Source organism: Blennius ocellaris, assembly GCF_963422515.1.
Source record: "Blennius ocellaris genome assembly, chromosome: 10".
NCBI lineage: Eukaryota > Metazoa > Chordata > Actinopteri > Blenniiformes > Blenniidae > Blennius > Blennius ocellaris.
The window spans coordinates 7,196,129-7,319,405 of record NC_137659.1 but is presented as its reverse complement, the minus strand read 5'-3'; the positions used below and the strand labels follow the sequence as shown (position 1 = coordinate 7,319,405).

General features: G+C 42.5%; 15 protein-coding genes across 20 annotated transcripts; 7 read left to right on the top strand and 8 right to left on the bottom strand.

Annotated features, from left to right (window-relative positions):
- Positions 1 to 4,433: 4,433 nt before the first annotated feature.
- Positions 4,434 to 8,962, top strand: inhbab (inhibin subunit beta Ab; the record flags this gene model as incomplete). The annotated part of the gene is made up of 2 exons (XM_080504068.1): positions 4,434 to 4,824; positions 8,181 to 8,962. The coding sequence occupies 2 exons, from the start codon at positions 4,434 to 4,436 to the stop codon at positions 8,960 to 8,962; spliced, it is 1,173 nt and encodes a 390-aa protein (XP_080360194.1).
- A 16,493-nt stretch (positions 8,963 to 25,455) lies between these two features.
- Positions 25,456 to 27,299, top strand: mplkip (M-phase specific PLK1 interacting protein). Its single transcript, XM_080504076.1, has 2 exons — positions 25,456 to 25,949; positions 26,727 to 27,299. The coding sequence occupies exons 1-2, from the start codon at positions 25,515 to 25,517 to the stop codon at positions 26,841 to 26,843; spliced, it is 552 nt and encodes a 183-aa protein (XP_080360202.1). The 5' UTR covers positions 25,456 to 25,514; the 3' UTR covers positions 26,844 to 27,299.
- Positions 27,300 to 39,031: 11,732 nt separating this feature from the next.
- Positions 39,032 to 49,812, top strand: LOC308135116 (cadherin-7-like; the record flags this gene model as incomplete). The annotated part of the gene is made up of 11 exons (XM_080502990.1): positions 39,032 to 39,274; positions 42,443 to 42,737; positions 43,286 to 43,405; positions 44,960 to 45,127; positions 45,574 to 45,761; positions 46,991 to 47,244; positions 47,323 to 47,459; positions 47,539 to 47,660; positions 48,547 to 48,664; positions 48,749 to 49,000; positions 49,223 to 49,812. 11 exons carry the CDS (start codon positions 39,032 to 39,034, stop codon positions 49,810 to 49,812), a joined length of 2,487 nt encoding a protein of 828 aa, XP_080359116.1.
- Positions 49,813 to 51,732: 1,920 nt separating this feature from the next.
- Positions 51,733 to 56,371, top strand: dnajc1 (DnaJ (Hsp40) homolog, subfamily C, member 1). Its single transcript, XM_080504063.1, has 12 exons — positions 51,733 to 51,978; positions 52,808 to 52,909; positions 52,984 to 53,030; positions 53,100 to 53,265; positions 53,346 to 53,443; positions 53,558 to 53,651; positions 53,915 to 53,999; positions 54,086 to 54,255; positions 54,337 to 54,456; positions 54,621 to 54,669; positions 55,409 to 55,794; positions 55,875 to 56,371. Exons 1-12 carry the CDS (start codon positions 51,820 to 51,822, stop codon positions 55,941 to 55,943), a joined length of 1,545 nt encoding a protein of 514 aa, XP_080360189.1. The 5' UTR covers positions 51,733 to 51,819; the 3' UTR covers positions 55,944 to 56,371.
- Positions 56,372 to 57,205: 834 nt separating this feature from the next.
- cUnh7orf25 (chromosome Un C7orf25 homolog) lies at positions 57,206 to 60,261 on the top strand. Of its 3 annotated transcripts, none has more exons than XM_080504065.1 (2): positions 57,206 to 57,314; positions 58,890 to 60,261. In XM_080504065.1, exon 2 carries the CDS (start codon positions 58,906 to 58,908, stop codon positions 60,187 to 60,189), a length of 1,284 nt encoding a protein of 427 aa, XP_080360191.1. In that variant the 5' UTR covers positions 57,206 to 57,314; positions 58,890 to 58,905; the 3' UTR covers positions 60,190 to 60,261. The 3 variants fall into 3 exon arrangements, with proteins under 3 accessions (XP_080360191.1, XP_080360192.1, XP_080360193.1); XM_080504066.1 differs by having other exon boundaries at positions 57,209 to 57,323; XM_080504067.1 differs by having other exon boundaries at positions 57,220 to 57,318.
- A 1,188-nt stretch (positions 60,262 to 61,449) lies between these two features.
- LOC308135904 (E3 ubiquitin-protein ligase RNF31) lies at positions 61,450 to 69,879 on the top strand. Of its 3 annotated transcripts, none has more exons than XM_080504058.1 (19): positions 61,450 to 61,518; positions 61,706 to 61,796; positions 62,092 to 62,157; positions 62,662 to 62,828; positions 63,417 to 63,610; positions 63,693 to 63,787; positions 63,873 to 64,028; positions 64,814 to 65,007; positions 65,302 to 65,484; positions 65,583 to 65,765; positions 65,841 to 65,939; positions 66,658 to 66,747; positions 66,823 to 66,925; positions 68,118 to 68,236; positions 68,581 to 68,694; positions 68,764 to 68,830; positions 68,914 to 69,004; positions 69,210 to 69,378; positions 69,463 to 69,879. In XM_080504058.1, the coding sequence occupies exons 1-19, from the start codon at positions 61,474 to 61,476 to the stop codon at positions 69,589 to 69,591; spliced, it is 2,355 nt and encodes a 784-aa protein (XP_080360184.1). In that variant the 5' UTR covers positions 61,450 to 61,473; the 3' UTR covers positions 69,592 to 69,879. The 3 variants fall into 3 exon arrangements, with proteins under 3 accessions (XP_080360184.1, XP_080360183.1, XP_080360185.1); XM_080504057.1 differs by having other exon boundaries at positions 68,911 to 69,004; XM_080504059.1 differs by lacking the exon at positions 69,463 to 69,879 and having other exon boundaries at positions 68,911 to 69,022; positions 69,210 to 69,340.
- Positions 69,880 to 70,203: 324 nt separating this feature from the next.
- LOC308135913 (inositol monophosphatase 1-like) lies at positions 70,204 to 75,592 on the bottom strand. 2 transcript variants are annotated; one of them, XM_080504071.1, is made up of 9 exons: positions 75,520 to 75,592; positions 73,418 to 73,539; positions 72,215 to 72,348; positions 72,018 to 72,122; positions 71,827 to 71,872; positions 70,957 to 71,065; positions 70,774 to 70,882; positions 70,549 to 70,700; positions 70,204 to 70,383 (listed from the first exon to the last, which is right to left on the bottom strand). In XM_080504071.1, exons 2-9 carry the CDS (start codon positions 73,478 to 73,480, stop codon positions 70,259 to 70,261), a joined length of 843 nt encoding a protein of 280 aa, XP_080360197.1. In that variant the 5' UTR covers positions 73,481 to 73,539; positions 75,520 to 75,592; the 3' UTR covers positions 70,204 to 70,258. The 2 variants fall into 2 exon arrangements, with proteins under 2 accessions (XP_080360197.1, XP_080360196.1); XM_080504070.1 differs by having other exon boundaries at positions 73,418 to 73,542; positions 75,520 to 75,587.
- A 1,171-nt stretch (positions 75,593 to 76,763) lies between these two features.
- LOC308135115 (inositol monophosphatase 1-like) lies at positions 76,764 to 81,129 on the bottom strand (the record flags this gene model as incomplete). The annotated part of the gene is made up of 8 exons (XM_080502989.1): positions 76,764 to 76,909; positions 76,996 to 77,147; positions 78,965 to 79,073; positions 79,177 to 79,285; positions 79,360 to 79,405; positions 80,000 to 80,104; positions 80,545 to 80,678; positions 81,070 to 81,129. The coding sequence occupies 8 exons, from the start codon at positions 81,127 to 81,129 to the stop codon at positions 76,764 to 76,766; spliced, it is 861 nt and encodes a 286-aa protein (XP_080359115.1).
- Positions 81,130 to 84,008: 2,879 nt separating this feature from the next.
- On the bottom strand, positions 84,009 to 90,858 carry riok1 (RIO kinase 1 (yeast)). Its single transcript, XM_080504062.1, has 17 exons — positions 90,712 to 90,858; positions 89,575 to 89,764; positions 88,944 to 89,034; positions 88,546 to 88,615; positions 88,428 to 88,470; positions 88,267 to 88,359; positions 87,880 to 87,992; positions 87,719 to 87,799; positions 87,277 to 87,363; positions 87,070 to 87,207; positions 86,894 to 86,997; positions 86,707 to 86,813; positions 85,848 to 85,913; positions 85,653 to 85,769; positions 84,438 to 84,491; positions 84,233 to 84,364; positions 84,009 to 84,159 (listed from the first exon to the last, which is right to left on the bottom strand). The coding sequence occupies exons 1-17, from the start codon at positions 90,762 to 90,764 to the stop codon at positions 84,049 to 84,051; spliced, it is 1,650 nt and encodes a 549-aa protein (XP_080360188.1). The 5' UTR covers positions 90,765 to 90,858; the 3' UTR covers positions 84,009 to 84,048.
- Positions 90,859 to 90,980: 122 nt separating this feature from the next.
- rpp40 (ribonuclease P/MRP 40 subunit) lies at positions 90,981 to 94,186 on the top strand. Its single transcript, XM_080504069.1, has 8 exons — positions 90,981 to 91,265; positions 91,494 to 91,638; positions 91,718 to 91,786; positions 92,143 to 92,238; positions 92,531 to 92,653; positions 92,734 to 92,899; positions 92,981 to 93,115; positions 93,705 to 94,186. Exons 1-8 carry the CDS (start codon positions 91,149 to 91,151, stop codon positions 93,901 to 93,903), a joined length of 1,050 nt encoding a protein of 349 aa, XP_080360195.1. The 5' UTR covers positions 90,981 to 91,148; the 3' UTR covers positions 93,904 to 94,186.
- A 658-nt stretch (positions 94,187 to 94,844) lies between these two features.
- On the bottom strand, positions 94,845 to 100,536 carry cdyl (chromodomain protein, Y-like). The gene is made up of 7 exons (XM_080504061.1): positions 100,372 to 100,536; positions 98,948 to 99,674; positions 98,286 to 98,539; positions 97,987 to 98,159; positions 97,336 to 97,546; positions 97,115 to 97,258; positions 94,845 to 96,182 (listed from the first exon to the last, which is right to left on the bottom strand). Exons 1-7 carry the CDS (start codon positions 100,393 to 100,395, stop codon positions 96,024 to 96,026), a joined length of 1,692 nt encoding a protein of 563 aa, XP_080360187.1. The 5' UTR covers positions 100,396 to 100,536; the 3' UTR covers positions 94,845 to 96,023.
- A 1,386-nt stretch (positions 100,537 to 101,922) lies between these two features.
- LOC308135114 (protein disulfide-isomerase tmx3a-like) lies at positions 101,923 to 106,541 on the bottom strand (the record flags this gene model as incomplete). Its single annotated transcript, XM_080502988.1, has 16 exons — positions 101,923 to 102,009; positions 102,192 to 102,260; positions 102,333 to 102,462; positions 102,546 to 102,602; positions 102,674 to 102,754; positions 102,825 to 102,879; positions 103,042 to 103,140; positions 103,229 to 103,295; positions 103,541 to 103,618; positions 103,766 to 103,865; positions 103,977 to 104,057; positions 105,206 to 105,251; positions 105,367 to 105,490; positions 105,734 to 105,776; positions 105,854 to 105,911; positions 106,508 to 106,541. 16 exons carry the CDS (start codon positions 106,539 to 106,541, stop codon positions 101,923 to 101,925), a joined length of 1,209 nt encoding a protein of 402 aa, XP_080359114.1.
- An 811-nt stretch (positions 106,542 to 107,352) lies between these two features.
- opn4.1 (opsin 4.1) lies at positions 107,353 to 108,777 on the bottom strand (the record flags this gene model as incomplete). The annotated part of the gene is made up of 1 exon (XM_080502987.1): positions 107,353 to 108,777. One exon carries the CDS (start codon positions 108,775 to 108,777, stop codon positions 107,353 to 107,355), a length of 1,425 nt encoding a protein of 474 aa, XP_080359113.1.
- Positions 108,778 to 110,012: 1,235 nt separating this feature from the next.
- LOC308135112 (PX domain-containing protein 1-like) lies at positions 110,013 to 112,641 on the bottom strand (the record flags this gene model as incomplete). Its single annotated transcript, XM_080502986.1, has 4 exons — positions 110,013 to 110,151; positions 110,266 to 110,411; positions 111,279 to 111,379; positions 112,503 to 112,641. The coding sequence occupies 4 exons, from the start codon at positions 112,639 to 112,641 to the stop codon at positions 110,013 to 110,015; spliced, it is 525 nt and encodes a 174-aa protein (XP_080359112.1).
- Positions 112,642 to 114,417: 1,776 nt separating this feature from the next.
- LOC308135111 (uncharacterized protein) lies at positions 114,418 to 117,671 on the bottom strand (the record flags this gene model as incomplete). The annotated part of the gene is made up of 7 exons (XM_080502985.1): positions 114,418 to 114,571; positions 114,674 to 114,797; positions 115,063 to 115,196; positions 115,276 to 115,419; positions 116,058 to 116,118; positions 116,546 to 117,125; positions 117,219 to 117,671. 7 exons carry the CDS (start codon positions 117,669 to 117,671, stop codon positions 114,418 to 114,420), a joined length of 1,650 nt encoding a protein of 549 aa, XP_080359111.1.
- Between the last annotated feature and the right edge of the window lie 5,606 nt (positions 117,672 to 123,277).

Sequence of the window (123,277 nt, the reverse complement as noted above, 5' to 3'; positions counted from 1 at the left end):
TTTAAAACAGCTCATTTTCTTTACAATTGAAGAATATAGGTTCACAATGAAAGTAATTCAACAAAAACAAGTCAACCAATCCTAACAAGAACAAAACAGTAAATTGTGACTGATTGTTGTTGGGGGGTTTTTTGGGTTGTTGTTTTTTTATATACAGGCGAAGATAGAGACATGACATCTGAAAAAAGAACTTTAATACTACATTGACATGAAATATCAGTTTGAAACAGTAATTTCACGTCAGGAAATAGTCATTTGGGACCATGAAATAGTAATTTGAGGGGAGGAAATTGATAAAATATCAATGTGTGATGCCAAAAGTGTTATTTAAGGCCATAAAATTGTGATTTCTGACCACAAAGTATTACTTTGTCACAACAAAATTTCCATTTAAAGCTTTTTTTCTGCATTAGGTACTTTATATATCTTGGCTAGTTTAACCTCTTTAGTTAGTTTGCTCTTTATAGCTGATGTATGGTTCCCAAAAGTTAAAATTTTAAACGTTTAAATATATAAGTGATAATTCTTCACCAGAACATCATGCCATTGATTGAATTATAGATTTTGAGGTCCAAGTCACTTCAGACACGTGAAAGCAAAGAAATACAAAACAAGTAAAAGTAAAAAGTAAAAATGACATAATGACAAAAATAATAGATAAAATACAGAAAATATATTTTCATGAAAAACGTTACTCTAATAAACTGTTGTTGTACAAATATTGTTTAAAATATTTATCTTGCCATATGTGTCCTCATTTGCTCTCTATGTTTTATGTAAGAATGGGCTTATATTATTTGTAATATGTCACACACGTTGAAGTATCTCTCCATCCAAGAAAACCACATAAATAATGAATAAAGAATGAACTTTTGCGCTTCCTCCAGCAGGAAGAGCAAAAGTATCAAACATTTTATATATTACAATAAAGTCAAGTAGACACAAGATGATTTTTTTTAAGTCATGATTTGGCATATGCTTACAAAAATAAAGTTCCAATTATATGTGAAAACATTTTATAGACTATTTTGTTAATATTACTGTATAGCCCAATATTGTTTATTATTAATAACATTGTTGTTGTTAATAATAATAACAACAACAATAATAATAATAATAATAATAACAAATAGTTTGTTTTACCCAAGACATAGATAAGTAAGCAATTATTTACTATCGTCACAGATGAAGATGAGACACAAACACAGCTTTTTATCAAGAGCTACACTGATAATGAAAAGGAAATAAGGATCTTTAAAATGCACAGAAACATGAAATAAATCAGTGTTCCCAGGTTCAAATTGGCAGATAAAAATAATATATGAAGAGTTTATTTTGTCACAGAACCCAAAAATTAAGGTTTCTATTGACATCTGACTGAGCCCAGGATGGTGTTCAAAACCATCCACCAGAAGGCAGCATAACTCTGTACTGACTGATGTCAGGCGTCACTGCAGATGTAAAAACACTGCAGTTCAATGCAAATGAGAAAATAATGCTGTACATATGGTGTGAACATGCTGAAGTAAACACGAATGCAACATCATACTGCTATCTATATAATTGGATTTAACTGGAATTAGACCTGAAACATTTAATTGTATTATTTTGAGTAGGGCTCTCTGAGTTAAAATCAGAGGACTGCAGGGTCTGCAAGGGTTCATAATATGTGGGTATTTTGTAATATAGAGAATACAGTGACAACTGTAAAGACTATTGGTGCAAGACTATTACAACTAAAATAAATTCAATCCTGAAACAGATTTTTTTATTTTTTTTTATTTTATTCATGCAAATGTATTGGTGTATTAGTCCTCATCGGCACATGTGCAGCTAATTTGTGGAGTAAATGGAGGTTGTATTTTTGGAAGACCGTGAAGCAAGATTTTTCAGTAATCAATATGATTCCAGTACATCATAGTGCAAACTCAGGGAGAGATACAGCAATATTCACTGAAGTTTACACCTGAAACCAATTCATAGTCACTATCTATTCATCCCTTCATCCATCGTCTTTCCCACTTCATCCATAAGGGATCATGGTGGTCAAATCAAGAGCAATGAAGATGTCTTAATTGCTCTCCATTAGGCCACCATGATCCCCCCCACAACTTCTCTTCATTTGGGTCCTTGACTGACCTTGGGGCCTCTGCCCTGTCAGACATGCTTGATAAAACTCTAATTGGAGGTCACGATCCCCCAATGACTTGTGAATAAGATCCCACAATACTTAAACTTCCCCACTTGGGAAAGGCACTATCTGTAGAGGGCATGCCATCCTTTTCCAAGTCCACCAAACGTGTAGACTGGACTATCAAACTCGGTAATCTGTGAGAGGGTAAAGAGCTGGAATGTTGTTCTAAGGCCAGAATGGAATCTCCATTGTTCTGATCTGACGTTTCAGTCAGTTTCCTTTCCCATATCACAGTATAGATTTCCTCAAGGAGGCTAAGAGGTGTGATACCCCAATAGTTGGAACACACTCCCCAGTTCATTCTATTGAAAATGTGGTCCATTACAATGGTCTACAAGCTAAAGGGCACTGTATCCAAGAACTATTCTCCGCTTTTGAGGTTTCATGCAAAGCAGCATCAACATTCAGAGCCTGAAGCATCTCCATATGTTTCTCATACATTTCTAGGGCCTTGGCACAAAGGAGTTTACGCACTACTCTGATGATTTTCACCATGGAAAGTGATGTGAATGGCATCACATCCTTTAGCCCTGCTTCCTGTGCAGGAGGAGTCCCCGAGCTCCAGTGGATCCACAAACTGCTCCCACCAGTACAATCATTCAGGGATAACTCCTGCACTCTTGCTGAACAGAACTTGAAAGACCCCTGAGTTTCTGGATGGTGCAGCAGAATGTCTTGGTGGCCTGAGCAAAAGTCACTTTGCTGGACTCACTGAATTTTTCCACTGCTCCAACCAGACTGTGAAGGCCTCTATTTTGTCTAACCCCCTTTGCTGGGGGTTAGACCATTACTGTCCATCATCGTGTCCTTTAGTCAATTCCCTCAAACGCAAACAAACAAGTGTTGATTTGAGCGAGCGAGCTCAATTTGAGTTCTCTTGATCCACATGTGCTGTCCTCATGTTACCGTGACTCAGGAGAAGGTGAATCGAAGCGGGCGTTTCAGGTGAGCCGGATGCTGTAACACCTGACTCCCACCAGCAGAGGCCGTGCTGATGTCCCCCTCTGTCTGTGTGTGTGTGTGTGTGTGTGTGTGTGTGTGTGTGTGTGTGTGTGTGTGTGTGTGTGTGTGTGTGTGTGTGTGTGTGTGTGTGTGTGTGTGTGTGTGTGTGTGTGTGTGTGTGTGTGTGTGTGTGTGTGTGTGTGTGTGAGAGAGAGGAGAGAGAGAGAGAGAGAGAGACAGAGAGAGAGTCCGAGTGTGTAAGGGACGGTCTGTTCTGGGTGCACTCCATCTGCTGTGTGCAGGACTCTGGTTATAACAACAAACTCTTTTTCAGTCTAAAAATTAATTTCACACCGACGGAGTTTCTCCTCCACGTGAGGTGATGATGACGCGACGCTGACTCATCAGCGTGTGTGTTTGTGTTCGTGCGTTTAAATGTGTGAGTGTGTTAAAATGTGTGTGTGTGTGTGTGTGTGTGTGTGTGTGTGTGTGTGTGTGTGTGTGTGTGTGTGTGTGTGTGTGTGTGTGTGTGTGTGTGTGTGTGTGTGTGTGTGTGTGTGTGTGTGTGTGTGCGTGCGCGTGCGTGCTTGTGTGCGTGTTTGTGTATGTGTGGTATGAATGAATCAGGGACACTCTCTTCCTCCTCTTCTCTCTTTCCTCCTCCTCTTCTGTCGTGACGTTCGTTCAGGAGGAAACACCACAAACAGTCCTGAGATATTCTGAGAGATTTTACTCACAGTGAGAGTGTGTCTGTGTGTGTTACAGGGTCTGTGTGTGTGTGTGTGTGTGTGTGTGTGTGTGTGTGTGTGTGTGTGTGTGTGTGTGTGTGTGTGTGTGTGTGTGTGTGTGTGTATGTGTGTGACTCAGAGGGAAATACCTCTGTGGATGGAGGGAGGGATTAAACAGAGAGGTATAATTACAGTAACAGAGCTCAGAGGGAGAGTAGAGTGACCCTGTACGGTGTTTGCTCAGCTCAGAGCACCAAACCATTCAGGACCACAACCTTCAGATTGAAGATCTGGCAACCAGAGACCTGCAGCCCTACACTGCTCAAGACACAACCATCAGGACAAGATTCACTGTTGAATGCAGAACTTTGTTTCTCTTCTCAGACTCTTTTTTGAGGCTCTGCTGTCGGATTCTGTTGGACCTGTCAGATACGATTCGGATTTGATTTCCACTTGCTTCCAACTTGTGTTTCAAGACCTTCAGATAGCAGTCGCCTCAATTGTTGGCTGTAACATCACGCGCTCCCGATATTACTCTGTTGGAGTGTTAACATCACCCAGAGACCACCATGTGCGCTCTATTCACTGTGGTCTTTGCGGCCGTCTGCCTTGTCGTCGACGCCTCTCCGATGGTGCCTCCAGCACTCCAGGAGGGGGAGCCGTCCTCCGCCTGCCCGTCTTGCGCTCTGTCTCAAATGAGGAATAATATTTCTTCGCTGGAAGGTCAGAGTGACATGGTGGAGGCGGTAAAGCGTCACATCCTCAACATGTTGCACCTGAGCACCCGCCCCAACCTGACGCAGCCGGTCCCTCGTGCGGCGCTGCTCAACGCCATTAAGAAGCTGCACGTGGGCCGCGTGGCAGAAGATGGCAGCGTGGAGATCCAGGAAGACAGCCAGAGCCAGGAAGACGCTACACCACCTGAACCACCATCTGAAATAATCACCTTTGGACAACCAGGTGAGCCTAAGAATCATGTTCACACATAACCCTGACCAAAAGTAGTCAAGATAAATCGTCTGAATATATTTTGCTATTTGGAATGTCAATGTCACCTGCACTTTTACGGCTTTGTAAAACTGAGGTAGGGAAACAAGAAAGTTAACTAGTTAAGTTCTTGGTTCATACATTTAAGTGCATTTAACTTTATTGAATGTGAAATCAAAAATGAAAACTAAAGAGAGTATCTTCACACAAAAACATCTTGCATTGAAGTCAAAAATATGTCTTCAAAATACAAGGCACTGTGTTTTTTTCTTTAGATTTTAGAATTTAAGAAATGTGAGCCAATCTTTTTAAGTTCATCCACACAGCAAAATACAATCTTGTTATCTTTACCAAATACTATAATACCCATAAGCCACCAGTATTCTCAAGTGCCACAGATTGACAAAATGAAGATATAGAAAGACAAAATTAAGTTCACTTTACTTGGATTTTATTTAATAAAAAGAAATAAGGAGTTCAAACAAAGAACACTCTTGCTTGATCAACTTAATTGAATTGCTTCAATTGGAAACACCAAAATGAATTTGAACTTAAGTTCTTCTAACACAAGTTAAGGAATTAAGTTAAGTATGAAGAAGTCAATTTATTTGGGTGTTACTAATTGAAGCAATTCATATCCGTTTTTCTTTTTTTGTGCAAAAAGTTGCCTTATTTTATTATTTTAAAAGTAACACCAACAGAAAACTATAAGTTGCTTCCACAAAGCAGCTTGTTGAATCAAATAATCTGTGCCTTTGTTTTTTCATAAAACAACTTTTTAATGGAGTTTACACTGAAAAATGAGCCAACATCATTATACCTTTTGAGGTGTAACCTCTCAATAAACCCACAGAAACGCCTTTTGGGTAACTGCAGCTTGCTGTGTCATCGCTATTGCCTCCCAGAATTTCCTACATAGTATAAATGGAGAGAGTATAAAGCCACAAAAACTCACCGGCATTCTGAAGAAAGAGATTTGAATTTCTCTTGAAAGGAAATCTAATTTTGAAGACATTTCAACTCCAGCGTCACTGAGGTCTACTGCAAGTCAGCTGTGATGAGACGTCAGTCTGTGTAGTTTCTCTTATCAGCTCATACAGAATCAAATCCAAAACGGTCAAAGTTTGTTGACAGATTTCAGACACAAGGACTGGTTTCTATTGATTCTACTCAGGTTAACTGAAAATGAAGTCTATTTGTTGAAGGTGAATTCTAGCGACACACCAATCGACTAAAACTAATCCGAGAGATTGAGGTTTCATTGGTTGCATTAGCTTCCTCTCATCGGTTAGCCTGTATTAACAGAAGCAATGAAGCATTTTACGTTTATCCGCTGTCACTTTTATTAATATTAATAGTCATAATGATGGTGAAAAAGAGACAGACAAACGCTCTTGGCACATATTCTAAGGCGGTAAAAGACATATAGAGCTACAGTGGGTATACTCTCAATTTTTGCCTTATTTGAAAGGAGCCCAGAAACACCAATTTTTAGAAATAGCAGCATACCAGGCAACTCTATTTAATGAAAACGTGTACTTAGTATTTGTGCATTGCCACAAGATTTTGTTCAAATCTAAAAGTTAGCCACAGTTGTCCTGCAATCATACATCCTGCTCTGCCTCCAATTGGCTCGTCAGCCTTCATGCTGCACGGTCAACATTGATATTAATCAATCAAATCAGTGGATGCAATCAGTACTCGCCAATTAGAGGCATGCAGCAGCATAGAGTGGTGCATCCTGGGGGATTTGAAAGTGAGCATATGCAATCTTGAGTGAAAAATAAGTAGGTATAAGACATGTACCCATGTATACCCTGGACTGCACCACTGGATGGGAACTTTGAGAAGGGGGGGGAGACAGTCCAAGGGACTTTGTCTCTGCAACTGATTGATACATCCGAATTACGCAAAATCTATTCAACAGCATTCGAAAACAAAGTGCTGTAAGTTGAACACCAGTTCATTTTTCCCCACTGAAAAGTGAGGCCAGAAGCGCTAAATGATGACAATCCCAGAGCATTTTAACTTTTCTCTTTGGTGTCTTCATGTGAATGAGAATCAACTCGTGACCAATCACATTGCCCTGTCACTTGTGTAAGCGAACAAGTGACAGGGCAATGTGATTGGTCACGATAAATGAGCATGATGTCTTTGTTCTATAAATAGATGTCTCTTTCAGAGAAACCTGTCATTGAAAAGGCCCCTCAAAGGCTCACCCAAATTAGTGGACGGTAACGAGAGGCGGGGGTGGGAGTTTGGGGGGGGGGGGGGGGGGGCATACCAAGTGGTCTCAGGCCGTAAATAATCTCTTCATTCAGACAAATCTGGGCCTCAGTAATTATTTTGCTGCAGGGACAAAGAGGGGAGCACAGGGCCAGGAGAGGACAAGATCTTTTTGGTGGGGGGCTAGTTAGGTGGCCTGTTCTTTTTTTAGTGTCTTTTCTCATATTGAGTATATTTAGAGGCAGAAGCTCCATTCATGGCCGAACCACTGAGGACATTTACTTTGTTCATTCATTCAATTGACAGGAAGACAAAACCAGGATGGGAAATGGGGGAGGGGGGTGGCAGTGTGGTCACAGCTTTTCTTTATGTTGCTAATCATTCTTGATGATTTCAAAGGAAAGCCGACAGGATCAAGGCTATTCCACAAACATCATAATTTTATTTGTCATGTTCATCCCAATGACAAACAGATAAAGCACAATGGTTTTTTATCAATGTATAGAAAGAAATTAGGCCCAAATCGTTCAAAGGCTTGATTCCATTGGAAATGATACAAGGGCAACATGCTATGTACTGAAACTGACATATTTAGCTGAGAAATTTATTTTCACCTAATTAAAATCAAACAATACATATGAATAGCATTTACCAGCTTTGGAGCAACAGATGCTTCTATCCAAACCATTTGTTCTTATCCTAAATCAGCAAGATGATATTTACACACAGTAACTCAAAGGGGTTGTTCCATTGTAAATCTGCTAAATTGACCTGTACATAGTCCAAATGGATAACTGAATAAGAAATGAGGCAAAAAGAAAACATTTTTGCAGTATTTAGCCCTGCTCACTCAACGTTTCTGGTGAAATTGCATCGTCTTTGCATTTCCAGGGCAACATTTCAAAGTTCTGTTTTTGTCCATTTCCACTTGTTGGATTTGAAAATAGAGTTTAGGTGATTTGAATGTTGCTATATTTTGGTTTAATTTACATTTCAAACTGTGTTGCAACTTTTTATTAATTATGAACCCGTAGATGCAAAGATTTTCAGGCGATGTCTGTTGCTGTTAACATCATTGATGTAAGCTCTGCTATTCTCTGCAGGAGATTCTCCGAACATGGTGACGTTTGACATTTCGAAGGACGATGAAGGCTCTGCTGTGGTCGATCAGGCCAGCGTCTGGATCTTCCTAAAGCTATCAAAGGTGAACCGAGCGAAAGGCAAAGTGCTGCTGCGGCTACTGCAGCCTCGTGGCGACGAGGATGAAGAGTGTGTGTCCGAGAAAATGGTGGACGTCCGTCGAAGTGGCTGGCACACCCTCAGCGTTCCGCGCAGCGTTCAGGCATTGCTGGATGAGGGCAGTGGCTCGTTAAGCCTGCGGGTTTCCTGTCCGCTGTGTGCCGAGGCCGGGGCCTCTCCCGTCCTGTCGCCTGCCGACGGGAAACGGGCCACAGAAAGAGACCAGTCCCATCGACCGTTCCTCATGGTGGTGCTGCGAGCTCGAGAAGAGCTGTTGCAGCGGCGAGTGAAGCGAGGCTTGGAGTGCGATGGGAAAATCCGCATCTGTTGCAAACGACAGTTTTACGTCAACTTTAAAGATATCGGTTGGAGCGACTGGATTATTGCCCCGTCCGGCTACCACGCCAACTACTGCGAGGGCGACTGCCCCAATCACATGGCGAGCCTCGGCAGTCCGTCTCTCTCTTTCCACTCGACCGTCATCAATCATTACCGCATGAGGGGCTACAGTCCATTTCAGAACATCAAGTCGTGCTGCGTGCCCACCAGGCTGCGAGCCATGTCGATGCTCTACTACAACGAGGAGCAGAAGATCATCAAGAAGGACATCCAGAACATGATTGTGGAGGAGTGCGGCTGCTCGTAAACACACTCCAGCATAAACATAGAGTGTCCGCTGAGAACCTGCCTCCTGCAGGAAGTTCAGTTCAGCTCCTTCCAAGTGAAGACAAAGGGACTTTTTTTAACTATTTAAAATGCAAGGTCTAAAGCTCAAGTCCATGTCTATTATTTTAACTAAAGACACACTGAGCATGAAAAGTGACATATAGTTGAAAAGGTTTGAAAGACTGTAATCAGTCTTTATCAATGATAAGCCTATTTAAGTTAAACGTTTGAAAAAAAATGGTTAAAAGGCCCTATTTCATTCCCTTTGTGAGCTCGCTGCACTTGCACCGTGGCCCAATGCTGTCATCTCAGAGGGCTGCCAAGCAGTAGAACAGACAGCTTTCTGCTGGAGAAACTCCTTTCTTTTTTTCATAAAAGACCTTTTCATCATTTGACAAGATGCCAACATTAATAGGAATGACTTTCAGTGAACTCGCATTGGAGCTCGGGATCGACCACATCTTCTGGAAGACAAATAAACAGTGACTGTGAGACAGCAGATGATCGGAACTGGAGAAACGTGTGCAATATCATCCGCTGGAAAATGCTGACTCATCCTGTGCTCCATGCCAGGGTCGTTCTGACTCTTTGAAGTTCTCACTGCACATAATTGCAAATCTGTGCCTTCTGCACCCTAAAACTAACTAGAAGACACTGCACCACTGACTTCAGATGGGTTCAGTAGGTCAATAGCGGCATAGAAATGGTTGCCAATGCTAATGACCACATCAAGGTTGAAGACTAACACACCCATGAACATGCATAATGGACATTAATGATGTAAACAGCACAGGACAAAAAGATGACAAGTGTCTTGATTTTAAACTGGAAAAGAAGGCTATATTACACTTGGAGCCAAGTCTCATGTTTAGGGACGAAGAGTTTTTTGTTTGTTTATTTTTGAAGGAGACTCTTTTCCACATTGGAATGAGCTGAGGTAACTATGCAAGACATTCCAACTTCATCCATTCTCATTTGATATGCCACACGTGCTTTGTCACAGTTTTTTTAAATGTTTTTTTTATTGCTCGAGAAAATGGGAGTCAGTACACAAATGTGTTCCACTGAAGGTTTAAATTATGATCAAATCTTTGTTGAAACATGCGTGTTCATCAACTGCTGGAGCCAAATGTCATTATCATTAATATTGTCATTGTCATGATTATTAATATGATGATAATTGTGATTACTATTGAATATAATGATTGCAGATATTTGCACATTTAATAGGATTCTTGTAAGTTTAGGTTTAGCTGTTGAAAGCCAAAGATGACACTGAGAACCGAAGTATGCTTCATTGTCTTCGCCATGGCTGATGTTAAGGTGTTTGCCTGGTAAAATGCTATTCATCACTTATTTTTAAGGAAAACGTGTCTTTAACTTATTTGCAACATTTTGCTTTTTCTGTTTGTTTGTTTATTTGTTTTGATTCATCATTAAAAAAAAAGTTGCCAGTTGACTTCTTGACTCTTAATTTTGTCTTGGGACCAAATTACAACGAAATAGAATGTTTGCTTGGACAAAACTGCTCAATATGATTCATGCTAATAGGAACTAAGCCAATTTTGCAACAGTTCAATCAAACAAATTATGATTTTTTTATTGGACTGAAACTCATCAAAAGTTTCATAAAATGTGATATAATTGCAAGCCGATGACATTGTGACAGGAAAAATTCAACAAACATTCCAACTCACCACAGCTTAGACAGTCTTAAAATATTGCGTTTGTCACAAGGTGATGGAGAGAGTCAATTCTGGTTTAAAATCAACATATACTGCATTCCAGTTGTATTGGAGCTCAGAATTGGGCCTGTTTGGTGGGACAGAACTAAAGTATCACTGGCCTCTTTGATATCAGTTGTGTTCATTCTTGAATGATTTTGGAAAAGGGAGAAAATTAGTTTTCAAACAAAACCCATGCATAGAACATGCAAATACCATAGATTTTATGCAGAACCCGACTCTCTTTTTCTGGTTGAGGTAATGAGATATAAGGAGAGAAAAAGGATAAGACTGGCAAACAGATTGTGGGAAAGGGATGCAAGCATACATCCATACATACAATGTATGTAATGTGAAACTCGTAGAGCACATACAGTTTCATCCAAGATGTTATTAATGGCAGTAAGCCAGTAGCAGTTAGCACACACACAGTGACATTGAACCTGGTTTTATTCTGGTTTGTGAGCCTTTTGGTGTGGAGTTTGCTCCAAACTGCCTGTAGACATGAATGTGGGTATGTGATTGTATGTCTCTTTTTGTTTGTCCTGTGATGGACCGATGACCTGTCGAGGGTGTATCCTGTTTGCACCAATAGTCAGATGAGATCAGTACCGGAAACCTGCAACCTTTTTGTTATCCATTGATAACAAACATACTTAACAGAGGCTTGCCACATGGGGTCTTGCATTGAGGTGAACATGTCCATATATAGGCCTGCAACTGTCATGCCTGGTACATGTACATTTTCAGTAGCTTAGCTAATAAAATCTTTATTGCATATGGATTACGTTATGTTCCCAAGCATTGTTGTGTGTCTGACTGTGTTGGACATATATGAATAGAAGTTTTAATGGGCTCTGTAATTGAAAAATGCAATTCCAAATTGAGACAGTCAATTTTCATGCTAAAAAGAAACTCAAAGCGCCTCACATGCTGATTATATTAAAGTTTTGCAAAAGCAGCAAGAGAAAACATTGAATGGACTTTAATTATAGTGTGCATTTTACCACTTCAGCAGTCTCAACACATTTTAAATAAGCAGTCACATTCACACACACCCACACGCTTATGATGACGGCTGCCATGCAAGGTGCTCTCATAACATTGTGGGAGGAATTAGGTTCAGTGTCTTTGCCCATGGACACTTCGACACATGAACAGGGTGAGATGGATGGTCAAACCACCAATTTACGGATCAGAAGCCAACTGGCTTTACCAGCTACACCAGGGGTGGGCAATCCTGGTCCTCGAGGGCCGCAGTCCTGCACGTTTTAGATGTTTCCCTGCTCAAACACACCTGTTATCATGATGAGGCTCTGCAGAAAGCTTAACAAGGAGCCACTAATTGCTGTCAGCTGTATTGATGTGAGGAGACATCTAAAATGTGCAGGGTTGCGGCCCTCGAGGACCAGGATTGCCTACCCCTGAGCTACACCACGATGCCCCCTCTGAGGGAACACTAACCACCCTTTGAACTTGCAGCAACTCATGATCATCTGTGCCAAAAATTTCAATATTTTGAGTATTTGTTTTACTAACCCTGGGTCAAACGAAGGTAGTTCTTCCACTTTCAGAGGGTCTTTGATGACTTGTGGAGATACCTGAAGATTTCTGTGGAATAGTTTGAGACCGCCTGGAGAGGATAATGTATGTAAGGAGGCAGGACCTGGCTTCTGTTTTCACCCACATGATTAGTTGAAAAAGAAAACAAATAGTTGCCTAAAGAAATCCAGCTTAATGAAAAATGAATCTATTGCTTTTTCACTTTCTGTGTGTTGATCGATCTATTCCTCTTTCATACCAGCTTTATCCCACTAAAGGCTTCTACATACTATGTGGCTTTAACAATTGCATAAGTTCACAAATAGCCATACTGTACGACACAAATCCAATAAATTTTAGGCTACGACATGATCCTTGAAGGGTGCAGATTGCACGATGAAAACACAAGCTTAGTTGCAGCCTACAATGACATGAGTCAGCATGATTGCACAAGAATAACACAGTATAAACTTGAAACATGAAAAACGGCTCAAAAAAGGAGAAGGAGGAGACTATAGACATGGTTCTGGCTTGGAAGGAGAGGCCAACTCTGGATTCCAATTTTGCAAAGGGAGGTTGAAATAAGAACTTGTGAGCATCCATTAGCATTTACTGCCATGGCAATTAATTTTCCAACAAAACACACTACCTTGTAATGAAACAAACAGGTTGCAACAGTAGCTACGATTACTGCAAATGTCTGACAATATGAATTTTATACAGTCGTCCATGAACCAGTCTCACAGTGCGACGTAGCCGAGACCAAATATTTCACCAGGATTCTGTCACGTTTGCTATTTTTCGTCTGGGACGGCCGAAAATCACTCAGCGTGTAGCGGCCATAAAAGTTGCAGGAGTTGGAGTCATCCCCAGCTGACATTGAGTAAACCCTGGCCAGGTCACCAGTTCACCACAGGGCGAACAGAGACACACAATCCAATCCAAAGGCAAACAACATACTCGCATCTATGGGCATGTTAGAGTCCCTTTGTAAACAGCCCCAAGAAAATGAAATTCTCAAGAATTCTTTCCCCCCTGGTGTGTGAGGGCCTTTTATGTTTGAAAAATTTGTATTTGTCTGGAATCTGCTTAATTTAAACAAATTAAAATTGGAATCAAACCTGGAACTTTAGCTCCATTAACTGATTTCTGGCAATAACTTTTGCGTCCGCGTTCTATCTTATCTGAGCTGCTTTGTAGTCACAGATAATGTGACACCTATTGTTCACTTCATATTTTGCCATTATCTGTGGCTTTAATCTTCTGTGCTGGTGGTGTGTTTGAGAACAGCAGCTCGTCTCCCTTTTAGGGGATTTTGTCAGCGGAGATCGGGATGGGTTCGAGCTACTTTCACACTTCCACAAAGGCGGCCGGAGAGATGCAGGAAACCCGACACTCGGCCCTTTGTTTGCAGGTAAAAAACCGGAGAGATGGCTGGCAGACTGAGTGGCTCCTGCACTTTCTTGCCACGTCCCATTCTGCCAACTCATTGGCTGCACAAGCGCTAGCTGGTGGCAGCTGAAGATCCGTAAAGTTAAACCTTGGCGAGCCGAGGAGAAGCAGGGCAGGCAGAGCCAGTTGGCACTCCAATGCTCTTGTTTGTTCGCTGACCTACAAACTCACTGCTGAGTTGACAAGTTGATTTAAGAAACACAAAGACAACTGCTGAAGCAAACACAAAGAACGGTGGGTACCCGCACACAGAAAACTGTGTGAAACACAATAAGACATAGGACTCCTGTCAGAACTGACCTCGGAGCTTCAGGCTTGAAATGCAACATAATGATGGAATCGCAAACGTGATGATCGGGAACTGAGATTGGTTCAGTGCATTCACCCTGTGAGATCATCTTTAAGGTCCTGTTTGTGAATTGGTTGGTCTGGAGCTCCATCTCAAATCAATAGACACCCTAGGATTTATGTCTTTGGTCTGAGGAGGAAAGCCTATACACAGGGGGAACACAAACCCAACACAGAAAAACCTTGATCGGATCCCAGAATCAAACCAGGGTCTTCTTGACATGGGGTGAGAGTTTTACCTACTACATCACCTGCAGGTCTCTCTTTGGAATATTAAACCAACAATATGTTGTGGGGTTTTTGTTTTCAATTACCAAGCACAAATGAAACATAAATAAACATTTTCAGGGCCTTTCTCTGTGGAGTTTGCATGTTCTCCCTGTGCCTTTATTTGGTATTCTGGTTTCTTCTCACAATCCCCAAAGATTTATATGGGATGAATACATGACTCTAAGTTACCCATGGGTGTGTTGAAAGAGTCTTGTTGTGTTTGCCCTGCAACCCAGAGACGACACGTCCACCATGCCTTTTTTTCAGCTGGGATCAGTTCCAGCTTCATGCCACCAAATGATTCCCAACCACTCCTTTCTGTCATCATTTTCTACTTCTTTTTTTTTTTTTTGGGGGGGGGGGGGGTTGTGTCAGCGGTGTGTTTGAGCTTTGGATCCTGGCCATCAGTAGCTCAAGAGAAACTAAGCGGACGGTTACTGCCTCACCTCTACCAAACAAATCCTGTTGGGCGCTGACTGAAACTGGAGTTCAAAGAGATGCTGAACTTTTTGATTGAAATGATCAAATAAGAAGACTGGGACAGGCTCATTGATTATCAGAGCCAGCAACTTTAGGCAACAAAGGGGAAAGACATAAAGAAAAAGTTACATTTGTGATGATTTTGTCAAAATTTTGTTTCATCATTTGTAGTATTTTAATATGTCTTTTTCCAGTGATTGCCCAGTATTCATCAGGCAAGCTTGGTGGCGAGCTTAACTAAGCTCATTGCTGCTCACGTTATGTGATTTATATTATATGACTACATTGCTAAGATTATGCAAGACGTTGCCTTACTTTGGAACAAACGTAGACGCCCTTGTTTATAGTTTCGGCGTTGAGTTTGTGCGGTCTGGAGCTTAATACACAGGAGACATTTGTCCATGTTTTGGAAAGTAAAGTAAACTGCGTTGTTTATCCTTTCAGGATACCTTGTATCACTGTTGCATGAGCACCAAACACATCGTTTCACAATTGTTTGCATCTTAAATTATTTCAATAGCCCTAAAAACAACAAACGTGTCACCAGTCTGCGCTGTTTGTAGTTGAATGTTATTGCTTCTTTTTCATTTGGGGGCGGGACTTAGCCAAAAGTTCAATTACTAAAATACAGCATGGGTAATGACTTCAGATCAGTTGTTATTTTTTGTAATTATTCTGTGACAATTCAAAACATTGCATGTCTTTGCCTAAATTATTGAAAATGCAAGATGCTGATTTTAGTTTTAACTTGTAATTGAGGATGATGGGATGAACTTGCCCTACAGTACATGTCCGTTTTACAGTACATGTTCAGAGCTTTGCAATGTAATCCGAACTCATCAAATTCTTTGACATATTGAATTGACAGAAGAAACTGACTTTCTTCACAAACTGGTAATTAATGTTTTTATGTTGGGATTGTTGTGTGATTGACAGATTTTCTCTTAAATGCTGTTTTTACACTCAATCGTGTTCCAAACCGAAACCCTTGTCAGATCTTTTTATAACACATTATTTTTCATTCATACCAAATATATGGACAGAGCTGATGTCTGAACGCAGGTGAAGTCCCCACAGTTCAGATTGGAGTTCACTACAGGTCTCACCCGATAACAGATCAGTTTGTTCTCAGATTAAATCAGTCGGGGAGGAAGACATTGAACAAACAGTCCGAGTCCATCTACTGCAGTAGCAGCAGGCATGCCAACACTGGAGCAATGTAATGTTTGTTCTGCGCACACCGCTGGTAAACCGGAGAAGCTCTGGTTTACCAGGAGTCACTTCCAGTGGTTGCTGTTCACCGAGTAGCACTGTAATGACTTTATAGGTTCAATTTGAATTATTCCACTGTCTGTCACCTTGACAATTTTCTAAGCAAATTAACCCCTTGAGGTGGTTTCACTGTTGAAACAAAAATCTCTACACTATACTGGTTTTACTGCACTTGTTCCTATGGTCAATTAACAGATTGTAGTGAATGCACATGTCCACAGGCCCAAATGGAGCCACTACACTTGTTTGACATATTCATTGCTCCACTGTTACTGATTTACTTTGTCATCATTGAATTGGGCTTATTTGTTCATTTTATAGCAATTGCACTGGCAACTGAAGAAAGCATTTTTTTTTTATGTTTAAAAACTACTTACAGGGGTAATGTATATTACTGTCTCCCATTGAGGAATAGATCTATTCACTGTAACATGACTCATTGTATGTACTTTGATACTGTCTACCACCATCAAAGGCTACATCACCAGCTCTCTCCAATCTCACTGAGCCGCTCCAAATCTTCCTGATATCTGCATGGTGACTGAACCTTATGTTTAGTGAGGTTTGTCGTGTTGCCACATCATTTCTAGAGTCATATAGAGTTATTTCTGTTTCCATACCTAAAGAAGCCACCATCACAACTGTGTTACAGCTCGCCTTCATGAGAAGAAGTAGTTCTATCCACTGGCAGACATCACAAGTTAAATTGCATAACAGCAGTTGTCTTTTTATAGAAAAACAAACATGGTGATGTAGTAGGTTGCTCAAGTCTAGCTGAGTCTGGTAGGGTCTGGTTCAAGTTGCAAAGGGAGCTTGAAATAAGAACTTGTGAGCAACCATTAGCATTTCATGTTAGCATTTACTCACTGGGTCTGAATGCATTTGGTTGAATCTCATTTGAATCTGGTTGGATCTGGTTGGGTATTGTGTGAGTCTGGGCTGGGTCTGTTTTGGTCTGGTTTGAGTGTGGTTAGGTCTGGTTTGGGTCTGGCTTGAGTGTGGTTGGGTCTATTTTAGGTCTGGTTCGAGGCTGGTTGGGTCTGGTTTGTATCCGGTTTATGTTTGGTTGGCTCTGGTCAGGTCTGGATTGGATCAAGCTTGAGTCTGGTTAGGTCTGGTTTGAGTCTGGTTGGGACTAGTTTGAGCTTGATTTGAGTTTGTCATGTCTGGTTGGATCTGGTTTGAGTCTGGTTGGGTCTGGTTTTCTTCAACAGTCTAAGTGATGCGTTTGATGTTACTTGGTGACTCTGAATTGCCTGTAGGTGTGACTGTGCGTGAGATTGTTTGTCTCTCTGTTTGACCAACAATAAGTCCAGTGTGTACCCTGCATTCACCCATCGTCAGCTTGGATCTGCTCCAACTGACAAATAGTATTGGAAGTGATACACAAATCATTAACTGCCAGGTAAAAAATGACTCTCAGTGAAAGACAGAAAACAATGCACTTTTGTTCTGTACAGTTTTAGACCAATTTTTCGTGAGCTTTGACTTGAGCCACATGTGCCATTCTTTTCAAACCTCTTCCTGCGTGACGTGCAGCTGAGTGCGACATTCAATTCAGATGGCAGGCAGATAAAAAGTGATATCCTTTCACCACAAATGACCTCTTCCTCAAAACCCACCAGGATGCAGCATACTTTGATGCCTTGTGAACACAGAAAGTGTCTTCTTTGTTTAATATGACACAGATTGCATATTACAACAAGGTTGAAATTGCTTTCCGCATGGCATCTATGAAAGTAGTTTTGGGTTCAAACTATTTGTTGTGTAAAAGTCTTTTTCTGCCGTGAGACCAAACAGGTCACATGACTTACTGATGCACATAAGATTCGATCGGTGTTGCATTGTCTAATTATGAAGCAGATTGCAGTGAATAGCATGCAATGCCCCGGCTGCCAACACACACTGCATGCTGTTTTTGGAAACACACAGCAGGAAACACCAGGAGAAGTAAACCTCACCACTGAGGTCGACCACACAGCATGGACAAAAGGGTTTTTTTTTTTTTTATTTTGGGGGCAAATTACTCCCTGCATGTCTTCCTTTTGCCTGGAACAACAAAGGAGGTCTGCGGAAAGTTAGAGTGGGTCACATTCTTGCCTCACGGAAAATAGGCCTGTGTTCAATTTGCCTTTTTGTGTGACTTCTGAATGTACATCCTGTGTGTGCCAGCACACCATTTCAATAGATCTGCCTGTAAATCTGAACTATAAATCAACTATAGTTGTATTGGTAGAAATAGAAGTTATAATAATAGGTCCTTGACAGTTACCTGATCTTGTTGTGACTTTCCTCATAAAAGCTGCTTTAAGAGCAAATCTCAAAATGAACAGGTCAAATTCATTCATTCAAAAAGAGGCCAAAATAAATGGATCAGAATTCAAGTCATCAAAAGTCAAATACATAAAAACAGATTCATATGGGGGACTATAAAATTCAGCATTAATCTATGAATAAAGAGGAATCACCTGAGATAAAATCATACCAACAAAATATTCACAGAATTACGCAGATTTTCTCATTTGCATCATCAATCTAAATTTGCATCAGGGAGAAAAGTGATAAAATATCAATTTATTTAAGTTTGACACACTGGATGGTTTCCATCCATCCATCGTCTATAGCATTTAATCCTGTGAAGGGTCGTGGGGCACTGGAGCCAATCCCAGCTCGCTATGGGTGAGGGCAGGATACAACCTGGACAGGTCTCCAGTCTATCACAGGACAAACACACAGAGACAAACAACCACAGACACTCACTTTTAACCTAGAGGCAATTTGGGGTCACCAATCGACATCACATGCATGTTTTTGAGTTATCTGGAGGAAAAACACACTCAGACAAAGACAAAGCATTCGGAGTGTTTTAATGTTGCTGCTGCCAAAGAGATGTATGTGCACATGAAGGTACAATACATAGTTCCTATGAATGAAAAACGAGGTCAAAATTAATACTGTTAGTTATATATCTATATACACACTAAGAAAGATAAAGTGCAACAGCACCTTCACCAGATTTACCCAAACAGTTTTCACTTTGCAATAAGGGTAGATCAAAGTGATCTTAAATGTCTATGTTTCTTTGAGAAGTCTCTGCAGCTTCGTAACATACATGCTATGCATTCAACGTGTTTATATCAGATTTTTTTTCTTTCTTTGATAGAACTTTGAGAATTAGTGGTGATAACAATCTGAGTTTCATTTGAAGTAATCTCTCAGGCCTCACAGTGATTAAATTCAAGACACCAGCAGACCAGAGAAAAGCACATTGAACAAACATATTGAAGTAAATGCCCAAGACATCAAATTGCATGTGCTGGGTAATTTCAGATTATAATAGTTAGTTCTTGAGATCTGTATTTAGTGTGTTGGGATCTGTGGGCTATTATCAGAAGCATAGAAATCCTAGGCCTCGTTGACGCAACAATGTTTTAAATGAAAACGCATCATTTTTTCATTTTCGTTTCAGGAAAGTCTCATGTTGACACATCAACATCTGGAAAACGACGTCTGTTTATGCAGAAACAGCAGGAACACTGAAAAAGATGTCGTTTTCATGTTGGGCCATTAGTGGGTGCTGTTGGTTGTTTTTGTAATGAAATCATACACGTGTGTGCGCAAAAAAATACATTATAAACATTTACAATGGCAAGTACATGGACATCCATATAGACAGACGATGAAGTTGGACTGTTATTACAGGTGTCTGTAAACTAAAAAAAAACTACCCAAGAGTCCCAGGAGAATATGGACTGTGAGTCGTGACCCTCTGGATGCAAGTATTGTGGTTATTGTCCATTTGTCCATTGTATTTGGACACCCAAAATTGCGCTGAAAGTCTTCTGTTTTCACTTGAAAATATTGCGTACACGGGACCTTAGAGGCCTGCAACTGTCATACCAGTGGAACTTGACTGGATGGATGGATGGCTGGATGGATGGATGGATGGCTGGATGGATGGATGGATGGATGGATGGATGGATGATGGAAGAACATTCAATTTTGAAAATGTCTTACTTAAAAGAAAAACTAGCTTTAAATTAAACTGCCTTTTAATCATCATTTATTTCAATAAACAACAGGAATTCCAGCGAGTGAGTGAATGAATGAATGAATGAATGACCCTGGGTATTGTGCCCCCCCCCCTGGATGCAAGCCCTCATTAACAATATACATTACCAATGAGATCAACACATCTACATTTTTTTAGGCAACTGTCACCTAATCACTGGAAATTAATTCACAAGACAGTGTGAGCCATCGCGGAGTCAGCTTTGCCCCCATCTCCTGGTTCAGGATTTGTGTCAGGTTTAGTATAAAGTGTGTTAACAGCTCATCCTGCCATCAGGAGGACTGTCAGTGTGGGAGAAGCTGCCCGAGAAACACGTCTCTGGTGTATTTTTACAGGTTAGCCACTCTTAATGAAACAGCCTGACGAAGGCAGTGATGGTGCAAACGTGCAGACGCACTGCGGGGAGGGAAGATGTCCAGAGAAACGTGATGAGAGGTGGAGGATCGTCGTGTGAGTCAAGCCGAGGGATCTATTTTTTGTGTGTGGGCAGGCTGCGGGACACGTCAGTGCTGTTAGCTGAGGGAAGGCCTGATAACCTCGACACCACCTCCACTACAAACTGCTACTCCATCCCCGAGCACAGACTCACTGCAGCTATTCAAAGACATTCACCCCCACAGCTTCACTCACACTCTGCTGCTGCCACTGCTAAATCGGACCAGGGTTCAGTCGTCAGGACACCACGGACTCATCTGTGACTAGAGAACGCACATCTTGATTAGTCTTATCTAATTTTAATCAGACGGAAAGGATGAGATCACATATCTTAATTTGTTCAAATTCTTTTTTAAAGTGAGGCAGCATAGAGGAATAAATCACTGCATTTATGGTGTCATTCTTGAGGATAATTATCTGGAGATGTGTTTAATGCAATTCATCATTTTCGAGTTGGAACATCAAATCACCTTAACTCCATGTGCTCATCTCTTTCTCTCACCTAATTGCTGCTCCTCAAGTCAATACAGTCATTCTCTTAATTTCTCACTGCAACTACATAAATGCCCTTTACATATCTTGGGCTGTGATTTGCTCCAAATAAAACACATTACGTCAGATTTTCTTGATCTGATCACGATGACCTCATGGTTGCCTTCCATTGACGGCATAATAAAAGGCTTCTCATGAGGCATTATATTGCTGACTTGACCTGGGAACAGTGCTCACTTTGTCTAGATTAAGAAGATCAGGATGCTCTGCTCCCCCAGTTGTCATCAGGACCCGATGTGAACCAAGCAGGATGGATGATAGATCTTTGTTAAGTCCTGCTCAGGTCTGCTAGTAATCAAATTATTACTTTTTATAAAACTGCAGTGCTGCTCGCAGAGAAGAAGAAGAAAGGCCACAGTTGGTAGCAATAAAGACCCAGTACTCTCATAATTCCATGCAGATCTACACGCAACGCAAACAAGTTCTTCAAAGCTGAGTATTACACAGACTTGTTTTAGGCCCCGTTTACACAATGTTTCAAGTGGAATAGAATAGAATAGAATAGAATAGAATAGAATAGAATAGAATAGAATAGAATAGAATAGAATAGAATAGAATAGAATAGAATAGATTACTAAATGCGTAGTTTACATGTTGGATAATGAGTTCGTGCTGTTGGTTGTTTTTGTAATAAGACCACACACGAGCACAATATGCGATAAAAAATTAACAATAGGAAATATGACAAACGTTAATGTCTTTCATAGCAGCTGCCTCTGTAAGTTCTGTAATATCTACTAGTCCCAACAAGATCACAAATGAGGAGCTGTAGAAGAAGACAATTAAGAATTGCAGGTTGTGATGGCTTGGTCATGTCTTAAGGAAGCCCAATGGCCGGATAACTAAAGTTGCGATGAGATGTACGGTACTCTCACTAAAAAGAGAAAAATCGGCAGGCCAACAAGAACCTTTTAAGTGAGACTGTGGTTTAGTCTGATGACAGCACTAAATGCTTCTGGATTACTTCAACATTAGTATTAAACTATCTGTAGAAATCACTGAAATAGTCTTGAGTCTGTGGATTAAAAGGAATCAGTAAGTTTTGTGAGAGGTGCCAGATATAAGGATGAAAAGTGAAGTGATCCGGAGAGTGGTTGGAAACATCTCAGCACTACACCAGTTGTGGACATCAAAGTACTCTTTGGAAATTCGAAGAGTTGATAGGCCGACTCGTACATCTGCAGACAAGTTTGAGAAATCTAAAGAAAGGTTTGACTTTTATGGATCTGGTAGAGGACTAACTTCTTGCAGAGATCAGGACCTGCTGTAGACCTTCTGAAGACATTGAAACGGTGGTTTTTGGAGATCTAGGGTACCATTTTAGAAGCCCTGAGACTTGTTGCAGAATTTCCGAGTACCGGTCACTGAGGTCCGGGTCTCTCACTCATTCATCGCTTTATTGATTTATTTTTTGACTGCGCTCTGTGTTTTCATTCAGATGGTGAGAATGTTTTTTCTCACTTTATTTTGGCGTCGGCAGCAAGTCAGTTTGTTCAGACGCCCACACAGCAGAGTGACAGATGACTCACGATCGTCAGGAGGAGAAGGAGCAGTCCCACTTCGCCACGTAGACGTCTTCAGACTGTACAGAACACTCCTTTACGACGTCCGATTAAACGCGCAGAGAGGGTCACGAAAAAAAACAGAGAGAAACACAGTGAAGAAGCAGAGGAGCTGACAGGCCATGTGCACGTGTGCCGGAGATTCAGGTCACTGAGTTCCGTTGAGAAAAAACTGCTCAATGTTCTCAACATTGTCACTGTGATCACAATTAATTAGAGAGGTAGAGAGAGAGAGAGAGAGAGAGAGAGAGAGAGAGAGAGAGAGAGAGAGAGAGAGAGAGAGAGAGAGAGAGAGAGAGAGAGAGAGGCATTGTGTCTGGTCACTTTCTCACAGTCCCTCAAGCTGTTTCAGGGTTCAAAGGTACAAATACACAAAACTAATTGCTCCCAATATTGTCAGTCATTGACATTTCTGTGCCTGCTCTAAATATCACAAATAGATTAATTAAGCTCAGTTTTTGTTTTACATTTTTTTCATCATTTCGCAAAAACAAGTCATCTCGGGACATCTAGGCACACCAGGTCAAAATATTTGCAAAACTTCCCCACAGCTCCACATTTCCCACGTGAGAAGAGGTTCACAGTGGGGGTTGTTGAGCAGCAGAAAGAGGATAGAACAGGCCCGAGAGCCACAAACAGTAAACAACATAACAGGAAGCGGCGGACAGGCCTGGAATGCCACTAACACAGATCAAAGAAATCAAATGATTTTGTCGCATGTTACCCAGGATGGGTGAGTTAAGAAGTTTGCACAACTTTTTCTGTTTGCTTTAAACCCACAGTGTTTTCCGTGGCCTTTTCCATATAAACAACGGTGGCAAAGCAGAACTGGTCGAAAGATACACTAGTCTTTTTCCTGCACAAGGAGAATGTGTCTTTGTTTCAAAAAAAACTCATCTAGATCGATTAGTCGAGCTAAAAAAAAAAATTGTCCCCTATATTTCTGTGTAAAACTGGATGTGGGATCATGTGTGTAAATCACAATCCACTAACAAGTTAGAAACCCTTCAGATAGTCTAAAAGTGACGTGCTCAGTAATCTGATTTCTTTATTAAGTCTTTATATAAATGTGAAAATGTGAAAGAATTCACTCAGATTGACACAAGATGGAGCGTGTAAATGCAGAGTGAAAAGGATATTATTTGTTGTTAACGCATCACAAAAGATAATTTTTTAATTATGTAATTTTAAACTACAACACTTACTTTACAACCGTGTGTGTGTGTGTGTGTGTGTGTGTGTATGTGTGTGTGTGTGTGTGTGTGTGTGTGTGTGTGTGTGTGTGTGTGTGCGTGCGTGCGTGTGTACCTGGTAATCGATCAGGGCCATGGCACCTTCAGTCCTCTAATCTCTTGTAGCAGCGCCGTCTACAGGACAAACATACTCATTACAAGAGGAAATAAAAATCTGCAGTCAGTTCACCAACGTTCATTTATTTATTTATTTATTTATTTATTTATTTATTTATTTATTTATTTATTTATTTATTTATTTATTTATTTATTTATTTATTTACTTTACTTTACTTTACTTTACTTTACTTTACTTTACTTTACTTTACTTTTTCATTTCTCTTCCTCTCAATCTCTCTTGAAAAAATGGATGCATGAACAATGGATACAGGGACCACAGATACATGGACAATGGATAAAGAGATAATTGACATATGGTTATTGATGGATGGTCAAAATCCATGGACGGGCCTGTAACATTTATACATCAATGCCTGTTCTACTGTAAATGCCTGAAAAGTTGATTAGACTATCCAACTGCACCTGATAAATGGAAATACAATAAGTTAACAAAAAAAAAAAAAAATTACAAATAAAGCACGACTGTGCAGGAGGGGAAAGATATATTTGAAATCCTCCCCATATATATATAGAACAATATTCTAATGACAATATAAAAAAAGGATGAAGGAACGACAAGCACAGAAAGCTAACAAAGGAGTCACAACGTATCAACTCAGAATCAGAGAGATATCATTTGGAAAGGAGATAGTTAAATAATCTAACATTTAAAGGGGCCAAAAATTAAAAGTACAGTAAGTCAAACGATTTGTCAGTAGAGTTCCAGACGAGTAGAGTGAATGGCTGAAGTTCAGATCAGAGCTTATCAGACCAGAAAACCTATCAGACAGCTGTACTATGATGAAAAGAGCTTCTCTTACCTGTCTGAGAATGCTGTGTGCTCAGCAGGAAGTACTCACTGAGTGACTGTGGTGGTAATTCTGACCGACTGAGAGAAAAATAGTCACTTTTTAAATGTTCAGCGAGTTCAATGGTAGCAGGACAGACGTATAAACAACGCTGGCCACATACTGTGTTCAGTCCGTTTAGTGACCTTTGACCTGCTGTCATACCACACCAGAGTGTATGTCCACATGTTACCGCTCTAGGTTTTGACAGCAGTCACACCACTTTCTTATCAACAAGCTGCAGACAAATCATTCCACATTTAGTATATGTTCAACTGATGTAGCACGTGATGTTATAACAACCCCAAAATACAAAAATCTCGTAAGCAGCAAGAGGTAGACACACAAAATTCCCCTTGTAATTTTCTATTTTATAATCCTGTTTCTTACAAGAAGCAACGTGTCTGGTGAAAGGAGGAGCAGTGTCCCTGTTGACCGCAAGGGGCGCCGTCAGGTTGAATCAATTGCAATGCTCCTGCCGGCCGCTAAGAACGCTGTGTCAATATCCAGTACCGGATGTGGCGCTCCTGATCCGGTTTGGTACGCGGCGATAACTGTTCGCGTTCAGCTGTTTTTGTTTATCAGACTTTCCAGTAGCTGCGTCCTGCTTCTTCGCTCCAGACATGTTCCGAACACCACACAGACCTCAGCGGAGTCCCGAATCCCCACAACCGGCAGGAAGGCACCCTTCCCCGAACGCGGGTTGGGGTTTCCCCGGCGCTCGCCCTCCTTACAGCGGACAGCAAGAGCAGCGGTCCCCGCGGGGATTCTCTCCGTACCCCGTCCGCGCTCATTCTTTCTCTCAGAGCCCAGGTCGAGGATACAGAAATGGCTCTCCGGGCGCGTTCGGCAGTGGGTCACAGGGCTTCAGGGAGTCGCCCCCCGGGTTCCGAGGTCGTCCCCGAAGCTTCGGAGAATCGCCGGTCGGGTTCAGAGGCGGACACCGGAGTTTCGGGGACTCCCCGGGGGGCTCGCCGGGATACGGAGGTCAGAAGCGCGGCAGGGGGGACGGATACTGGCGGCCACGCTCTTTCAACCCCTCAACTCCCAACTACAAGGTAAATAATCACAAAGTGGTAAAATCATAGGCTTATGAGCGTCTGAAATGTTGCATACCTATAAAGTGACAGAAAACAGAATGAAGAGAGGTAACTAGTGTTGTTGACGAGACCATTTAACAGGAGACCAAGACTTTTTTTTGTGTTTTATCGTTGACCCTGCATCAAAATCTCGTTCTGCAGTGCATGTCTGATTGCATCACAATGACAAAGTTATCTATAATATACATACAACTCATGCCAAACAAATGACACTTGGCAATAATCAGTTACGGACGTTTTGATTCAGTAGTGTTCAACCATGTGCTGGAATTCGCGAGGAATTCATCTGCTGATGTCTGCATCCTTGTACTGAGTACCTAGTCTCTCCAGACAGTGGCCCGTGTTGAGGATCTCAACACGGGCAGTAACAAGGAGGTGAAGCACCACCAAGCCTGTTTGAGTCATTTACCGGTATTCAGAAGGAATGTCTTCAGATGTGTACATAGGTTTTTAAACGAATTACTTACTTTTTCAAAGGAGCTGTATCTCTTTATGTGAAAATAGATTACTATTCATCCTTGGTCCCTGAAATTTTACAAATAATGAACTAAATGAAAAACGTCCATGAAACCAGACTAAGATGGAGTCAAGACCAAGACTTCAAGGTGCCGAGGCCCAAGACCCTGAAATGTGGTTTTGGAGAATAGTCTTGGTCTCGTACAACAACAGTAGTGATCACCACCAGGTCGTCTCTTTTTCAACATAATTTCTCAGCTTACATGTTTGTGTTTTCAGGCTGGAAGTTCAGATGTGTCAGTGGAGAGGTACTTCAGCCAGTCCATGCTGCAGGATCCCTGGAGAAACCTGCAGCCTGTCACACGTGCAGAGGCCACCACCAGGAGAGCCAAGTGACCAAGTGGACGTAATCAGAGCAGTTTGAAAGACTGGACACTGCTTACAAACAGGAATCACTCCCCGGGTGTTTGTCCTCGCCGGGGCACCAGCAATTTGTTTCTCTATGACCTCAGGGATCAATCACTCTGATCGGACTGCTACACACGTGTCATGCTTTTAACTAAAAGTTTTATTATCTTTTAAGTTCTTCTTTCAATATTTTATGATATTGTTTGTATAAAAAAAGTTAAAGACTGTTTGTTTTTTATTTTTTTTAAATAAAAAACAATCTTTTGTTGTGAAATGATTTTCCTCTTTAATCAATCAGGACCTGTGATTTCATTTAAGTTTAGTCCTCATGTGATTAAAACAGTATGTGGTGATTTGTATGTCCCAAAGTAATATTTATAGACAAACAAGTGAGATACTTCATGCAAAGCTATTTGTCATAAAGGAATATTTTCATGGCAGGGAATTATAGTTCATGTTGTCAAATCATGACGATTGAGAACATTCCTGGTGCTCACGGAGCAGGGCTGAAGCTCTGGTGGATGGTCATGATATTTGTGTGTCGACAGAATAGTGTAAAGTTGCAAACAATTCCTAAAAGAAGACAATAAACACTGCTGATTTCTCTGAACTAAAGCGCATTCATAATGAAATCATGTTTTTGTGTTTGAGGAGTAGCATCGGTTTACAACTCTTTATTCCTCAGAGTGTATCCTCCCCCAACTTCTTATTTGAATTTTATCTTCAATTTTGAGCTTGGAAAGAAAACAAAAAAGCTTAATCTTGTCCTAACTTGTGGTATATACCAGGGGTCTTCCACCTGAGACTCTTCAGCCCCTCTTCCCCCAGGAAGCTTTTAAAAAATGTGTGTTATTTGTATTACACACCGATTTTCTAAACTGGTCTAATCTTCAGGCTAACAATTGCTAAATAAGGAAACACAGCCAAAACAGGCTGGTTATTTTACCAGTCTAGAAGGGAAAACTATTTAAAAAATAATGTACGGGGAGAACTAAAACTAAACTGATTAAAATTACTATGGCTTTTACAACTTTTTCAAGAAATATTTAAACCAGACACATTTGCTGTAAATGGCTGAAGTGGCAGAATAAAGGCTGTGAAAATCTTGAACACTTCAAAGCTAAAATTTTAATAAAATATCAAAATTGTTCTCGGGACACTTGATGAATGCAACTTAGTTTTGGAATTTCTAGGCTGTTTTTTTTCCTTAATTTCAGATAGCATGTTTTGTGGCTCCAGATAAATTTCATTTGTTGGAAAATCCTGAAAGCAGTTCTTTGTGAAGATTTTGTTGGGTTGCAAATTCAAAGACAACTGGATATTATCATAACCCAGAGCACCTTTGGTCTGTTCAATTATTTAAAACGGGTCAGGACAGTTCTAAAGTTAATTAACTGTAGTTTCATAGGTGTTAAACTCTTTCGGAGTTGTTGTCATAGTCAGCTGAGGTTGTATGTTAATGCTGAGGGCCGAGGGAGCGACATTCATTGTAAAGCAGTATCGGTACCATTCATATGCATAATCAGCGGTTGTTCTGGTCCCGCTATGTTAATGGTTGTGGAACCTTTCAAGGGCGACTCTATTGTTTGAATGAGAGGTGGATCTGCTCCCACTGCCTCAGTTTAGAGCTACTTTATCCTGTTAGGTTAATTTCTTCGTCTCCCCCCCCCCCCCCCCCCCTTTATTTCTCAAAACCGCAGCTTGAAAACTTGAAATCTCCAAAGATTTGAAACATAAAAGACCATGGATCGAGATCCATTTACAAACAATAGTATTACTCACGCTGATTATCGTGAAGAATGAAGAGTAGATCGTGGAAGAAATTAATTCTTAGATAATAAATTGCACTTAGATTGATGCAGTACCACATTTGTGCTCTGGGTGACAGCATTGAGTCTCTGTTCGTCAGCGTTTCAGTTTCAGCAATGTTTTACAACGCCTGTCAATTTATTTTGGGTGTAAAAAAAATTGTCCTTTGTGGACAAAATCTGTATAATTTCATGTTGAGGAATAGTTTGCTGAAGGAGCGACCTAGTTTTTGTGAATATTAGTTAATCTTTGCCAATGCTACTGAAATATTTGCCACTCAATCGAACTGGCTTAAGTAAATGAATAAATAGATTGGTTCCTGTAGTTAATCTTTAATTTCTTCGCTTATTTTTAATTGCTTCCCCTTGTTAATTCTCTATCCAAACTATCTCAGTAGAGGGAGACGTTGCCACAACAGCATTCTATGTTACCACCAAGTTTCAGTTGGGTGTCAGGATGTGTTCAGAATTTTTTCCATTTTTTGTTTGCTTTCAATTTTTTCCATTCCTTTCCTTTTTCCTTTTTCCATGTTTGCCAGTTTATTCTTTTCCTAAAAAACCTATACTAGGAAAATGTATCCTTTATCCTTTTTAATTAATGTATCTTTTTTTTTCCATCTCTCCTGGCACTTTCAGCTGTTTTACTGTATTTAGCTGGATTTATCCTGGAGATTAGACTGCATTTGAAAATCAGTGTGAAATTCAAATTAAATAGAAATGGTTCGAAGCCATTGTTTGCAGCTTATTTAGAATTTTATTTGGAGACAGAACAGTATATTGACAACATAATGATCTGTATTTCAATAGATTTCTCATTTTTGGTACAAATGTGAATGTTCATAGTAATGCTGAGCAACATGTGAAAAAAACTAAAATGCAATCAACTCATATTCAAAACAAAACTACCGGTACATCTCCACTGTTAGGTGGATGAATTAAGAAGATCTGTTTAAAGTCTAATGAGTAATTTTTACATAGAGGAGCAAGTAGAACCTTCTCGCCGGCCGGTCTCGGCCCACAGGCTTCAGTTTTGACAAAGCTGGCTTTGACTGTTTATTAATACACATCTGATGTTGTGTTGTTAAAAAACTTGATGAGAGCAAAACATCAGATGATTCACTTCAGTGTTAAAATTGTTTTGATTTCGGGCTGTAGTTGTCCTGGCTGGGGCCTGCTAGAATTGATAAGAACCGGTGTAAACCAGCTCACTCCTCCATTTTGATGTCCCGTGACTGGAGAAGCACGGGCGGGGACAGGAGGAAGACCTTGGAGGAGATAGAGAAAAGGAGGCAGTAATTCTGGGCCCGGGGTCTTTTGCCATTTTCTTCCGCCGTATCCACTTGGGTCCGGTTTTTGGTTCAGAGAAGCAAGATCCACCTGTGTGGTGAACGGCTCTTCGAACCCAGAAATATTTCTGTAAGTTTTATATATATATTGCTTTGTAATAAAACTCATGTGTTGATTTCATTCTCAAGTTTCATGTTTGGTGCTTAAACTCACTGTGGTTTCCCATTTTCCTTACACGGGGAGCGAGCTGTCCCTCCTCGGGGGAGCGGGCCCCCAAAAGGACATCAGTCTGCAGCTGTGAAATAGAGCAGAAACAACTGGCCCACACACGTGTGTGCACGCTCGCACGCACACACACACACACACACACACACACACACACACACACACACACACACACACACACACACACACACACACACACACACACGCACACACACACTGTAACAAACATAGGAGTGAACCATTTCCACACAAATAGCAATAAAGTCCGTTTAACCCTGAAAACACAACACATCTGTGTTTATGTCCGCCTGCAGCAGAATGTGTGTTACTGTGTGTGGGCATTTGTGTGCGTGTGTCTCACGAGAATACACCTGAGTGTGTTCCTGAAGACACAAAATCGTATATTGTCGAGCAGGAAACATACATGCCTGTTATTAAAGAGGTTTCACGCTCAATCTGGGATTAACAACGAAGTCTGGAGGAGCCCACATTGAGCTGACCACACACACACACACACACACACACACACACACACACACACACACACACACACACACACACACACACACACACACACACACACACACACACACACACGTACACCTTTAACACTGATCAATATGTACTTATTGGTTGCATCAGAGCGCAACACCACGGCCTGTCTCTAGAATCAGACTGAGCCCAAATGTGGAGTGACTCATGAAAACAGATTAATGCTTCATCTTCACCCCGTCACCCCCTGTCAGCGGGTGGCACGGTGATGTGTGTGTGTGTGTGTGTGTGTGTGTGTGTGTGTGTGTGTGTGTGTGTGTGTATGTGTGTGTGTGTGTGTGTGTGTGTGTGTGTGTGTGTGTGTGTGTGTGTGTGTGTGTGTGTGAGAGAGAGAGAGAGCAAGAGAGAGAGTTGGTGAGACCCCACCCCCCACCTTCAGGCTCAACCAGGAGACTTTAAAATGCCAAACCTCTATAGCTGTCACCTTACATTAGATGGACTGCGGTAGTTGTTGTTGTTGTTGTTGTGTGTGTGTGTGTGTGTGTGTGTGTGTGTGTGTGTGTGTGTGTGTGTGTGTGTGTGTGTGTGTGTGTGTGTGTGTGTGTGTGTGTGTGTGTGTGTCACACATCGGTGTTGACTTGTTGTTTCATCCAAAAAGGCTTCAGCCTCTCCTCAATGAGACGCACAGCAATAGTCTCTGATCCGCTGCACATATTTAGAAAAAGCTGCAACTTGTTGTGAAGCAGGAGTTCTCAAAGTGTTGAAGAACCATTCTATGCCAACATACTCCCATAATTAAGAAATATTTAAGAGACTTAATGACCCGTCAGATCAGTAGGAAATGCAAAGTTCTACCATAGACACTGGCTCAGATGTTGTTTTCATACCCAATAAAGTTCCATTAAGTGTTTTGTTTTCTGAACTCTTATGAAACATACAGATCCTCCTTCGACTCAAAAATGTATGAAGGACACTCCTTCTGGATTCAGGACAGGGTAGCAGCAGTCATGCCTAATTTGATTTGATTATGCAGAGAGAGTTATAATATGCACTGATGACACTGTTTTGGAGCCGACCTATTCTAGTTAATTTTCCCATTCGATTGAGTCGCTGCTGCTGCTGATGTTTCAGAACACTGCATTATCTGTCCATATTTGCATTATGTGTTTATGTGTGAGCTTTCTAACCGTGCCACAATTCAAATAGTGACGTCATATTACCCATCGGCGTGAATGTGTCTGTACACGGAGTTCTTCATCAAAAAATAGACCAGATAGAGGCATGTAAATTAATAGAGCCTGATAATGAGCCTTGTGGTGCTCCACAGGTGAGGTTGTAGAAACGACACTAAGGGGCTGATCCGCCCCTGGTCATGATGTGGTTTCTCAAGTCGTAGCAAATAAAACAGTTCACTGTAATAAACTATAAATGAAAATCACTGAGGAGTCTACAAACTACCTTGAAAAATTCATAGGATTTCACAACATCGTTTGGTGAATGGCAGGACATGTCAAACTAAGTATTGAAAATATTCAACAAATGTACATGAATTTTCCTTATTGGTGACTCAGGTGTCTCAATCCCGGCGTGAATCTGACACAATTTGTATTCTGAAAATTAGAAAACGCGAGAAGAGAAATAACTCATCAGTCTGGGCTTCATCCTGCAGGTTCGGCACTTCTTTTATTAAACTGTCTTTCTTCAAGTCTGATGACAAAATGGTTGCTGGATTGGAGAGAAACTCACATCACACATCACTGGTGTCAAACAGAAGGCGTCTGCAAGAGGCTCCAATGCAAAACCACCAAGCAAATTGTAAAAAATTAAAAGAAAACATTGGATGTTTTAAACTAATTTCTTAAACATAGTATGGTGAACTGTGGGTGAACCCGACGGTGGCGTGCTTAACTGTCACAGAAATGTTTTTACTATACAGGATAAATCTCAAGTGAGAATCATTTAACATGCAAACTCAAGGTGAATTTTGTCATGAGTTTGTGTGACATTCTTACAGCACTCTTATAGAATGTGAATTTAACATGATTCCAAGATAATATTGTTAGATATTTGATATTTTTCTTGCATTGTTGTGTCTCTAAGTCCGCCGGGGTTGTTACGGGCCGGTGAGTTAGGGCCCGAGGCTGCTCAGAGTGATGGTTTGTGTGTCTGCTTCACTGGTCCCTGAAGCCTGCTGGTTCAGCTCTGGAGTGTCCACATGCTGAAGCAGCTGCAGGTCAGAAAAGCGGCAGTCTCACAGATCCGACACTATTTTCTCTGTTTCACTGCAGGACTCCGGTGTGAGCATCTCCATCCATCTCTGTTGGGGGTTTTTGGGTCGGCACAGAAACAATCAGCCAGTTGTTTGCTCCACTACACACACACACACACACACACGCACAACACACGCACACACACACACACACACACACACACACACACACACACACACACACACACACACACACACACACACACACACACACACACACACACACACACCTTTAACACTATATAAGCAACCTCTCCCACCATCCATGCTTTCCGTACAGATACATGATTTTTCTCTCCTGTGTTTCTATATTGCACTTGGTTTATGTACAACCCATGAGATGAGATGAGATGAGATGAGATGAGATGAGATGAGATGAGATATTCCTTTATTGGTTCAACAATGTGGAAATTTGCATTCTTACAGTAGCAAGTGGACAGTATATTGAAGAGTAGCAAAAAAACAGAACACAAATAACTAATAATTATGTAAAAATATATTTTCAAGACATTGAGATAATGACAAATCCAACATAAATGAACAAGAAAATCACCCAAGTCCTACATTCAAATAGAGTACGTAGTTCGAAAGAATCTGTCACATGTTGTTGACTGTCATACATTTTTATACATTGAAAAAATACAAAATAACAATGCAGTGTGTGTGTGTGTGTGTGTGTGTGTGTGTGTGTGTGTGTGTGTGTGTGTGTGTGTGTGTGCCCTGCAGCAGGACTTGATTCCCTTCCTTTGCACACCTGAGCTCAGAGGGGCTGCAGGCAGTCACAGATGAGAACACCTGAGACCTTCAGTTTGAAGCTCCGCCCCCTCCAAGCACCTGCATGCCCTCCGTGCAGAGACTGTGGTGCAACGGATGGAAAGAAATTATCATCACACACACACTCCATCTGAGCCACGAAAATGTCTGTTTCTCTCACAAATTAAACCTGCTCATGATGAAATGTTATTTTGAGATAACGACCAAATAGCATTTTTAATGGCTAGCTGACATTACAGTTCACCATGGCAAAGAAATCACCAGTTCCTGCTTGCTGTGTCTTGAACAGGAGATAAGCAGCATAGAATAGATGGATGGATGGATCTTTCCAAGTTGTTGATGTCCCCCTGGGACTTTCATGTCTCTGGATTAATCTGGATTACTCTTTCCACTCTGAATAATCAGTCATCTATTTGGAATATTTGTTCTCCCTAATCAATCACAATAACTTCCCTATGCCATTATTGTTACAACCCACTAGACATCCATCACTCATTCTTGTCTGCAGGAAAAGGGATGCCTTCACAGGACTTTTACAGGTAATGTTTTTTTTTTTTTTTTAATTCTGGCTGTACACAGTCCACAGTACACTATATGATCAATTTCTGTTTTGCTTGAGATGCTTTTCATTTAGCATCATAAATCCCATGAAATCAGTCGTTAAAGTCCCATGTAGTGTGATAATCCTGCTGTGCAGTGATCAAGTGACAAAAGGTCTGATGCACATGTCACTGACCTTTTCCAGGTGCTGGTGTCATGCACTTGCTTCCCTGCGGGAGTTCCTGTCTCCTCCTGCTTTTGATCTAAGTGACGAAAACTCTGTGCCCCTCTGCTTTCCTGACAGGTTGTTGTATTCCTTTCCAGAATGAAGTCCACGAAGGACATGCAGAACAAAAATGGATTCATGTGATTTGGGCGAACTTTAACTCTAAAAATAACTGCAAGAACTAGAATGTGATCAAAGTAAAGGTAAAACCCAGAGGCCAGACGTGTAAAGGATAAAAAGCATCACTGCTCAGTGATCGACATTAAAAAAAAAACTGAGCTCAGATTTCATAGCCTGCAGGTTGCAGTTTTCATTGTAGATCAGAAATCTTTACAGAGTAATTTAAGAACTGTGCAGCATCAGGAGGCATTATTGATTTCACATTGGAACTTCATTAATCATTGTGTGGCGGATATCAGAGGAATGAGCTAGTGTGATTCGAAAGAAAGTGACGTCTGAACATGTTATATGTTCATCGCAATTCACCCCGTCATTCATCAAGGCAGCTCATCAAGAAAAACAACTCATCAAAAGTGTTTCACTGGGAAGGGAAGCCAAATTGACAAAGAGTGACAGAGGAGGAAGCAACATCCTCAGATCATGTATTCAGGTCAGTCGGCAGTCTGATGCATTGGTGTTGAACGAGCTCACAGTCAGCAGTGCTGCTTTACCAGAACTGCACACAATATATGGATTTGTATCTGCAAGACACCTTTCACAGCTGCATGTTAAGACTTCCAGATGGAAACTCTTGATCCGAGGTGTGCAAACTCAAAGCAACACCTTTAAATCTCAATCGCAGAAACCCTGAAAACATTGTCGCGAGCATGGCTGGCTACTAGTGGGTGCTGTTGTTTGTTTTTGTGATAAAATCACACACGCGTGCCCAATGCCCATGCCCATGCCCAGGCCCAATGGCGAATACACGGACAGACAACAAATTTGGATTGCTATTCCATTGACTGTTAACTATGAAACTACCAAGACCCAGGAGAATATGGACTGAGAGTCGTGTCACTCTGGAAGAAACATTGTTCTTATTGTCCATCTATTTGCACATGTGCAGAAAAACTATTTACTAAAGCCGCGATTCACATGAATAGTAGCAGTGCTTCCGCTGTCTACAAGGAGACGGAGCTACAGCCATTTCGACGAGTTCCACCTTGGTAGTAGTTGTGTTGTCATTGTCTCCGAGCTCCATTGTCTAAATGGACGTCCGTGGTTTCTCTTGAAATCATTGCAGCTCTGTAGCTTCAGCTCTTTAGTCATAGAAGAATGATGGGCTCCTGAAGAGCCCCATGTGAAGCAGAGTCTTGACCTTTACATCAGACAGCAGGAAAGCTGAACAAATACCAAATGAGCTCCAGGAGGGAAATCCTCCAGAGTTTACTTTTATCCTCAATGCTGGGTCTTCGTGGAATGCATATGCTGTTTGAAAAATGTTCATCTGGTCTTCTCTCTCCTCATCATCAAGCGCCGTTATTAAATGTTTTTTGTGTGGCAGCATAGAACAAAAAAAGATATGTTGGTGTGTCATCAATCCAACACATTACACAGAGACAGGTAGAAAAGTTAAAACTGGATTCTGATTGGCTGCAGTGGCTGATGTAAGCATTAATTTTGATATGATGCATGATTTAAATATAGTTGTAATACTAACATCTACACTCATAAACTGCTTTAGATATTCAGCAAATTGTTGACATGGAAAAAGGTTGAGAATGAAAAGAAACGAACATCATATTATTGGCTTTGACATGTTCACTGTTTATGAGTTTTTAGTTTCTAATGTGAGATAATGAGCTGTTGGAAGTCTTTAAACTTTTGCAGCTTCAGGTGAACCGGCAGAGTTTCAACGACCCTCACTTTAATCAGGTTTGCATCGATCAGCCCGCCTGAGAGACATCACTTCATTTCATGCTGTTTGTTAGATACAAGCGCCGATCAAAGAGGCTGCAGGCGCCAAAACTTCGTTTTCTTCCATTATTTAATGAACTCCACCTGAAGAGTGGCCGCATTGATTAGTGAATGCAAACTGCAGATGCAAAAGTGTTTGTCCTCCCGCAGATAAACCAAAGAGATGGCAGAGCATCTAAAGGTGACAGATAATCCAAGGCAAAAAACAGGCAATTCAAATAGATGATAGACATTTTAGAGAGAGAAAATACATTAATTTAGATACATCACTTAAAATAGAATCCAACAACAGACAATCCCGAGAAATTACACACAATTCAGCAAGACAGCGGATGACCATCATCTTCAACAATCTAATCGAGAGAAAATATTTGGACCAAAGCTGTACATTTCAGCGAGACAGGTAGTTATTTGTGGTCTTCTGTCATCATTGTGGCTCTGACCCAATGATCTTACTACTGCTGCCTTGGTCACACAACAACAGCTGACTGTACAAAGACCTGTGAAGTAAAAACGTGTAAACCTAAGCAGACTAGCCCATGTGGTTGAGGTAATGTAATTTTTGAGGTCACCAGACGGAGAAGACTTATTGAAGGCAATATAAAAGTAACAAAGTTCAACTTCAGCATCACATCAGTTGATTCCTTAAGCCATTTCCCTCTAGGATTCAAATAATTGATGTGCTCTTTATTGAAGGTTACTGAACAGAAGCTGTGGGCATCGTACCCATTTCCCCAGGCATATTTTCTGAGGGTCAAAAGGTTATGGTCAAATTAATTTAGCTTTAATGCAGATTTCATGCTCATGGTGCAGTTATCTGCACCACACCAAAGATTTTAAAAACAAAGGAAAAAATGTGGATTTTTCTTTAAACACACTGATATTTTTTAACACTGAACCAAGTGATGTGAGCCAAACAGGCACTGAATTCAGGAATGTCCAACTCAATGCCCTGTGCTGAGATAACTATAACACAGGGAACACAGGAAACCCACAGGAACCTGCAGAACCAGGCTCAGAGGTGGAGACTTTCTACAGAACCAGTATTAAGGTGTTGGAGTTAGGCTTCTTCGTTATAGCTGTTATAATATTGTTTATGCTTCATTGTCGCTTGTAAGACAAAATCACTGTCCTCTTTTTTCCATGTAATGAAAAGGTAATTATGCTTCCAGAAATTAGAAATTATAGACACCTGAACAAAATGAGGAGTTGCTAAAAAAAATTTTTTTTTAAAACAAACCTCCCCCTCCTTGTTTAGAGTGAGGGGAGGAGCTGAACTGCCCCCTCCTCTCCATGCACTGAATGGGGATTCAGTGACAGCAGGATGCTGAGAGATCGAGTCATTCTGCTGGGGTGCAGCTGTTGATTTCATCCTTTCATCACTTATCTGTCTTATCACTGGGTAACCGATAGGAAACCCACAGATCAGCAAAGGACTCGCTCATCAATGGAAGACTCTGGATGGTAAGACTGTCTCTTTTCGTCTTCTGTCAATGTCCATGAGAAAAATGTTCCCACTGGAGTCGAACTAAAGAGCAGAGTTATAGAAACAGCTCAGTATTTTTGTGGTCACATCCAACCTCCACTTCCCGCAGTGATTCACATGTTTCAGCAGTTTACTGGGGCAGATTTAACAGGATAAACTGCGGCTTCATAATCTGATTAACACAAACGCAAACTAAAAATCCTTTAAATGTTGAATATGGAACACATTAACATGACATATAAGGTGTCTGTGAATATTCATCAGTGTATCAACTCCTGGATCTGCTAGACATCCTGCAGATGAATGAAAGTCATTGTTTGCACAGACCTCAGGTGACTTAAAGACTTTTGTTTGTTCCATGAAAAGCAATTTTGTTCATGAATGTATGTAGAAAATTGTGGTTGATGATTCTAAAAGTACACAGGTCTTTAATGTGTTGATTTTTATTGTACTAATGTTGGCTAAGTCTCTGTGCTCATTCTGTCAGATTGAACTGTTAACATAAAACTAATGATAAAATTTTTCTTTGTGTCTCAAAAGATCTGACTGGATACCTCATCTGCCTGGAAGTTTTTACCTCCTCCTCACTGGACAGACCTTAGTATTATAGAATAACAGATTTCTTTTCAATTGACGCTTTCTCGTACCATGTACTCTTTATTGAATGGTTTAGGGTGTTCATTGACAAATTTCCATTTATACTATTTTGATGAGTGGTTCAGTGTGTTTTGGACAATTTGACATCTTTTTCTTGAACGGATCAACATAAATTGGACAGTTGAGGACGTTTCATCAGACATTTCGCTTCTTTACATTTGAAGTTTTGACATATTGCGCAGTTCAACATCTTTTTTTGGACAATTTCACAGCCTTTCGTTGGGAAGTTCGACATTGTACTTGCTCAGTGAACCATCTTCTCACTGGACAGTTTAAAGTCTTTTCATTGGACAGTTTGACATTGTGTCATTCATCAGTGGGACATCTTGCCATCGACCGATTTGACACTGTCATTCATGCGTGGGTCATTTTGTCATTCGACTTTGGTATATCTTGTCATTGACCAGTTTGACATTACATCATTAGACTTTGAGACCCTCTTCCATTGGTTAGTTTGACGTCGCTCTGCTGGACAGTGTCTATCTGCTCAGAGAGATGAATCGCTTGGGTGCAGTGAGCATGCTCAGCGTGCTAATATTGTCCCTGTGGGAAGAGTTCGGCTGTGGAGCGATGACACTGAACTCTGTCGTCCTCCGTCAAGTGTCTGGAAAGGGAGGGGGGGGAGCAAAGAGAGGGGCTGCGGTCCACTATCCACTGAGAAGGAGAAGGAGCTGGGTGTGGAACCAGTTCTTCGTCTTGGAGGAGTACACCGGAGATGAACCACTCTATGTGGGGAAGGTAAAAGCAGTGGATTTATTTTTCTCACTGATTAATATTTATTGACTTAAGAATAAATGTGCAATGTAGCCCAGAGCCAGGTCCAGGTCTTGGTCCAGCTTCTATCAGTTCGTATTCGTGTCTAATTAGTTGGTGAACAGCTGGCCGAGTAAACCCACTGAGGACCCTCTTCCAACTCTTCCAGCTGGGGACCATTACATGCTTCCTATGCTTATGAGATATTGAGCTTCCTCTTAGCTAACCTCAGTTGACTCCTCTCAGGCCGGAGTGTATCCGTCTACAGCTGCTGAGCTCAGAGATGACCCTGTTAAACCCTCCAGGTTTAAAGGGGACGGTCCAGGCAGTCATGGGGATCCTCTGTGGTAAAAAAGAAACAGTACAGTTTAGAGAGGAGACTTTGAAACCTGACATATTGTCAAACATGCTGCAAGCGTCTTTATTGAAATGTACTTGTGAGGGTTTTGACTCCTTATCACTAATCATAGTTGGTAACTTCCTAATTTCTTGTAACCAATGATACAAAGTTAATGACAATCACTAAATACATTATTAAACAGTTGTGCTATCGAACAAGATTCATTCAATTTCTAAATGATTTCACAAATGTATGAAATTATGACAAGTTCTGTTTCAAAAGAGTTTAGTCATTTTGTTAAGACTGAAATGTCTCTTATTGACTACAAAATCTGGGAAAATGTTATATAAGGTTGTTGTACAAAACTATGGTCAGATGAACTATGATACTATAAATGTAATAAGTCATAAAACAGATAACATGTTCGACTTAAGTACTTAAGTATTCAACTGTTCACTAAAATCCAACAATAACTTATTATTTATGAGAAAGAAATTTAGAACCTGTTACTTTTGTCTGTTTTACATGTTGGTAACAACTTTATTTTATAATAATTGTCCCAAAATAGCTAATTTTATCTACTTAAAAAAGTCACTTTAATTAAAAACAGCCTTATAACTATCTTTCTATTATACCTGTACTTCAATGAGTGTCTCATAAAGTGTTAACATGAGGTGTTTTCATCAGCATTTTTATGCATTGCTAAATGGTATTGAAGGCTTATAATTCGAAGCTGAGGTTTAAATTAATTGCATCTGCATTTTAAGGGCTTAGATTTTGTGTATATATATTTCTAGCAAAATGTTTTCAGGACCCGAAAAAGTGCTTGTTGCTCACAAATCTGCTGCACAGCCACAGATCATTTGTTGCTCTCAGTCCTGACCTGCAGCTGACAGTTTGACTTTTCCCTGCTTGAAAAATATGCCCTTACACCAGCACACATAACTTTGAAAGGAAATGATGGAATTTTGTTTGGTTTATTTTGACATTCTCCCCTAAACATTCATCTTCTATGCCACTTCATCCCAGCTAACTATAGGCAAGAGCAAGATACACCTGGACAGGTCTCCAGTCCATCACAGGACAACCACATACACTCACATGTAGGGGCAATTTAGGGTCACAAATGAACCTTGCATGCATTTTTCGGGAACTGTGGGAGGAAACCAAAGTACTCAGAGGAAACCCATGCATATAAGACGTGCACACAAGAAAATGTATAGTCTCATTTGCCTCCAACAGAGCAAGTGACAGTTTGAGTTCGTTCGTCCAAGACAACAATCATGAGAATGATCTCTCAATTGCTTAAAACCTATGCTCTTACTTCATTAAGATGTGTTTAAAGATAGCAATAGCTTCAGCCATCTGGCAGTGCCATAGCTTTCACAGCCGGTGTCTCATAGAAACACAACGCAAACCACAGAATGCCATGAGGGAGAACCCTGCAGCAATTCCACATCTTCGCTTACTTCCATACCAAACCTTTTCTTTGGACATAAACACTGCTATAAAAGTGCTTGTTGTTTAGCTTCATTCATTTCCTGATTGTACCGGTGGCTGTAGATGGTGACGCTGTGAGTCTTACCACCTCAGATTCAGTAAGGTTGAAGAACTCCATATGTCACACATTGTAAGAATTGAAAGGATTACTCAGTTTTTAGGAGTTTTAAGATGTGTCGGAGTAACAGGAAGACGAGGAAGTGGATAAGTCAAAAGAAATAAAAGTATTCACACTGATGAGATCTGTGTCATGAACCACGAGGGCAATTTTCCGTAGGCTAGTTTGATGTGCTTATCTGTAGCAGGTGTCTGTCAGAAAGGGATTTTGACAAACAGGGCTCTTGTTTGAATGAATTTTGTCTCTGCCATGATGAACAGCTTTAAAATGGCACAAGTGAATAAAAACATTAAATAGTGTCACTACAGTTCGATTCAAATAGGAATTACAGTATATTGTGTGTGTAGGCGCGTGCTGCATCCGTGATTGTTGTTTTGACCTCCTCAAACCTCAGATCACTCATTTGATTGGACTGTACTGCTGTCTGAGGGATGGTGATGTTGTAGAGATGAAAGCTCACAGCACCCTGTGGCATTCTGGGAGATGACAAGCATGCTGTGTGTCTTTGAGACAACGGCTGCACAGATTGAAGCTGACAGATCTGACTGATCCACTCTGTTTTGTGTGTGTGTGTGTGTGTGTGTGTGTGTGTGTGTGTGTGTGTGTGTGTGTGTGTGTGTGTGTGTGTGTGTGTGTGTGTGTGTGTGTGTGTGTGTGTGTGTGTGTGTGTGTGTGTGTGTGTGTGTGCGTGTGTGTATGCACACCCATGCACATTGTTTATCCCTGAGTGGTCTGATCATGTTAATATTCTGACATTTTCACTGAACATGTTTATGTGGCAATTGCTAACACATGTTACTGCTTCTAATTAACCTATGTTTAAAATTATATTGAAAGGATTTCTTTCTGTGCTTTACATTCGCAGCATATGGCATATTTACCTGCAAATGTGCTTATATGCAGCTATATTAACATGTAAAGTGTTCACCAGCAGTTATTCTTACTGGGTTACCTGCAGCCATGTTTTTGGAGCCACATTGACTGTTTTAAAAATGTTATAGGTGATCAGGTCTACAATGTTGTGGCTTACCTGCAACCATTCATGTTGCATTAAATTTGACAGTATTTACATGTTTGCCTGTCCACAGATAGCTGTGATCATACGCATGCCATGTTTACATGCAGGCACATGTGAGTCAATTAGATATCTATCTGAAACATGTAAAACTGTTGTATGGTTCCCATTGGCCTGCAGCTCCACTCCGACATGGATAAAGGTGACGGTCAAGTGAGGTACGTCCTGAACGGCGAGGGAGCGATGTCCATCTTCTCCATTGATGAAGACACAGGAGATATCCATGCCACGAAGAGGCTGGACCGGGAACAGCAGGCATACTACACCCTCAGAGCTCAGGCTCGAGACAGAAAGACCAACCTGCCTGTTGAACCCGAGTCCCAGTTTGTCATCAAAGTCCAGGACATCAACGACAATGAGCCCAAATTCCTAGATGGACCATACATTGCCCGGGTGGCTGAGAGGTCTCCCGTTGGTGAGCAAGAAGCTGACTGAGTGAAAGAACTTTAAATATCTGTCTAATATGGGAGTTATGTCAAACTGTGGCAAACTGTATTATAATGGAAGTATTTAAACCAGAGATACAAGGAAAGAAACACCAGTTGTGTTCGTGTATGCAACCTAAACATGGATGGGTCATTGTGTCATGGCTGCAGCCTGCTCTATTTGATCAGTAGTGATCACGTACTACAATATTATAGGCTGTATTGTTAAAAAAAAAAAAATGTATACTAAATTTCGCTAAAAGACACTTTCCATGTGAAGCTGAGAAAGCAACTGGTCGATGACAACTGTCCTGCTTTCAATTCCTCATCCAGCCTCATACGATCATCAACGCTCATCAAGAAGTTTCTCAACTTCTTATAGACTTATCATCTCAAGATCAAACATCATGGAAATATCCTGACAAACCAGCAAACAATGTACAGACAGTCGACTTTACTGTTGCGATACCATGAGTTGTAAATGGGTATATTTATCTTTCTTGAAGTTGTACATTTATGAATGAAAGTTTCTTTACAGGTACATCAGTGGTAACAGTGGTGGCCACCGATGCTGATGATCCAACTTATGGACACTCAGCCAGAGTGGTTTACAGCATCCTGCAGGGTCAGCCATACTTCTCTGTGGAAGCAAAGACAGGTAACAACACATCGACACTTGAATATCAGCAAAGATACAATCAACATTAAGTGACCACATCTGAAAACATATTAAAATACCTGAACATTTTTAAATGAACCTAATCATACCTCAGCATAACTGTCGGCACTACATTTTAAAAAAAAAATATGTTTACAAAATAGCACCATGAAATAAGCATTCCAGGGAGCACCAACCACACATTCAACAGGACATGAACACACCTATAGATAATGGGAATGCATTTAACTCTGCCTGAACACTTGTAAATGTGCAAAAACCCACCTGAAAACACCTCCACACTACTTCTATGTACACTTAAACAAAAAACAAGCATTGTCCAATGCAAACTAAATACCAATAGAATTCTGTTTATTATTATCATACATCGGAAAGCACCCGAGCACACCAGGGATGATGTTAGTGCAACTAAATGAAAATACCTGAACACCTCTGAATGCATGTAAACAAACAACTCGCGACTTGATCATTTCTCAAAGCACATGAAAACATCCAGAAAAGCTCAGACACTACTGAATGTACCCCAAAATTCAAGCTAACTCTTGAAAGTGTCTACAATGATCGTGTGAATATGTTTTATGCACCGAGACACAACTACAAATGCCTCATGAAATAATGTAAATACGTACGCATAAATGCACCCAAATGCACCCAAATGCATATAATAACCTAAATTCCCCTAAATGTAATTGAATTCCCCAAATCACCTCAACAGAATAAAATAATTACAACACCTCTGCGCTGTAAATATCAGACTGTGATAGGTCCTGAAACCTTTTCATGGTAACAGAAAGTAGGTGAGCCAACTTCAGCCCCTCTCACACAGATCAAATGAAAGCTGATTAAAACCCTCTCTGTACTCCCTTTAGTCAGTGCCTGTAAAAACGGATGTCACATGACTTTATCCTCTCACTTTAGCTTTATGGGGCTTTAAATGAGTGCGTGACTTGGGTTTCATTTTAGATTACCACAAAAAGTGAACATCACCCCCCCAAAAATGTCATAAAATATTCACATGAGGATGAGTACAAACACTTATCTGAAGCCAGGGTTCAGAATATGAATGAGTTATCTGCATTGTGTTGAATTGAAGAACCTTAAACTGTAACCTCTTCTTGACTTAACCCTTAAACTAACTTGTTTTAATCCTTGACTACTACTAATAAGATGTATCCTTTGATAAACTACTATCCAGTCTTTATATATCCGATCTAACAGTGACCCAACCTTGATATGAGTTTGACATAATTCTGATCTATTTTTGACTTGTCATGACACAACCTTCACAATAAGCTAATTCCATGGGATCATCCCTGACCTGACTCGAGTATAAACATGACCTTATACTGATCTAACAACACCTCGACTGGAAATTTACCAAACCCCAGCATGACCACAGATTCACCAATACCTAATACCCCTAACCCTAAAATGACCCCATCCACTCTGGCTTAACTCTAAACGTGTGACCGAGATTGACCCAGCACACATACAATTGTAACCTGACCTGACCTTGTCCCACCTGTGCTGCAGGTGTGGTGCGGACAGCTCTGCCGGACATGGACCGGGAGATCCGTGATCGTTACCTGCTGGTCATTCAGGCCAAAGATATGATCGGTCAGATGGGGGGCTTGTCAGGAACCACAACTGTCACCGTGACGCTGACCGATGTCAATGACAATCCACCTCGCTTTCCTCGTAGTAAGTCTGACCTCTGAACGCTAGTTATGATATCATAGACACTCAGAGGTGAACTGCATGATAACATCAAAAACACTGAGATTTTAGCTTTGTGTTCCCAAGCACAGATCCTTATGCACTGAATAAAGTTCACTGTAAGTAATTTGATCTATGTTACTTTATGATTTATGTATTGATTTATGTTACTGAAAACAACAAATAAATGGCATCATGACAATTATAGTGACAAAAGGTGATTCAAAGTAAAGTCACAGTAAATCATAGCATCAGAGACTCACTACCATCCACATGGTTTACCTGTGTGAATCTCTGCATGTCCATGTGTATGTTTGTTCACTTCAATGAATTTGTATCTCCTTGTAATTGAGTTAAACAAATACTACCTCTGTTTAACTGTGTGTGTTCACCGGTTCATCATTTCCTGTGTTTGCCGTTAAAACCACCAGAGAGCTACCAGTTCAGTGTCCCAGAGTCCGTCCTGCCTTCATCTGTAATTGCGAAAATTAGAGCTGTGGATTTGGATATTGGTCAGAATGCTGAGATGGACTACAGAATCCTGGATGGAGATGGACTGGGAACTTTCAGAATCCTCACAAATCCTGCCACGCAGGAAGGAGTGGTGAAATTGTACAAGGTACAGGTTTGTTTGTTTGTTTGTTTGGATGGATGGATGGATGGATGGATGGATGGACGGATGGATGGATGGATGGATGGATGGATGGATGGATGGACGGATGGATGACAGCTGTTGAAGTGCGATGAGTTTGCAGTGATGTGTACAGATCTGACAAATTGTAATAACCAAGTCAGGTCAAGTGTAGTCAGATAAATATTTCTGATTTTCAAGAACCAGTTAAATAAGTATTAAAACTAACAATCTCAATTATAGATTAAAAAAATTTAAGGTTTGTTTCCCTCAAATTCCTGAGATAATGGAACATCTCAGGAACACTTAGACGTAAAATTGACAAGTTGCCAATTTGATGTGACTTGTGTAAAGCTCTAGGAACCAATGGGACCTTTAGCTGTGTAGGTCTGAAGACAAACTATGAGTTCCTGGAGGATAATACCAGAGACGAGAAAAAATCACTAGTTAAAAGTCTGAGAATTATTCCAAGTTCTAAGAACTTGTTATGAATATCCTAGGATTCATTTTTAACTAAGACGAGTCATTTTTGTGGTTAAAGAACTGGCTGGAAAGCTCTGAGGGCTAGAAATAGAGAGAATTATATCAGAATGGGTGCTAAAAGCATAATTAGTTGGCTGTCTTATGGTTGAACTATAAGGATACATTGAAGATGTCTGAAAACACATGGCCAACATCTAATAAGTCGCTGTTGTCTCAAAAAGAGGAGTATTGTCACTCTGGGTGAAGGCATGGTGTTATTCTCCAAGCTTGAACTGATTGAGAGGGTTCAAACAGTCCCCCCCTCTGATCCCACCTCTTGGGCCATGTGGTGCTTTGAATTCTCTGCTGTGTGATCGTTGCATTAGTCTGCAGAGCGCTGCGTCATGTCAGTGTTTCTGTAGCTTCCCAGAGGAGAGGCTGTGCTGCCCAGCAGCTGCTGGCAGCACTTTAAATTTAGGTTCATGTCGGTGATGCGTGTAAAGTGAAAAGAAGCTATGACTTTTTCCCAGGGTGAATCCCGTGTGTCTGATTTCATCACTTCAAATCGTGAATCAGTTTCAGAGATTTGTCATGTCTGTCTTGTTGCATCATGAATCTGAAGCTAACTGTGTTTGATCTTCATGGGACCAGATGATGTGAAGACAATGAGACTGAAAACGGGCACTCAGCTTTTTTTTAGTTTTTTGTTACTTGAAAGATGTTTTAATTGATACTATTTGTTTTCTTCTTTTCAGATGCTGGATTATGAAATGAAGTCTAGCTACACTTTACGTATCGAGGCCTCCAATCGGTATGTGGACACTCGTTTTCTGTCTTCGGGTCCTTTCAGCGACGTGACAACAGTCCGGCTGCTCGTGGAGAATGTGAATGAGCCTCCAGTTTTCTCCACCTCTGTCAGTCAAATGGTAGTTTCTGAGGCGGTTAAGGTGGGAACTGATGTTGGGTCAGTTTCAGCTCATGACCCCGATGCTACCAAAAGTCCTATCAGGTGAGGTGACCATCCTTGAGCTGCAAAAAAAACATTAATCAGGACATTCTAATAATGAATCCATCTGTCTCTCCTCAGGTACTCCATCGACAGGGAGACTGACATAGAGCGTTACTTTGACATCGACAGCAGTTCAGGTGTGATCAGGACAAACAAGCATCTGGACAGGGAGACCAGTGCTCTACACAACATCACTGTTGTTGCCACAGAGAGCTGTAAGTGACACTTTATCAAAATGAGTCATTAATTACCTGTTTACTGCTGGTATTAACTGTCTATGTCTCTGTGTATCAGTGGATCCTTCTCAGATGGGGAAAGCTGTGGTTGTGGTCTCTGTGATGGACATCAATGACAACGCTCCAAAATTCGCCATTGAGTACCAGACGTTCGTCTGTGAGAAAGCCCAACCTGGACAGGTAGTTGTCCAGTTGAATGATCAGGAGACTCGATACGAGATATCCCGAGGTATAAACGACGGGGTTAACTTCATCCCATTTTCCAAAATACAAATAAAACATGACCAGACAAACACAAAAAGACAACTATAAACAAGGACGTCCAATGCAATGTCTTATATAAACTTAGCAATGTAGTTTTATAATATCAATCACATAACGCTAGCAGCGATGAGCTTCCTTGAGCGAGCCACCAAGCTTACTTGATGAACACTGATTTTAGCTGATTTAATAAAGAATTTTGGTTATCAAGTAAGCTAAGCTGTCTATCGCCTGTTGCAATTTGGTCCCAACACCGACAGCTGGCATGTAAACATGCTGTGATGGCTTGTCCAAGTTAGCAAGAGTAAACAATTGGAGCGGGACTTATCTAAAGGTCACTAGAAGTCAAAAATAGATAAGCTCAGATCGTTGACCTTATGGGTATTCATCTATGCAGATGATCATCCAAAAAGTGAACAAGTGAGCATCTGTACAAACAAGTACATACTGTATATACAGAGGATGGTCAGCATCTGTTGAGATGGGGAAACATCTGTCCTGAGTATGTAAACACTTGTACTGAGCAGGTAAACGTGTGGGATGAACATATGTATTAGATATTTAAACCTCTGTGCTCCAGATGTTGATGTGACATAAATCATCTGAGTTATTTACACTGAACAAATCACATTATCTCTGAAATCGCCTTTAATCTGTTTCTGATCTTCATCCAAATGTCCCATGGGGCATATTAATCTGATGTCACACGACCAGGATCATGGTGCTCATCAGGATGTACATACTAAGCCTTATACATTTTTGAGGAGTTCTTCATCAGCTGTCCTGGTCTGTCCATGTTTGACAGATCATTGAGACTCTGAGCGCTGTGGATCTGGATGAACCTGAGAAGGGACATCACTTCCTGTTTTCAGTGACCACAGAAGTCGCTAGGAACCAAAGCTTCCTCTTAAGAGACAACAACGGTGGGTCCATCTCAACACTTATTATAAAATGTCCTCAGCTGCCATCTCTGTCTTTCTCTATATCACCTGTCCTTCTGTCTTCAGACAACACGGCATCTGTCCTCACGAGGCGAGGTGGATTCCTGCAGAGGGATCAGCCTCTTCATTTCCTACCAGTAGTGATTTCAGACAGCGGCAGTCCGCCTCTCAGCAGTACCAACACACTGACCATCTCCGTCTGCACCTGCGACCTACATGGAGGCCAACGCCAGTGCAGCCAGGGGGCATTGCTATTGCTTCCAGATGGCTTCAGCACCACTCTGGCCATTCTTCTGACCAGTGTCCTCACACTGCTTGGTATGATTTGACTCATAATGTTATGTGATTTAAAGCCCACCTTACTAAAGTTAAATTAAATCAACTCTTCAAAGTAGCTCTATAAGGAGACTGGGACCAAAAATTATTTTCGGTTTTAATTGTGTTGATGGATGGATGAATTGATGGACAGACTTTGGGAGTTTCATAGTTAACTGAAGGTGATCTGACGACCAACCAACCATCCATCTTCTATCTCCTCAGGTGTCGTCATGTTAATAGTTGCTATCAAACGTAGAAGGCAGGAGCCTCTGCTGATGGATGATGAACGAGACATTCGTGAAAACATTGTTCGCTATGACGATGAGGGGGGAGGAGAGGCGGACACGGAAGCTTTTGACATGGTTGCCCTGAGACACCCACATCAAACCCAACTGGCTAGTCGAGACATTTCAGCCGAGCTGCCACCAATGCCACTGCCGAAGCCACCAATGCCACTGCCGCTGCCACTGCCACGGCCGCTGCCGCATCCACCTCCATTCCTTTCTGAAACACCAGCGTCCAGGGCGGACAAAAACAAGCTCTTCCAGGAGTTCATCAGGGACAGGCTCCAGGAAGCAGATGTGGACTTAGCGGCACCCCCCTATGACTCACTGCAGACTTACGCCTTTGAGGGTAATGGGTCGGCCACTCAGTCGCTCAGCTCATTAGACTCATTAAACTCATTAGAATCTGAACAGAGCTATGACTTCTTGAGAGAATGGGGACCAAGGTTCAGAAAGCTTGCAGACCTCTATGAGCACCAGGAGGGAGGGGGGATTACATCCTTGTCTTCAGCTAGCACGGGGCTCTGATGTAAGTTTGTAGACATGGCCAGGACAGTCTATGTAGGCAGTAGAAGCAATCCATCTGAATGAGATGACATTACATCATGATGTCAGGACTGTTTCTGATACCCAGCATGCAATTCTATGATGACCAAGAATGAGGATGCTCCTTGTGTTATTCAGCGATTCTAAGAACAGAATCAGGAAAAACAGCTGTTGACCATTGTGCCACAGCTTGTTAGTCTGGTAGTTCTGGAGATTCCCCGACAAGAAACTGTGGATCGATATGAAAGCCGAGTCAAATCTGACAGTTGAGAGACAGATCCCTGGACCTACATGAATGACCGACAAAGCCAAACATGTTTTGTGTTTGCCTTTTTTTTTTAAACCCAAATAGTCCAATGAATGGTCAAAGTACCTATATAGACAGTAGAGAAAACATACAATCAATCTTTTCTTGTCACTTATTTCAACTCAATTCTTAGGATCCTGAGCCCTTCCCAGCTAAATTTGATGGTAGAATCTTCCCATGGGATCTCTTGCTGATTGTAGCCTTCATTGTCAGTTGCGCTTGATCAGTAAAATTCCACCTGAGCACCAGCAGGAGGATTTGTAATCAGGAATCTGAAGTCCTGCCAATTCCTGTCCTTAAAGCAGAATGGAGGCTCAACTTGGATTTCTGAATGAACAGCTGTGAAATAAAGGTTTTGGAAAAACTTTTTCTTGTCAATTGTAAAAATTAATAATTAAATTAGTATTTTTATTATTAGAAATCCAATCACAGTATTCATTGCACTTTTTATCCACCATCCATCCATCCATCCATCCATCCATCCATTCATCCATCCACCAAACTATACATTGATTGAAGCTATGAGTGAAAGCAGGATATTGCACCCTGAATATGCCACCAGCCCATTGCCAGGGTGAAAACATAGAGGACGAGCTACTGGAGGACGAGCATGAGCTGCAGGACGGTGTAGTGGAGTTGCTGGACGGTGCAGATGATGGCGATGTCTGTCCTTCATCGTCCAAGGCTGACAATGCTAATTAAAATGGAGAACAAACATTGTTGATCACTGCTGTATTTTGAAAAAAAAAAGACACCCAAAGAATCAGTGTAAAAAAAAAATCCTAGACCAATGTGTTGAAATCCAACATCTGCAAAGTTGAAACCTTGAGAACAATCAGCACTTCACCTTGAATAACTAAAACTGGAAGTCCATTTTGAAAATAGCTGCACATTACAAGTAATTTTTACTCCACTGTGTTAATTCTGTCATTTGAATGAGCGTTTTTAGACACAAAACATATAAACACATAAAATCACCTATTGATTCACCCAGGGAAATGCCACAATTCCTAAATAGTTCAGTAATAACAGTAAAAACGTTTATAATGCAGGTCTTGTAATGAGTGCAATATTGCACCTCCTCTTTTCACTAAGTCAAAGTCTCTGCAAGTAACACTTTATATGGAGCAACATGGATGTGGCTTAGCCCTGTTTATATGACAACGGATATATTATATGAAAATGAGCATTTACATCATAGACACACATGAATTAACTGACATACTTAATTACACTTTTTTGGTATTCAATTCAATAATTTTTTACATGTAAGTAATTATTTAATGGTATTGTTTATTTATTTGATTGTGCCGTGTTTATTCCTTTGTATGTACATATTAATATTTATTTATCGAATTGTTATTCTGACATATTTGATCTTGCTTGGATTCTATTCTGTGCTGTCCAGTTCTGTAAACAATTTAATAAAGTATTCTATTCTACTCTATTCTACTCTATTTTATTCTATTCTATTCTATTCTATTCTATTCCACCCTATAGATGTCGCTGTGGTGCCCTTGAGCAGACTCTTATTCTGACAGCGCTGTTGCTCCGGCAGTGACAGACACTTCCGGTTCAGAGTCTGAACTGCAGGAGTGAGAGGCTGCGGCCACCGGGAGTCCTCACGGTGCACGGCCTCTTTTCTCCGGTTTTCTGTGGTTCATAGGAGCAGTTTGTCGGTGATGTGGGACCCCGAGGCCCCGCGCGGCTCCTGGCTGCTCTGCCTGACGCTGCTGGTCTCCGCCGTACCCACGTTGGCCGCCTGGGACGCAGATCTGGAGCTGCTGGACCTGGTGGAGGAGTTCCCACAGAATTTCTACCAGTTCCTCAACGTGGAGCAGGTTCGTTTCACGGCTGTAGGCTCCCTGGTAATCTGTCTCCATGGCGATCTCAGAACTGTCGCTACAGTAGATAACCTGGAGCAGGTCCGTCTTGCCGCTGGCGGTCACCATGGCAACCTATGGAGCAGCGGCTAGCGCAATTAGCGGATGCTAACACCTGAGTGCCACGTAAACGTGTCGCACAGTGAGATTAATTTTGCATTGCGAGCTGAAATAAAGAACACAAGTGATCATCCACCTGAGCGGTTCATCCAGCACATAGCCAACGTCAATCAGAATACTTCTTGACTGGCGAGAAGAGAGCAGCCGACATGCTAACAGCGAGCGGACACTAACAGCTGTTTTAGAGGTTGTAGGCTGATCAAAAAGACTGATGTAAAAGAATACATTTGTATGTCAAACCTCTTTCTCTCTGTCAAACGCCTGTCTTTCTGCTTGTCCACCATCAGACTTTCTGTCTTTTAAACGTCTGTCTTTAAGTGTCTTAAACATCCATCTTTCTGTCTGTCCAATGTCTTTCTTTCTGTCTGTCTGTCCAATATGTCTTTCTGTCTGTCCAACATTATACTTTATCTATCTGTCCAATATCTGACTATCTGTCTTTCTTCCTGTCCAACAAACGTCTAACTTTTTACCATCTGGTTTCTCTCACAGGGGTTTCTGGTTGTGGGAAGATCATTTTAGATGAGTTGTAATACAGTATTTCATAGTTTTACTCTCCGAAGTCTTTTGACAAGTATTTTCTTTTTGTCTGAAAGGAAGGAGGAGAAGACATTTTCTGCTAAAAGAATCTGTCATTAACATGTCTAACCTGCATCTGTGTCTTTAGGATGCTTCAGCAGTGGAGATAAAGAAAGCGTACCGCCGTCTTTCTCTTTTACTGCATCCTGACAAGAACAAAGACGAAAACGCTGAAACTCAATTCAGACAGGTGGGAAACCAGAACATATCAATCAAACAAACAAAGGGATGCTGGTGTCAAATGACTATTTAATTTGTTTTCAGCTGGTGGCTATTTATGAAGTGCTGAAGGACGACGAGAGACGTCACAAGTGAGTGTCACCTGCTTACCTCGGGTTCTCGGCCATGCAGGCTTTAATGAGCGGTGTGTGTTTTCACAGGTATGATGACATCTTGGTGAACGGGCTGCCGGATTGGCGGCAGCCGGTCTTCTACTACAGGCGGGTGAGGAAGCTGAGCAACACGGAGCTGGGCCTCCTGCTCTTCCTCATCCTCACTGTGGGACACTACGCCGTCATTTGGTCCATCTACCTGGAGAAACAACTGGTGAGGCAGCGAATAGGAAGAGAGCATATTAAACCACCGCAGGTTGTGTCAGCTGATGTGCAGATCCTTCTCCTCTCCAGGATGAGCTGCTGAGTAAGAAGAAGAAAGAGAAGAAAAAGAAGCTGAGTTCCAAACCTGCAGAGGAGCTCAGGTGTATCGGTCAGGACCGGACGGACCGGTAATATTGTCTGAATAAGATTTAGATTTCAGGGACAGTGCATGGACAAGGTGAGACGGGGGAATCAAACCCACAGCCTGGTGTTTATTGTTATTGTTCTTTTTGTTGCTTCAGAGTTCAGGACCGTCCACACTGGCATGACATCCTCCCACTGAAGCTCAGCATCTGGATCTACCTGTCCGCCAAAAACCTGCCCCAGGCCATCCAGGTAGGAAAATAATCATCCAGTCTGGTGATGGCGTCAATTCTGGTTCTGCTCAGTCCAGGTCTAGGCGACGGTATTCTACTTGATGTCGATCTTGGCTCTGGTTTTAGAACTGGTATTAGTCTTTTTTCTAGTCCTGTATCTCATCCTATTTCTTGTCTACGTTAGGGTCTCGTTCGGAAAACTTGACCTACTCGAGGCGCTCTTGTCCTCGTCCCAGCCCTGTTTTTCTCATCTCAGTCTTAGTCCTGATCTCTGTCTTGCAGGAGTTGAAGCAGTACTATGAGGATTACCAGCAGATGAAGCAGCAGGAGAGAGAAGAAGCTGAAGCGGAACAGGAAGCCGTCACAAGTAAACACTTTCCTGTAAATGTGAATGTGCTGCTAAATCCGTCAGAGTTGACGTGAAATAAATTCTGCTGGTTCTGTTTCTTGCAGAGGAGAAGAGGCCCAAAGTCAAAAAGCCAAAGGTGGAGTTCCCTGTTTACGAGTCCTCATCGTCGTCGGAGAACACGAGCTACCAGAGTTATGACACGGCGACATGCATCGAGGACATCGAGGATCAGATGGACGACTGGCTGCAGGACCGCAAAGCTGCCAAGAAGAAGGTCCCCTCTCTATGCTCCTGCTGCTCGACCTGTTGTTAAATAGCTGATAGAACTGTCCACCAACTGTACTTGTGTCCCCAGGCCACCGGCTGGACAGAAGACGATCTCAGCCTCCTCAGCAGGTTGATGGTTAAATTCCCAGGAGGCACACCGGGTCGATGGGATAAAATCGCTCATGAACTGGGCCGATCCGTGACCGATGTGAGTTTGACCCGGTGTTTACCTGGGTGAGGTGGCTCAGCGAGGCTCGGGGGGGAGGGGCTTGTTTAATTTGAGTCTCCTGACACCGTGATGGTCCTCCTCCTCCTTCAGACTGCAGATGCTTCACCTCAACGCTCCTCTCGTCTCATTGTTTCTTCCAACAGGTCACCACTAAAGTCAAGCAGATGAAAGACAACGTGAACCACAACGCAGGTAAAACCCCCAGTCTGCTCTCAATCCACTGAGCAATCCACTGTTCTCCTGAACTCTTCTCACTCATCTACTCAGTTCCGAATATTCTCCTGGACTGTTCTTTACGATCTACTTTGTATCTATTGAACTGTTCTCATCAGTCATCTCAGATTAGAGTCTTCTATGCCACCATTCTATTCTCCTCAACTGTTCTCATCAATTTTACAAGTTCTACAATTCTGTTGTCAATAATCTATTTCAGTTCGACTTTATTGTTCTTTACAATCTACTTGTGATCTATCAAATTGTTCTCATAGACCTACTAAGATTCTACTATAATGTTATGATCAATGTACCTTGGATCGATTGTACTACTATACTGTTCTCATTTATCTATGTTGACTCTACTGTTCTATTGTACAGATCTTCACAGTCTAATGTTCCATGGTTCTTTTCTCTCCAATCTACTTAAAATCAATATAACATTTTGCATCCATTTATTGAGCTTCTACTTCTATGTTCTTCTGAGTCGTCTAATATTCTGTTGTTCTTCTGTACAATTTTCTTTAACCTTTTTTCTGTAACCTACATAAGTTCAGCTATTCTATTATTATGTTCTGGTGAGGTTATTATGCTGAGGTGTCTACTTTCAGTATGTCTTACTGACTTTCATGTGATGGAATAAGTCGGAAATGTATTAGACTGAAGAGAAGTTCAACTGAGATGTTGACAAATCATAATGTCTCTTTTTGAATTTCAGGCCTGGTTAAGTTGTCGGAGCTCAAGACGCCGCCTCTCTCTGGTAAGTCTGTTGCTGTGAACGACAGCTTGATGACTCAGCGGGTGGCTGAGGAAGACAAGGATGAAGAAACAACTTCCGTCCGGAGGAGGAACAAGAAAAGCTCATTAGCAGCAGTAGCGGATGATGGGGAGGCGAAATTCAGAGGTCGTCGGCAAAAAGACTTCGACCCCACCGCGGTGGACGAGGAGGAGGAGTCGGAGCATCAGGATAGCAAAGAGAAGGCGGATGCCGCCGTGTGGACTCAGAACCAGCAGAAGCTGTTGGAACTCGCTCTGCAGCAGTTTCCTCGAGGGACCGCAGAACGCTGGGACCGGATCGCCAAGGTCGTGCCCGGAAAGAGCAAGGTGAGGAACCTGACTGACTCCTGGTCCAGAGCGTGTCATAAACGGATCAATAACCGATCAATCGTTTGTGTCGTTTGCAGGAGGAGTGTATGATCCGTTATAAGATGTTGGCTGAGCTGGTCCAAAAAAGGAAACAGGCGAAAAGCTGATGAGTCCACCCCCTGGCTGCTGTGACATCAGTCCTCCTGACAGGTTCAAGTTCAGGTGAACCGTCACATTCTGCTGGATTGGACTGAATCACAGTGTATGTTTTTATATGTACTGCAGAGCGTCTCACCTGCTCAGGTGTCTTTTACAAACTGTGGACAGCCATGTGACCAAATGACGTCTCAGGACTTTACGTGGCACGAAAATGCAGAGTCTTGTTGTGTTTACACATGTTAGAGATGTAGAAAACCTGCCTAGCTTTGTTTTGTGTCGCTGCAGCGCAAACAGCAAAACCTTGTTTCCTCACATGGCTGTCGATAATAACGTGTCAAAGGAAGCATGTCACGTGACCTACGACCTCTCAGTTTCATGTGCCTTAGCTCCGATCAGCATGCTGCCAATCAATGTGTTCAGTGATCAATAAACAGTATTTATTATCTCCTGCTGTTGGTTTTCTTTTATATATATATATAGACCAAGAAAATTTGGGGAAATTGTTTATCTTTTAATAAAATTAATGTTTCAAATCCCACCTGTCTGTAACACCACTGCTTTTGTTTGTAATGCATCTAATCTTGTGTAGTTAAGGAAGTTTTGTGGATGTGTTAATTGTCACAATCACTGTCTCTCTTCAAATTGTCCTTGATGCCTGCCTGCCCCTACACACCTTGGTCAGATTAATGGTTGATTATTCTGCAAAGCTTGATGACGACTCATTTACCAGAACCAGTTGTGTTTTGGCCAAGCGACATTTGAAACTTGCAGGGGAGTGGAACTTGAGGAGCAGGATTCCGAGGCGATGCCCTCCGTAGATATTTATGGGAGCAGTCATTTACTTTTTAGGTTGTCAAACTGACGCACAAACGTGTGTGCGCACTCTCCATAACCTGGCAGTGTTAGTGCTATTATTACTAGAACATTTCAAAATAAAGTTAGTGTGATGAGATGAATGGGACATTTTTGTTCACAATTTTGTGGTTTCTTGAGATTTATTTTGACGCTGTTAGCTGTTAACATCCCAAAATGAAAAATCTTCCCTAAAAATTACATGCAATTCGGATGATAAGTTTTTGCGTGGAACAAAAGTTGGTGGACTACATATATGCATAATTACATACAAACAAATCAATAAATGAATACAAACAGACGAAAACATAACCTTTTTTAAACCTTTTTTATTTACTTAAAAAAAACAAAAAAATCCTCCGCACTGTGACGTTCCTTCTGTCTTTACGCATTTTACGCTCTTGATGCGTAATAGTGACGTCACCTCCCGGAAGCATCCCCTTGTTGCCAGCTGAGCGGAGAAGCAGAAGAACTTTAGCTTTAACTTCAAGTTTAGCTTCAACAGCGGGCCAAGCATCACTGCTGTCGTGAGTAAGGTCTGCTTCTAAACGAACGAACAGTCTGTCATTATCCGAAAATACACACGAACTGAACTTTAAGCAGGCTGACTTTGACCGGCAGGCTAACAACACGTTAGCATCGGAGCTAAGGGAGAGGGTGTCTAAAAAAAGGTGTTAAAGATATCATGCCATCACTCGCTCAGTGAGGATGTCAGTGAACGACATGTAACGTCGGTCAGAATCTCTGCTGTTTGTCAGAGAACCTAGTCCTAAAAGAAAAGGGCGATGTATTATTTCATGTCAGTGTGAGTCAGCAGGTGAGTGTTCACGTGGGCTGCTCTTAATCTCCTTGATTGAGTTCCTTCGTGCTACATGCATAGCAACACATCTAACGTCAGATCTGACCAAGGACACAAGAGACAATGGAGTGAAGCGCCTCAAACAGGCCCCCACATCTGTCCGAGGATACAGAGGAACTGTAGGAAGAATCGCATCAAAGTACAGACTCCGGTTAAGAGTTATTCTACCAGCGTGTTCAGGTGTGGGTTAATTATTAAGCCTGTTAGAGGATTTTTATCTTCTCGATAAGGGGCGTCAAACGTAAGAACCGTGGGTCATAACCGGCCTGCAAGATGTTCCAATCCGGCTGCTGAAAAAAAAAAATATATATATATGTATTTTTTTTCAAACATGTATTAGGAGTAGCAGACACAACACTGAGACACCAGAGCTGCTATATTTCATTTATGGTGACATGAGAGGTGGCTCCCTCATTGCTGGCAAACTCACCACAAAGCCATGCTGTCAGGGTGGGTTTGTTAAAACACTCGCAATGCAATAACTATAGGAGACGTTTTTTGGACATTTCACTGTATTTTGCACCAGAAGGTGCATCACCAGTGAAATTGATTTTATGATGAGATTGTTGTCACTTTCTGTAGTAATAGTTTATTTGTGAAAATAGAGACATTTTTATCAAGTATCGTCTGCGCTACAAATATCACCGGTCCGGCCCACTCCAGATGAAATTGGACTGCATGTGGCCCCTGAACTAAAGTGTGTTTGTGATTGTCATAGATGGTCTAAAGGTGTTGTCCTTTTACATTACACTTCACTGATGTATCTCTTTTCTTCCGTTTCTTGGACCTTTCGCCAGCTGCCTCCGACATCTTACTGAAAGCATTAATTTTGCTGCAAAACAAGGCCAATTATTGGCTGTTCACTTCTTCTTATGCTTTACAGCAATGGGTGGATCATTACTGCCACTGTGGTAACTGCTAGAACACATTGGTTGGAATTTTTTTTTAAATGCGCTGCTTCTGGTGAAAAAAATATTATCCAACTAATTACTAAATTAGCTGACAACTATCTTAATAATCGATTAGATGTTTCAGCCCTAAATAAAACCCAAAGTGAACATGTAAAAAAAAAAAAATGTTCAACTGACTAAATTAAAACATTTGTAATGAGCTGTAATACTCTTTATAAAGTAAAAAAGAATAATCAGTGATCTGAGTTTACAGTTTTGTGGACAAAGACTTTGGAGGAGCAGCAGGGAGGACCATTGGATTAAGAAACACCCTTTTGTGTCTTCGTCCCCAGGTGTGATGCAGAAGACATGTCCCTGCAGGTGATGCTGCAGCAGAGGATCAGCTCTGCCCAGGAGCTGCTGCAGCGAGCGGAGCAACTATGTCCAGGCGTGGAGGGTCACCAGAAGCTCTGCGGGAAGCTCCGTGCCGAGCTGCGCTTCCTCCAGCGGGTTAAGTCCGGAGAGCTGCAGGTCAAAGAGTCCCATCTGCACAGCACCAACCTCACCCACCTGACCGCCATCGTGGAATCGGCACAGAGTCTAGAAGACGTGGTGGCGCTGCTGCACGTCTTCACATACCAGGATGTCGCCGGGCAGCGGCAGACGCTGGTGGTGGATGTGGTGGCGAACGGTGGCCACACCTGGGTGAAGGCAGTGGGCAGGAAGGCGGAGGCCCTGCACAACATCTGGCAGGGCCGCGGCCAGTATGGAGACAAGAGCATCATCAGTCAGGCGGAGGACTTCCTGCAGGCCAGCCGCCAGCAGCCCGTCCATTACCGACACCCTCATGTCGTCTTTGCCTTCTACAACGGCGTCTCCAGCCCCATGGCGGATCGGCTCCGGGACATGGGCGTGTCTGTTCGAGGAGACATTGTGGCCGTCAATGCCGTGGTAACAGAGGAGGATGAGGAGGACGAGGAGGAGGACGAGGACGAGCTAGCTGAAGATGACGAGGACGAAGAAGACGAGTCAGAGGCAGCGGAGGCGACTCGGGTTGATCGCAGCACGGTCGTTGCCAGCTTGGCGTTCCCAACACAGGTGCAGGTGGAGGAGTGTCGGCGGATCAACTTGGACATCACCACACTCATCACTTACGTGTCGTCGCTGAGTCACGGCCGCTGCCACTTCACCTTCAGGGAGCACGTGCTGACCGAGCAGGCGGCTCAGGAGCGCCGCCATCAGGTGCTGCCGGAGCTCGACGCCTTTATGGAAGGGAAGGAGTTGTTCGCCTGCCGTGCAGCGGTCAACGACTTTCAGCTCATCCTGGACACACTGGGCGGGCCGGGCGAGAAGGAACGAGCGGAGAAGCTGCTGGCGCGCCTCCACCTAGTGGACGACCAGCCATCAGAGCGCACCCTGCACCTCACGCATAGCGCCAAGATCAACAGCCGCTCACTCATGATCTTCGGCACGGGAGACTCGCTCAGAGCCGTCACCATGACGGCAAACAGCCGGTTCGTCCGAGCGGCAGCCAATCAGGGTGTCCGGTTCAGTGTATTCATACACCAACCACGAGCACTGACGGAGGGTAAGGAGTGGCGGGCCACGCCCACCGGCACAGAGACTTCGTGTTTAGGAGCTGATGGGAGCTGAAATTTGTGTTGTAAATGTTTGCTAATCAGCTGAAGCTGCTGTTTGTGATCATGCTCTGGAATGGAAGATCAATAAAGCTCTCCAGGCACTTCCTGCTCGCCTGTCTTTTCTCACAGGAAGTCACCTGATCCTCACGTGCAGATATTAAAAGTAACTCATTTCAGTTCCTTTCACCAAAGAAACCCACTTCAACCTCAGAGGTGGTTAAGTAATGTAACCTCCACTCTTCATGTTGGCGTCAGCTGCGATTTGAAGAAGCTTAATACCACCCACTTTATCTTGAAAAGCACAAACATGCCACTGCTGGTGTGCTTTGGTTATTCTAATTCCAACTACAGGCTATACCCAAGGTATGTTAGCTTTTTCCTGGCAAGCAGGAAGTACTCAAAATGGAAAGGAATCATTTCTATTTTGAAAATGTACTTAAGTTGTTTTCAGCCATCTTTTGATTTGCGTTTTCCAACATAGAAGGGTATTGGAAACTATTCCACCTGTAGGGGACCATGGACACAATGATCAGTCTGTCAGTCTTTAAGAAAGAGCCTCATTCTCCAACTGAATGTTTATGAACAGTCACTGTGTAACTAATAACCATGCAACTCCATGCCCAAAAAGCAGTGTTTTTCAACCACTGTGCCGCGGCGAGATATAGTCAGGTGTGCCATGGCAAATTATCCAATTTCACATTTTCTCTAAGAAAACATTTACTCTCTCGTGTATAAATACTGTGGGACGCACCACGGAAGAATTGCTCTGAGTCAAAATTCTATTCTACCAGCTGAACACTAGAAGCTTTTACTTTGACATGAACATACGCAACCAGAACTTCATAACAGGATCATACTCCACACAACACATTTCTCACTCATGGTTGCACACCAACATCCAACAAACCAAACCAAACTAGACAAAATAATTAAACCGTTTAATATATAATTAAACGGTTGCCTAGGTTGGTATTCTTTGCACCTTGCTACTAAGGCAGGCACAAGAATTAACCTCAGGTGCATGTTTTGGGAGTGTGGGAGGAATATAAACCTAATAACACAGAAAAACAATCTCAACGTCCAGACATACACTAAATATATTGTTCTGAGATGTCATTATTGAACATTGCGCTTGTTTGAACAAAATGAACTCGGAATATTGATGCACAGCTCTTGTTGTGAAACCCCCAAAACCGGAAGTGGGTGGGCCGCGTTCAAACGAATGCCTCCAAACATTGCCTGTTAGCATGTTAGTATGTCGTCCCGGGACAGCTGAGGTTTAACATTTTAGGAGAAGATGCCGAGAGTCAGAACGGAGGCGGGACTTCGGACCTTAACTGAGGTGAGGACATAACTTTAATCGTATGGCTTTGGTGTTAAAGTCACACTTTTATCGGTGCGTAAACAAGTTGTGGATGCTAACAGGAAGTTTGTTTTGGTTGGGTTAAAATGTTAGCTCAGTGCTAAAAACAACAGGTTTCCTCCTCTATAATGAGTCATTGTGTCCCTTGTGTCCTTCCTACTCTCAGTGTCACTACAGTTATCCGTTAGAAACACAGTCGGACATCCACAAGGTTCAGTCTCTCTTCCCTGATCTTCGTCTTCACGTCGACTTTTACTGTGAGTGCACTCTGTGAAGCCTTCTGCTCCTTCTTGAAAGTCTAATTACAACGTTTTCATGGTATAATCATTGTGCGCATCTACTGCTGCTGTTGCCTCTGTTATATTTACAACCTCTACTGTGTCGCCCATGTTCCACCGTCCTGCAGTTTGTTAGGCCAGCCAAACTCTGGCATTTCCTGGTTGTATCTTAAAGTATGCATGCTCCCTGCTATGAACGTCAAATATGACTCAGACGTTGTATGCGATTCTGATCTGGGAGGGAGGCTTGTTCAAGCTGTTCTCCTTCTGACAGGTTTCCCAAACAAGGAGAAGAAAAAGTTGGTCTATCTCTCCGGGACGGTTCAGGTTCCTTACGAAGGTCAGACTTTCAAACCATTTGTCTCATTTACCTGTTTGGGCAAATCAAAATCCATCACGTTCAAGTCTGTGTCAGTCGTTCTGCTTAATGGAGATCAGGTTTGAAATCATCTGATGAATTATAGTAAATGGATTTCACTTGTATAGCATGTTCCGATCGTTTAATCCATCCATTGGGATGGAGTTCAGTGTCTTGCTCAAGAACACTTCGCCATGGAATCGAACCTGCAACCTTGCGACTGAGAGAAGAACACACAACCAGCCAAGCACACAGTTGCCGATTTTAATGAGGATTCATCAGCATCAGGCTTTTCTGGACCTGACTGATTTGGATTGCTCTGGTCTGTAATAGGCAGGTGTTGATCATTTGAATCACTGAATTTGCCTCTTTCAATCGAGGCTGGTTTGGTTTGATCTTCTCACAATGAATGTCACTGAACTCAGTTTCACCAGGAGCCCTCTGGTCAGTCCGATCTCAAATCATCTCCACTGTGTGTGTTTGCAGGAGGCGAATATAATATCCCAGTGTGCATCTGGCTCCATGAGACACACCCGGTGTCTCGTCCTCGCTGTTACATTTGTCCATCCGTCTCCATGGTGATCAACCCCACCTGTCCCTGTGTGGATGCTGTTGGCAACATCCGTCTGGATGGGCTCAGCAATTGGACTCGTGTAAGTACGCTCAGACTGGTTTCCGACATTTATTTTCCTGTTCAAAATCTTTTGGATTATTTTATTATATATATTTAACTGTCATCAATTAATCCAGAGAAACGTAGACTGAGTAAGCGCAGTCCTTCATGGTAAGAGAAAAGGAGAAACAACACATTAGTTCAAAAAAAATACACATACAGAGCAATAGAAAATATTCCCTCCCCAGTCACTGCCAGTGCACATGAAGAATCATTTTGCTTGGAAATATGAGCCCTGTGTACTTCTATAAACTGAATTAAGCAGTGGCGAGCACATCAAGAGGTTGAAATGACCCGTTTTAAGTATGTCACTCCAAGTGTCTTCTGAAAATGAAAGTCTTCAGTCCTCCTCCCACGCTTTTAAGCATGTGTATGGGGATTGCCTGAGATTCAGCACCATGCTGTATAAGACTTAAATTTGTTTTTTAATGTTTTTAATCTTTGGACGAGTGTTTGACCTCTGGGTTATTGATGCATTTAATTTCTGTTTGTAGAAGGTATTAAAGTGAAACAACAACCATGAAAACATGAGCGATGGTGCGGTAAGTTGTCTCTCATATCTTTCTAGGGTGTGTCCAACCTGTCGCTGCTCGTGTCAGAGATGAGGCAGGCCTTCCAAAAGAACACGCCCCTTTATTCCAGGCGTCCCCTTCAAACCCCGCCCCCTTCAGACTCGCAGATGTCCCCTGGACGGGTTCAGCTCCAGTCAAGTGCACCGATGTCAACACCAGCCAGACAAGCTCCTCCCCCTGCAGGCGGAAGGTTGAGCTCCTCTCTTCTCCAGTCACTGAAGGTTTCCAGCCTTCAGAGAGACTTCATATCATTCTGCTGTTTCCTCCCACAGCGTGCACCATGAAATCCACTCCACCTCCATCACCACCTCCTCCCCACAGATCCATGGTGTCTCCCCCTCCCCCTCTCACATGTCTGGACACAAAGGTAAACTTCCTCCTGGAAGTTTGTGTCATGGTGTTTCACCTTCCTCCTTTGGTGGCTGCACTAAGCTCCTCCTCCTTTGTTGCAGCGGGCCAGTGGGAGCAGAGCAGGGGGGTGCGGGTGGGGAAGTCGTACACGGAGGATCTCCTGGGGATTGACTTCAGTGGTCCTTCTCTTCCTCCTCCTGTTCCTCTTTCCTCCAGAAATCATTACAACCCCTTCCTGAGCTCGACCTCCCCCTCAGGTGAGATGTGAGCACTGACTGACTGTAGCTTCATACACACAGACAATTAATTAAAGCTCGATTAGGACTTTATGACCAAATGTTGATGGAAGGTGAATGTTTGCCACAGAAGTTCCAAGAAAGTCCTGCAACATGGCTAAAACTTTGACAGTAGTTTTAACTACCACACATTGTGTGGGCAGAGAAAAAAACTCCAGAATACATTGTCATCTATAGAGAAGAATGCCCTTTATCCAGAAAAGGATCAGAGTGTGGCCAGCGTGTAGTCTATTCCAAATACAAACCCCACACATGAATACAGGAATACAGTTTTGTTTTTTTTAAACCTGTATTCAGGGGCCACAGAGCAGCCATATTTCATCCTGAGTGGGCTGAACTGGTAAAGTAGTGCCATAATAACAGGTAAATTGAAACTTTAGTTTTCCTTTGTTATGGCACACAATGTACGTGATGAAAATGTAAATATTTTCACAAAACCAAACAGTTACTACCAAAAAGGACTAGTTTTAATGAAACTTTCTGCTGCAAAATACTTTGAAGTGTCATAACATCTCTATAAGTGTTTCTACGAATGCACCCTGACAGCATGGCTTTTCGGCTAATCTGCTCAGAAAGTTGTTATAAAAATCAAGCCCACTTTAACATCTTTGCTTGGTGTTCTGAAGGCTGGAGGGGAGCTTCTTGCAGACGGGTTTTGACTCACGGGTCTCACGTTTGACACCCCTGCTCTACACAGTCTGCCTGATCTTTTGAGGTCTTCTCGCCCCTCCTCCATGTCCCAATAGGTGCCTCCTCTTCAGACCCTCTCAGCATTATGATGGGGACTCTGAGGCTGAATGAGTCCAGCAGCAACCACCAGGGTGGGTCACCGGTACGAATCATCCAGCCACCAGTAGACAAACGCCCAGTGAGTTCTGGTCCAGACCTCCATGCTGACAGACATCCGGAACAACGTGCAATTTCCGCGGATCTCCTTCAGGTAACGAAGATGGTAGATTCTGTAGTCTTGGCTAGAACTGAATAGGTGGTCCTAAACATATAGTCACTGATGGACACTGTAGATAGTTTTAAGTTCTCAACATTTCCCCCGCATAGATCTACAGTCTGCGAACAGCTTTTAATAACTGTGTATGGCATGACCACCTCTATTTTACTGCTCAGACCCACTCAAGTAGAAATTTGGCTGAATGTGTCCCCTGAACTAGAATGTGTTTGACACCGCGGCTCTCGTGATTTGTTATTATTTATGCTAATCTTTGTATCTGTCCCTCAGATGGCTTCGCGGCTCCCTCCAGCCCAGGCATCAGTCTTCATGTCTCTCATGACGTTTGAGGGGCGGAGCTTCAGCCCTGCAGATGTGATGGAGGCAGTCCAGCTCAGCAGAGATTACCCATCAGCCCTCAGGTTTTTGACTCACAACTGTCCCATCTGTCAGGACCAGGTGTCTTTCAGCAAGGTCAGGCGTTTCCGCTCCACCAGCCAATCAGAAACCAGCTCCTGTCTCTTCTTCTCATCCTGAACGTCTTTGTTTTTCTTCTTCTCCTCTGTATGCAGATCATCACAATGACTCACTGCTCCTGCTTCCTATGTCAGACCTGCTTCACAACGTTTTTCTCAGCAGCCATTAAGGAGCGCAGCGTCGAGCAGCTGGTGTGTCCTCAGTGTGGGCAGCCAGAGGTCAGAGGTCAGGGCGGGCTGGAGGAGTCCATGGAATACTTCAACCTGTTAGATACGCAGGTGAGAACCAACCTGCACCTCTTCCTTTAGGCGTGCATGCTGGTTCTGATCTTTGTTTTCTTCTTTTGGTGTCAGATCCGTCACTTCCTGCCTTCTCATATCCACGAACTCTTCCAGAGGAAGCTGAGAGACCGAGCCCTGCAGGAGATGCCCAACTTCTGCTGGTGTGCACATGTAAGACTCCTCAAGGCCATAATTGTAGAGACAGGATTCAAATGCAACTAAGTCTGAGGCCTTGTTTATGCTGCAATATTTTCAACTTTCATTGTGTTTTGGGCATCCGTTTACATATTCTGTCCATATGATTCTGTGTACTCCCGTTGTTAAGGTTTATAGCGTATTGTTCTCTGTGTGTATGTTGATGGTTTTATCACAAAAGCTAACGATGGCACCCACTCGTGTCCCTACAGGAAAACTACATTATTATCTCTTGTTGCCATGTCAGAGGACATCGTTTTCAAAAGGTCCTAAGATGAAAATGCACAAACGAAGCGTTTTCACTGCTACGTGTTGGGTGGTTCTCTAGTAATAGCTGTATGACTCCAGGACATCTTACACCCGGTACTCAAAGGCTGGATCCTACCCAAGACCAGAACCATTTGCCCTCAGACTTGGAACAGAACCATAAATTCTTTATTCAGAATGGAATTGACCCAGACCATGACCTCAGAGACCTGGATGAAAGATTAAATATATTCCTGTCAATTGAAGATTTGTATTGTGGATTAATTTCTTCCTGGGAATATTTTTGCTGAAGATCTTTAAAATTCAAATGGGATTTATTCAGTGTAGTTGTTTCTGTGTAGGGGTGGGGGCTGTGTTGCTTCGGGCCGGACCGACCTCAGTTGACCTCAGCCTGCCCTGCTGTTAATGTGAGACTGTATTGTTTCAGTGTTCTTTCGGGATGCTCCATGAAGCTGACATGTTGAGGATGGATTGTCCGAGCTGTAAGAAGAGCACCTGCTCCAAGTGCAGAGCACGTGTAAGACACACACACCCACACGCACGCACGCACGCAGACAGACCAGGATCTGATCAGTGCTTGTATGTTCCGCAGTGGTCTCCCCAGCATCAGGGACTATCTTGTGACCAGTTCAGAGTCTGGCTGCAACAGAACCAGCTGGACCACCACAGCAGCCCTGTGCTCTCCAACAGCATTGGTAAAAACACATTCACAACGACCACAGCTAAAAACAAGGTCTCAGATTGACTTCAGGACTTCTGTCCCATTTCACTAGAGGAACAGGAATCGGATTCTCTGGTTGGGCTTTCTTTCTGTCTCAATCACTTTATGTATAGTCATTTTGATTTAAATGAACTTCTCTATTGTGATCTCAACTAAAACCTAACATAGATGTAAGCTGGTCGAACTGAACCCAATAAAAACTCATAGATAAATTTAGTATGAGTCTTCTAATGCAGTCTGGCCATGTTTTGAACAAGGTCTAACTTTGTCTATGATGATTTTTTTAATCTCTTTCACTTGATTCCTAATGTGATTCAGTCTGGCTTTTGTCTGCCCCACACTAGTTCAGTTTGCCCTTGTCCAATATAATCTGATACGGCCTATTGTTTGGTCTGACCTGGTGTATGAAGTGTAACAAAGTCTAAGTCTGACTTAACTTTATTAAACCTGGTCTCACATTTTCCTCACCTTGTCTATTGTAATCTAAATTTTGTCACGATTAAGCCCAGGCGTGTCTGATCCAACTTGTCAAAAGCAAACGTCTGAAATTAGATCTGAAATAATCAAACTTAGTTTAGTGTGTTCTTGTCTAACGTTGTTTTATCTTCTTAAATTTGCTGCTCTCTAATGTGTTGAAACTGGTTTTCAGTCTGTCATCTTGTTTCCTACATTCTACTTCAACATGGACTCATTCGGTCTGTTATGACCTAGAATGTGTTTTAACCTGGTTTAACTTTGTTGAATCTGGTCTCTTGTGATCGAGTCTCCTCTGACAGGCTTGACCACGGCTCTTTTTTTATACTCTTGTCTAACCTTGGGAAGACAGATCTGATGGTATCTAACATTTAACCTTCTCTGATGATCATCTAATCTGATCTATAGTGTAATGAAGCCCTGTAAAATAAAAAATAAAAAATGGCCTGATTCAGTTTAACCTTGTCTGGGTTTGTGTATAATGAGATTTATCCTGGTATATTTTTGCTGCCGGGCTTTCCCTCATTTTGTCCAATACAGGATCACCTTGCTCATACGGTCTATAATGAGGTCTAATTTGGTGTAACTCTGTCTAGGTCTCTTTGTATTCTGTGGCATTATCCAACTCTGTTAAACCAGTTTTGACCAAATCAAACTCGGTCCATCATGCATTTTAACTTTTCCTCTCTCAGAGTGTCCAAACTGCCACCTGGTGTTCAGCTTGTCCAAAGGAGGATGTCTTCACTTCACCTGCAGTCAGTGTCAACACCAGTTCTGTGGTGGCTGTAGTCAACGCTTCACTCTGGGATCTGTGAGTTCATCAGTCTGTACCAGCATTCGGCTGTGATGTGACACAGCTGCAGGGGTTGTTTTTTTTTAATTGTTTTTTTCTCAAAAGGCTGTCGCACCTTGAAAAACAACCGGAAAAAGATTGTTGCGTTGTATTCTGGGTCAAGTGTGGGGTTGTGTCAGCCTGCTGTGGGTTTTAGTTTTAGTTCCTGGAACTCGTGGTTTTAATCAGAATGTCCAAGGTCGTCGAGTTGTTGAAGAATTCATTATTGAATCCAGTTTCTGACACTTTGACACCCAGATTCATTCACATCCTTCTAATGACAACAATTGTTTTACTGAAACATGTTGTCTTACCACCTGCAGACCTGCGGCTTCTCGGCTGACTGTGCAAACAAAGGTCTTCACGCCCACCACCCCAGAGACTGCCTGTACCACCTGAGGGACTGGAGTGTGAGCCGCCTGCAGATACTGCTACAGGTGAGACACTCACCAGGTGGCGTTCAGGTCAACCAGCCAGCAGGACTGATAGGATGTCGGCTTCTTCAGTGTTACAGGGTGTCGCCCATGTGGTTCGAACCTGCCAATGTCGGCTCACCTGATGCCGGTCTGGCAGGTGAGTCCTCTTCCTGTTGGCCGACTGACTGGAGTTTCTTCTCTCTCCCAGTTTGACCGCCTGGTGTGTTTGTGTTCCAGCAGTGTGTCTGGTTTTGGAGCTGAGAGACGACGGCAGTAAACGAGAAGAGCCCTGCGGCAGACCCGCTCTACCTGAAATCCAGGGATACTGCCAGTAAGACCAGAGATCTTGGTAAATTCTGACAAGTATTGACAATTAACATGTATTAACTACTGCAGGACAAATGACCAGTCTGTTCCAAATATTAACTAATGCAATATAAATTACCAGCCAGGTCCCAGTTTTAACTACTACAGAATAGACTGTTCAGTTGTGTGAACGTGGTTCTCAGGTTGTCGCCGCCTGTCTGTTTTGTCAGGTTGCACTATAAGGAGCGCTTGGTGGAGCTGATCAACCGTTGCCGTGCCGACCCGGCAGTCCTGTTCAGTTCGGCTGAGATCTCCGCGGAGCTGAAACGTTGGCAGTTCACCGTACCGACCAGGAGACCGGACGAACCAGAGCGGTCATACGCGCACCGCCTCCGCCTGGTCAGTGACATCTTCACAGACGTGTTGACAGGAAGAGTTTTTCCTCGAGCCAATCACAGCGCAGGATTCTGTCCCTCTCTGCAGATGCTGGCCAGCAGTGTTCCCCTCAGAAAGCATCACCGCTCTTCATTGAAACTCAGCGATAACCTCAGCCCTCTCACTTCCACCTTGGCTACAGGAGCCCCGCCTCCTCACCTGCTACTTACTGAATGACTCAGCCTCTCTTGATGGCAGTTTTTTCTGATTGCTAACTTTTAAAGAGAAAAAAGGTCAACATTTCCTCGCTGTTACAAGTTGTGGCTTCTCTAATCAGACATCCATCTGTAGCTTGAGAATAATAATGAAAATGGACCAAAGATTAAGGGACCAGCTCAGAGCTGATGTTCACTCACGAGCTGAATGTAGAAAAAGCCGGTAATGATGCTAACGAGCCTCGCGTCAGTATTCCAAGATGCAGCGGTGTGTCTTGTCAGTGTTAGCATGTGCATGCAGTGTCGGGTACCTCTCCTCTACTTTAACTTCTCTGCACTTTAACTATTTGGATAGGTTGAATAAATAAATTATTAATAATGTTATAATACTTGGTCTTTTTTTTCTGAGTAAAATTGTGAAAACGGTCCCAGTTTTAACTCGGTTCGTGTTCAACCCCCCCCCCCCCCCCCCATCCAGGGTCAGATCTGTTGTCTTCAGGTTTTATCTGCAGTCGCACAGGCCACGGAAATGGTCTGAGGTATCTTATCTTCCACACTTTGAGATCCTCTGGTCTAACCCCTGCAGTCTCAAACAAACCCGTCAGAGTATTTGTTTGGTTTTTTTTAATGATAAAATTTTATTTACGACAAACTATCAAAACTAAACATCAGCTTGAGCATCGCATGTTCTATTTCAGTGGCGGAGCATCGTCTCTGTATGGACTGAAGGCTGCGATCTCTTTGACAATCCTCTTGGCGATCGTCTTGTTGTTGGCAGCAAGGACTCTCCGAGACATCAGGTCCAGCTCTCCTCCTGCAGAAGAAACATCCGACCAGCTGTGTCACCGTGGGCTGTGATGTTTGGATCAGGGGTGTCGAACGCAACTTATTTCAGGAGCATCATAGGGTCCAAGCTTCTTTGTGGGCAGGTTTTGTCCCGCTGACCTTACGTTTGACGCCTCTGGTTTAGAGTCCTTACCTTCCACGTCCATTAGCACTCCTCCAGCTTCAGACACGATCAGTGACCCGGCAGCGACGTCCCAAACGTGGATCCCGATCTCGTAGTATGCCTCAACGCTGCCGCAGGCCACCAGGCACATGTTGACCGCCGCGGTGCCGGCTCCTCGCACCCTGATGCAAAGAGGAAGGTTCAATATGTCGGAGCAACAATCCAGGAATGGCGCAACAGCCGTTGCAGTCTTACCCATGTACCGGGATGCACAGGATCTTCCTCAGGCTGCAGAAAATGTTCTCGACGACTTCAGGGTCTCTGTCGGAGCCGAACTCTGTGGCAATGATGGACTGTTTGATGTCTGCGAAGAGCAGCTGGTCAGTTTCCATTCAACCAAACATTTTATTGTCTCACCTTTTGCTTAAAGTCACTCACCTTTCTGATTAGAAACCTGCAGCGGCTCACCGTTGCAGAATGCCCCCTTCCCCCTCCTCGCCGTGTACATCTTGTCCTCCAGACAGCTGTACACCACGCCGAACTCCACCTCCACAAGTCCAGAAAGGTAGGTCGTAACGTAGCTGGTCAGCGTATTAAAGATCGTACTGTTATATACTTCAGTATGTGAGATCTGCGACTTAGTCCGTTTGCAGTCAGTCCTGCAACTTATTTGCAAATAATTCATTCTGAATATTTCAATTGTGACTGGGAAAATGGCGACAACCAACGTTTCATGACAGTAAATTCACCAAAAAAGAGACAAATAAAGTTCACAAATGGTTCAATGTTCGAAGCCTCTAAATTTCTGCCAACTCCATCCCGAGGTGTTTTGCACCTTTCGGTTGCTGTGATGTTTTTCAGCTTGAGTCACTGCACAGGAGTTTTTCACATTTCAGATGAGCGGGATTCTCATTTTTGGCCGCCTCTATTTACAAACTGACACTCGAGAACATAATGGATCACAGAAGGTCACATAGCAGTCTAAACCCTCACGAGAACAGTCACTAGTAGACTGCTTGTATGTTGAGCCTCAAAGGCTCCCCTGCTGAGCCCAGGAAGGCCTCCTCTGACGCTGCCTCTGGCTCAGTAGAGCGCCACACTGAATGTGGGACTTGGGAGCCCATTTCCTAGACATAACTGGCTTTTGATGCTCTCCAGCCAGCCTCCGTCTCCTCCTGAAGCTCCTCCAACATCTTGAACAGATTTTGTGGGTCACAGAATAGCAGCTCACGCTGTCGGAGGGGAAATCATACGTTCATGGGGCGAAGCTACATTCCTTTTATATTGGTGCACATGCATTGAACTGACCTGTTTGTTGACGGAGAATCCAATGGACACGGCCACAAAGGGAAACCTGTTGAAGATAACTGGGTGTTATTCAGCGCTGACATGAACCTGGGAGTTTGTGTCAAAATGGGAAGATCTGTGACAAACTTCCCCCTGACACAGCTAAGTCCACCTGATCTGTACTGAAGCACCAATGACGATCGGAAACTCACGCGTGAACAAAGTTGGTGGTTCCATCGATGGGGTCGATGATCCAGGTGGGACAAGCGGTCATGACGCAGGATTCGCCTGCAGCCACAGACTCCTCCCCTATGAACCTGAGACGGATAAAGTGACGTCTTGAAATGCAACCACCACATTCGCCACGACAAGAATAAACGCACTTGCATGTCAATCCAATGGTTCATACTTGTGGTTGGGAAACTTCTCCTTCACTGACTGGATGATCATATTCTCCACCTTCTGGTCCGTCTGGGTCACCAAGTCAACGGACGAACTCTTCGTCGCCACCTTCCTGTCGTCCAGCAGAGCCTCTCGAACCGTCTGATCAACACAAATCCCAACAAACTCTTTAAGAACAATCACAAACACATGTTGGATACACTGGTGCAGCTTCATAAAGAGAAATGAACCACTGTCAAGACTCCACACTAGTTGATCTGACCTCTGGTCTACAAATTCAGCTCCGGCACCTGGTTTATCACATGACAGACGGTTTGCGTCACTTCGAATCAGACAGTCTGAAGGTCGTCAACTCTATCCCTAAAGAGAAGTCATCATGCTCCCGAGACACAACATCCTTATCTGAACTCCACCTGTGGCTTAAAATGTGTAACTGTTTGACACCTTGCTCCAAGAGATATCCTAACTTTGTTTTAATAAACTCTGCATCAGAAAATGTACCAAGATACACATGAATATAACCAGCTCATGCAATATTGACTACTGACTCCTGTCCCAGATATACATTTCTTTTACACCACCACAGTTTTAAATGAAATGAAGATGAGATTTAAGTGCCGATTTCAGCACTAATGTCAGTATATACAACTAGAACAGATGCGCAGTGTAATAATGACAACACTTCTTCAATGTGTCCGTCAGACAGTTTGATATGAGGATATTTAAAATGAATTCACATATGTGCCATTCATTCATAAAAAAAAAAATATGATTGACATGAATGAAATTGCCTGAAGTCAGCCATGCTTGATATTCACACATTTTTGGAAATTTGTCACACCTCTCCCTGAAATGCTGTAAAATATTGCCCGGTCCCACGTTTCCATCAAAACATGGATTATTTGCACTGGAGCAGGGTGTGTATGGTGAGCAGAGTTTATAAATATTGGTCTAGAAGACACAGGAAAGAATGCAGGAGGAGATGTAGTCAGCGGTCAGTTGTCCAATGAAGGGGTTAATGTGTGTCTTTGGTCAAACAGAGACATAGTCTAAGATACACACACTGTTACAGCTCCTAATTAGGAGACAGTGTGAAGAGTTGGATCACCGTGTGACCTCGTGAACCAGTCTGAGGATGAAGAGATTTAATAATCTGACAGCAGCTCTTGTTTCCACCGTTTTCAGCTGCACTGGGTCGTGGTTCACTCACCTCTCCAGCTTTTCGAGCGATGGCCACAGCGTGATCCATGGCGCTCTGCCAGCGGTCGGTCATGTTGGAGGAAACACGGGGACGCGGCAGTCGACTGCGGGAGCTCCAATGTGGCGATTCACCTGCTTTAGAGTCAGTCTGAGCATTAATCAGTTGGAAAAGCGTCCAAACAGGCCTGAGTGTAAGAAGATGGATGGAGGTGATTTGGAGCATGACTTTAGTTATGATTGGTCCAAGCACTTAACTTTTGGCTTGAATGTTGGACTTGTGACATTTTTCTTTTGCCATCCGTCCATCAATACAAACGCATGAGGAACATGCAAACTCAGTGTGAGGCGACTGTCAAGACAAGACTGACAATCATAAGGTGTATGGGCCAAAAGGGGCCTGTAGGCTCCAATCCAACCCGCCCAACCACCAAGCCAATTGTGACAATTTTCACTGAAGGCATAGATTGAATTTTTTTTTTCTTTTTAGAACAAATTTCTTCACAGAAATTGAACACAAAACAACACTGAGACCGGAGATATCGGTGATGCTGCCATGAAATATGGCAGATTTGCATTTGCCTCAAAGCCATGCTGTCAGGCTGAGTTTGTAAACATAGCCAAGTTTTTATTTTTTTAAAGACATTTTATTTTGAAACAAATTAAGATTGTATTGATTTTTGGTGATAATGCTCTGGGGTTTTATTTTTTAACGAAAATATAGACATCTGCGCCACAACAAAGAAAAGTTTATATTTCAAGGTTGTCGTGGCACTATTTTACAGGTCTGGCCCACTCGAGATAAAATTGGGCTGTTTGTCGCCCCTGAGTTGAAATGTGTTTGATCCCCTTCCGGAAATTCTTTGAGAGACCCACTACTGTCATATCTGAGTAGCCTTTTACTGTCTTTTATTTTTGTATTGTTCTTTGCATTTATTCTATGTATTTTATTTTATTTCCATTTTTTTCTTTTCCAAGTATTTTGATGCGCGGGAGGGCTGTTTAGGGTGTGTCAATGCATCCTTGTATACCAACATAGTTCTTATATGCAACTCAGCTTCCTTTAGAGTTCGTAGGAAGGATTGCCCTTATCTGTACAGATGTGTGTATTGTCGACCTTGACTTTTTACTACTCCGAAGGTGACTTTAAGGTACAACTGTGGTTGTTTTGTCGTCTAGATAAGGCTTGACTCATGTTTGGATGTTTTGTGGCCTGTGTGAGTGTTCTTGTTGCAGGTGGGGGAAAGAAAAGAAAAAAAAAAGTATTTCCCTTTACTGTAAAAGTTATTTTCTGTTATTATCGTTCAATAAAAAAGACCTTTGGCACTCCTGTGTTCCATAGTATCAGTGAGGGATGGGGGAATATAAGGGCAAAGTGAAGGTTGGATGCAGCAGCGATGAAGGTAACGGGAAGAAGGGAAAGAAAATCACACGTGTCTCACACACATTTTCTTCCCAAACTCAGTCTGTATTCTTGGGATAGAGGAAGATGAGTCCAAAGAATGTCGGAATTGATCTTAAAGTGAGTTTTATGCAGAGGTTTGATGGGAGCAGCTTTATAAATGAAGGTGTATCTGTGGAAAAGCCTTACAAGTGGACACAGACAACCATCCTTCCTCAGCATTCACAGTGAATCTTAAAGCACAGTGGACGGTTGCATCCAACATGAGTCAGAGCAAACATTTATATTCAGTACATCGTCATATATTTAGACTGTGATGATCACAATTTCTTTTCTGCTCTTCATTCATTCATTACTGACTAATCCAGTTGTAATAACCAGCTGGTGCTGTCAGTGGCCGCAAGGGGGCGGAGTTGAGCGCTATCATTAACACAGTTCTTAATCAGCGCTGGGTTTGAAGCGATTTTATTAATTTGATTGAGCCGCAGAGATCGAATGGACTAAAAAGACATTTATAAATGGTAGGTTGACGTTGTTGAGGATAAAGAAGTTTTAAATCGGTTTTCTGGTTGGTAGATCGGAGTGAGCCGAGAGGAGCGCAGGTTACAGCCGCTGTCGGACTGAGCAGTGCGAGGGAAAAACCGACAACAAACTACAGATTACAGGAGCATAAAGACACGACTTAGAGGAGTATAAAGACACGGATCTATTACCTGTCAGTCTGAGCGGATCTCGGCTGATGGATCAGAAGACACACACACACACACACACACACACACACTTCCGTCTCTCTCTTCGCTAACTCCTCCGCTGAGCGATGGCTCCCCCTGCTGGTGATCAAGAGAAACTGCTCCGGAAAACGTTCTTGTCCATACACGGACAGTCTTGGTAGACCGATCTCAGATTCATGTGGGTCTGATTTATTAATTTCTCCCAAAACCATACAAGAAACATGCTCACAAATGGAATAGAAGATTCTCCCCAATTACTTCGGAAATCCACACACAAAGCTTAGAAAACTCAATGAAGACAAAAATATAAGAATACCAGAAATTAAGTCAACAAACTTAAGGACGTAAAATACCTTTAAAGTACCACATGCTGAAAATCTCTCCACATTGTTTGTCCACATATAAACATCAAAGTCAACGTTTAGTTTGGCTTTAATCAGCCTCACAAAAAAAACACATCCAGACCATAATCCAAAGACTTTTCTACCTTGCTTCTTCTGCCGAGGCACGTGGCTCTCTTTGCTTGCCCTGAGATGAAGCTGAAAGTTGAAAGGTTGACCAGAAGAAGAAGAAGACACCCAAAACTAAACAAAAACAGCATTTAGATTCTCCACATGTGTTCACACGTACAACTAGGGGTCGTTTAAACGTGTCTACTATTCAGTTGAATATTATTTCTGCCAGGCGAAATACAACAGTCATTTCAAGGCACTGTTATAGAGAAATATCCAACAATTGCTGGAAAAGGAAAAACTATATTTTAACAGTGAGAAACGTACTGAACCAGACTCAGAGGTGGAGACTTTCTGCTGTTCCGCGAGCAAGCCTGGTTGTTAACAGCTTTTTAACAATTTTTCACAAATCTTTTTGTAAACTACTTTTCAGGACCCACTATTCTAATGTTTTAGATGTTTCCCTGCTCCACCAAAATGAAATCAAGGGCTCGTTATCAAGCTTCTGCATAACCAACTAAAGAGTCAGGTGTTTTCAAGTTTGGAGAAGTGGAAAGCAGGCAGGATAGTGTTTCATGAGGACCGGGTTTAAAAAAAAAAAAAACACTGCTCTTTACCAACCACCGATCTTCTATTCAATTTCAACAATTTAGTGGCATTTCTTTTGCTAAACTAATAATGATCCATCCAGTAAAAACTCAACTGGAAAACTGTCAAATAGAGAAATAAGTGACAAAGATTTCGTTGTGACGCTTTATTCTAGTTTAACAATCATCACAATGCAGCTCCTCCGTTTGCTTCGGGAGCCCCCCCGCAGTCACGGCGGCAGGGAAATGCCCGGACCACCTGAGAGATGCGATTGGCCACTGTGGACGAGCTGGCGGCGATGACTCTCCTGGACATCATGTCGAACGCTGAACCTAATGATCACAAGCACCATTAGCAATTAAAGAATCCTGCCCCAGGTAGGTAGGCTCCGTGATAATAGACCACACCAGCTACAGACCATCTGTATCCATGACAACGCCTCCAGCCTCCTTCACAATGATGGCGGAGGCAGCGATGTCCCAGCAGTGCATCCCGATGTGATAGTAAGCATCAGCTCCGCCTGCCGCCACCTGGCACATGTCGACCGCCGCTGTGCCCAATGCACGGACTCTAAAACACAGAAACAACACACAAACAAGACAAATGTACACAAACACCGTGTCAACAGTAATTCAATGACACATAAATGGTTGACGTGTCAGCAGCATACGAAGAACATGCAGACAAACAACATAACAATAGAATAAACATACCAGCAACATGCAAATAGAATTTCATCCTCAAACACAGAAGTCATGAAGAAACATCAATGTCGTCAACTTCAGATGGTTATTAACATACAAACAAGTCTTCAACAAACGAATAACATGTCATCAACATACAAACATGCCAGGAGGATTAGCGGATCACTTTTAACAACAGCTTTTTAAATCCAGAAATTGTTCAACTTAAAGCTGAAAAACACAAGAAGCTCACTGGAGGATTACAACATTGAACCACAAGCAGAGACTTTGAGAGCAGCCATGGATGTACATCTTCCCTAATAGTGCAAACTAGAGATGGGCAAATGAAGCTTCAAAGCAGATTCATGAACCACTTTCTATATTTTCTGACTCCACCAGGTGGCACTCTTGGTTTGAAGCTAGAGGCTGAAAGACTGTCAATGAAGTGTGTTTTCAAACATTTATTGAACAGAGAGTGCCATCTAGTGGCTTCAAAACATATAGAAAGTGGTTCATGAATCTGCTTTGAAGCTTCATTTGCCCATCTCTAGTGCAAACTGTGGATTTAAAAAAAAAAAAGAAAAGTTGTTTATTCTCCCTTTCCTCTGATCATTTTGTGAATCATACATGTCTCTGTTGATCCTTGGGATTACAATATTTAAACTTTTTCAGGATTATACATTTTTCATTGAATATTGAGATTTTTTTTTTTTTTTTTTTTACCTTTTTCTCTCTGCTACACAGCTGTGGGGTTTTGTTTTTGTTTGTTTTTTTTACATTTTCTGTATTCTTGGCATTCAACTTTTTGAGGATTGCATTTTTTTCCACTGATTGTTGGGATTTAATTTGTTTTTAACCTTTTATAAATGTTTCAGTGTGAAATTGGAAAAGTCTCACCACCACTGCCACCCATCTGCCTCATTGAGCAGGATGGGGGGAAAAAAAACAACTTTACCAACAATGACTCACAATCGGTGATGGTTTATTCATATAATTTTCATTTCATTCTCAAGCAATGCATTATTATAATCAGTATGAATCTGCTTGAAATATTGTTGCTTGTCTTTGTCCTTGCCAAAGTATTAATAAAGTTTATCACCATGCAAATGAAGTATTAAATTGTGGACATTCCTGGCTTTTAATGCTCTCAAAGGATTTAAAGGTACAGATGTGTGCTACAATTAGAAGATTCTAACAGGTTGCTCCAGCTCAGGTAGATTAAATAAAACCATGGCCTCAGTGCCAGGTCACTAAACATTTTCTCTGAAATCGAACAAGTGCTCATTGAACACAGAGAAGAGCAGTAGTGAACCAGAGTGTGTGGTACTTTCAGCCTGAATACACATAACGTTAAATACATTTTGAGAAAATTGTCTTCTGTCAGTTGAACTCCACTGGGAGCTCGGTGTCCAGACCCTCAAAACAGAGAGTTGGTGAGAATTTATTTTAGGTTTGACAACAAACAAACAAACAAACAAACATGTCATCGACATTCAAACACATTTATATATAAACGATATGTAAAAGTAATTGTCTGATTAGAATGTGTGTTACTCTATCACCTTATTCCAAAGAAAATCACTCTGAGTGCTGACTATATCTTCTCCTTCTATATCAGATAATGTCGTTGTAAATATTAGCAGAATCTTTCCTGCTTTAGTTGAAGTGATGAAACGAGAAGATAATATTCAGATGCACATTTACCCATGAATAGGAAGCTTCAGCAGTCTCAAGATGTTGGAGGTCAGAGTGGACAAAGCGAGGTCGTCCCTCTCAGCCCCGATCTCCGTCACCACCACACATCTGCTGATGTCTGTTTGGACGAGATGTCGTGGTCAGAATCAAGTCCAGTCTACATGAAACGGGCAGCTTGACTCCCAGGACATGAAAATTGAATCGCTGGTGTTTGTGGTCACCTTCCTGTCCAGACACATGCAGTGGCTCTCCGTTCAGGAACGCCCCCCTTCCTCTCTGAGCATGGAACAGTTTGTCCTCCACGCAGCTGTACACAATCCCGAACTCCGTCTGGCGATGACAGCGATGACCATGGTTGACCTTTGACCTTTGAAACGTGCCTGTAAATGCCAGGTGGCGCTTACCTGTTTGTTGACAGTGAAGGCGATGGAAATGGCCACAAATGGAAACCTGTCGGCAAAGCAACAGTGATTTATGACATCAGTTGTATGTAAGCTACAAAGATATGTATATGTAATATCATTTCTGGGTCATAAATCCAGTTCTAATAATTGTCACTGTGGTTTTGTAAATACCAGTGAAAAGTCCATAAGTTCCTTGAATTGAAGATATGGACACCATTCATAGATTAAGATTCGGAAACATGTTTCTTGGGGTTGCAACCAGACGACATTGAGATGTAATCATAGTTCTGTAGTTTCCAATATCTGTTGCGTGTGTTGAGCTCTACATTCTTATTATAGTTCCTTGAGTTGTAATTACAGTTTTTTTCGACTGGCCTATCACTTTGGTTTGCTGAGACGTAATAATGGATCTAGGAGTAGTATTAATGGTTCTCCTATGTGTCGTAATAATCAAACTTAAAATGTTATTTCCACTGTTCAGATTGACTGTTTTATAGTTCATAATCAGTATGATCCAATACATTTCTGAGGTTTAGTCATGGTTGCATCAGTTGCAAACACAATTATAGGAGCTACAATCGGGGTTCCATGAGTAAATAGGATTTGATACTGACATTGTGGTGTGGGCGGAGCCTCTTACCTATGGACAAAGTTAACAGTCCCATCAATAGGGTCGATGATCCAGGTGGGGTGGTCAGTCAGCTCCAGAGGCTCCCCCGCAGCGACAGATTCCTCCCCGATGAACCTGAGCTTACAGGACCCAGGTGTCTTTCATTTTGAACAAATATTTGTGGCCTTCATACTCCATATATTTGTGGCAAGACATTAACTTCAATTTTTACTGTCAACTTCACAGATTCAGATAAATTGAAGTTACAGCTCACGTTTGCTTTTCTCAGTGTATCATGGGCCACAGTAGAAAATGATAGTTTCCACTGTGCTCCTACAGTGGAACCGATGTTTAGGATAATGCTGATTCATGAAAATGGAACAAATTCAAATGTGTTGAGAACATTGTTCATGTCATGGACCAGAGTGGAAACTGTCCTGAGGATATTGGTTCCTTCAGTGTGAAGTGAAGCATGGCAGAACTTGAGTTTAAGATTTTGTTAGTAAACTAGAACACAGTAGAAAATCTCCTGAGGACATTGGCTGTTCTTTTGGAAGTGGAACGTATCGCAGAACCTGTGTTGAGGATATCGCTTCCTGATGGAAGAGATGAGCATCTTCTCTACTCTTTGGTCAGTTTCTGTCACCAAATCAGCTGGAGAGCTTTTCAGCTTCACTTCCTTTTGCCGATTAAATGCCGTCAGAACAACCTGATGGAGAATACAAACAAACGAACAAACAAACAAACAAGCAAACAAGCTTTAACGCACATTCAGCATTAGACTGTAGAAAGTCTTCACACCACAAAACACTCAAACATCACGGCGTCACTTTCACACAATACAGTCTCCTTCGTGACATTCCTGAGACGTTTTATCAACGCCGACCCCACTCTGAACCTGTATGACATCACTAGCTCCTCCTCCCACTGATTGGCCACATAGAGCCGCAGCTGGACTCCCATTGATCGATGCTTCCAACACCTGGACCATCTGGATTGTCCAGACATTCCTCACCACTTCCGATTGATTGTGACCAATCTGACACCTCAGACGTCCTCAGCCTGCTCCTCTGTGCGTTCTGATTGGCCGGTTCTCTCACCTCACTGGCCGTTTTAGCGACGGAGATCCCAAAGTTCAAACAGTCGCTCCAGTCCGCCATGACGCCAGAACTGTGACAGAGTGAGACCTCCCGTTAGCATGGTGGTACCAAGCAGAAAACAAGGAAATGATGGTGACATTATAGGGAATAAATAAAAATAGGAAAAGCGAATTAAAAGTGGGAAGAAGACGCAAAGGGAACAAGAGAAATGCTTCAAAAAAATATGACGAGAAGAGGAGAAGAAGAGATCAGAGCAATGGGAGAGCAAACTGAGTAGAAAATAGAAGTCTAAAGACCAACAGGAGAGACCGAACAAAAGACACCAGCATCAGAATTCTCAGTAGAAGCACCAAAGCTGGTAGAACCAGTAAAATCTGGAGTAATAGAACCAGCAGACGTAAGAACTAAAGCAGTAGAACTCAAAGTAAAAGTACTGCAACCATCATCAATAGAACCTGCAACAGTAGAATTAGCAGTGGTAGTAGAACTCAAAGTAGCAGAATGAGCAATACCAGTAGTAGAACCTGTAGGTTCTATCGATTCTGCTATTGAAGGTTCTATTAATGATAGTAGTAATCCACTGTGGTAGAACCTGTAGAACCAGAAACAGAAGAACACACAAAAGTAGGACTTGTAGTTCTAGTAGAAGAACCTTTGGGTTCCACTCGCTTGACTGCTGTTATTTGTATTACTATTCAAAGCCAATAAATTCCATCATGGTAAAACAGTGGAACCACCAATAGTAGAACTCAGAATAATCCAAATAGCAGCACCAATGGGAGGAACGAGATAACCAATAGAACCTACAGTAGAGCCAGTGGATCCAGAAGAATGAACAGTACCAATAGTAGAACTTGTGGGTTCTACTAGCTCTGCTGCTTCAAATATACTCTAAAGAAGATGAAACAGTGGAACCAGGAGCAGTAGAACCCACAGTGCTGCAATGAGTAGAGTCCAGTAGAACCCACGACGATCCAAGCCGTATGCAGTAGTGTTAAATACCTGAGGAACCAAAAGTCGGAAGAAGAAAAGTCTCTAGAACTTGTCCTTCTTTTTATGGAACTAAAACAGCCAATCAGAGCTCACCTCCGTCCTCCAGACACACATCGACCCAATGAGGGCACTGCGGGAACCAGAAGGAGCAGCGGCACACTCCTTCGGGTCCCCGTCCCATTCAGAACTTCTGTAATGTCATTTCCCTCTTCCAGCTGCAGAGTGACCAGGGCGAGGGCAGCACGTGTGCAGTCAGCTGACATTAATCAAACATCCTTTTCACAAACTTGTCCCAATTCCTTTCGGAACAACTTGTGAAAGTTTGCCTTTTTTTTTTTTCCTTTTTGTGTGGCCCAGAATATTATCAGGGAAATCACTATATTGTGTACAAAGATATGAACACATAGCAGAGAGCGTGCTTCTATTAAGAAAACCCTCTCACCAGAGGTTAATTTAATAATTAAATAAACATGACCGCCTTCACGTGAGATAAGAACATCGTGCCACTAATAATGAATGGAAGCCGAAACTGGAGGGCTCTCTTCATAAAGCTCATTTACATGGTCATCTTCCAACTCCACGGTTTAACAATGTGATCACACATTTAAAGGTGTGATTATAAAGGAGCACTCCCAATGTTTTTCACATATTAACACCACTTGGAATGCAGTTCTTTATGTACAGTCAAATGCTACTGAGCTATCTTTCATGGCATCACCACAATAATTCTGAAATCTTTACAATTCGCACATAAATTGGACTGAGTACGTCAAACCTATACCAAGTCTGATTTTTTTTTTTTCATTTGCATTTGAGAAAGGCTTAACTATTGATTGATTTTCCAAATCGGTCTGCTTTGTATTCTTCTTGCTTTTCCATTGAGCTTCCCACTTCTACTGCACATGGTTCACATTGTTTTTGAGTGCGAACCAAAAAAGAAAGGGGAATGGAAAATGTAATGGAAGAGCTGGGGGCAGAGTACTGCAAGCCAAATCTCCACAGGTGTTCAGTACTGTGTGCTCAAATGAAACTGTATTTTAAAACTACTTTCCCTGCTTAGAAACATCCATGAAATTGTTATTTCTTGGTGGTTTGGGCAGATCGAAGCCTCTTGGGGCCAGTTTTGGCTTTAAGGACATGTTTGATGGCCCTGGTCGATAGTATAGATTTTGCAGTTAAGCTTTTTTTTATCATTTTCATATATCATCACAGTGATTCTTCTTATACCTTATACTCAAATTTTTAAATCAAGCTGGTAAAATACATTCCAGTTTTTCTTCCAACCCAAAGGGCAGGTCTGCACGTTGAAAACGACAGATTTAAAGTGCACAAATTGTAATAGGTATCTATATTTAATCCGACCTGAGATCATGTTTGAATAAAGACGAAGACTTTGTGAAAAGAAACAAACTCCATCTTATTAGAACATCACGCATGTAAGGAAACCTTTTGTTGACAGTCCAAGAAGCTTAACTATTAGGAAATCACAAGTTTCACCAAAAACTGATTTTAAGTATCTTCAAGGCAAACTGTGGTGAGCTAGTCAATGTGTCCTGTGATTAGTCAAATTTGGATGAATGAGATTTGGTTTGGAAAGGAGAGACCAGTGAATGACTTATCAGCGCACACATATTCAAATTCTCGTTTTACCTTTTGAAAATAACCTTTTAGAATGATTTGCATGCCACCAGGCTGTAAGACGTGATCTTGTTTTCTTGTTCCCGGCCTACATTTATTTCATCAGCTCAAGCCAACATCTCACCCACATCTTTCTTTTTTCCAGCGAAAATCAATGCATTAAAGCCAAAACACATGTTCTCATTATAAAGCATGCTGTCTCACCTATTGTGCTCATTGACTGACATCAGTGTGTCAAATATTATATTTATATTAGTGTCACTGGATATTGGCAGATGGATCAAACACACAAAGACGTGACTCATGGCAAAACTGATTTAGATTTTTATTATGACATTTGTCCCACTATCATTTACCCTTCTTCGTCTTGGACACCTTCTCCTTCCTCTTCTTCACGTGTTTGGGTACTTTGGCTTTCCGTTTCTCTCGCTGAGCCTCTTTCACCACCTTCTTCCGCTCCTGGAAACAACACACACTATTATTTGAAGCCTCACACTTCAGGACCAATCCAGCCTCAAGCTCAGGTCGTCACCTTTCTGTCCAACGGGTTCTCTTCACTCTGATCCTCTTCATCTTTCTCTCCTTCATCATCCTTGTCCTCCTTGTCGTCGTCTTCCTCATCGTCCTCTGATGAAGAGTAGTCATCTTCGAGGAGCGCAGGAACCTGAGAGAGAAAGGAGTCTGAATTCAGCTCAGCAAGAAGAACAACATGCATGAGGAGGATTTAACGATCGAACCTTTTGAACTCCTGAGAGGTCTTTCTTCAGTCCCGTCAGCGTCTGATACAGAACCTGCAGAGCAAAAATCATCATCACCATCATCAGATTTCATGTCCTCAGATCTCCTCCTCTCCTACTCAACCAATTTATTTAGGTTTAAGACAATTAAGCAGTTAGAATTACTTGGGATCCTGAATGAGTTTCTCTATAAAGGTGGCTATAACCCAACAAAGGCCAGAGAAATGTTTTTTGTTTTGTTTTGCTTGAGGAACAAAATTAGTTGTGGGTCTGATTTCTTCATGGAAAAATAGTGGACAAAGCTAGTATGTAGTTTTTCTGAACTAACAACATCCCCTTGACCTGAACAATCACAATCACCAAAAATCCTTGGAAGAGCAAATTAATTTCTCTAATTTTGTTACCCTTTCGAGGCTGTAAAGCTAAGCTAAGTTGTTTCATCAAATCAGGTTGTCCATTGTAGATTGTCCAAGCTGTTAGCACGACCAATGTTCAACTATATTGTGACCCCTAGTGCTCACAATATAGAGCAAAAGAGTTCACTTTAGAGGAGAATGGGGTGGATGAATCACACACAGTCAAGTAAATCAAATCAATTACTTTTCTTTGATTTTTAGCGATTTTACTATTTTAAACTTACTTTTTAGTCATCAATAGCTTTCACTTGTTTTTTTCTACTTTTCATCATTTCCAGTAGTTTTATCTTAGCAGTTTTACCTATTTGCCTTTTTCTTTAGCAAGTTTTAGACTGGAAAGGGTTTCTGAAAGATAATCGGGTATATTTTAATATAATGATAAATATAAATAAATAAAAACGATATAGCTATTTTATATTTAAAACAAATTAAAGATAATCTGTGTATTTCAATGTAATTAAGCTCAAATAAATTAGAAATATTGATAAAGCTCCAGGAAGCCCCATGTGGCGGTTCTAGACTTGACTCATCTTTATTATCCTGTCTTGAGTTTGACTCTGCTCCATATAAGTCTAACTTGAACTTTCCCAGATTCTCGTTTCTGCAAAGACTGGATGATGCCCTCTTTGGAAAAGTCAGTGCTGGACTATTTTTAGATCCACAGCCTTATAAAGAACAGTTAGGAGTGAAGCCTAGCAGAATCTCCCGAATCAAACTGGATTATTTCAGTCTCAAGTAGACCAGACTACACTTTGACAAACAGCACTGGTCTTTACTGTACTCGTCTCCAGGTTCTCACATTGTCATCGTGTCCGTTGATGGCCGATTCTTCCTCCTTTGTCCTCATCAGGTCAACGTCCCGTTCATAGTGATTCACCTCGGTGAGTGTGCGGGGGATGTAGGCCTTCTTAAAGACCTGTGGAACCGGTTCAAAGACAGTCATGAGGAGTCCGGGGTCACAATCAGACTCGACGTCTTGTGGATTTGTCCTCACCTCCTCGTCCACTCGGTCCTGGTCAGTTCGCTCCTCTGACGTCCGGTCGGCTGCAATCACCATCGCCTGGAGAACACAATCAGCTTTACGTTTTGTTTAAGCATATTAGTTTCGCATAAAATTGCACATGAAGGCTGCACAACATCTGTTAAATATGCGATAAATACAAAGGTTTTTGAAGTTTCTTTCACGCCCTTTGTCCAAACCAGCCGTGCCTGATTTATACGATTTCTTTTTTAGTGGGTGTTTTCCAGCATGTGTGTCTACAGATGTCATCAGAAACATTTAAGAAGCTGAACAATTATTTTGGGATTCGTTTTTCCTTAATTTCTGTGTTGGTATGATATCACCAGGACTGTCAATTAAATCTTAAAAAGATAATTTCAGATTTGTGAATTCATCACACTTTTTATTAATCATTTAAAATGGTATCATTCTGAATTTACATTAGAAAACACATCAGTATCAATATTTGTCAGATTTTAAATGAGCCCAGAAACACATGATCTTAGAAACATTGGAATGTAAGATGACTCTATTTAGTGAAAATCCGTCCAAAGTATCGGTTCATTGCCAATTATTTTCAGAATAATTTATGAGTTAGCAACATTTGCCTCCCAATAACTCGCCTTATTCAGCCTCTGATTGGCTCGTCACGTGCTCATGCTGCATGGTAAGTAAACAAACCAATCAGATCAGTGAATGCAGTGAGTACTGGCCAATTCGAGGCAGAGTAGGGCGGGTAATGGCTTTATCATCCCAGTGGAAAAAATGGTCAACCTGGCTCATAGATACTGCTCAGAGGTGCATCATGGGAGATATAGAGCAATGCCGACTGAAAGACAAGTGGGCCTCAGACCTTCTCCAGGTATTGGTCGATGTTGTGGCAGGTAATCGATGGGTCAGTGACGAAGTCGAACAGCTCTCGGACCGTCATCACAGCGACTCCGCGCTTCACAAAGAATTCTGGTTTAAAAACAAAAGGAACCTTTGATCAGCTCCAGTAAAACATGCCAGTTATCCTGCGCTCATTGCCTCCGTCTCACCATTGACGTTGCTGCAGTCCTTCCTGAGGAACTCCAGAGCGTGAGGATGGTCGTGCTCCACCGACTGGGACACGTCGATGATGTAAGCGTCTCCGTCGTGATACCTGTACAGTAAAGAAACGTCAGAAGCCACAGCAGTGCCACACAGCTAGTCTGTGTATAAGTTCCCCACTTACAGCATGTTGAACTCGCTGAGATCTGCATGGACAAGTCGAGCGTCCTGAAACATCTTCCTCATGTTCTGCAGAACCTGCAAGTACAGCTCCCGGGCCTTGGACTCCGACAACGCTGCGTTCTTCAGGAGAGGAGCCGGCCTGTTCAGGCAGGAAAGGAGTGATCAAAATCAAGATGAAAGACATGAATAAACAACAATCAACACTTACATGTTGTCTTTGCCGATGAAGCTCATCAGGAGAACGTGACTTCTGAGCAGCAACGGTTCTGGACTCGGAATTTCTGCCGTCTGTAACCTGAAACACGCCAACTCTCAGTTGCAGCTTTTCTTGTCCTGATCTATAGAGTTCTATTATATCCATTTCCCATGTCAGATCTGGATCTATCTGGAACGCTCTACCTGTTTTGATCATTTTTGCTGACATCATCAGGGGCTTCTATCTATTTTTTATTCCGATCAGATCTAGTGTCTCACGTGAGCCTAGTTCTTCTCAGTTATTTCAGTGGAGTTCAAACAATCACTTGAAAACACATTATACAATTTAATTCAGGTTTTATCCATCAGATCTGGTTAACCTGCAAGTTTGGGTGTTACTTGGTTCTGCTGGAGCTCAAAATGTCACTCTGACACATCGGTAGAAAGGTTCTGACCTGATGAGGTTCCTCATCTCCTTCTCTGCCCACGTTCTCACCATCTTCCTGGGGTTGCCTTTACAATACCCATGACGGAATCTGCACATCGACACAGACACTCAGTCAGACGTTACAGCTGTTCTGTGGCTGGAGGTCTTATGAGCCGACAGGTGACTGACCTGAACTCTCCGCTGACGTATTTGTCTCGATCTTTGAAAAGCAGGATGGACGTCTTGTAGATCTTAATCGCTCTGCTTTCTCCTGATGACGTGCTGGCGTGATAAACATTAGCCTGAAAGTGGGACATAGACAACTTTTGTACAGATGACACTCCATGTGTAATGTCACATGACTCGGCATGTCATTTTCATGTCACCAAACTCTTGAATCATTATTGTTCCCATGTTAAATTAATCTTTTTTTTCAGTCCACACCAATGACTTTGTTCCATTACTGATCAGAACTGCCATTTATCTAGAGTTTGACGATAAAGACTGATGGTCAATGACAAATGGACAGAGCTGCAATGATGTCAGATGTTAATCCAGGAGATTATCGGACGATACCTCCTTCCCGGTGCTGATGCAGCCATTGATTTCGCTGATGAGTCCTCGACTGAGCATCTTGAAGAGAATCATACGAGTGCGAGGATCTAAAACCTGCAGAAATAGAAATGATTAGTGGGTGATCAGCGGCTTATTAACACAGGCCGGTTTATAATGTTCACCTGTTCCACTGTGGCTCGATCTGACTTGTCCTTCACTCGGTACCTGTGGAGAGCAGCCAATCAGAACCTGAGTAACTGCAGTCAAATGTCCTGCGACATAAATTGAATGAGGACGTACGTGGCGGCTTCTTTCTGTCTCTGCATCGCCGTAACTTTATTGATCACTGAATCAGCATAATTCAATTTATCTGGGAGAAAGAAACAAAAGAGAAGGATTAATTTATCAATGGAACGTTGGATTATTCAGTTTCAAAAACTTCTGTCTGCTTTTCTTCAGACTCAAAAACAACTTCATAAGTGGTGGATCACATGACAGAGTACATACTGACAAATAGTGTGATGAATCTTCATCTTTTTGTATCGTTCTGTATGGTGTTTTTATTTTGCATTCTTCAACTGATTGACATTTTATACATTCATATAAATCCTGGTGGATAGTCACTATATTTCTCTGCCATCCCTGTATGCGTATGTGACAAGTGCGTATGTGTGTGTTGTTGTTGTTGTTGTTGTTACCCAGGTTGATCTTGTGTTCATATTTCCTCAGAGCTTTATCAGAAGGAGTTGATGATGTGAATGCTTTATTCGACGGATTCTGCCTGTTGGACTGAAAAACAAACCAACAGTGTCTGTCAGTGGCTGAAGAGGTTGTTCGATTAATTAATTCACACGTAACTATGAACTGAATTTACCAAGAATAATCAGTAAACGTGTTGATCATTCACAGACACACGTCCACACATTGATTGGCTCTTTGCAAAGATGCCATCATATTTAGTTTTATGGCAATTGAAGCCATCACCATTTTTATGTTGTAGTGGTTAGCACTCTGGCCTCACTGTGTGCGAGGCCAGAGAGGCCAGACTTGGTTGTTTCTGTGTCTACAAAATTGCCTGTTGACATGAACACAAGAGTGTGTGTCTGATTGTCCATATTTCCATTTGCTCTTTGAAGATGTTACACCTATAACCCGATGCCGCAGCCTTAAGCTGCCCTGATTGAAGAGCTGTAATTACGTTAATTGGCCAAAGAAAGATGAGACAAAATGACAATCCCACTATGCACACACCTAACATCTCTTAAAACCCTCAAGAGGACTAATGGAAAACTAAAGAAAACATGTTGTGTATCAACTAGACGATCTCACCTGACTGTTGACAGACGTCCGGTTGTATCTTTTGGTCAGATCTCCCGATGAAGCCCAGTCCCACTCGTCATCCTCCTCATCATCATCGTCGTAGTCATCCTCCTCCTCCTCATCTTCCTCATCCTTGTACTCTGATAAAGGCTGTGTCGTGACGCCACTGGGGTGATTCTCTGGAACCGCTAACTGCTCACTACAGAACAACAACATCAAGAGCTTCATTTAGTTGAGAAACAAAGATGTTTATGTCAACAAACGAATATTATTCGATCTGATAATATTGTTTACCACTTGACATTGTTACTTCATGGTGATGAAGAAGTGAATATGGTTTACACAGTAGACAATGCAAATTTATCTCTCTAGCACCATTCAGACAAGAGAATTCACTGTGCTTTAAAGGAAATCTATTCAAGAAAACCAAATACGAACAGCATAAAAAAAGAGTAAATAAAGTAAAAACGTCATTAAAATATAAGATAATAATGAGTAAAACATAATGTTTCATGGAAAGTGTCACAAAATAAGTGTTTTGTGTCCCGACTTTAAAAGAAGTGAGCAGGAAGTTTGTTTTATAGGTGAGGAGCATAGGAACTAAAAGCTGCTTCACCTTGTTTATTCTGACTCTGGGAACATTGACAAAACCGCTTAATCTGAGATACATTTAGGCCCGAGACCATTCTTTATAGACCAGAAGTAAGATTTTGAAGTGGATCCTATGACAAACCACAGCAGTGATTGAAGCTCAGGACTGGATGAGCTGCAACTATCTCGTTTTTTGTTGATTTTTTTTTTTTTAACTGAGGCATAAACATGCATAATCATAATAATCCAGCCCAATGTAAATAATCATTTTCTGTCAAGCTTGTTTGGTCAGAAATCATGTAACTCTTGTAATATTTACCAGATGGTAGTGAGCTGATTGTTATTGTCAATGTTGTTATTCGATTTCAGGCCAGAGTCCATAATTACACACCGGCGATGTCTTGAGTGACAGAGTCAAGATGAGCACCGACCTTTAACCTTTACTCTTTGGTCATAAAAACAACTACCGATCTAAGTTCTGACACATCCAGTCGAAAGTAGAAGAGGAATTTAAAAGGCAGCGAACATACACAAACACAAAGAGCACGTCCTCACCTGTCTTCCTCTGCGTCATCAAACTGTCCAGGTACACAAGCATCCACCGACATGACGAATAATAAAAGTCAACACACAGCAGATAAAATCATGAAATATCTCAAAAATGTAACTGAAGTTTGGTTTTAATCCACACGGCAGCGTGATCGCCACACCGCCGAATTCCGCACACGTGACTACGGAAGCCGCTGAGTTTAAGAAAGCTGTGGCAGTCCATGTGATCGCCACTGCTGTCAGAAGTTCCTTTAGCCTCCTCCGGCACCTTTTAAACGAACTTTATAAAACGCACGCGTTTCCACGTGTCATTGCTAATTGAAAAACTACACCGAGCATTCGTCTCATGTCAGAAATTAAACGGTGAAAACGCGCAACACTCAGTGTGCAGCACATGCTAGCATTTAGCTCTGATGTGAGAGCTGTGAAGTTTTGAAAAAAAGATGTCCGCGGATCTGAGTCCAACTCCCCGGACTATGCTCGTGTGTGATCGGTCCAGTTTCCTGGACGAGAAGAACCGGGTCAGCACTCAGGTGGAGCAGCTGCGGTTCAACTACAAGGTGAGACGTTAGTTAGCTCCATTCAGGCAGGTGTGTTAGCAGATCGTATGCTACTAAACAAACAAGCCAGGACACACGTGGTAGACTCACACTTCAGGATGACAATCACAAGTTTGTTTGTTTTGGGTTTTTTTTTTATCTTGATTTATTTGTAATTGCTTTACATATTTCAAGCACACAGTTGTTAAAATGAACCCTTATGTGATGTGCCCTGCTTCACATATGTAGGTATCCCTGCTGCTACCTGAATGTAGTTCCCTCCCCTCCCACCTGGACTCTGTTCTAAAGAGCTTCAACAGCTTCTACTTGATAAAGAAGCTGCCAGTGTACGAACTCCTGGACAGAAACTTCCTGGAGACTGCTGTGTACCAAGGTAGCATGCCACACAGCTGGACTGTTGATGTATATGTGTGTTGATATATATATCACTTATTCTGCCTTTTTTTTTTAAGGTAATGTTTATGGTCTCTCACATGGGACTCGGATTGATGAAGACAATTGTGTTGCTCTGATGCCAAATGGTAAGAATCACAGCACCGGTGACATTCTGTGCTTTATCACTTGCTGTTCACAGTCGTATGAATTGAGTTTTACAGAGGAAAACCCAACACTTCTACATTAGGAAGTAGAGGAAACCTGCAGAATTGGACCCAGAGGTAGAGATAATTCGGGTTAGTCAGTAGGAAAAAAAGAGGATAGGACAGAGAGCAAGAAGCTCAGTTGGTCTCCCAACAGTCTCAACCCTTAGCAGCTTTACTAGAAAATGGCCCAAGGAGGCCTGAACCAACCCTATCTGTAAGCTTTATTAAATAGAAAAGCTTTGAGCTTCATCTTAAAAATAAAGAGATGAAGATTTTCTGTGTTTGTGTGTTTGCAGGATGCCTCTGTCTCTCTCTGGACAAAGACTCCTTTGAGATGTTGGGCTTTGAAGGGAAGCCATCCAAATTCAACCACCGAACCAGGAGTAGATATGGTCTGAATTTACTTCCTTCCTTCGTCTCCTCTCTGCTAACACAGATTTGCTTCCCAGTGCGAGCCATCATTCTGATAATGGCCTGATTTACTGACTGGTCTGTCTACAATTGGTAATTGTAATCTGATTACAGTCAGTAAACTATTTCTGCCATGATTTCAGGCTTCTTGTTGTTTTTGATTTGAAGAGTCCAATCTATTGTTTTCACACACTTTCTACGATGGTGTGCAGATTGTTGCTTGTGGTCAACAGCGTGTGACACACCTGTACTGTGTATCTGTGTGCACTACAGTCGTATCTGTCGACCTGACTGATGAGAGCATGGCTCCTGGTGGGCGGGGCCACCAGAGACTCCTCACAGGACTGAAGACCCGGCTTCAGCTGCATACCGACTTCCTGCTCTCACATCATCCAGGTGTGTGACATTATCATCGACGTGAGATGGGCATGTGTGTTGCCCAGGATCCTCTGCTTCACGTCGCTCTTCTCCAACAGGGGGCGGGGCCTCTCTGCAGTCGCTGCTGTCTCGTTGCGATTGGTCGGAGCACCAGCCTCAGATCAGCCAGCACAGTTTGAGCGAGCTGTCCTGCCCTGCCGTGCGCTCCTGTGATCCTCACGGCCTCCTGGAGTGGCTCGGCGCCGTCGACGCAGACATCAGCTGGTGAGTCGCCGTGTCAACGTGTGATCTACGTTGTCACATGGTCATCCGTCGCCCTGCGAAACGCTTCTTCTGCGTTTTCAGCGAGAACTCGTCCAGCAACTTCCTGTCCACGCTGGTGTGTCCAGAACCAAAGACGACGCTCAGCAGAGCTCTGAGCGTCGGGGTCTGTGGCTTCCTGCTGCCGCAGGACGTCCAGCGGTTAATCGACCAGCTCAGGTCAGTGACCTCTGACCTGTGAACGGCTTACAGCTGTGTCCTGAGTTTTTAGGATACAAATGAAAAAGTCACCTGATGCAGTTTAAGCTCGTGTGAATTAACTAAAATAATAATTAACCACTCAACTAAACTAATGATTTAAAAAATCAGTAAGATTTAAGTCATAAACTCCTCAGATTGTCATTGGACATTCTCGTTGGAAGACTAAGACCCTTTTACACTATAAGTTGAATATGTAAAATTTTCATTGCGATTTGGGGTCCATTTACCTGACAACAGTGCTTGGAGCAACCAAAAAAAAATCTATTTGAATGATCAGACTCTATGGAAACGGGGAAAATGCAAATTTTCTTAAAAAAAGAAAAGACACCACAGCCGTAGTAAATATTTGTTTAGCACGTGAGTAGAGGGACAATAACAAATGTGGACTTGCTGGCCTATCCTGATGACACTATTTTAAAACATTCCTATGTAAAAGTGTAATTTTGCGGAAACTAAAATGTAGATGTTAATTCAGCAGCTAACTCACGGCACCCTCTTTGTTGTACAAAGTAATATTGCGACTGTAACCGCCTGGCCTGTCCTGCAGGTGCTACCTGCAGCAGCCCCGGTTGGAGTCCTGGGTGTCGCTGACGGTCCACGGTTTTGTCGACAGTCCAGTGTCGTGGGGGGGAAATGAACACGGCTTCCTGAAAGGAGGCGAGAACTTCTACACACTGCTGATGTTCCACGATCACACGTATCACCTCCACCTGGCCACAGGAGCCCACGACGCCTGTCCGCCCTGATGCCTGCTCTCCACATTTTTACCACAAAAACATTTGGGGATTTATTTTCTCCTGAAAAGAGTTTGACTTTTGAAGATTATATGAACTTGAGACAAGTTCAAAGACTTGGTGATAGGTAACCCTCAAGCCGCGACCGTAAGATCTTTCCGATTTTGAAAGCAACAAATCTGACTGTGTCGACAAGCTAATATGAATAATGCTGAAAGTACTTTTTTATTTAGTCACATTGACTGTAATGTTTCCTATCTTCACACCATCAATCATGCTAAATTCTTGACATCAACTCAAGTTCTCAGTGTGAAGGCACTCCCACAAATGTACCAAATAAACTGAATGGAAAGATTTCCAGATCTACTCTACATTATAGTGTTGAGAAAGTTTGTGAAAAGTTTTATCAGTAACAAGCACTCTGCTTGTCAACATCTCAGCTCGAAATTTGTGGTCAGAAAGGATCCAAATCTGGTTCTACAGATTGCTTCTGTGAAAACAGTTTTTCTTTCCTCCATCTCCTCTGCTTGCGCATGTGGAATTGTTGGGGTTTTTTTTGCTGTAAAAGTGCCTTGAGAAGACTGGTGGAGCTCGAGAAATAAAATTGAATGAAGTGTCGACCTGCACAGGAGGCATCCTGCTCTTGTCTTGAGTGAGCTGGGACTACAAGTGGAGTAAAAAAAGATGATTGGTTAAGAACAGGCAAATATCAAAGATAGGCTAAGATTTTATTTTTGTTCAATTTCAACTATAATAAGTGAAATAAATTGGCTAAAACCTGTTCCATCAGGAGTTTCATCTAGCGGTAATTTAAAACGAGTAGAAATCACATAAATCTCATCTGTAGCTCACTCTCCTGTAAAAGTGATGGTGATTTACTGGGAGGACTTCCCACCTCCCTCAAGAAGCTAAACAAAGAGGAGAAAAGGCAGAGTAGTGAATGTGGGCTTTAATGTATTTTGAACCTATTGATATCGTGAGACACTTAAAATACTGTTGCTTTTATAATGAGCTGTAATCTGGAAATAGGAGTAAAACAGAAAAATCCAACAATTGTAATAAAGCTAAAATATGCAGATTCAGTGTCGAAGTTATAAAAATATAGCATGCCTATCGTTCTAGTTTCTGAGCTGTATTTGTAATTCTACTTTAATTTCATCAACAAGAGTTACATTAACTGATGTACACAATTCCAACCGACCAAAGAATGTCTTACACAAACATAACATGGTCACTGTGTAACTAAGGATAGACTTCAGAAAATAAATATTTCTACAGGTATCAAACACTTTCAAGCAGTTAGCATTAACAGTTCATAAATAATGGAACTTTATTTATTTTCTTTGTGCAGGTCACTGCGCCTCTCAAAGCCTGCAAACTGAAGACACTGGAGGTTTTGCATACGACTTTCTGAAATATTGACATCTGTACAAACCATGATCTCATGATTTCATCAGCGGCACAGAGACCAGCACGCCGGGTCGAAGTGACGCCAGCTTAATGTCACCACAGTCAAGCCTCCTGCCGGGAGGCAGTAGTCACACAGTTCAGCACTGCATCATCAAAAGGGACCACCGCAAGGCGAAGGGTGTGGAGGGGGGGGTACCGAGAGCTCCCCCTGCAGGCTGGACAGGAGCAGGTCCAGACAGAGCGGAGGGACACAAATCTTTCACATCAGCCAATCCTGAGGCTGCTTTATTTAAAAGGAACAGACAATTATTTAATCTACTTTTTTTCCTCACAGTCCATCCATTAGCTTAGCACAGAATATTTCACTTTGTTTAGCTTTAACAACCCTGTACAGATTCCCTTCTGAGTAAACCCTCAGAGGGCATCATGTGTGAACGGTCCAGTGTTTCCTGGTCCGGCCGCTCACACCCGCTGGAATCTGCTCGGGAACCGGCTGCGGATCCATAGTGCTGACGTACCGGCTCGCTCAGCTGGAGAGAGGCTAACACATATCACATGCGTCGTCGGTGAAGCTGGTGTCAAACGCAGACACCAGTTGAGTCCTTGGGTCCTCGGCCTGTTCACAACGAGAGGAGCAAAGATCCACAGCTTCTCACTGTTCAGCTCAGTCCGCCGAGTCAGTGCTTCGGGCAGAGAGGTCCAAGAAGCGGCACGGCCCGGTTCTAGCAGAGCTCAGTCCTCCTCTGCAGGTACTGCAGGATGGAGTCCGTCCCCTGCGACGAGCCCCACACTCTCTTTAGGGCTTCGCACTCGCGCTCGTTGGCTTGCTCCAGAGCACTGCGGCTGGTGCTCCTCATCAGGGCTTTGGACTCGCGCAGGACCTGCAGGAGAGAAGGTGGCATGGTTAATATCGCAGGAACAGATCAATAGCACCATTTCCACCACACAAAAAGTGCCGGGAAGGAACAGAGAATTGCGGAGCAGTAAGGCAAAGCGTAACCGGAGCCCAATCTTTTGTGCCTTTCCTCCGCAGAAAATAGGTTAAAATGTTAGCGGGGTTGAGAGCTCCAGAGATGTGTGACGTAACAGTAATCTCAACCCGGCGGCTGATCTGGACCTTATGCATCCTCTGTTGTTTACATCCTCCGCTTTGCACTAGTTTGATCTGACTTTGTTTTGGTTCCACAACAGCGACTTTAGACGTCGGACCGCCACTTCCTGTGCTTCATTTGCATAAAGTTAACAGGAAGCCATCTTATGCAAATGAGCTCCCAGCATGCACCACAGAGTGCGTTTCGCACCAACAATGAAGCTGGAAATGAGAAAATAACGGTTCCGTAAACACATACCTTCACATTACAAGGATCAAAGAGGTGGACTGTAATAGTGATAACACAATGAAGCTGCAGAAGTGGGTGAATTTAAGAGTAATCAAGCTACATCATTGCTAAGACTTCCCATTTTTCTTTCAAACATAAAAGTCCTTGTAAATTTAAAAGAAAGAAAGAAAAAAAATATACATACATTTTTATTTTTTACAAAAAAAAAAAACGTTTTTATATCAAGTTATAACACATTTTAGGAAATTTAGAGAACAAATGTTTTCAATTCAAAACTCAAATAAATGGCCTTTAGGACAATATAATTCTGATGTGACTGGTTTAATGAGACGATCCATCATTCCCAAAACGAGCCTTCAAAATGCCTTAAAAGAAAACTTGAATGAACTTGAATACATATAGACTTTAACTTAATTTCCACCTGTGGATTTTAGTTTCACATTGTACTGACTCTACACGAACACAGAACTGACCTGCAGGTCAACGGTCACCAGCTCTTTGATCCGCAGCATCACTTCCTGGTTGAAGGTTCCAGGCCAAAGAACCTGAGACACCAAGCCTTTGGCGCACGCCTCCTGAGCCGTCAGCTTCCTGCCGCTCAGTAGCAGCTCGTTGGCCTGCGGCAGGAAACCGTCAAGTGTGAGCTACGTGAAGCGGTGAGGTGAAATAGCCTGTGTTTGAGTCGAGGACTGACCGAGGCGATGCCCATGACGCGAGGGAAGGTGAAGGATGAGCAGGCGTCCGGCGTCTGGCCGTATGACATGTACGGCGTCTGGAACCAGGCCTTCTCATTGGCCCACACCACATCGCACAGCGGCAGGATAGCGGCGCCGAGGCCGAGCGCTGGCCCGTTCACGGCCACAACAATGGGCTTCTTGAACTGGATGAAAGTGTTGATGAAGGTCCTGAGGACGCAGAGGTCAGACACGTGGACATTATACTTCAGGAACATAAAAAGACCTGGAATACATCTAGCGTCTTGCTGACATCTGCTGATCAGTCAGACTATGAAGGTACATCTCATTTATTGATCAACTATTCAGGCGTTTCACTGATCTCAATCTTTTCCCCAATTTCAACAGACATTTCATTGTAGCCATTCTCGGCGATGTTTGTCTATGACATCTCTGTCAATATCCGACACCAATTCTTTTAGGTCTCTCGTTAAAAACACTTTGTTTTGATAACATTTAACGCTAATCTAAAGTAAATTTAGATACTTCACAATAACTACGTTTTTCAACAGATTTAGACGTTTGACAAAAATGACCAATTTCAATTTCAAACCAGCGAAATCTGCGGATCGGCAGAAGACCGCCATCCATGCTTTACCCTGAAGCGTTACCTGATGGTTTCGGCCATCTTGATGCTTTCCTTCTTCCTGTCATCTGTCAGCCGCCTGATGAAATACAAGTAGTCGAGGCCACAGCAGAAGACGCTGCCGACGGCGCCGAGCAACACCAGCTTACTGTCGTCTGATGCTGCCGTGGCCATGGCACTCTGGAGCTCCTTCATCACCTAACAGGGAGGGGTAAAGTATGTTAACACTCATTACCCCGAGAGAAACTGTAGAGATGAGTTTGGGGCTGACGAGAGAGGACCCGCTTTATGGTATGGGGCTGTTTTGTGGCGGCGTGGCCTCACCTCCGGATTGAGCGTGTTGTTTTCCGAGCTCTTGGTGGACAGCAGGATGTGAGTGAAGCCATCCTGTTTCTTCACCACGATGTCACGGTAACGGTAGGCGCTCTCCGTCTGTCGCACGCTGAACCTCAGACGCTTGTCAAATGCCGAACGCTCCTCCAGCCGACGCTTCCCTGTTGCGCTGGTCGCCCCGGTGACAGCACTCTGTACGCCCGAATTCCCACTGGCTGCAATGGCTTCCATCAGAGCAGAGTTTCCTGGAGACAGAAAGCACAAAATAACGATAGAAACCAAACCGACCTTTTCTCTATTTTAGGTTTAAATAGCCCCACTGTTTGCATTATTAAGATGCATTCTCAAATGCAATTGCTCAAATGAAACGATAACAAAAGAGATCGATTATATTGATGACCAAATACCCAGAAACCATTTTAAGTACAAATTACATGTTTGAAGTTGTCTGCTGTTTTACGTTTAACTACTCAATGTGGCCTGATGTAGCTGAAGAAATTGTCTGAACTGATACAACATATAAGAAAATGCAATGTATGGCTGTTTTGTTGACCATTTGTATGAATGTTGTTAAGACTATACTGAGGGAAATAAAAATTGTGCACAAATAAATACAATCATTCCCTTCAACATGTGATCTGTGAAAAACTCACTTGTCCCGCTGAGGGAGCGCATGGCAGCTGGTGTGATGGGGGTTTGAGGCGGGGCTGGTGGGTTTTGGCTGCGGGGTCTGGTCCCCATGCGGGCCCTCTCTTCTCCGGGCCCCAGCTGAACTACTGCTGGTTTCTCCAGCAGAGCCACCTCAGGTGGGACTAGATGGGCCTCCTGAGCTCCCGCCTCCAGGCTCTGAGCTGCCTCACTGGGAGACTCTTCGGAGTCTGGCCGGCTGTTCATTGGACTCTTTGGGACCAGGATTTTGATGCCAGTCTTTGACAGATCCACACTGCGGCGGGCGGAACCGGGCTGAGAAGCCGACATCAGGCTACCACTTAACCGGTCCGCAGGTGGTGGCTGCTGGGAGTCTACAGAGGTTGGGCGGATTGGTAACGAGTGGGGCGGTGGAGCGGAGCTAAGGGGCGGCTTTATCTGATTGCGTTCCGACCCCCCACTCATCTCACCACGTGGGGCAGCGGAGGGCCTGTTGGGCAGTTTGTGGGCAGGGTTACAGTGGCGGCTGGGGGAACTTCGGGTGGAGCGTAGCAGCGTGCTGTCCCTCTGCCGCTCAACGAGCTGACGGTTAAAGTCATGGACATAGATCATGCAGGTGGAGAGATTCGTCTCCGGCTCCCAGGTGTCGCCCTCTGAGCCATAACCTCTCCACCGAACTAGGTACTCCACCTTCCCCTTCTTATTCTTCCTCCTGTCCACGATCCTCTCCACCTGCGGGACACAGCTATTAGAACCAACATCATCATGTCCATCCCTTGTTATAAGCTTATCATAAATATAATTAGCATAATTTAGTTTCAATCAAGACACCCATGTCATCAATATTACTATCATGTGGATAAGAAGACAACCAAACCAGCCACTCACTACTTACTTAACTAATCAAGGTCACGTGATAATCAGCTGATCAATTTGTCTCACATTTAAACAAACAATTCGTGAGCAATATTAACTCCACAAATAAAAAAAACCCATCAAACCTGGGTTCAAATGAAGGTACCAAAGCTGTATAGATTATAAAAAACTAAGAATTTAGAAATTGTGTAGTATTAATTATAAAGTAGCACCTGCTCAAACTTTGAACAAAGTTTCCAGAACTACCCTTTATACAGTTTATGGTGAGTTATCTTGTGAGCGATCACAGTATTTGACACATTTCGTCATCCAGCACGAAGCTAACGGGAAGCTAATGCCGGGCTAGCTTCCAGCTAACTCAGCTGACTAGTTTCTATCTGGGTCGACTGCAGCTTCCGGGCCTTGAGTCGAACCACACGAGTCTCTGAGCAGCTAACCAGCCGCTTTGTGTCACTTTTCCCCGGTTCTCCGGGCCCTGAAGGTGAAGTTCACAAACTTAACCAACTCTCAGCTTTTCATCCCCTGTTAGCAGGTTAGCATTAGCTCGCGTCACCTCGTAGTACTCCTCGGTCGCCATGGAGACTGTGCACGCTCACGAGCAGCTTCCAGAAGCTTCTTCAGTCGAGCAGCACCATGGGAGAAAGTTTCCGCGGCAGTCCAGTTTCGGTAGGAGGCTCCGCTCACCGACGGGACGGTCCGGTGTCACACTCGCACGGAAGCTAACTGTTAGCCTCGGCAGAGCGGAAACGGACACTAAAAATAAAAGCGATGAACGGAAACACTAACCTCCAAAATAAAAGCAGTGAGCGGAACTTTATCATTACAATTTTTTTTTATTTTTTTTTTTGTGGTGGTGGTGGTGGGGAGGGGGTTGTTACCAAATTGTTACCATGCAGAAAGTTTCGTTTACTCCTGTTCAGGAAAATATCCATCCATCCACCCATCCATCCATCCAAACATCTCTCCATCCATTCATCCACACGATGGCGCCCCTCAAATGCCAAGCGGTGTGACTGTTCTTCGTTCAATCCATTCCATCATCCATCCATCCATCCATCCATCCATCCATCCGTCCATCCATCCATCCATCCACCGATTCATCCAGCCAGCCAGCCAGCCAACCAGCCAGCCATCAATCCATCCATTCAGAGGATATCAATGGCAATCGCAGACTTGCGACAACACTTGAGACCTGGTTACCTTATCTCATGCAGCATTTCTCCTTTTGTTGGTTATCCTAAAATTATAACAATTAAAAAATAAATAAAAATGCTATCCCAACATTCAATGTAAACTGTATTCTCTAGTTTGTTGTCAAGTAACTCGTTATCAGTTTCAGAGAAGTTGCTCTTTTTTGTCCTCTTTGCCATGATGATGAAAGGTGAAGACAAAATAAATATTTCATAAATATTTTTGACATATTTGATTATTTGGAAGTCTTACTGAACACAAATCATCCCAAAGTACACAAGCATGGTGACAAAGAGCAAGTGGGATCCATCAACACTGGTGACTTACTGACTGTGTATGACCCATGAACGCATGTTTGATAAATATGGATTGTTTTTGTACTTATGCAGTTTTATTTGTAAAACAGAATTCATTACAATGTTTTCTACACACTGATGATAATGAGGTGCCTGTAGAGCATGTAAGTGAACCACATCTGTATGACTGGTGTCTTACACATAGGGCATATTCCATGGTTTTGGATAAACATTTGTGCAGTGGTAGTTTCCTGAAAAAGTTTGACCTCGTGCTCTGAAGCGCGTCACCAGACTCTGTACAATCCACAGCCCTGCCATTGGCGATTGGTATGTGGACCTGTCTCTTTCCCTGTCAGAGGTTGAAGTTGATGTAAAGACTATGAATTCACACATTTGTACAAGTGTATTTATTAATTAAAATTATTTGCTGAGAATCGGCTCTATTGTTAAAATGAACACGACCAACTGACAGAAAAGTTTCTAATACTGTGACTTCTTTCAAAGAAAAGAAAAGCAGAACATTTCACTCTTGCAACCACTGGTTTGTGACCGAATTCTTCGTCTCAGGTGTTGTCGCAGGTCTAAGATTGCCATTGACATCCTCTTGATCCCCATCATCAGTCCAACTTCTTATTGGTTTTTGCGGCGCTGTAATGCCCCATCATCGTCATCATCATCATCATCATCATTAGCATCTTTTCTGGCTAGACAGCAGAGGTAAATTAAGAAGAGGACAATGCAGACCGGAAAGGAAAGCAGAATGCAGCCCAACAGAGGTGCTTCTGTGAAGAGCGGCTAGAATGGACAACAGCAGAGGACAGAGTAAGTTAACTGTGAGTTACAGTTAAAAACATTTTTTTTTAAAGAAGTATGACTGAAGACTTACTGTTACTGTGGATTTTGCATTATAAATTAAGCGTTTGACACGCTGAGCCACATCGTTTCCTCCTTGACTCTGAGACGAAGACAAAAACTTCAGAAAACAAGGATGTGTTGATTGACTTCAGACAAACCAGACAAGACTCACCTCCACGCTTCCATCCAGCACACCATTCAGGAAGTCCAGCAGGTGGCGCTCTGTCTCGATGGCCGCCGCAGGCAGAAAGTAGCCATCATTTGTCAGATTCAACACGATAAATGAGGGCACGATGGCTTCACTGTTGATGATAACAACATTGACACTAAAGTCTTATTGGTGTTGTGCTATGAGAGATAAGCACAAGAGTAAAAGCAAACTCACGCCATCAACAGACCCGAGACGAAATCAGTGTCCTCCATGAAGCCGAAGCAGAAATTCCTGAAACATAATGTGAAGTAAAATAGACTGATGGTTTCACGCACGATCAGTCCAACTCTAAGAATCCTTACCTGCTGTAGGTGTCTCTATGCTCTGCAGCCACTTTCTCAACTAGATTCTTGTACCTGAGATATATATTGATGGACACGTAGCTGGATGATCAGACAGAGGACAACAGGATGAATGACAAAATGTTTGACATGAACGATGGATGACTGTTACCTCAGACTTTCATCACATGGGAATATCTCCACCAGTGCCAACAACACCAGCTTATCTGTATCAGAGAAGCAGCATCACACAAAATCATTTAATGAGCAAAGTCAAATAATTTGATGAAGCACAGCTTGCCGAAGATGCCTTATTTCAGCAGTTTTCTTCATCTTGACAACAAACAGTAGTATTGTGCTAGTCTGCCTGTAGTAGTAGCTGTTTATACCTGACTCTCCCATGGAGTAAAGAGTGTAGCTGTCCATGTGAAGGAAGTTTGGGAAACGTTCTCTGTTGATCCATGACTTAAGGTCACCATCCTGCTCCTCTGAAATTCAATGGAAGCAACACTGCTTGGATCCGGTTAAGAGTGATGAAAGTTTATCATATTACAAGACTTCTATTTATTGACTCACCATTGTAGGTAAAGACGGTTCCTTCTTTAAAGATGACCACAGCTGGTAGAAAAGGCAGAGACATCGCCTGTAACACAAACGGATGTTAATCAGACACAGACTGAGACTCTAAAACACACCCTACTAAAACATGGAGCTTGAGCCATCACTAAATACAGATTCCAAAACAGACTGATGGCAATTACAGACCCTGCACTCCACTGACAATGACAAATACTGACAGTAACTCCAGAAACAAACACACTGACATTATCGAGAGACACTGAAAGAGACAGACACTGACAACAGACACTTCCGTCACAAGTTTCAAACCTTAGGCAGGACATCTCTTGTGGCAGAAAAGAAATAGGCGTGAATAATCAGCTCTTCTGCCACTGACGTGAAATTTCCCTGAAAGTAAATACACACATTTCAGAAGCCTGTGTGTGTGTGTGTGTGTGTGTGTGTGTGTGTGTGTGTGTGTGTGTGTGCGTGTGCGTGTGCGTGTGCGTGTGCGTGTGCGTGTGCGTGCGCGTGTGCGTGTGCGTGCGTGTTCACCTTCAGTTCTGAAGTGGCTCCCACATAAACAATCATAATGTCGTGACGGCTCATCGCATGCAGGAAAAGCTGAGGAGTGCTCAGAGATCGAACCAGCGGCCTGCATGACACAGACTAAATGTCACTGTGATGCTGGTTTTATCAGAAACTCCAGTGCCACTTCACATCTCATCAACATTGCTGCTTTATGTCGGTCTCTATCTGAACTTACCCTGCTATTCTGTTTGCGAAGTCCATGATCCCGTCTTTGGTTCTCGGTCCAGGATAGTTATACTTCACTTCTTTCTTTAACCTGAGAAAAGAAACAGGGGTTACTCAGCAAACAACTCGTCTAAGTGAAATGTTTTGAAGGTTACCAAAATCTAACACATCATTGACACATTGATAATCATACAGTCTGTAAGTCAATGTAACATGACTCACATACACACATCCCTGTAATACATCCCTGTAAGGAAACACACCTACAGAGCATATACAGAGCTCTGTATAATATCAATGTGGCACAACAATGTATGATATCACGGTAACACATCAGCACATGACGAACATATCAGAGTAACACTTCGCTGTGTGGCACTATGTGGCGCATCACTGAAGCACAGGAATCTATAATCAGTGTGAATTTCTCTTGGAGATCATTAAAGTATCTATCTATCTATCTATCTACATTAATGTAACACAATACCTCGACACATGATTAATTCTTCACTGTAACACATCAATGACCCTCTGTAACCCATCAGTGTAACATATCACTGAAACACATCACTGTAACACTTCACTGTATCTCATTCTTGCCTAACCCTCTATGTTAAATCGCTGTATCCCATATCACTTTGACACATAACTTTGTGATAAATCACTGTAGCACAAAACTGACACGTAATTATAACATTTAACTCACATACAACTCAATAACTCACTATACCATGATCCTATGTAATGTGACACATCAACTCAACACTCAGCTGTACAGAACTCTATATAGGCCACATTTCAATGTGACATTCTATCTACGTCATTAAAACATGAATGAATTATGTCAACATTTAACTGAAACACAACACACAGTGACACATCAATGGAAAACCACCCACAATAATGCAACATATTAGAAATTAATTCATGAAGCATGACTGTGACACACAAAATAAAACACTGCAACTAATATAAAACTAAACAAAGTTGAAGAACACTATAACACTTCACTGTAACATGCCCAACATGTTAAGTTGTCACTGTAACCACGCTCATTGAATATCGGAATAACATAAACCACTGTAAAACATCACTGTAAATGTTCTGGATGACATTATCTTGGAACTTTCCCAATGCAATACTGAACAATGTAATAAGGTACAATAACACGTGTGAAGGCTGACAGAGGACAGTCTTCTGTTATTGGTTGATGTGTGGTGATGTCACAGTGAGAATTACATGAGAATAGCTGGATAAGTTCTGACCCGGAACTCTTTGGACAAGCCTGCATGAAAAAACAAAACACAACATGAATCAACAGTGGGCGTACTTTTAATTCGATAGCCAGTATTCACTGCTTGCATTTGTTTAAATATACTTATATTATGTCAGTCACTGACTCGTGCTAACAGTGGCATCTGATTTGCCCACATGGACAGGAGAACCAAGACTCCGGAGATCTGATCCAATCTCATGCCAAACAGGATCCAGCTGTTTACAGAATGTACACCAAGGGGCGTAAAACTGCACGAGACAGTAGAGTTAGTACACACTTTATTCGAAATAAACACAATAATAATGAACAGTACGTTTGCAAATAATGAAAGGACGAACGCCCTCGAAAGAACTTTTACCGCATTTTAAAAAATGCATTTCTGGGAAAAGGCATTTTCCTAAACCCCAGATTCTTTTCCTGCCAAAAGGTACCCTCCAGGGTTAGCGTACCCCACAATTTGAAAACTGCTAGTCTAGTATAAATGAACGTACATTGATGAGCCAGATGTCATCAGGTTGTTGTGTCTCCAGGAAGCTGAGGATCAGTCAGATTGGTTAGTGATAAAGCATTCAGTTAAGTCAAGTCAAATCAGATTTCTCAACAGTACTCACGTATCATCAAGCTCCTCCACAAAGGCCGACACAGTCAGCACTGACAAAAGCAACAGCGCTGAGAACAAACATACAAAACAGTTTTGAAAATAAAGATCAAGATCCGAATCTTTAGACACAGTCCCAACTAAAATGTTTAAACACTTACAATTAAAACAACCATGTGACGCAATGGAAAGTTCTGGAGGAGGAGACAGTCAACCTCAACTTTTTGGAGCCATTTGAGGGTTAGACTACAGCACAGTGATGATGAAAGAACAATGGGAGCCATAATTGACTTGATCAAAGCAACAGGAAGACTGAAAGATATACCAGATCTGCTCGTAATCTGGATGTGTTAATCTGCCGGAGGTCTGGTATCCACAAACCAACAATAAACTGTAAAAAAAGTACTTCAATAATCTTCTGATCAGCAGAGAAATCCAACAACCTGCTCCAAGTTTGTCAAGTTTGTTTGATTTCAATTGACACTGAAACACGGAGAAGCTACTGTATGATGTTTAAGGAGACCACATGTTTGCGAGTCAGAACAATAGATCCACGTGTGTCTCTTCTTAATCCCTACTAATCCAGGATATGTTGAACTGTACTGTAATCTGGCTCAGAGGGCTCTTTATCAAACAACATTTGACTTTAGTTTGATGTGAGACATACCTGAGAGCAGAAACGTGCTTCTCCTGTCCGACATGTTGACTGAAGATGGATTAGTAGCACAGTTAATCTGCTAACTGCTAAGAAACTGAACACACCACTAATCTCACAGATTAACAGGCTCCATTCAATTCAGCAAAACTTTATTCAGAGCAAGCAGCTTCTCTTGAACAATGTCAGCACAGAAGACAAGGCTGGGATTAAAAGTTCACGAAGAGGGATGTAGCTAGCGGGAGACAGCAAAATACAATTAAGCGATGGACAGCTGAGAAGGTGGAAATAGTTACAAAAGATAATGCTTTTGAGATTGTTTGGGTTGCCGCTGCCACACCACAGAATGAAGATGTCCATTGAAAATGTGCCAAGCAATCAGTTGCTGATCTCAGTTCAGTCTTGCAGTTTCAAGTCTTTGCGGTGCAACATACGAGAAGCTCACTACAAATTATTCTTGTGAAATGGTGAATCATCATGAGTTCCCTATTAGATTTAAATCTAATCAAAGTCATTTCTGAAGCAGGAAGCCTCTGACTGATAAAATCTATGTCCAAACAGAACTGAATAACTAAAACAAGTAATTAAAAAAAAAAAAAAGTTTTTCTTGGTTTCAAATAATCCACTTCTATCAAGACTAACTTGTGTTAATAATAATGAGAGATTTTATCCAGAGTTCTACATTCACAGTCAGCAGCAAAACCATAAGGGCTTTAAGCAAAGCAGCAATGTCATTATAGCATTATAAGTCCAACTTTGCCTCCATCTGATAAAGTAAGACAGGAAACACATCAATTATTCTTCTACTATGTTATGAGAGTTGTTGTTGGAGGCAGAGCCAGTTGTGCAACAGAGGGTCACAGAGGAAGCAGCAGTGGTTTCGCCTCAATCGCAGCATCTTTGTCAGGTGAGTCATTGTCAACCAGGCCTTTCTGCTGACTCGGCGGTGTGAAGTACTGTGTCTCAGCCGTGACCTGTGTGGACACTTGCCGGTTTAAGACGGTCGAACCAGCGCTCGATCCATCTGCTTCACTCTCTGTCCAGCAGGACTCGCTGTCAGATGCAGAGGACAGCCGACTCTTACCCCATCGACCGTTGGTCCGGGCACTGGTACTGAGTCGGACAGCCGGTGAGCCAGTCAGAGTTGTACGACGAGATGATGCCACACTCGAGCTGTAAGATGAACGTAGATCCTTTTCCTTTAATTGCAACACACTGCGCAGAAGTGGTATATAGCGACCAATGGCAGCCCGGTATTTTGGGTGTGTGATGGCGTAGATGATGGGGTTGTGGATGGCGGAGGCCTTGGCAATGAGAGCAGGAACTGAGTTCATGTATGGAGTAAGCAGATGGGCATAGCCCGCCGTGGCAGTCAGGGCAACTACAGAATATGGTGCCCAGGAAATAATAAACAACAGGATCACTCCCAAAGCAACTTTAGCCAGCTGCCACTCAGTCCGCAGACGCTCATAAGCCTTATTCGTCTCTCCACCACTCAACTGCTGCACCTCCAGACCAGCTTGCCGCACTGCCCTGAAGATGGCAAAGTAGCAGCCAGCAATGAGAGCAAGTGGGACAAAGAAAACACAGACAAAAAGCAGGATGGTGTAGGTGCGAACTGAAGCTGTGAAAGTCATGTAGTCCCAGCTGCAGGATGTCTGAAGTCCTTCAGGGACATAAGCACTCCACCCAAAGAATGGTGGCAGACTCCAACCCAGGGAGTACAGCCACACCCCAACCATTACCACCAAGACTCGCTGGCGACTCATCCCACCCATCAGTACCAGTGGCTGTGTGATGGCCAGGCAGCGGTCCACCGCAATGGCAGTCAAAGTCATCATGGAAGTGATGCCAAACAGAGCCCCACAGAAAGCGTACAGCTCACACGCCATCTCACCAAACACCCAGCGACGGTGCAGGCTAGCCACAAAGAAGACTGGCGACTGTGTCAGAGACATCAGGAAGTCAGCAGCTGCCAGGTTGACCACCAGTAGGTTGCTGGGTGAACGCAGCGTCCGACTGCGACAGAACACATAAATAACCATAGCATTACCAAGCATGCCTGTCACTCCCACCAAAAGGATGATCGAGCCGATAATGTAGTGGGCATGGTCAGGGACGTCCACAGTCGGGAAAAGGTTGGGCTGCAGGTGAGTGCTGTGTGTGGGCGCAAGGCCAGACGTGTGAAGCAGCTTCGAGGTCCTGAAGTGATGATGTTGACTTGTGCAGTTTTCTCCTACGGAGCAGGGAGGTGACGTCCTGCTGGGATGGAGGTGACTCATCACTGTTGGTTTGACGCTCGCTGGATGGATGACACTGGGGTGCTGGCTGAGGTTTGACCAGATATTCACCAAGTTTTGACAGGATTTCAGCTTTGTCTCATCCACATGTCAGTGATGAGTGATGACAGCTTCTCTCTGGGCTGCATTCTGGCTGAATCCCGTTTGGATGTCAGGGTCTTGGATGATTGTCGCCCGGTTTTTCACTCCTTGCCCGAAGATTGTCTGCTAAATGGTTGGATGGCAGTTGGCTTGTGGCTGGATATAGGCAGATTGTAAAGCATTTCTTGGCTGATTTAAGCAGTTCAAGCTGTATCTGCTGTCTCTCTGAAGCGGCTGCAACTTGCTGCTGCTCTTTATGTTGGTCTGACCAATTGATGACGCAGGATTATTGAGCCAGCACCATACTGCTCCATTAACTCCCAGCACTCAAAGAACAAATCAACATTTGTGGCATGATTGTTGCAGGTTAATGTGATTGTGTCAGAGGTTAATGAGCTCAAAAAACACTTAAAAAAAAAAAAAAGCATAACAGGCAATTTCATGGGTCCTAGAAATAAACTGAAGAACCAAAATCACATAAATAAAGAGCACAGCGTTTCAGTTCATCTGACAAAAGCTTTTCTGAAGGCCCACAATGAATCTCCCAGAGGATGAAAAGTAGCATCAGCTGGGAAATATGGGCAGCAAAAAAATTGAACCTCACATATAAAAAAAAAAAAAGAAAAGAAAGAAAAACCCAACTATCCAAATAGTAATTTCACCATATAGTATCCTTGTTTACTTCAGCTCTCAGTTTCATTATTACATGCTTCTTTGAGATTATAGTGACATTAAGTTACATTGAAATGAAAAAGATCAATAGTCTAATAAACAATGAAAAATAACGGATGGCCTGTCTTTGTTAAATTCCAGATTTGTTTGATAGGTATTGGACCGGTGCTGCTCGGACATATGTTACAGTTTGTCGCTGAGCAGCTGGCCAAAATGAGGGGCGGCAGGCATTGACTTGTTCACAAAGGAAGCTGCTTTTCCTCCCATAATTGACCAGGAGTCTACAGCCTGAGGAGCTTTCCATCCAATTGATCCATCCATTAATTGATCAGTGAGCAGAAAGGTGGGAGAAGTGTCTCCCTAATGACAGTCCTCCAGAGTCTGTCTCGACCGCTCTGAAACAAGGGTTTATATTCAGTCCAGGATGGCTGTCTCTTGTGTCAAAGTGAGTAGGAGGTCAGACATCAGGGAGGTGGAGCTGCTGTCCGTCTGAAGGTTCTCCCCTTTGCCAGTTTGCCCACCATCCCTGTGAAACCACGAAGAATTTGAGGAGATGCAGACGGATGACAGAGCTGCAGACAGACGGCTGCTTCGACGCTTGATCTAAGACCCAAAACACAACAAACACACATGAAATTAAATAGTACCAAGGGCTTGGACAATGTGATGGCCAGGATTTATAATTATTATCAGCGTGTAATGAAAGAGACAGCTCACCGTCTTCCCGTGGGGTCATCTTGTTGGGTCACTGTCTGTACAGTCGGAGTCAGGTCATACATGATGGTTTCAGTGTTTGCCAAACAGAAGCCATTTGACATCATAACCTCTGCATAGAAACACAGTTTTCCTATGAATATGAGTATCTACAACCACAGAATCAACACCAGCACAATAAAGAAAAGCCAACAGAAGAAGGTCCTGCAGGGTGACCGATATTCAAGACATATCTTTCTGCTAACATCCAGATCATAGAGCATCTTTCTTCCTCTAAATGATGTAATTTCATCTAACATCCAGATTATAAAGCATCTTCATCCAACTATTTGATCCAATATGCAGGACAGCGATTAATCATTGGCTGAACTGACCTGACAAAACAATTGGATTCTGAAGGACATCCAGCTCTTGTATATCCTGAGTGATGCTTTGGACCTCCTCCTGTATTTCTTGTTGGGCCTCTGCTTGTATGATTGTCTGAACCTCTTCCTCCGCTATGGTTTCAAGGTCCTCCTGTATGACTGTCTGAACCTCTTCCTGTATAATCGTTTGGTCCTGCTCCTGATGTGCAATCTCATCAACAGCACATGGTTGAAAGAAGTCGAGCACAGGTTCAGACTGTGAAAACTGCAATACAAAGCAGAGGAAAGTCTTGTTCAGGCGACACAGTAAAACGAAGGACTTGAGAGGATTGAAGGATCGATTACCTTGCATGGCAGCTGCTTCCACTGAATGTAACTAACAGTCGACTGCTTAAACAGTTAAAAAGCACCGTATGGGTGAAATCAATTTAGCAACATGGATCAACGTGACTGAGGTAATCAAAACTGGATTTGCCCATATTCTCGGAAATAATAATAATCAGACATTACCTGCTTTTGAATGAATGCACATGTTGGATATTTTAACTTCATGATGGTCTACCAAATCTCGAGGATGAACACTCTTTGGTAGCAAAGGTTGGGAACCACCATTATACGATACTGTAAAGGGGAGCTGAGTTAAATAAGTACCTTTTGTGGGAGGTTGATGATGGTCTTTAAAAGTCTGTTGAGTTCCAAAACTTTGATTTCAGGATCTAAAATCTGCTCTGCAGCTTTGACTGCCAACAAGCCTGTTAAAAAAAAAAAAAGGGAAAAACAGTATTACAACTCGCTAACGCTGGTACAACCATGGCTTAGAACATAGGTCTGCACCCTGTTGCTCTGGAGCCTCATGTGGCTCTTCAGCACCCCTCTTGTGGCTCCCTGACATTTTCAGAAAATTATTTGCAAATATACATTTCGCTTCCATTTTTATTTTATTATCTAGACTAGAAACAGCTAAAGAGCCACAATAGCTGGAAGTGCCCCCAAAATTATTAAATAGCCACTTAAAATGAGAGAAAAGAATAAGAATAAGAATATATGTAGGTACTTGTGAAACCAAAATTATAATTTTTTCCAGGAAAACAAAAAAGGAACATAGGAAAGGGAAATGGACAAAGAAAAGAAGGAAAATGAGAAAGGAAAGGGAAAAGAAGAAAAAAAACAAAAAAGAAGGAAAGGATAAAAGAACACACAAGGGAAAAAGAAAAAGAAGGCAAAAAAGGGAGGGCACTGGTAATATTGGTTTGAGAGTAAAATAATTTTTATACTGCGGGGGTAGTACTACTGAAGCTACAGACTTTTGACTTACTCCTGATTCTGATATCCAGCCTTCTAATCTGAGAAATACTGCTGTTTAAAACACTAGTGCCACTGAAACTTCTGCTTTTAATTCTCAGAAACTGCTCTGGTAATGCATATTCTCCTACTGGTCGGAGTAATCTTGGTACTACTTAATCTAAACGCTCCTGGTACTCAGAAAACTACTGAATACCACTGGAATTAATGAAACTACTACTGGTACAACCGATCTAGCTTAAAATATTACAGTACATGTAACTAGTGATACATTTTAACTGACTGATTAATACTTCTTTTCAGAGGATTAAAGGTCTCACTGATACTGTTGAGTTTTTAATTCAGTACGTTTGTGATTACTGGCACTGCTGCCGGTATTAGTGATATCAATGCTTTTCAAAGTCCTACTTAATCCAATGATACTTCTGCTGTTCAAAGTCCCACTGGGCTGCTGAAGCCACTTCTGAAGCACCTGATGGTGCAAATAATAGCAGCTCAGTGGTGATCATCACACCTGTGAGCGGCGATCACCTGTAATCGGCTTGCCAGCAGTGCCACAGGGGGCAAACCAACCTGGGAGCAGTCTGCAGGACAGCGTCTCTCTGTCGTCAGGGAAATTGTCCACCAGCCTCCTCATCATCCGGGCCAAGTCCACGTCGCCTCTGATGAGCTGCAGCATGTTGCCATCCGACAGCTCCACCCTCACCTGCATCTGTCCGCCTGTCCAGAGCTCTGCTCCCACCTCCACCACACACATCATCCTGTCTGACATCCTCCACCTCTTCTGGACATTTAAAGTGAAGTGGCATGCAGGTGGAACAAACGGTGGAAGAGGAAGAGCAGCAGAAGAACCTGAATGGAGGAAGAGGTGCCGTGCAGCAGGTGATGGAGTGGCGCAGTGTCGTCTGATCGGCTCTGCCTCAGTTTGAGTGTCAGGATTGAAAAGTTAAAGCAGCTTTGAACGTCAGCTGTCATCCAGAGAGGAGAGGATCAATCAGCAGTCTGCACTTCATCAATAACCACCTTTGGAGCTGCAGGATTATTTCTGAGGCTCAAAACACACCTTCATGTGACCTTCACCCTCAAAACCCAAGATGTTTCACTCAACACATTTCCTAAGGGCTTCAATGAACACAATCTGATTATGGGGGGGGGGACTCAATAAAACTTATGTCAATTAAAACAGGTGTGATATAAACAAACAAATGGCACTTGAAGAAGCTGGAAATTCATCGGATCTGCTGATTGGTTGACCTATTAAAACCCACCACTACCGCCCACCCCACAGGCCCCTTCCCCTCAGGTCAGGGTAATGAGGTTAATCAGCTTGAAGGGAGGAGGGGGAGTTAATCCATTTCCTGTTACACCACTGAACCAGTTCAATGAGAAAACTTGTGTGTTGCATTAGTGTGTCTCTTTAACAGAGGTATTAGCCCCCTGTAGTGGCTCCCTGATGGTTTCAAAACATTATTTGTAAATGAACATTTGCTTCCTTTTTTTATTTGCAGACCAAACTGATGTTCAAAAACACTCTAATCACCAGAAGACAAATAGCTAAAACGACAACAACAACAACAACAACAACAACTTACAATAGTAAGAATTGTTAAACTAAGATGATTTAAATTGCGAGTACATAATTGGGGGTGGGTTTCAGGAAAAAAGGAAAAAGAAGAAAAGGGGAAATTAAAGCTTTAAAGCTGCAAGCAGTGTTGAACAGCTTCCAATTGCTGTGGCGCTGCGAATGTATTTTGGCCCACCGATGTGAGGAGGGTTGACTGTGATCATACATGTAAAGTTTCAGGCTGAGTGAAACATGTGTAGGCCAGCTTGGGAGCACCTCCTGTCCATCCACTTGGTGGCGCTCTCACTGTGACTGTATATTGGCCTTTGGAATTCATCAGGGCAGCGCTGTGATGACACATGTAAAGCTTCAGGCAGATTGCAGCATATAGAGCAGTTACGCATCCCTTCCTGTTTCATAGTGAACCATAAGATATTTGTTAATGAGTGTATTATTCATACTATAATCATGTTTACCATGTAGCATTGCTGGTGTATGAGCTCTGAAACTTTTGAGCTGAATCCAATGAGCGACAACAGGCTAACCGGTGATTAAGTTGCTGGTATTGTATGAACCATCTTTCACCTCCTCTTGATATTTTGAAAAGCTCATCAGGAAGGAAAAGGCAAGATACTTCAAAATATATTTTCTTCTTCCAACATAAACTTCAAGAGTTAGCAACCTGTCATATTGTCTCTTCCATGTTTTCATTTTGAAGTTAAATGTGTTAAAGGTTAAAGATTTCCAATCATTTATATTCAGCAACTTGATTCCTCACGTCAATAAAGCAAGCAAACATCTAACTTTTTCAATTTTACTTTTTAATTAAAAAAAAGAAAATCAAACAAGCAGTAAAAAATATATTCAGTATAAATTCAGTTGTAAACATGTGACGTCTGAAGCAGATCTGATGAGGCTGTCCAATCAGAGAGCTGCGTGCTCGGGGGGCTCATGGCGTCTGCGGATGTGTCGCAGCAGTAGCTGCCGGTCGGGGCTGGAGTACTCGCACTGTTGGCATGGAAACGCCTCACCGGTGTGGTGTCGACGAGCGTGGAGATCCAAACTCTTCTTCTGGATACTGACAGCGAAACAACTTCTGTTAGTATGGTAACAAACCTAATACCCATGATAATGGTAACAAAAGCCAGGCGGTTACTTCTCGTGTGTGTGTGTGTTTTACCTGCTGTAGTCACAGTGCTGACACCTGTATGGTTTCTCCTGGCTGTGGGTTCGACTGTGTCGCAGCAGTGAGCTGCGATCTATAGAGGCATACGCACACTGAGCACACCTATAGGGCTTCTCACCTGAACACACACACACACACACACACACACACACACACACACACACACACACACACACACACACACACACACACACACACACACACACACACACACACACACACACACACACACACACACACACACACACACACACACACACACACGTAAAAGTTTGCTACAAGTTTTAATCTTTGGGTGAGTTCACTATTGTACTTTTTTCAACAGCACTTTTTTTTTTTAACATGTTAAGTGTTATTTGTGTCATTGTGTGTGTGTGTGTCACCTGTGTGTGTCCTGAGGTGCTGCAGCAGCGACGCCTTCAGTCTACTGCTGTACGAGCAGTGAGGACAGCTGTGCGGCTTCTCTCCTCCGTGGACGCCTCGATGACGCTTCAGAGTCAATTTGGAGGAAAACTTCCTACATATGATAAAGTTCTGACCTAAGTGACCAATCACAGAGCGGTAGTGGCTTTGAGTGAGCGTTAGGCTGTGTTTACCTGTCACACAGTGAGCAGGAGAAGCCAGCCTGGCCTGTGCTATCAGCAGACATCTTTTCATCCTCTTCATCTTCTTCACTTTTGATTTTCTTCTTCGTTTCTTTGACTTTCTCCAGAATCACAGCCTGAGACCTGGAGTCCAGCCTGCATGCACGCATGCACGCACGCAAACACGCACACACACACTTCAAGATGAACATTTTGGGAACAGTCTGATTGATATTAATGACCTGTTCTTTGTGGCAACAGTTTTATCTGGTTTAGGGAATGTTTCAGAAGAAGTTGATAACTGGGAAACATTTTTGAAAACTACATTTTGGGAAACATTTTGTTATATTGAAAGGCAGCATCAACTTCAAGGGAACCTGTTTGATTATGTTTGATGGCAACACTGGCAACACAGGGTATAGTGTTGTTGGGAACAGTTTTCTGAATTGTTTTAATCTGCGGAGACATGCGATGACCTTCAAAGAGTCATACAAAGATGTTTTCAGAACAGAAAATAATGATGACTGAGAACATTTTGGAAAGAAAAATGTAATATTTGGGATAAGAATCAGTAAAGTTCAGGGAACTTTCTATGACTAATTCCAAAATAAATTATGTTTTGTGAATACTAATATTTCAGAAACAATTGAAAACACATTACACAGACTTGAAATCTTAATCTATGATTTCAATGTTTGTTTAATATTAATTATTCAGCATTCTGAAAATAATTTTGAGACATTTATGGAATGTTACCATAATTTTCCTCCTTTAAAAGAACATATTATATCTACCTGTTATGTCTGTTTGCCTTCTTTGCGTCTGCTTGTCCCATCAGCTGGTCCCTCCATCTGTCTGAAGAAAACCAATCACAGTGTCAGTCGCATTGGAAGGCCCATGAGAATAATCACATTCACCTATTCACACACACACACACCAATGGAGGCTGCGGCAATGCAAGGCACTGTCACTCCAATGGGAGTAGTTTAGGGTTCAGTGTCTTGGTTTCATTAAAATTGGATTCATGTAAAGATTATAGTCACTTTCAATAGTAATTGTTTGTTTTTTTGTGAAGAAAAAAAAACTTCACTTCTTCTTTGCACCACAACAAATTAAAACTTTAAAGTTTAAATTTCAAGGTTATTATGGCACAAGTTTACTGGTCCGGCACACTCAAGATGAGATAGGGCTGCTATGTGGCTCCTGAACTGAAACATGTTTGACTTCCCTGATCTGTTGAATCAATAGAGTTGGTGCTGAACTGTGTGTTTGCTGCATTAACCTGTTTGCTGATGAGTGTTTTGTGACGTGGCATTCCCGAGTGTGTTGCGTTTGGCCGATGCCGTCTTCCTCCTCCTCTTCTTCTTCTTCTCCTCTTCTTGTTCCCGTCCCAGTCGCTTCCTTCTCTTCTTCTTCTTCTTGCCCCTCCTACTGCAGTGGCTCCTCCAATGAGGCTCCAGCTCCTCCCAGCTGGCGGCCGTCCAGCTGCACCTCACGCAGCCGAAATCACCGGTGCTTCGGTGTGACCTGACGTGGACGTCCAGCAGTCGCTGGGACGAGAGCATGAGAGGACAGAGGAGACACGGCAGCCGGCGCCGGCCGGAGGGAGGACTTCTCGCCTGGCTGCCATCCGGCTGAGGCCGGCAAGTGCCGAGAGGAGCTGGAGGTTGACATGGAGCAGCAGGTTTCACAGTGGAGATTCGACAGAGTCCTAAAGTCATGAGGTGAGCAGACTGCGCCATCTCCTCCTGGGTGGCGGGGGGGTCAACATTGCAGGGCAGATCCACTGAGCTCCCCTTCAGGGGAAAGACAGAAGAGTCCTGCTCTTCTTCGTCGTCCTCTTCTTCGAACAGAGTGCTGACCTGCGGGAAGGAGAAGATGAGCATTCACCAAAGTTTGAAAATCCTGAACAGATCATGGCGGACAGGTCGATGAAGTGCTTTTAGGTGTGTCACCTCACAGGTGTGCGCGACCTGCAGCCCTCCTTCACTGCTGATGTCACAGGTTGGCGGGCTCATGCTCTCCAGCATTTTGTACAGTAGGAAGTCCTCATCCTCGTCACTCTGCTTCGACTCTCCGTTCAGATCTAACTGATAGGGTGACCCCTCCCCCCGGAGCCCCTCCCCCTCTTGATCCTCCTCCCCTCCCCTCCCATCATTGTCCCCCAGGTAGGCAAGGTCGGAGGGTGGGTGACTGTGCAGCAGGTGGCTACTGATGGCGGTCTTAAGGCCACAGGTGAACTGGCAGAGTTTGCAGCGATACAGCTCCACCAGAAAGGACTCGACCAGCCCCGCTGGTAGCCCCTCGACCTCGCCACAATACAGGCTGGAGCTCGCCGCCCCGCCCGTCACATGCAGGCTCACCGGGCTGATATCACGGTACCGCTGGGCCACCCACGCTGTGGCCATCACATCATCAGGCAACGCCCAGTCAGCTTGCCGTCCTCTGATTGGACAGCCTGGGCCTTGAGCTGGAGTCCTTCACCTGTGACCCCTTGCAAGCTCGAACTCTGAAGAACCAGAAATACATAAAATGTATATTTAAAAAAACAACAACAACTAAACAAAACATAATGATTCCACACTTCACTATGATCACAGCACCACAGGCTTCGGCAGGTGACCCTCCGCGCATAGATATAAACACATATCTATGCCTCCGCGTGCACATGTGTGAAACGTACAGTAATTTAGCGTGCAACCAGGACCTAAAGTCACAGTTCGTATCGTCTTTAGCTCAAAAGAAAACCGTCCATCACGTCAGAACAGTATCAGTAAAGCTTTAAACGGTGAAATTTGAAGATGTTTTCTCTGAAACTCACCGGCAGTTCTTTGTTTACATCCGCCTCCTCTTCTTCTACGTCTTTTTCTACTACGACTACTACTTCTTCTTCTTCTTCTCTTGTTTTATGGCGGTTGCCATACATGGTTGGGTGTATTACTGCCACCTTCTGAATGGGAGGGTGAAGCAGAATGACTTCTCGTCTAAATCCAATTTACTAACCCTGTTATTTCTAAAAAATCTGAAGATGTCCCTGTATATGATGTCTTCCGAGTTCCTCCTCAGTATTCCTGTTATGTTCAGTGTTGTTTTATGTCTGTGGAGTGCTTCTTTGAGCATTTGTCTGTGGTGATGATGGCAGGGGCATTTCGAGACACCTTACTCTGGAACGCATCCTCTTCTTCCTCGGGTTCTCCAAAACAGTAGCCTGCAAGACATTACTGCCCCCTGCTGAAAAGAGAGGAGCACAGCACCGACAAACTCCTTGTGGGATAAAATGCACAAGATGTCCTAAAAGTCAAGAATAAAAAGAGGAAAAGCAAACTTAATTGTCCCCGGGGAGAAATTTGTCTTTGGCATGGTGGTACATTTTATTGAAGAACAAAATAAGAACATAGTCACTGGATAAAAAACAACAAAACACTACAACAAAAAGAAACATCATCATCAGTTAAATAAAACACCACTGTAGAGTACAAAGACACTACAAAAACAAAACAAAACACTACAACAGGTTATAAAACAATCCTAGGGAAAAACCTTTACACCAATATAGGAAAAAAGAAAAACATCATCATATGACAGGGAAAAAATGCAAAACAAAAATATAATTATAGGATAGAATAAACACAGAATAGTAATGGGGGGAAAAACTCAGCTGTAATGCTGAGATGAACTGGTGAACTGAGACAGAATGTTGAAGTTGCAGTTCTTTTATTCAGATTTCAGGTTTTTTGTTTGTTGTAAAAGGATAGTTCATTAAATATGAACTTCTTAATGACACATCAATACTTTGGAGTACTAAAGCAAATGCAGAGATTTAGATTTCTAGTTATTTATACATTATTATGCTATTATTTACTGGTTCCGCCCACTTGAGATAAAACTGTGCATCATGTGGAATCTGAAGTGAAACGATTTTGGCACCTCAGCCTCATGCCATTTTGTCTTTATTGATGTCTTGGGATTGTGTGTAATGGACAGCAATGCTAACAGACAAGAGAGGACGTGTCTTCAGGGAGAACCCCCAGCAGAAACCTATAGGACTCTTAAGTGTATGAGGCAACAATCTGCCAACAGAAAACAAATGATGTCACTCATGGTCAGCCTGATATAGTGCTGCCAATTAGTCATAACAAGCACCACACGAGGTTGTTTTCACTGCTGAGCTTTCACCAAACTCTGGTCAGTAGGAGGTGGTTGGCACGACTAACTGCATGTGACAATGCCTGACAAGTGAAGAAGAAGAAGCAGAAGAAGCACACCACATGATGAAGCTGTTTATTCTTTATCTAACAGGAAGTGTGTGTGTGTGTGTGTGTGTGTGTGTGTGTGTGTGTGTGTGTGTGTGTGTGTGTGTGTGTGTGTGTGTGTGTGTGTGTGTGTGTGTGTGTCAGACGTCATCGAAACAGGAAGCAGCCGCATTGCGTGCCAATGTGTTTGCACAGAGTGGCCTTGCATGACACATTCTAACCACAAGCACGCACCTGCTTGTTTTCTCGGGGAACCCTTGTTGTTTATAGAGACCCTCGATCTGATTATAACCATGATGAATTTATCTGCAGGCTGTAAGCACGTAAGTGCCATGATCAATAAGCCAGATCGACTTCTGAGCATGGTGCAGCTACAGGAATGGGGGGGAGGAGGGGTCTTCAATTTTTAATTTAGTTAAACTTACTACTGAGATCACTGCAGGACTGTGCTCATTTCAGGACTTCACTTACGAAAATCCTTGTGTATGTGTGTGTGCGTGTGTGTGTGTGTGGTGTGTGTGTTACTTTCAATAGGAAACAGAGGTAAACAGAAGAACAAAATGTTCTTCAGGTCTGACCACAAACACCTCATCACCACTAATATTACTACTACAGCTCCAAGTAGTACTGCATAATTCCACTGGTTATCCTCAGCGGAGTCATTCAGTAACCAGTTAGTTACGGCTGGTTTGGTTCAGAGAATCAGAAATTTACAGTTTGAATTACAAGAAAATGAAAAAGTGGACTCAGCAAACCGCTGAAAGGAATTTTCAGTTCAGATAAAATTACAAACCGACGGTGTAAGTGAATCAAATTAATTGTAAAACACTGATTGATGCCAACAACACATCCCCAAAGGAAGACAACAAGGTGCAGAGGGTAAGATGCATGACAAAAACATGGTTTTGCAATCAGTGACATTTGGGTCAGAAACAGAAGTGGACATGAGAAGAGAGGCAAACTGTCTCAGAAGTAACTATAAATGGTTTATATGGTGACCTTCAACATAGAAATTGAAATACCAATATTTAGAGTACATAATCTCATGGAGACGAGACCAAAGGTCAGTACCATGATACTGCAAACCACTACATGGTCTCAGGAGTACTTCCAGAAATCATTGTTAGTTAACAAAGCTGTTATCTAAAATTACTCATTAAAGCTATATCGCTGTCAGGAATCTGACGCTGTCCTCACTATGCAATCTTGTTGTTTTTCTGAAACCATGACTATAGACCCAGGTCCAGTTTCAGATTTGTGTTTATCTTGAGGTTTGATTTATATCTGTGATGGCTGTGCGTCTATAACTCTTCTAATGATTCCGATGGTTGTTTGAAACCTGTCCTTGTGTCATATAATCACTGCCGCTTACTTGATTCCCTCATTGTGTGGCTTGTTTGCTCCCAGTCTCCTTTGTTCCTTCATATGTCTAGTTTTTTTCTCTCAACCTTTTATAACCAATTCATCTGGTATATAATTTGTATAATTTGACATTGCCTCTCAGATTTTTTCCCATTGTCGCCTGAACTTTAGATTACTCTGAATTTACCTTTTTCTGTCCGACTTTGTGAATCATCGGTGAACACAACTCCAAAACACACAATCTGTGGGCCAAATTTAATTTGAAATGGACTGAAGCACCATGCAAACCATAGAAACGGTTGCCTTATGTGTGACATAACTTCTATAATTTTGAAAGGTTGGGGGAAAAAATCATGTCTCGTCAAGTACTGGTTCTGTAAAGCCTTGTCGATACCTGCCCAATAACCATCTTCCTTTATGAGTTGATTTGGGTTGGGATGTCTGTTTCAGGGGAAGGGTCATCTGCTAATGCAGCTAAGTTGACCTAAGACTGTAACATAGCTGGTGCACATGCTGGAGCATTGGCTCTCCCTCTTACACCTCACTCACCACACTTGCCTAATTGTGGTTGTGCTCTGATCTGCTTGTCACATGCCTGGATGATCATATACATTCTTGCACGGAATTCCTCATTGCCTCAGACGTCGAAGGTCGTAGTCAGCTCTCTGGCTTCTCCGCAAACCCTCCTGAATATTGGCAGTTTGAGTTTGTCCTTGGTGGCTTTTGTTGCACATTCTCCCAGGATGTAAAGTTTCACAATACTGGATAATGCTCCATTTGTGTTGGGCCACTAATGGCACTGTTTCTGTAATGAGACCACAAACACCTGTGGACAGAGAACAATATGATATAAACATTAAAGGAGCCATATGATTCAAAACTCACTTTATAATGGTTTTCTAACAGTAATATGTCCCCATAGCCTGTGTATGAGGCCTCACAGGTGAAAAAAGTCTGTCATCTCATTCACTTGATTCCTCCATTTTTATTGTAAATATGTGCTCATACATAAACCAGGACGAGACCCAAGAGTGGACTCATACACTAGCATTCAGGTTCAAAAAAAGTCTTTATTTAAAATCTGCTGGTGAGGGAATCGAAGGGAAGATCCAGGCGGAGGTCAAAAAGGTGAGCTGAGCTTCAAAAACATGAAGTTGAGACATAAGGAAGGAACAAAGAACGCAGGGCGTTTTGACATGGAGTATGACAACAATCTGGCCCAGATACACAGGAAGAGAGAGTTTATATACACTGGGACTTAACAAGAGACCACAGGCAAGTACAAAATAAAACAGGAAGAACAAAAACTCATAGAAAAGACTAAGACACACCTGGAGTACTGACACATACAGACGATTTAGAGATTTTCCCTTTATGATTTAATGCGGAGACATAATCACTCTCTCCGTCAGTGGCTGCTCACTTTGACCCTCCCAGAGGTAGATGAGATCTGCACTCTAAAATTACGAGAGGGCGCCATTTTGTCTCCTCACAAATGCTACCAGGAAAACAAATAATAGACGTGGACAGATACAGCTCATTAGCATGTAAAGATACAGACACAGAAACAGCGATGGATGGATGGATGGGTGGATGGATGCATGGATGGATGGAGAAGAGGTCTCTTGAGGGACTTTTAGACTGCCTTCTGACAGTGATGTGAAATTATTGAAAAATTGTATAATAACGGAACTTTAATAATGGTGAGTACACGGACATTCGTATGGACAGATGATGAAGTTGGCTTGCTAATATGGGTGACATTCAACTATAAAATTATAAAGTCCCAGGAGAGCATGGACTGGCAATCATGACACGCTGTAATCCAAAATTGTTGTTGTCTGTCTACTGAGCATATGAAGAAGAACTATTTCGTAGGGATGTGGTGCACAGTAGCAGTGTTACGACCATCTACATGAAAATGGCACCCAGAAAGTTGCGCTTCCCCAGAGACGGAGATGGAGCGAGGTGAAAAAGTTCCACCTTAAAAGCATTCTCAAAACCTTGTAATCTCAGTTGCTCCAAGCACTATTGTTTTGTGAACGTGGGCTAAAACACTGCGTGCATCCCAACTGCATGGCTTCACAGCAGAAGAGTTCATGTGGTGAACTGACCTGCAAACAAAAAACATTTAGAACATAGAGAAGAGGACAAATAATTGAAGGTGCAAAATGGAGACTACTAATGTACACAACCAGCTGGTCTCCTCACGTCTCAGACATTTATAGATGTTAAATGAGGTGATGCTTCTCCCTGATAAATATGGACCTGTACCAGCTTTTTTGAGGTGTGTTGCTGTCATTTGCTGGCGATATATTGTTTAATATCTGGTAGTTTTCTGTCTTCAAAGAAATGAAGACTAGACTGGTTTTCAGGTTGAATGCTCATTCTGCTGCATC

Excerpts from the sequence above, each read along its gene's own strand:
- dnajc1 (XM_080504063.1), top strand. The coding sequence starts at position 51,820 with ATGTGGGACCCCGAGGCCCCGCGCGGCTCCTGGCTGCTCTGCCTGACG. Across the intron at positions 51,979-52,807 it reads AGTTCCTCAACGTGGAGCAG|GATGCTTCAGCAGTGGAGAT; the intron begins GTTCGTTTCACG and ends CTGTGTCTTTAG. Across the intron at positions 54,670-55,408 it reads CAACGTGAACCACAACGCAG|GCCTGGTTAAGTTGTCGGAG; the intron begins GTAAAACCCCCA and ends TTTGAATTTCAG.
- LOC308135904 (XM_080504057.1), top strand. The coding sequence starts at position 61,474 with ATGCCGAGAGTCAGAACGGAGGCGGGACTTCGGACCTTAACTGAG. Across the intron at positions 61,797-62,091 it reads TCTTCACGTCGACTTTTACT|GTTTCCCAAACAAGGAGAAG; the intron begins GTGAGTGCACTC and ends TCCTTCTGACAG. Across the intron at positions 68,695-68,763 it reads GCCTGCAGATACTGCTACAG|TGTTACAGGGTGTCGCCCAT; the intron begins GTGAGACACTCA and ends CGGCTTCTTCAG.
- LOC308135913 (XM_080504071.1), bottom strand. The coding sequence starts at position 73,480 with ATGACCGACCGCTGGCAGAGCGCCATGGATCACGCTGTGGCCATCGCT. Across the intron at positions 72,123-72,214 it reads GAGAAGTTTCCCAACCACAA|GTTCATAGGGGAGGAGTCTG; the intron begins GTATGAACCATT and ends TATCCGTCTCAG. Across the intron at positions 71,873-72,017 it reads ACCACCAACTTTGTTCACGC|GTTTCCCTTTGTGGCCGTGT; the intron begins GTGAGTTTCCGA and ends TATCTTCAACAG.
- cdyl (XM_080504061.1), bottom strand. The coding sequence starts at position 100,395 with ATGGCGACCGAGGAGTACTACGAG. Across the intron at positions 98,540-98,947 it reads GCGCTCCCTCAGCGGGACAA|GAAACTCTGCTCTGATGGAA; the intron begins GTGAGTTTTTCA and ends TTCTGTCTCCAG. Across the intron at positions 97,259-97,335 it reads GCGTCATGGGCATCGCCTCG|GCCAACGAGCTGCTACTGAG; the intron begins GTCAGTCCTCGA and ends TTCCTGCCGCAG.
- riok1 (XM_080504062.1), bottom strand. The coding sequence starts at position 90,764 with ATGTCGGTGGATGCTTGTGTACCTGGACAGTTTGATGACGCAGAGGAA. Across the intron at positions 89,035-89,574 it reads GGACGTCTGTCAACAGTCAG|TCCAACAGGCAGAATCCGTC; the intron begins GTGAGATCGTCT and ends TTTGTTTTTCAG. Across the intron at positions 86,814-86,893 it reads GGACTGCAGCAACGTCAATG|AATTCTTTGTGAAGCGCGGA; the intron begins GTGAGACGGAGG and ends TTTTTAAACCAG.
- cUnh7orf25 (XM_080504065.1), top strand. The coding sequence starts at position 58,906 with ATGTCCCTGCAGGTGATGCTGCAGCAGAGGATCAGCTCTGCCCAGGAG.
- mplkip (XM_080504076.1), top strand. The coding sequence starts at position 25,515 with ATGTTCCGAACACCACACAGACCTCAGCGGAGTCCCGAATCCCCACAA. Across the intron at positions 25,950-26,726 it reads CCTCAACTCCCAACTACAAG|GCTGGAAGTTCAGATGTGTC; the intron begins GTAAATAATCAC and ends TTGTGTTTTCAG.
- rpp40 (XM_080504069.1), top strand. The coding sequence starts at position 91,149 with ATGTCCGCGGATCTGAGTCCAACTCCCCGGACTATGCTCGTGTGTGAT. Across the intron at positions 92,239-92,530 it reads CCGAACCAGGAGTAGATATG|TCGTATCTGTCGACCTGACT; the intron begins GTCTGAATTTAC and ends TGTGCACTACAG. Across the intron at positions 92,654-92,733 it reads CCTGCTCTCACATCATCCAG|GGGGCGGGGCCTCTCTGCAG; the intron begins GTGTGTGACATT and ends CTTCTCCAACAG.